Source organism: Crinia signifera, chromosome 6, assembly GCF_055691185.1.
Source record: "Crinia signifera chromosome 6, ASM5569118v1, whole genome shotgun sequence".
Classification (NCBI taxonomy): domain Eukaryota; kingdom Metazoa; phylum Chordata; class Amphibia; order Anura; family Myobatrachidae; genus Crinia; species Crinia signifera.
Window position 1 is genome coordinate 52,913,894 of NC_139222.1, and position 144,179 is coordinate 53,058,072.

A 144,179-nucleotide genomic window follows, 5' to 3' on the forward strand; every position below is an offset into this window, starting at 1 on the left:
CTGCAACCTCCGAAAATATCAGGATTTACTTCCCCAATAACCTGCTAACTCACCCCTGAAATACATACTTATTCACCCTATTTTGTTAATTGGACTCATTTCTCATTTGAAATGCCCATTTTTTGGGGGCCCAAAATGTGCGTCTTTAAAAGGTGATTTCTACGAGACCCCACTTTTGCGCGTCGGACCTCAACTTTTCCCGTAAACGCAGAAAAACCGCAATTTTCAGGAGAACCGAGACAGACATCCCCTCCCTCTGCCACCCACCCGCCCAACTGACAGCCAGCCATTAGACAAGCACAGATAGTTCTGAGGGTCTGTCTATGATGTCATAAAGGGCCTGCTGATCAATGGGCAGCTTTCTGATTGGCTGCTGTATTTGATTGACAGATGGAAGCTGGCAGCTGATTGGCTGTCTAGCCTAAAGTGCTTTACACACCTCCCTGATGGTACCACTGGCTAAGACTCCACCTCAGCTCATTGGGTAATGAAAAATTTAGAACAATTGATGGATGAAAGCAGGAAGGGCCGGCCATTTTGGGACGCTCATTGGACTTGTTTAATGCAATGCACCTTTGTATTTTCACATGCATTCGCTTCATGCTGTAACCACTGTGCATAAAAATTTGGAAACATGGCATACAGTGTATCATTTGGTGTCTAAGTCATGTTTCCCATATTTTCCCTTCCCAGATACAAGCCCGTTTGAGTGTTTGGGGCACTTTTTAGCTAAAATCATCCTACAGGGCCTAACTGCATATGCTAAAGCCTGCCTATTTTGAATGGTCTAGTGGCCCCTGCAACCTCCAAAAATATCAGGATTTACTTCCCCAATAACCTGCTAACTCACCCCTGAAATACATACTTATTCACCCTATTTTGTTAATTGGACTCATTTCTCATTTGAAATGCCCATTTTTTGGGGGCCAAAAATGTGCGTCTTTAAAAGGTGATTTCTACGAGACCCCACTTTTGCGCGTCGGACCTCAACTTTTCCCGTAAACGCAGAAAAACCGCAATTTTCAGGAGAACCGAGACAGACATCCCCTCCCTCTGCCACCCACCCGCCCAACTGACAGCCAGCCATTAGACATGCACAGATAGTTCTGAGGGTCTGTCTATGATGTCATAAAGGGCCTGCTGATCAATGGGCAGCTTTCTGATTGGCTGCTGTATTTGATTGACAGATGGAAGCTGGCAGCTGATTGGCTGTCTAGCCTAAAGTGCTTTACACACCTCCCTGATGGTACCACTGGCTAAGACTCCACCTCAGCTCATTGGGTAATGAAAAATTTAGAACAATTGATGGATGAAAGCAGGAAGGGCCGGCCATTTTGGGACGCTCATGGAACTTGTTTAATGCAATGCACCTTTGTATTTTCACATGCATTCGCTTCATGCTGTAACCACTGTGCATAAAAATTTGGAAACATGGCATACAGTGTATCATTTGGTGTCTAAGTCATGTTTCCCATATTTTCCCTTCCCAGATACAAGCCCGTTTGAGTGTTTGGGGCACTTTTTAGCTAAAATCATCCTACAGGGCCTAACTGCATATGCTAAAGCCTGCCTATTTTGAATGGTCTAGTGGCCCCTGCAACCTCCAAAAATATCAGGATTTACTTCCCCAATAACCTGCTAACTCACCCCTGAAATACATACTTATTCACCCTATTTTGTTAATTGGACTCATTTCTCATTTGAAATGCCCATTTTTTGGGGGCCAGAAATGTGCGTCTTTAAAAGGTGATTTCTACGAGACCCCACTTTTGCGCGTCGGACCTCAACTTTTCCCGTAAACGCAGAAAAAACGCAATTTTCAGGAGAAACGAGACAGACATCCCCTCCCTCTGCCACCCACCCGCCCAACTGACAGCCAGCCATTAGACATGCACAGATAGTTCTGAGTGTCTGTCTGTGATGTCATAAAGGGCCTGCTGATCAATGGGCAGCTTTCTGATTGGCTGCTGTATTTGATTGACAGATGGAAGCTGGCAGCTGATTGGCTGTCTAGCCTAAAGTGCTTGACACACCTCCCTGATGGTACCACTGGCTAAGACTCCACCTCAGCTCATTGGGTAATGAAAAATTTAGAACAATTGATGGATGAAAGCAGGAAGGGCCGGCCATTTTGGGACGCTCATTGGACTTGTTTAATGCAATGCACCTTTGTATTTTCACATGCATTCGCTTCATGCTGTAACCACTGTGCATAAAAATTTGGAAACATGGCATACAGTGTATCATTTGGTGTCTAAGTCATGTTTCCCATATTTTCCCTTCCCAGATACAAGCCCGTTTCAGTGTTTGGGGCAATTTTTAGCTAAAATCATCCTACAGGGCCTAACTGCATATGCCAAAGCCTGCCTATTTTGAATGGTCTAGTGGCCCCTGCAACCTCCAAAAATATCAGGATTTACTTCCCCAATAACCTGCTAACTCACCCCTGAAATACATACTTATTCACCCTATTTTGTTCATTGGACTCATTTCTCATTTGAAATGCCCATTTTTGGGGGGCCAGAAATGTGCGTCTTTAAAAGGTGATTTCTACGATACCCCACTTTTGCGCGTCGGACCTCAACTTTTCCCGTAAACGCAGAAAAATCACAATTTTCAGGAGAAACGAGACAGACATCCCCTCCCTCTGCCACCCACCCGCCCAACTGAAAGCCAGCCATTAGACATGCACAGATAGTTCTGAGGGTCTGTCTGTGATGTCATAAAGGGCCTGCTGATCAATGGGCAGCTTTCTGATTGGCTGCTGTATTTGATTGACAGATGGAAGCTGGCAGCTGATTGGCTGTCTAGCCTAAAGTGCTTTACACACCTCCCTGATGGTACCACTGGCTAAGACTCCACCTCAGCTCATTGGGTAATGAAAAATTTAGAACAATTGATGGATGAAAGCAGGAAGGGCCGGCCATTTTGGGACGCTCATTGGACTTGTTTAATGCAATGCACCTTTGTATTTTCACATGCATTCGCTTCATGCTGTAACCACTGTGCATAAAAATTTGGAAACATGGCATACAGTGTATCATTTGGTGTCTAAGTCATGTTTCCCATATTTTCCCTTCCCAGATACAAGCCCGTTTGAGTGTTTGGGGCACTTTTTAGCTAAAATCATCCTACAGGGCCTAACTGCATATGCTAAAGCCTGCCTATTTTGAATGGTCTAGTGGCCCCTGCAACCTCCAAAAATATCAGGATTTACTTCCCCAATAGCCTGCTAACTCACCCCTGAAATACATACTTATTCACCCTATTTTGTTAATTGGACTCATTTCTCATTTGAAATGCCCATTTTTTGGGGGCCAGAAATGTGCTGCTATAAAAGGTGATTTCTACGAGACCCCACTTTTGCGCGTCGGACCTCAACTTTTCCCGTAAACGCAGAAAAACCACAATTTTCAGGAGAAACGAGACAGACATCCCCTCCCTCTGCCACCCACCCGCCCAACTGAAAGCCAGCCATTAGACATACACAGATAGTTCTGAGGGTCTGTCTGTGATGTCATAAAGGGCCTGCTGATTAATGGGCGGCTTTCTGATTGGCTGCTGTATTTGATTGACAGATGGAAGCTGGCAGCTGATTGGCTGTCTAGTCTAAAGTGCTTTACACACCTCCCTGATGGTACCACTGGCTAAGACTCCACCTCAGCTCATTGGGTAATGAAAAATTTAGAACAATTGATGGAGGAAAGCAGGCAGGCCGGCCATTTTGGGACGCTCATTGGACTTGTTTAATGCAATGCACCTTTGTATTTTCACATGCATTCGCTTCATGCTGTAACCACTGTGCATAAAAATTTGGAAACATGGCATACAGTGTATCATTTGGTGTCTAAGTCATTTTTCCCATATTTTCCCTTCCCAGATACAAGCCCGTTTGAGTGTTTGGGGCACTTTTTAGCTAAAATCATCCTACAGGGCCTAACTGCATATGCTAAAGCCTGCCTATTTTGAATGGTCTAGTGGCCCCTGCAACCTCCGAAAATATCAGGATTTACTTCCCCAATAACCTGCTAACTCACCCCTGAAATACATACTTATTCACCCTATTTTGTTAATTGGACTAATTTCTCATTTGAAATGCCCATTTTTTGGGGGCCAGAAATGTGCGTCTTTAAAAGGTGATTTCTACGAGACCCCACTTTGGCGCGTCGGACCTCAACTTTTCCCGTAAACGCAGAAAAACCGCAATTTTCAGGAGAACCGAGACAGACATCCCCTCCCTCTGCCACCCACCCGCCCAACTGACAGCCAGCCATTAGACATGCACAGATAGTTCTGAGGGTCTGTCTGTGATGTCATAAAGGGCCTGCTGATCAATGGGCAGCTTTCTGATTGGCTGCTGTATTTGATTGACAGATGGAAGCTGGCAGCTGATTGGCTGTCTAGCCTAAAGTGCTTTACACACCTCCCTGATGGTACCACTGGCTAAGACTCCACCTCAGCTCATTGGGTAATGAAAAATTTAGAACAATTGATGGATGAAAGCAGGAAGGGCCGGCCATTTTGGGACGCTCATTGGACTTGTTTAATGCAATGCACCTTTGTATTTTCACATGCATTCGCTTCATGCTGTAACCACTGTGCATAAAAATTTGGAAACATGGTATACAGTGTATCATTTGGTGTCTAAGTCATGTTTCCCATATTTTCCCTTCCCAGATACAAGCCCGTTTGAGTGTTTGGGGCACTTTTTAGCTAAAATCATCCTACAGGGCCTAACTGCATATGCTAAAGCCTGCCTATTTTGAATGGTCTAGTGGCCACTGCAACCTCCAAGAATATCAGGATTTACTTCCCCAATAACCTGCTAACTCACCCCTGAAATACATACTTATTCACCCTATTTTGTTAATTGGACTCATTTCTCATTTGAAATGCCCATTTTTTGAGGGCCAGAAATGTGCGTCTTTAAAAGATAATTTCTACGAGACCCCACTTTTGCGCGTCGGACCTCAACTTTTCCCGTAAACGCAGAAAAACCGCAATTTTCAGGAGAAACGAGACAGACATCCCCTCCCTCTGCCACCCACCCGCCCAACTGACAGCCAGCCATTAGACATGCACAGATAGTTCTGAGGGTCTGTCTGTGATGTCATAAAGGGCCTGCTGATCAATGGGCAGCTTTCTGATTGGCTGCTGTATTTGATTGACAGATGGAAGCTGGCAGCTGATTGGCTGTCTAGCCTAAAGTGCTTGACACACCTCCCTGATGGTACCACTGGCTAAGACTCCACCTCAGCTCATTGGGTAATGAAAAATTTAGAACAATTGATGGATGAAAGCAGGAAGGGCCGGCCATTTTGGGACGCTCATTGGACTTGTTTAATGCAATGCACCTTTGTATTTTCACATGCATTCGCTTCATGCTGTAACCACTGTGCATAAAAATTTGGAAACATGGCATACAGTGTATCATTTGGTGTCTAAGTCATGTTTCCCATATTTTCCCTTCCCAGATACAAGCCCGTTTCAGTGTTTGGGGCAATTTTTAGCTAAAATCATCCTACAGGGCCTAACTGCATATGCCAAAGCCTGCCTATTTTGAATGGTCTAGTGGCCCCTGCAACCTCCAAAAATATCAGGATTTACTTCCCCAATAACCTGCTAACTCACCCCTGAAATACATACTTATTCACCCTATTTTGTTCATTGGACTCATTTCTCATTTGAAATGCCCATTTTTGGGGGGCCAGAAATGTGCGTCTTTAAAAGGTGATTTCTAGGATACCCCACTTTTGCGCGTCGGACCTCAACTTTTCCCGTAAACGCAGAAAAACCACAATTTTCAGGAGAAACGAGACAGAAATCCCCTCCCTCTGCCACCCACCCGCCCAACTGAAAGCCAGCCATTAGACATGCACAGATAGTTCTGAGGGTCTGTCTGTGATGTCATAAAGGGCCTGCTGATCAATGGGCAGCTTTCTGATTGGCTGCTGTATTTGATTGACAGATGGAAGCTGGCAGCTGATTGGCTGTATAGCCTAAAGTGCTTTACACACCTCCCTAATGGTACCACTGGCTAAGACTCCACCTCAGCTCATTGGGTAATGAAAAATTTAGAACAATTGATGTATGAAAGCAGGCAGGCCGGCCATTTTGGGACGCTCATTGGACTTGTTTAATGCAATGCACCTTTGTATTTTCACATGCATTCGCTTCATGCTGTAACCACTGTGCATAAAAATTTGGAAACATGGCATACAGTGTATCATTTGGTGTCTAAGTCATGTTTCCCATATTTTCCCTTCCCAGATACAAGCCCGTTTGAGTGTTTGGGGCACATTTTAGCTAAAATCATCCTACAGGGCCTAACTGCATATGCTAAAGCCTGCCTATTTTGAATGGTCTAGTGGCCCCTGCAACCTCCAAAAATATCAGGATTTACTTCCCCAATAGCCTGCTAACTCACCCCTGAAATACATACTTATTCACCCTATTTTGTTAATTGGACTCATTTCTCATTTGAAATGCCCATTTTTTGGGGGCCAGAAATGTGCGTCTTTAAAAGGTGATTTCTACGAGACCCCACTTTTGCGCGTCGGACCTCAACTTTTCCCGTAAACGCAGAAAAACCGCAATTTTCAGGAGAAACGAGACAGACATTCCCTCCCTCTGCCACCCACCCGCCCAACTGAAAGCCAGCCATTAGACATGCACAGATAGTTCTGAGGGTCTGTCTGTGATGTCATAAAGGGCCTGCTGATTAATGGGCAGCTTTCTGATTGGCTGCTGTATTTGATTGACAGATGGAAGCTGGCAGCTGATTGGCTGTCTAGCCTAAAGTGCTTTACACACCTCCCTGATGGTACCACTGGCTAAGACTCCACCTCAGCTCATTGGGTAATGAAAAATTTAGAACAATTGATGGATGAAAGCAGGCAGGCCGGCCATTTTGGGACGCTCATTGGACTTGTTTAATGCAATGCACCTTTGTATTTTCACATGCATTCGCTTCATGCTGTAACCACTGTGCATAAAAATTTGGAAACATGGCATACAGTGTATCATTTGGTGTCTAAGTCATGTTTCCCATATTTTCCCTTCCCAGATACAAGCCCGTTTGAGTGTTTGGGGCACTTTTTAGCTAAAATCATCCTACAGGGCCTAACTGTATATGCTAAAGCCTGCCTATTTTGAATGGTCTAGTGGCCCCTGCAACCTCCAAAAATATCAGGATTTACTTCCCCAATAGCCTGCTAACTCACCCCTGAAATACATACTTATTCACCCTATTTTGTTAATTGGACTCATTTCTCATTTGAAATGCCCATTTTTTGGGGGCCAGAAATGTGCTGCTATAAAAGGTGATTTCTACGAGACCCCACTTTTGCGCGTCGGACCTCAACTTTTCCCGTAAACGCAGAAAAACCACAATTTTCAGGAGAAACGAGACAGACATCCCCTCCCTCTGCCACCCACCCGCCCAACTGAAAGCCAGCCATTAGACATGCACAGATAGTTCTGAGGGTCTGTCTGTGATGTCATAAAGGGCCTGCTGATCAATGGGCAGCTTTCTGATTGGCTGCTGTATTTGATTGACAGATGGAAGCTGGCAGCTGATTGGCTGTCTAGTCTAAAGTGCTTTACACACCTCCCTGATGGTACCACTGGCTAAGACTCCACCTCAGCTCATTGGGTAATGAAAAATTTAGAACAATTGATGGAGGAAAGCAGGCAGGCCGGCCATTTTGGGACGTTCATTGGACTTGTTTAATGCAATGCACCTTTGTATTTTCACATGCATTCGCTTCATGCTGTAACCACTGTGCATAAAAATTTGGAAACATGGCATACAGTGTATCATTTGGTGTCTAAGTCATGTTTCCCATATTTTCCCTTCCCAGATACAAGCCCGTTTGAGTGTTTGGGGCACTTTTTAGCTAAAATCATCCTACAGGGCCTAACTGCATATGCTAAAGCCTGCCTATTTTGAATGGTCTAGTGGCCCCTGCAACCTCCGAAAATATCAGGATTTACTTCCCCAATAACCTGCTAACTCACCCCTGAAATACATACTTATTCACCCTATTTTGTTAATTGGACTCATTTTTCATTTGAAATGCCCATTTTTTGGGGGCCAGAAATGTGCGTCTTTAAAAGGTGATTTCTACGAGACCCCACTTTTGCGCGTCGGACCTCAACTTTTCCCGTAAACGCAGAAAAAACGCAATTTTCAGGAGAAACGAGACAGACATCCCCTCCCTCTGCCACCCACCCGCCCAACTGACAGCCAGCCATTAGACATGCACAGATAGTTCTGAGGGTCTGTCTGTGATGTCATAAAGGGCCTGCTGATCAATGGGCAGCTTTCTGATTGGCTGCTGTATTTGATTGACAGATGGAAGCTGGCAGCTGATTGGCTGTCTAGCCTAAAGTGCTTGACACACCTCCCTGATGGTACCACTGGCTAAGACTCCACCTCAGCTCATTGGGTAATGAAAAATTTAGAACAATTGATGGATGAAAGCAGGAAGGGCCGGCCATTTTGGGACGCTCATTGGACTTGTTTAATGCAATGCACCTTTGTATTTTCACATGCATTCGCTTCATGCTGTAACCACTGTGCATAAAAATTTGGAAACATGGCATACAGTGTATCATTTGGTGTCTAAGTCATGTTTCCCATATTTTCCCTTCCCAGATACAAGCCCGTTTCAGTGTTTGGGGCAATTTTTAGCTAAAATCATCCTACAGGGCCTAACTGCATATGCCAAAGCCTGCCTATTTTGAATGGTCTAGTGGCCCCTGCAACCTCCAAAAATATCAGGATTTACTTCCCCAATAACCTGCTAACTCACCCCTGAAATACATACTTATTCACCCTATTTTGTTCATTGGACTCATTTCTCATTTGAAATGCCCATTTTTTGGGGGCCAGAAATGTGCGTCTTTAAAAGGTGATTTCTACGAGACCCCACTTTTGCGCGTCGGACCTCAACTTTTCCCGTAAACGCAGAAAAAACGCAATTTTCAGGAGAAACGAGACAGACATCCCCTCCCTCTGCCACCCACCCGCCCAACTGACAGCCAGCCATTAGACATGCACAGATAGTTCTGAGGGTCTGTCTGTGATGTCATAAAGGGCCTGCTGATCAATGGGCAGCTTTCTGATTGGCTGCTGTATTTGATTGACAGATGGAAGCTGGCAGCTGATTGGCTGTCTAGCCTAAAGTGCTTGACACACCTCCCTGATGGTACCACTGGCTAAGACTCCACCTCAGCTCATTGGGTAATGAAAAATTTAGAACAATTGATGGATGAAAGCAGGAAGGGCCGGCCATTTTGGGACGCTCATTGGACTTGTTTAATGCAATGCACCTTTGTATTTTCACATGCATTCGCTTCATGCTGTAACCACTGTGCATAAAAATTTGGAAACATGGCATACAGTGTATCATTTGGTGTCTAAGTCATGTTTCCCATATTTTCCCTTCCCAGATACAAGCCCGTTTCAGTGTTTGGGGCAATTTTTAGCTAAAATCATCCTACAGGGCCTAACTGCATATGCCAAAGCCTGCCTATTTTGAATGGTCTAGTGGCCCCTGCAACCTCCAAAAATATCAGGATTTACTTCCCCAATAACCTGCTAACTCACCCCTGAAATACATACTTATTCACCCTATTTTGTTCATTGGACTCATTTCTCATTTGAAATGCCCATTTTTGGGGGGCCAGAAATGTGCGTCTTTAAAAGGTGATTTCTACGATACCCCACTTTTGCGCGTCGGACCTCAACTTTTCCCGTAAACGCAGAAAAATCACAATTTTCAGGAGAAACGAGACAGACATCCCCTCCCTCTGCCACCCACCCGCCCAACTGAAAGCCAGCCATTAGACATGCACAGATAGTTCTGAGGGTCTGTCTGTGATGTCATAAAGGGCCTGCTGATCAATGGGCAGCTTTCTGATTGGCTGCTGTATTTGATTGACAGATGGAAGCTGTCAGCTGATTGGCTGTCTAGCCTAAAGTGCTTTACACACCTCCCTGATGGTACCACTGGCTAAGACTCCACCTCAGCTCATTGGGTAATGAAAAATTTAGAACAATTGATGGATGAAAGCAGGAAGGGCCGGCCATTTTGGGACGCTCATTGGACTTGTTTAATGCAATGCACCTTTGTATTTTCACATGCATTCGCTTCATGCTGTAACCACTGTGCATAAAAATTTGGAAACATGGCATACAGTGTATCATTTGGTGTCTAAGTCATGTTTCCCATATTTTCCCTTCCCAGATACAAGCCCGTTTGAGTGTTTGGGGCACTTTTTAGCTAAAATCATCCTACAGGGCCTAACTGCATATGCTAAAGCCTGCCTATTTTGAATGGTCTAGTGGCCCCTGCAACCTCCAAAAATATCAGGATTTACTTCCCCAATAGCCTGCTAACTCACCCCTGAAATACATACTTATTCACCCTATTTTGTTAATTGGACTCATTTCTCATTTGAAATGCCCATTTTTTGGGGGCCAGAAATGTGCTGCTATAAAAGGTGATTTCTACGAGACCCCACTTTTGCGCGTCGGACCTCAACTTTTCCCGTAAACGCAGAAAAACCACAATTTTCAGGAGAAACGAGACAGACATCCCCTCCCTCTGCCACCCACCCGCCCAACTGAAAGCCAGCCATTAGACATACACAGATAGTTCTGAGGGTCTGTCTGTGATGTCATAAAGGGCCTGCTGATTAATGGGCGGCTTTCTGATTGGCTGCTGTATTTGATTGACAGATGGAAGCTGGCAGCTGATTGGCTGTCTAGTCTAAAGTGCTTTACACACCTCCCTGATGGTACCACTGGCTAAGACTCCACCTCAGCTCATTGGGTAATGAAAAATTTAGAACAATTGATGGAGGAAAGCAGGCAGGCCGGCCATTTTGGGACGCTCATTGGACTTGTTTAATGCAATGCACCTTTGTATTTTCACATGCATTCGCTTCATGCTGTAACCACTGTGCATAACAATTTGGAAACATGGCATACAGTGTATCATTTGGTGTCTAAGTCATTTTTCCCATATTTTCCCTTCCCAGATACAAGCCCGTTTGAGTGTTTGGGGCACTTTTTAGCTAAAATCATCCTACAGGGCCTAACTGCATATGCTAAAGCCTGCCTATTTTGAATGGTCTAGTGGCCCCTGCAACCTCCGAAAATATCAGGATTTACTTCCCCAATAACCTGCTAACTCACCCCTGAAATACATACTTATTCACCCTATTTTGTTAATTGGACTAATTTCTCATTTGAAATGCCCATTTTTTGGGGGCCAGAAATGTGCGTCTTTAAAAGGTGATTTCTACGAGACCCCACTTTTGCGCGTCGGACCTCAACTTTTCCCGTAAACGCAGAAAAACCGCAATTTTCAGGAGAACCGAGACAGACATCCCCTCCCTCTGCCACCCACCCGCCCAACTGACAGCCAGCCATTAGACATGCACAGATAGTTCTGAGGGTCTGTCTGTGATGTCATAAAGGGCCTGCTGATCAATGGGCAGCTTTCTGATTGGCTGCTGTATTTGATTGACAGATGGAAGCTGGCAGCTGATTGGCTGTCTAGCCTAAAGTGCTTTACACACCTCCCTGATGGTACCACTGGCTAAGACTCCACCTCAGCTCATTGGGTAATGAAAAATTTAGAACAATTGATGGATGAAAGCAGGAAGGGCCGGCCATTTTGGGACGCTCATTGGACTTGTTTAATGCAATGCACCTTTGTATTTTCACATGCATTCGCTTCATGCTGTAACCACTGTGCATAAAAATTTGGAAACATGGTATACAGTGTATCATTTGGTGTCTAAGTCATGTTTCCCATATTTTCCCTTCCCAGATACAAGCCCGTTTGAGTGTTTGGGGCACTTTTTAGCTAAAATCATCCTACAGGGCCTAACTGCATATGCTAAAGCCTGCCTATTTTGAATGGTCTAGTGGCCACTGCAACCTCCAAGAATATCAGGATTTACTTCCCCAATAACCTGCTAACTCACCCCTGAAATACATACTTATTCACCCTATTTTGTTAATTGGACTCATTTCTCATTTGAAATGCCCATTTTTTGAGGGCCAGAAATGTGCGTCTTTAAAAGATAATTTCTACGAGACCCCACTTTTGCGCGTCGGACCTCAACTTTTCCCGTAAACGCAGAAAAACCGCAATTTTCAGGAGAAACGAGACAGACATCCCCTCCCTCTGCCACCCACCCGCCCAACTGACAGCCAGCCATTAGACATGCACAGATAGTTCTGAGGGTCTGTCTGTGATGTCATAAAGGGCCTGCTGATCAATGGGCAGCTTTCTGATTGGCTGCTGTATTTGATTGACAGATGGAAGCTGGCAGCTGATTGGCTGTCTAGCCTAAAGTGCTTGACACACCTCCCTGATGGTACCACTGGCTAAGACTCCACCTCAGCTCATTGGGTAATGAAAAATTTAGAACAATTGATGGATGAAAGCAGGAAGGGCCGGCCATTTTGGGACGCTCATTGGACTTGTTTAATGCAATGCACCTTTGTATTTTCACATGCATTCGCTTCATGCTGTAACCACTGTGCATAAAAATTTGGAAACATGGCATACAGTGTATCATTTGGTGTCTAAGTCATGTTTCCCATATTTTCCCTTCCCAGATACAAGCCCGTTTCAGTGTTTGGGGCAATTTTTAGCTAAAATCATCCTACAGGGCCTAACTGCATATGCCAAAGCCTGCCTATTTTGAATGGTCTAGTGGCCCCTGCAACCTCCAAAAATATCAGGATTTACTTCCCCAATAACCTGCTAACTCACCCCTGAAATACATACTTATTCACCCTATTTTGTTCATTGGACTCATTTCTCATTTGAAATGCCCATTTTTGGGGGGCCAGAAATGTGCGTCTTTAAAAGGTGATTTCTAGGATACCCCACTTTTGCGCGTCGGACCTCAACTTTTCCCGTAAACGCAGAAAAACCACAATTTTCAGGAGAAACGAGACAGAAATCCCCTCCCTCTGCCACCCACCCGCCCAACTGAAAGCCAGCCATTAGACATGCACAGATAGTTCTGAGGGTCTGTCTGTGATGTCATAAAGGGCCTGCTGATCAATGGGCAGCTTTCTGATTGGCTGCTGTATTTGATTGACAGATGGAAGCTGGCAGCTGATTGGCTGTATAGCCTAAAGTGCTTTACACACCTCCCTGATGGTACCACTGGCTAAGACTCCACCTCAGATCATTGGGTAATGAAAAATTTAGAACAATTGATGTATGAAAGCAGGCAGGCCGGCCATTTTGGGACGCTCATTGGACTTGTTTAATGCAATGCACCTTTGTATTTTCACATGCATTCGCTGATCAATGGGCAGCTTTCTGATTGGCTGCTGTATTTGATTGACAGATGGAAGCTGGCAGCTGATTGGCTGTCTAGCCTAAAGTGCTTGACACACCTCCCTGATGGTACCACTGGCTAAGACTCCACCTCAGCTCATTGGGTAATGAAAAATTTAGAACAATTGATGGATGAAAGCAGGCAGGCCGGCCATTTTGGGACGCTCAGTGGACTTGTTTAATGCAATGCACCTTTGTATATTCACATGCATTCGCTTCATGCTGTAACCACTGTGCATAAAAATTTGGAAACATGGCATACAGTGTATCATTTGGTGTCTAAGTCATGTTTCCCATATTTTCCCTTCCCAGATACAAGCCCATTTGAGTGTTTGGGGCACTTTTTAGCTAAAATCATCCTACAGGGCCTAACTGCATATGCTAAAGCCTGCCTATTTTGAATGGTGTAGTGGCCCCTGCAACCTCCAAAAATATCAGGACTTACTTCCCCAATAACCTGCTAACTCACCCCTGAAATACATACTTATTCACCCTATTTTGTTCATTGGACTCATTTCTCATTTGAAATGCCCATTTTTGGGGAGCCAGAAATGTGCCTCTTTAAAAAGTGATTTCTAGGATACCCCACTTTTGCGCGTCGGAACTCAACTTTTCCCGTAAACGCAGAAAAACCGCAATTTTCAGGAGAAACGAGACAGACATCCCCTCCCTCTGCCACCCACCCGCCCAACTGACTGCCAGCCATTAGACATGCACAGATAGTTCTGAGGGTCTGTCTGTGATGTCATAAAGGGCCTGCTGATCAATGGGCAGCTTTCTGATTGGCTGCTGTATTTGATTGACAGATGGAAGCTGGCAGCTGATTGGCTGTCTAGCCTAAAGTGCTTTACACACCTCCCTGATGGTACCACTGGCTAAGACTCCACATCAGCTCATTGGGTAATGAAAAATTTAGAACAATTGATGGATGAAAGCAGGCAGGCCGGCCATTTTGGGACGCTCAGTGGACTTGTTTAATGCAATGCACCTTTGTATATTCACATGCATTTGCTTCATGCTGTAACCACTGTGCATAAAAATTTGGAAACATGGCATACAGTGTATCATTTGGTGTCTAAGTCATGTTTCCCATATTTTCCCTTCCCAGATACAAGCCCATTTGAGTGTTTGGGGCACTTTTTAGCTAAAATCATCCTACAGGGCCTAACTGCATATGCTAAAGCCTGCCTATTTTGAATGGTTTAGTGGCCCCTGCAACCTCCAAAAATATCAGGACTTACTTCCCCAATAACCTGCTAACTCACCCCTGAAATACATACTTATTCACCCTATTTTGTTCATTGGACTCATTTCTCATTTGAAATGCCCATTTTTGGGGAGCCAGAAATGTGCGTCTTTAAAAGGTGATTTCTACGATTCCCCACTTTTGCGCGTCGGACCTCAACTTTTCCCGTAAACGCAGAAAAAACACAATTTTCAGGAGAAACGAGACAGACATCCCCTCCCTCTGCCACCCACCCGCCCAACTGAAAGCCAGCCATTAGACATGCACAGATAGTTCTGAGGGTCTGTCTGTGATGTCATAAAGGGCCTGCTGATCAATGGGCAGCTTTCTGATTGGCTGCTGTATTTGATTGACAGATGGAAGCTGGCAGCTGATTGGCTGTCTAGCCTAAAGTGCTTTACACACCTCCCTGATGGTACCACTGGCTAAGACTCCACCTCAGCTCATTGGGTAATGAAAAATTTAGAACAATTGATGGATGAAAGCAGGCAGGCCGGCCATTTTGGGACGCTCAGTGGACTTGTTTAATGCAATGCACCTTTGTATATTCACATGCATTCGCTTCATGCTGTAACCACTGTGCATAAAAATTTGGAAACATGGCATACAGTGTATCATTTGGTGTCTAAGTCATGTTTCCCATGTTTTCCCTTCCCAGATACAAGCCCATTTGAGTGTTTGGGGCACTTTTTAGCTAAAATCATCCTACAGGGCCTAACTGCATATGCTAAAGCCTGCCTATTTTGAATGGTGTAGTGGCCCCTGCAACCTCCAAAAATATCAGGATTTACTTCCCCAATAACCTGCTAACTCACCCCTGAAATACATACTTATTCACCCTATTTTGTTAATTGGACTCATTTCTCATTTGAAATGCCCATTTTTGGGGAGCCAGAAATGTGCCTCTTTAAAAAGTGATTTCTACGATTCCCCACTTTTGCGCGTCGGACCTCAACTTTTCCCGTAAACGCAGAAAAAACACAATTTTCAGGAGAAACGAGACAGACATCCCCTCCCTCTGCCACCCACCCGCCCAACTGAAAGCCAGCCATTAGACATGCACAGATAGTTCTGAGGGTCTGTCTGTGATGTCATAAAGGGCCTGCTGATCAATGGGCAGCTTTCTGATTGGCTGCTGTATTTGATTGACAGATGGAAGCTGGCAGCTGATTGGCTGTCTAGCCTAAAGTGCTTTACACACCTCCCTGATGGTACCACTGGCTAAGACTCCACCTCAGCTCATTGGGTAATGAAAAATTTAGAACAATTGATGGATGAAAGCAGGCAGGCCGGCCATTTTGGGACGCTCATTGGACTTGTTTAATGCAATGCACCTTTGTATATTCACATGCATTCGCTTCATGCTGTAACCACTGTGCATAAAAATTTGGAAACATGGCATACAGTGTATCATTTGGTGTCTAAGTCATGTTTCCCATATTTTCCCTTCCCAGATACAAGCCCGTTTGAGTGTTTGGGGCACTTTTTAGCTAAAATTATCCTACAGGGCATAACTGCATATGCTAAAGCCTGCCTATTTTGAATGGTCTAGTGGCCCCTGCAACCTCCAAAAATATCAGGATTTACTTCCCCAATAACCTGCTAACTCACCCCTGAAATACATACTTATTCACCCTATTTTGTTAATTGGACTCATTTCTCATTTGAAATGCCCATTTTTGGGGAGCCAGAAATGTGCCTCTTTAAAAAGTGATTTCTAGGATACCCCACTTTTGCGCGTCGGAACTCAACTTTTCCCGTAAACGCAGAAAAACCGCAATTTTCAGGAGAAACTAGACAGACATCCCCTCCCTCTGCCACCCACCCGCCCAACTGACAGCCAGCCATTAGACATGCACAGATAGTTCTGAGGGTCTGTCTGTGATGTCATAAAGGGCCTGCTGATCAATGGGCAGCTTTCTGATTGGCTGCTGTATTTGATTGACAGATGGAAGCTGGCAGCTGATTGGCTGTCTAGCCTAAAGTGCTTTACACACCTCCCTGATGGTACCACTGGCTAAGACTCCACCTCAGCTCATTGGGTAATGAAAAATTTAGAACAATTGATGGATGAAAGCAGGCAGGCCGGCCATTTTGGGACGCTCAGTGGACTTGTTTAATGCAATGCACCTTTGTATATTCACATGCATTCGCTTCATGCTGTAACCACTGTGCATAAAAATTTGGAAACATGGCATACAGTGTATCATTTGGTGTCTAAGTCATGTTTCCCATATTTTCCCTTCCCAGATACAAGCCCATTTGAGTGTTTGGGGCACTTTTTAGCTAAAATCATCCTACAGGGCCTAACTGCATATGCTAAAGCCTGCCTATTTTGAATGGTGTAGTGGCCCCTGCAACCTCCAAAAATATCAGGATTTACTTCCCCAATAACCTGCTAACTCACCCCTGAAATACATACTTATTCACCCTATTTTGTTCATTGGACTCATTTCTCATTTGAAATGCCCAATTTTGGGGAGCCAGAAATGTGCGTCTTTAAAAGGTGATTTCTAAGATTCCCCACTTTTGCGCGTCGGACCTCAACTTTTCCCGTAAACGCAGAAAAAACACAATTTTCAGGAGAAACGAGACAGACATCCCCTCCCTCTGCCACCCACCCGCCCAACTGAAAGCCAGCCATTAGACATGCACAGATAGTTCTGAGGGTCTGTCTGTGATGTCATAAAGGGCCTGCTGATCAATGGGCAGCTTTCTGATTGGCTGCTGTATTTGATTGACAGATGGAAGCTGGCAGCTGATTGGCTGTCTAGCCTAAAGTGCTTTACACACCTCCCTGATGGTACCACTGGCTAAGACTCCACCTCAGCTCATTGGGTAATGAAAAATTTAGAACAATTGATGGATGAAAGCAGGCAGGCCGGCCATTTTGGGACGCTCATTGGACTTGTTTAATGCAATGCACCTTTGTATATTCACATGCATTCGCTTCATGCTGTAACCACTGTGCATAAAAATTTGGAAACATGGCATACAGTGTATCATTTGGTGTCTAAGTCATGTTTCCCATATTTTCCCTTCCCAGATACAAGCCCGTTTGAGTGTTTGGGGCACTTTTTAGCTAAAATTATCCTACAGGGCATAACTGCATATGCTAAAGCCTGCCTATTTTGAATGGTCTAGTGGCCCCTGCAACCTCCAAAAATATCAGGATTTACTTCCCCAATAACCTGCTAACTCACCCCTGAAATACATACTTATTCACCCTATTTTGTTAATTGGACTCATTTCTCATTTGAAATGCCCATTTTTGGGGAGCCAGAAATGTGCCTCTTTAAAAAGTGATTTCTAGGATACCCCACTTTTGCGCGTCGGAACTCAACTTTTCCCGTAAACGCAGAAAAACCGCAATTTTCAGGAGAAACTAGACAGACATCCCCTCCCTCTGCCACCCACCCGCCCAACTGACAGCCAGCCATTAGACATGCACAGATAGTTCTGAGGGTCTGTCTGTGATGTCATAAAGGGCCTGCTGATCAATGGGCAGCTTTCTGATTGGCTGCTGTATTTGATTGACAGATGGAAGCTGGCAGCTGATTGGCTGTCTAGCCTAAAGTGCTTTACACACCTCCCTGATGGTACCACTGGCTAAGACTCCACCTCAGCTCATTGGGTAATGAAAAATTTAGAACAATTGATGGATGAAAGCAGGCAGGCCGGCCATTTTGGGACGCTCAGTGGACTTGTTTAATGCAATGCACCTTTGTATATTCACATGCATTCGCTTCATGCTGTAACCACTGTGCATAAAAATTTGGAAACATGGCATACAGTGTATCATTTGGTGTCTAAGTCATGTTTCCCATATTTTCCCTTCTCAGATACAAGCCCATTTGAGTGTTTGGGGCACTTTTTAGCTAAAATCATCCTACAGGGCCTAACTGCATATGCTAAAGCCTGCCTATTTTGAATGGTCTAGTGGCCCCTGCAACCTCCAAAAATATCAGGATTTACTTCCCCAATAACCTGCTAACTCACCCCTGAAATACATACTTATTCACCCTATTTTGTTAATTGGACTCATTTCTCATTTGAAATGCCCATTTTTGGGGAGCCAGAAATGTGCCTCTTTAAAAAGTGATTTCTAGGATACCCCACTTTTGCGCGTCGGAACTCAACTTTTCCCGTAAACGCAGAAAAACCGCAATTTTCAGGAGAAACTAGACAGACATCCCCTCCCTCTGCCACCCACCCGCCCAACTGACAGCCAGCCATTAGACATGCACAGATAGTTCTGAGGGTCTGTCTGTGATGTCATAAAGGGCCTGCTGATCAATGGGCAGCTTTCTGATTGGCTGCTGTATTTGATTGACAGATGGAAGCTGGCAGCTGATTGGCTGTCTAGCCTAAAGTGCTTTACACACCTCCCTGATGGTACCACTGGCTAAGACTCCACCTCAGCTCATTGGGTAATGAAAAATTTAGAACAATTGATGGATGAAAGCAGGCAGGCCGGCCATTTTGGGACGCTCAGTGGACTTGTTTAATGCAATGCACCTTTGTATATTCACATGCATTCGCTTCATGCTGTAACCACTGTGCATAAAAATTTGGAAACATGGCATACAGTGTATCATTTGGTGTCTAAGTCATGTTTCCCATATTTTCCCTTCCCAGATACAAGCCCATTTGAGTGTTTGGGGCACTTTTTAGCTAAAATCATCCTACAGGGCCTAACTGCATATGCTAAAGCCTGCCTATTTTGATTGGTGTAGTGGCCCCTGCAACCTCCAAAAATATCAGGACTTACTTCCCCAATAACCTGCAAACTCACCCCTGAAATACATACTTATTCACCCTATTTTGTTCATTGGACTCATTTCTCATTTGAAATGCCCATTTTTGAGGAGCCAGAAATGTGCGTCTTTAAAAGGTGATTTCTACAATAGCCCACTTTTGCGCGTCAGACCTCAACTTTTCCCGTAAACGCAGAAAAAACGCAATTTTCAGGAGAAATGAGACAGACATCCCCTCCCTCTGCCACCCACCCGCCCAACTGAAAGCCAGCCATTAGACATGCACAGATAGTTCTGAGGGTCTGTCTGTGAAGTCATAAAGGGCCTGCTGATCAATGGGCAGCTTTCTGATTGGCTGCTGTATTTGTTTGACAGATGGAAGCTGGCAGCTGATTGGCTGTCTAGCCTAAAGTGCTTTACACACCTCCCTGATGGTACCACTGGCTAAGACTCCACCTCAGCTCATTGGGTAATGAAAAATTTAGAACAATTGATGGATGAAAGCAGGCAGGCTGGCCATTTTGGGACGCTCAGTGGACTTGTTTAATGCAATGCACCTTTGTATATTCACATGCATTCGCTTCATGCTGTAACCACTGTGCATAAAAATTTGGAAACATGTCATACAGTGTATCATTTGGTGTCTAAGTCATGTTTTCCATATTTTCCCTTCCCAGATACAAGCACTTTTGAGTGTTTGGGGCACTTTTTAGCTAAAATCATCCTACAGGGCCTAACTGCATATGCTAAAGCCTGCCTATTTTTAATGGTGTAGTGGCCCCTGCAACCTCCAAAAATATCAGGACTTACTTCCCCAATAACCTGCTAACTCACCCCTGAAATACATACTTATTCACCCTATTTTGTTCATTGGACTCATTTCTCATTTGAAATGCCCATTTTTGGGGAGCCAGAAATGTGCGTCTTTAAAAGGTGATTTCTACAATACCCCACTTTTGCGCGTCGGACCTCAACTTTTCCCGTAAACGCAGAAAAACCACAATTTTCAGGAGAAACGAGACAGACATCCCCTCCCTCTGCCACCCACCCGCCCAACTGACAGCCAGCCATTAGACATGCACAGATAGTTCTGAGGGCCGGTCTGTGATGTCATAAAGGGCCTGCTGATCAATGGGCAGCTTTCTGATTGGCTGCTGTATTTGATTGACAGATGGAAGCTGGCAGCTGATTGGCTGTCAAGTCTAAAGTGCTTTACACACCTCCCTGATGGTACCACTGGCTAAGACTCCACCTCAGCTCATTGGGTAATGAAAAATTTAGAACAATTGGCCGGCCGTTTTGGGACGCTCAGTGGACTTGTTTAATGCAATGCACCTTTGTATATTCACATGCATTCGCTTCATGCTGTAACCACTGTGCATAAAAATTTGGAAACATAGCATACAGTGTATTATTTGGTGTCTAAGTCATGTTTCCCATATTTTCCCTTCCCAGATACAAGCCCGTTTGAATGTTTGGATCACTTTTTAGCTAAAATCATCCTACAGGGCCTAACTGCATATGCTAAATCCTGCCTATTTTGAATGGTGTAGTGGCCCCTGCAACCTCCAAAAATATCAGGACTTACTTCCCGAATAACCTGCTAACTCACCCCTGAAATACATACTTATTCACTCTATTTTGTTAATTGGACTCATTTCTCATTTGAAATGCCCATTTTTGGGGGGACAGAAATGTGCGTCTTTAAAAGGTGATTTCTACGAGACCCCACTTTTGTACGTCGGACCTTAACTTTTCCCGTAAACGCAGAAAAACCGCAAGTTTCAGGAGAAACGAGACAGACATCCCCTCCCTCTGCCACCCACCCGCCCAACTGAAAGCCAGCCATTAGACATGCACAGATAGTTCTGAGGGTCTATCTGTGATGTCATAAAGGGCCTGCTGATCAATGGGCAGCTTTCTGATTGGCTGCTGTATTTGATTGACAGATGGAAGCTGGCAGCTGATTGGCTGTCTAGCCTAAAGTGCTTTACACACCTCCCTGATGGTACCACTGGCTAAGACTCCACCTCAGCTCATTGGGTAATGAAAAATTTAGAACAATTGATGGATGAAAGCAGGCAGGCCGGCCATTTTGGGATGCTCAGTGGACTTGTTTAATGCAATGCACCTTTGTATATTCACATGCATTCGCTTCATGCTGTAACCACTGTGAATAAAAATTTGGAAACATGGCATACAGTGTATCATTTGGTGTCTAAGTCATGTTTCCCATAATTTCCCTTCCCAGATTCAAGCCCGTTTGAGTGTTTGGGGCACTTTTTAGCTAAAATCATCCTACGGGGCCTAACTGCATATTCTAAAGCCTGCCTATTTTGAATGGTGTAGTGGCCCCTGCAACCTCCAAAAATATCAGGACTTACTTCCCCAATAACCTGCTAACTCACCCCTGAAATACATACTTATTCACCCTATTTTGTTCATTGGACTCATTTCTCATTTGAAATGCCCATTTTTGAGGAGCCAGAAATGTGCGTCTTTAAAAGGTGATTTCTACAATACCCCACTTTTGCGCGTCAGACCTCAACTTTTCCCGTAAACGCAGAAAAACCGCAATTTTCAGGATAAACGAGACAGACATCCCCTCCCTCTGCCACCCACCCGCCCAACTGAAAGCCAGCCATTAGACATGCACAGATAGTTCTGAGGGTCTGTCTGTGAAGTCATAAAGGGCCTGCTGATCAATGGGCAGCTTTCTGATTGGCTGCTGTATTTGATTGACAGATGGAAGCTGGCAGCTGATTGGCTGTCTAGCCTAAAGTGCTTTACACACCTCCCTGATGGTACCACTGGCTAAGACTCCACCTCAGCTCATTGGTAATGAAAAATTTAGAACAATTGATGGATGAAAGCAGGCAGGCCGGCCATTTTGGGACGCTCATTGGACTTGTTTAATGCAATGCACCTTTGTATATTCACATGCATTCGCTTCATGCTGTAACCACTGTGCATAAAAATTTGGAAACATGGCATACAGTGTATCATTTGGTGTCTAAGTCATGTTTCCCATATTTTCCCTTCCCAGATACAAGCCCGTTTGAGTGTTTGGGGCACTTTTTAGCTAAAATTATCCTACAGGGCATAACTGCATATGCTAAAGCCTGCCTATTTTGAATGGTCTAGTGGCCCCTGCAACCTCCAAAAATATCAGGATTTACTTCCCCAATAACCTGCTAACTCACCCCTGAAATACATACTTATTCACCCTATTTTGTTAATTGGACTCATTTCTCATTTGAAATGCCCATTTTTGGGGAGCCAGAAATGTGCCTCTTTAAAAAGTGATTTCTAGGATACCCCACTTTTGCGCGTCGGAACTCAACTTTTCCCGTAAACGCAGAAAAACCGCAATTTTCAGGAGAAACTAGACAGACATCCCCCTCCCTCTGCCACCCACCCGCCCAACTGACAGCCAGCCATTAGACATGCACAGATAGTTCTGAGGGTCTGTCTGTGATGTCATAAAGGGCCTGCTGATCAATGGGCAGCTTTCTGATTGGCTGCTGTATTTGATTGACAGATGGAAGCTGGCAGCTGATTGGCTGTCTAGCCTAAAGTGCTTTACACACCTCCCTGATGGTACCACTGGCTAAGACTCCACCTCAGCTCATTGGGTAATGAAAAATTTAGAACAATTGATGGATGAAAGCAGGCAGGCCGGCCATTTTGGGACGCTCAGTGGACTTGTTTAATGCAATGCACCTTTGTATATTCACATGCATTCGCTTCATGCTGTAACCACTGTGCATAAAAATTTGGAAACATGGCATACAGTGTATCATTTGGTGTCTAAGTCATGTTTCCCATATTTTCCCTTCCCAGATACAAGCCCATTTGAGTGTTTGGGGCACTTTTTAGCTAAAATCATCCTACAGGGCCTAACTGCATATGCTAAAGCCTGCCTATTTTGAATGGTGTAGTGGCCCCTGCAACCTCCAAAAATATCAGGACTTACTTCCCCAATAACCTGCAAACTCACCCCTGAAATACATACTTATTCACCCTATTTTGTTCATTGGACTCATTTCTCATTTGAAATGCCCATTTTTGAGGAGCCAGAAATGTGCGTCTTTAAAAGGTGATTTCTACAATACCCCACTTTTGCGCGTCAGACCTCAACTTTTCCCGTAAACGCAGAAAAACCGCAATTTTCAGGAGAAACGAGACAGACATCCCCTCCCTCTGCCACCCACCCGCCCAACTGAAAGCCAGCCATTAGACATGCACAGATAGTTCTGAGGGTCTGTCTGTGAAGTCATAAAGGGCCTGCTGATCAATGGGCAGCTTTCTGATTGGCTGCTGTATTTGATTGACAGATGGAAGCTGGCAGCTGATTGGCTGTCTAGCCTAAAGTGCTTTACACACCTCCCTGATGGTACCACTGGCTAAGACTCCACCTCAGCTCATTGGGTAATGAAAAATTTAGAACAATTGATGGATGAAAGCAGGCAGGCCGGCCATTTTGGGACGCTCATTGGACTTGTTTAATGCAATGCACCTTTGTATATTCACATGCATTCGCTTCATGCTGTAACCACTGTGCATAAAAATTTGGAAACATGGCATACAGTGTATCATTTGGTGTCTAAGTCATGTTTCCCATATTTTCCCTTCCCAGATACAAGCCCGTTTGAGTGTTTGGGGCACTTTTTAGCTAAAATTATCCTACAGGGCATAACTGCATATGCTAAAGCCTGCCTATTTTGAATGGTCTAGTGGCCCCTGCAACCTCCAAAAATATCAGGATTTACTTCCCCAATAACCTGCTAACTCACCCCTGAAATACATACTTATTCACCCTATTTTGTTAATTGGACTCATTTCTCATTTGAAATGCCCATTTTTGGGGAGCCAGAAATGTGCCTCTTTAAAAAGTGATTTCTAGGATACCCCACTTTTGCGCGTCGGAACTCAACTTTTCCCGTAAACGCAGAAAAACCGCAATTTTCAGTAGAAACTAGACAGACATCCCCTCCCTCTGCCACCCACCCGCCCAACTGACAGCCAGCCATTAGACATGCACAGATAGTTCTGAGGGTCTGTCTGTGATGTCATAAAGGGCCTGCTGATCAATGGGCAGCTTTCTGATTGGCTGCTGTATTTGATTGACAGATGGAAGCTGGCAGCTGATTGGCTGTCTAGCCTAAAGTGCTTTACACACCTCCCTGATGGTACCACTGGCTAAGACTCCACCTCAGCTCATTGGGTAATGAAAAATTTAGAACAATTGATGGATGAAAGCAGGCAGGCCGGCCATTTTGGGACGCTCAGTGGACTTGTTTAATGCAATGCACCTTTGTATATTCACATGCATTCGCTTCATGCTGTAACCACTGTGCATAAAAATTTGGAAACATGGCATACAGTGTATCATTTGGTGTCTAAGTCATGTTTCCCATATTTTCCCTTCCCAGATACAAGCCCATTTGAGTGTTTGGGACACTTTTTAACTAAAATCATCCTACAGGGCCTAACTGCATATGCTAAAGCCTGCCTATTTTGAATGGTGTAGTGGCCCCTGCAACCTCCAAAAATATCAGGACTTACTTCCCCAATAACCTGCAAACTCACCCCTGAAATACATACTTATTCACCCTATTTTGTTCATTGGACTCATTTCTCATTTGAAATGCCCATTTTTGAGGAGCCAGAAATGTGCGTCTTTAAAAGGTGATTTCTACAATACCCCACTTTTGCGCGTCAGACCTCAACTTTTCCCGTAAACGCAGAAAAAACGCAATTTTCAGGAGAAATGAGACAGACATCCCCTCCCTCTGCCACCCACCCGCCCAACTGAAAGCCAGCCATTAGACATGCACAGATAGTTCTGAGGGTCTGTCTGTGAAGTCATAAAGGGCCTGCTGATCAATGGGCAGCTTTCTGATTGGCTGCTGTATTTGTTTGACAGATGGAAGCTGGCAGCTGATTGGCTGTCTAGCCTAAAGTGCTTTACACACCTCCCTGATGGTACCACTGGCTAAGACTCCACCTCAGCTCATTGGGTAATGAAAAATTTAGAACAATTGATGGATGAAAGCAGGCAGGCCGGCCATTTTGGGATGCTCATTGGACTTGTTTAATGCAATGCACCTTTGTATTTTCACATGCATTCGCTTCATGCTGTAACCACTGTGCATAAAAATTTGGAAACATGACATACAGTGTATCATTTGGTGTCTAAGTCATGTTTCCCATATTTTCCCTTCCCAGATACAAGCCTGTTTGAGTGTTTGGGGCACTTTTTAGCTAAAATCATCCTACAGGGCCTAACTGCATATGCTAAAGCCTGCATATTTTGAATGGTCTAGTGGCCCCTGCAACCTCCAAAAATATCAGGATTTACTTCCCCAATAACCTGCTAACTCACCCCTGAAATACATACTTATTCACCCTATTTTGTTAATTGGACTCATTTCTCATTTGAAATGCCCATTTTTTGGGGGCCAGAAATGTGCGTCTTTAAAAGGTGATTTCTACGAGACCCCACTTTTGCGCGTCGGACCTCATTTTTTCCCGTAAACGCAGAAAAACCGCAATTTTCAGGAGAAACGAGACAGACATCCCCTCCCTCTGCCACCCACCCGCCCAACTGAAAGCCAGCCATTAGACATGCACAGATAGTTCTGAGGGTCTGTCTGTGATGTCATAAAGGGCCTGCTGATCAATGGGCAGCTTTCTGATTGGCTGCTGTATTTGATTGACAGATGGAAGCTGGCAGCTGATTGGCTGTCTAGCCTAAAGTGCTTTACACACCTCCCTGATGGTACCACTGGCTAAGACTCCACCTCAGCTCATTGGGTAATGAAAAATTTAGAACAATTGATGGAAGAAAGCAGGCAGGCTGGCCATTTTGGGACGCTCAGTGGACTTGTTTAATGCAATGCACTTTTGTATATTCACATGCATTCGCTTCATGCTGTAACCACTGTGCATAAAAATTTGAAAACATGGCATACAGTGTATCATTTGGTGTCTAAGTCATGTTTCCCATATTTTCCCTTCCCAGATACAAGCCCGTTTGAGTGTTTGGGGCACTTTTTAGCTAAAATCATCCTACAGGGCCTAACTGCATATGCTAAAGCCTGCCTATTTTGAAAGGTGTCGTGGCCCCTGCAACCTCCAAAAATATCAGGACTTACTTCCCCAATAACCTGCTAACTCACCCCTGAAATACATACTTATTCACCCTATTTTGTTAATTGGACTCATTTCTCATTTGAAATGCCCATTTTTGGGGGGCCAGAAATGTGCCTCTTTAAAAAGTGATTTCTACGATACCCCACTTTTGCGCGTCAGACCTCAACTTTTCCCGTAAACGCAGAAAAAACGCAATTTTCAGGAGAAACGAGACAGACATCCCCTCCCTCTGCCACCCACCCGCCCAACTGAAAGCCAGCCATTAGACATGCACAGATAGTTCTGAGGGTCTGTCTGTGATGTCATAAAGGGCCTGCTGATCAATGGGCAGCTTTCTGATTGGCTGCTGTATTTGATTGACAGATGGAAGCTGGCAGCTGATTGGCTGTCTAGCCTAAAGTGCTTTACACACCTCCCTGATGGTACCACTGGCTAAGACTCCACCTCAGCTCATTGGGTAATGAAAAATTTAGAACAATTGATGGATGAAAGCAGGCAGGCCGGCCATTTTGGGACGCTCAGTGGACTTGTTTAATGCAATGCACCTTTGTATATTCACATGCATTCGCTTCATGCTGTAACCACTGTGCATAAATATTTGGAAACATGTCATACAGTGTATCATTTGATGTCTAAGTCATGTTTTCCATATTTTCCTTTCCCAGATACAAGCCCGTTTGAATGTTTGGATCACTTTTTAGCTAAAATCATCCTACAGGGCCTAACTGCATATGCTAAAGCCTGCCTATTTTTAATGGTGTAGTGGCCCCTGCAACCTCCAAAAATATCAGGACTTACTTCCCCAATAACCTGCTAACTCACCCCTGAAATACATACTTATTCACCCTATTTTGTTCATTGGACTCATTTCTCATTTGAAATGCCCATTTTTGGGGAGCCAGAAATGTGCGTCTTTAAACGGTGATTTCTACGATTCCCCACTTTTGCGCGTCGGACCTCAACTTTTCCCGTAAACTCAGAAAAACCACAATTTTCAGGAGAAACGAGACAGACATCCCCTCCCTCTGCCACCCACCCGCCCAACTGACAGCCAGCCATTAGACATGCACAGATAGTTGTGAGGGCCGGTCTGTGATGTCATAAAGGGCCTGCTGATCAATGGGCAGCTTTCTGATTGGCTGCTGTATTTGATTGACAGATGGAAGCTGGCAGCTGATTGGCTGTCAAGCCTAAAGTGCTTTACACACCTCCCTGATGGTACCACTGGCTAAGACTCCACCTCAGCTCATTGGGTAATGAAAAATTTAGAACAATTGATGGATGAAAGCAGGCAGGCCGGCCATTTTGGGACGCTCAGTGGACTTGTTTAATGCAATGCACCTTTGTATATTCACATGCATTCGCTTCATGCTGTAACCACTGTGCATAAAAATTTGGAAACATAGCATACAGTGTATCATTTGGTGTCTAAGTCATGTTTCCCATATTTTCCCTTCCCAGATACAAGCCCGTTTGAATGTTTGGATCACTTTTTAGCTAAAATCATCCTACAGGGCCTAACTGCATATGCTAAAGCCTGCCTATTTTGAATGGTGTAGTGGCCCCTGCAACCTCCAAAAATATCAGGACTTACTTCCCGAATAACCTGCTAACTCACCCATGAAATACATACTTATTCACTCTATTTTGTTAATTGGACTCATTTCTCATTTGAAATGCCCATTTTTTGGGGGCCAGAAATGTGCGTCTTTAAAAGGTGATTTCTACGAGACCCCACTTTTGTACGTCGGACCTTAACTTTTCCCGTAAACGCAGAAAAACCGCAAGTTTCAGGAGAAACGAGACAGACATCCCCTCCCTCTGCCACCCACCCGCCCAACTGAAAGCCAGCCATTAGACATGCACGGATAGTTCTGAGGGTCTGTCTGTGATGTCATAAAGGGCCTGCTGATCAATGGGCAGCTTTCTGATTAGCTGCTGTATTTGATTGACAGATGGAAGCTGGCAGCTGATTGGCTGTCTAGCCTAAAGTGCTTTACACACCTCCCTGATGGTACCACTGGCTAAGACTCCACCTCAGCTCATTGGGTAATGAAAAATTTAGAACAATTGATGGATGAAAGCAGGAAGGGCCGGCCATTTTGGGATGCTCATTGGACTTGTTTAATGCAATGCACCTTTGTATTTTCACATGCATTCGCTTCATGCTGTAACCACTGTGCATAAAAATTTGGAAACATGACATACAGTGTATCATTTGGTGTCTAAGTCATGTTTCCCATATTTTCCCTTCCCAGATACAAGCCCGTTTGAGTGTTTGGGGCATTTTTTAGCTAAAATCATCCTACAGGGCCTAACTGCATATGCTAAAGCCTGCCTATTTTGAATGGTCTAGTGGCCCCTGCAACCTCCAAAAATATCAGGATTTACTTCCCCAATAACCTGCTAACTCACCCCTGAAATACATACTTATTCACCCTATTTTGTTAATTGGACTCATTTCTCATTTGAAATGCCCATTTTTTGGGGGCCAGAAATGTGCGTCTTTAAAAGGTGATTTCTACGAGACCCCACTTTTGCGCGTCGGACCTCAACTTTTCCCGTAAACGCAGAAAAACCGCAATTTTCAGGAGAAACGAGACAGACATCCCCTCCCTCTGCCACCCACCCGCCCAACTGAAAGCCAGCCATTAGACATGCACAGATAGTTCTGAGGGTCTGTCTGTGATGTCATAAAGGGCCTGCTGATCAATGGGCAGCTTTCTGATTGGCTGCTGTATTTGATTGACAGATGGAAGCTGGCAGCTGATTGGCTGTATAGCCTAAAGTGCTTTACACACCTCCCTGATGGTACCACTGGCTAAGACTCCACCTCAGCTCATTGGGTAATGAAAAATTTAGAACAATTGATGGATGAAAGCAGGCAGGCCGGCCATTTTGGGACGCTCATTGTTCTTGTTTAATGCAATGCACCTTTGTATTTTCACATGCATTCGCTTCATGATGTAACCACTGTGCATAAAAATTTGGAAACATGGCATACAGTGTATCATTTGGTGTCTAAGTCATGTTTCCCATATTTTCCCTTCCCAGATACAAGCCCGTTTGAGTGTTTGGGGCACTTTTTAGCTAAAATCATCCTACAGGGCCTAACTGCATATGCTAAAGCCTGCCTATTTTGAATGGTCTAGTGGCCCCTGCAACCTATAAAAATATCAGGATTTACTTCCCCAATAGCCTGCTAACTCACCCCTGAAATACATACTTATTCACCCTATTTTGTTAATTGGACTCATTTCTCATTTGAAATGCCCATGTTTTGGGGGCCATAATTGTGCGTCTTTAAAAGGTGATTTCTACGAGACCCCACTTTTGCGCGTCGGACCTCAACTTTTCCCGTAAACGCAGAAAAACCACAATTTTCAGGAGAAACGAGACAGACATCCCCTCCCTCTGCCACCCACCCGCCCAACTGAAAAATTAGACATGCACAGATAGTTCTGAGGGTCTGTCTGTGATGTCATAAAGGGCCTGCTGATTAATGGGCAGCTTTCTGATTGGCTGCTGTATTTGATTGACAGATGGAAGCTGGCAGCTGATTGGCTGTCTAGCCTAAAGTGCTTTACACACCTCCCTGATGGTACCACTGGCTAAGACTCCACCTCAGCTCATTGGGTAATGAAATATTTAGAACAATTGATGGATGAAAGCAGGCAGGCCGGCCATTTTGGGACGCTCATTGGACTTGTTTAATGCAATGCACCTTTGTATTTTCACATGCATTCGCTTCATGCTGTAACCACTGTGCATAAAAATTTGGAAACATGGCATACAGTGTATCATTTGGTGTCTAAGTCATGTTTCCCATATTTTCCCTTCCCAGATACAAGCCCGTTTGAGTGTTTGGGGCACTTTTTAGCTAAAATCATCCTACAGGGCCTAACTGCATATGCTAAAGCCTGCCTATTTTGAATGGTCTAGTGGCCCCTGCAACCTCCAAAAATATCAGGATTTACTTCCCCAATAACCTGCTAACTCACCCCTGAAATACATACTTATTCACCCTATTTTGTTCATTGGACTCATTTCTCATTTGAAATGCCCATTTTTTGGGGGGGCAGAAATGTGCGTCTTTAAAGGGTGATTTCTACGATACCCCACTTTTGCGCGTCGGACCTCAACTTTTCCCGTAAACGCAGAAAAACCACAATTTTCAGGAGAAACGAGACAGACATCCCCTCCCTCTGCCACCCACCCGCCCAACTGACAGCCAGCCATTAGACATGCACAGATAGTTCTGAGGGTCTGTCTGTGATGTCATAAAGGGCCTTCTGATCAATGGGCAGCTTTCTGATTGGCTGCTGTATTTGATTGACAGATGGAAGCTGGCAGCTGATTGGCTGTATAGCCTAAAGTGCTTTACACACCTCCCTGATGGTACCACTGGCTAAGACTCCACCTCAGCTCATTGGGTAATGAAAAATTTAGAACAATTGATGGATGAAAGCAGGCAGGCCGGCCATTTTGGGACGCTCATTGGACTTGTTTAATGCAATGCACCTTTGTATTTTCACATGCATTCGCTTCATGCTGTAACCACTGTGCATAAAAATTTGGAAACATGGCATACAGTGTATCATTTGGTGTCTAAGTCATGTTTCCCATATTTTCCCTTCCCAGATACATGCCCGTTTGAGTGTTTGGGGCACATTTTAGCTAAAATCATCCTACAGGGCCTAACTGCATATGCTAAAGCCTGCCTATTTTGAATGGTCTAGTGGCCCCTGCAACCTCCAAAAATATCAGGATTTACTTCCCCAATAGCCTGCTAACTCACCCCTGAAATACATACTTATTCACCCTATTTTGTTAATTGGACTCATTTCTCATTTGAAATGCCCATTTTTTGGGGGCCATAATTGTGCGTCTTTAAAAGGTGATTTCTACGAGACCCCACTTTTGCGCGTCGGACCTCAACTTTTCCCGTAAACGCAGAAAAACCGCAATTTTCAGGAGAAACGAGACAGACATCCCCTCCCTCTGCCACCCACCCGCCCAACTGAAAAATTAGACATGCACAGATAGTTCTGAGGGTCTGTCTGTGATGTCATAAAGGGCCTGCTGATCAATGGGCAGCTTTCTGATTGGCTGCTGTATTTGATTGACAGATGGAAGCTGGCAGCTGATTGGCTGTCTAGCCTAAAGTGCTTTACACACCTCCCTGATGGTACCACTGGCTAAGACTCCACCTCAGCTCATTGGGTAATGAAAAATTTAGAACAATTGATGGATGAAAGCAGGCAGGCCGGCCATTTTGGGACGTTCAGTGGACTTGTTTAATGCAATGCACCTTTGTATATTCACATGCATTCGCTTCATGCTGTAACCACTGTGCATAAAAATTTGGAAACATGGCATACAATGTATCATTTGGTGTCTAAGTCATGTTTCCCATAATTTCCCTTCCCAGATACAAGCACTTTTGAGTATTTGGGGCACTTTTTAGCTAAAATCATCCTACAGGGCCTAACTGCATATGCTAAAGCCTGCCTATTTTGAATGGTGTAGTGGCCCCTGCAACCTCCAAAAATATCAGGACTTACTTCCCCAATAACCTGCTAACTCACCCCTGAAATACATACTTATTCACCCTATTTTGTTCATTGGACTCATTTCTCATTTGAAATGCCCATTTTTTGGGGGGGCAAAAATGTGCGTCTTTAAAGGGTGATTTCTACGATACCCTACTTTTGCGCGTCGGACCTCAACTTTTCCCGTAAACGCAGAAAAACCACAATTTTCAGGAGAAACGAGACAGATATCCCCTCCCTCTGCCACCCACCCGCCCAACTGAAAGCCAGCCATTAGACATGCACAGATAGTTCTGAGGGTCTGTCTGTGATGTCATAAAGGGCCTGCTGATCAATGGGCAGCTTTCTGATTGGCTGCTGTATTTGATTGACAGATGGAAGCTGGCAGCTGATTGGCTGTCTAGCCTAAAGTGCTTTACACACCTCCCTGATGGTACCACTGGCTAAGACTCCACCTCAGCTCATTGGGTAATGAAAAATTTAGAACAATTGATGGATGAAAGCAGGCAGGCCGGCCGGCCATTTTGGGACGCTCAGTGGACTTGTTTAATGCAATGCACCTTTGTATTTTCACATGCATTCACTTCATGCTGTAACCACTGTGCATAAAAATTTGGAAACAAGGCATACAGTGTATCATTTGGTGTCTAAGTCATGTTTCCCATATTCTCCCTTCCCAGATACAAGCCCGTTTGAGTGTTTGGGGCACTTTTTAGCTAAAATCATCCTACAGGGCCTAACTGCATATGCTAAAGCCTGCCTATTTTGAATGGTCTAGTGGCCCCTGCAACCTCCAAAAATATCAGGATTTACTTCCCCAATAACCTGCTAACTCACCCCTGAAATACATACATATTCACCCTATTTTGTTAATTGGACTCATTTCTCATTTGAAATGCCCATTTTTGGGGGGCCAGAAATGTGCGTCTTTAAAAGGTGATTTCTACGATACCCCACTTTTGCGCGTCGGACCTCAACTTTTCCCGTAAACGCAGAAAAACCACAATTTTCAGGAGAAACGAGACAGACATCCCCTCCCTCTGCCACCCACCTGCCCAACTGAAAGCCAGCCATTAGACATGCACAGATAGTTCTGAGGGTCTGTCTGTGATGTCATAAAGGGCCTGCTGATCAATGGGCAGCTTTCTGATTGGCTGCTGTATTTGATTGACAGATGGAAGCTGGCAGCTGATTGGCTGTCTAGCCTAAAGTGCTTTACACACCTCCCTGATGGTACCACTGGCTAAGATTCCACCTCAGCTCATTGGGTAATGAAAAATTTAGAACAATTGATGGATGAAAGCAGGCAGGCCGGCCGGCCATTTTGGGACGCTCAGTGGACTTGTTTAATGCAATGCACCTTTGTATTTTCACATGCATTCACTTCATGCTGTAACCACTGTGCATAAAAATTTGGAAACAAGGCATACAGTGTATCATTTGGTGTCTAAGTCATGTTTCCCATATTTTCCCTTCCCAGATACAAGCCCGTTTGAGTGTTTGGGGCACTTTTTAGCTAAAATCATCCTACAGGGCCTAACTGCATATGCTAAAGCCTGCCTATTTTGAATGGTCTAGTGGCCCCTGCAACCTCCAAAAATATCAGGATTTACTTCCCCAATAACCTGCTAACTCACCCCTGAAATACATACTTATTCACTCTATTTTGTTAATTGGACTCATTTCTCATTTGAAATGCCCATTTTTTGGGGGCCAGAAATGTGCGTCTTTAAAAGGTGATTTCTACGAGACCCCACTTTTGTACGTCGGACCTTAACTTTTCCCGTAAACGCAGAAAAACCGCAAGTTTCAGGAGAAACGAGACAGACATCCCCTCCCTCTGCCACCCACCCGCCCAACTGAAAGCCAGCCATTAGACATGCACAGATAGTTCTGAGGGTCTGTCTGTGATGTCATAAAGGGCCTGCTGATCAATGGGCAGCTTTCTGATTGGCTGCTGTATTTGATTGACAGATGGAAGCTGGCAGCTGATTGGCTGTATAGCCTAAAGTGCTTTACACACCTCCCTGATGGTACCACTGGCTAAGACTCCACCTCAGCTCATTGGGTAATGAAAAATTTAGAACAATTGATGGATGAAAGCAGGAAGGGCCGGCCATTTTGGGATGCTCATTGGACTTGTTTAATGCAATGCACCTTTGTATTTTCACATGCATTCGCTTCATGCTGTAACCACTGTGCATAAATATTTGGAAACATGTCATACAGTGTATCATTTGATGTCTAAGTCATGTTTTCCATATTTTCCTTTCCCAGATACAAGCCCGTTTGAATGTTTGGATCACTTTTTAGCTAAAATCATCCTACAGGGCCTAACTGCATATGCTAAAGCCTGCCTATTTTTAATGGTGTAGTGGCCCCTGCAACCTCCAAAAATATCAGGACTTACTTCCCCAATAACCTGCTAACTCACCCCTGAAATACATACTTATTCACCCTATTTTGTTCATTGGACTCATTTCTCATTTGAAATGCCCATTTTTGGGGAGCCAGAAATGTGCGTCTTTAAACGGTGATTTCTACGATTCCCCACTTTTGCGCGTCGGACCTCAACTTTTCCCGTAAACTCAGAAAAACCACAATTTTCAGGAGAAACGAGACAGACATCCCCTCCCTCTGCCACCCACCCGCCCAACTGACAGCCAGCCATTAGACATGCACAGATAGTTGTGAGGGCCGGTCTGTGATGTCATAAAGGGCCTGCTGATCAATGGGCAGCTTTCTGATTGGCTGCTGTATTTGATTGACAGATGGAAGCTGGCAGCTGATTGGCTGTCAAGCCTAAAGTGCTTTACACACCTCCCTGATGGTACCACTGGCTAAGACTCCACCTCAGCTCATTGGGTAATGAAAAATTTAGAACAATTGATGGATGAAAGCAGGCAGGCCGGCCATTTTGGGACGCTCAGTGGACTTGTTTAATGCAATGCACCTTTGTATATTCACATGCATTCGCTTCATGCTGTAACCACTGTGCATAAAAATTTGGAAACATAGCATACAGTGTATCATTTGGTGTCTAAGTCATGTTTCCCATATTTTCCCTTCCCAGATACAAGCCCGTTTGAATGTTTGGATCACTTTTTAGCTAAAATCATCCTACAGGGCCTAACTGCATATGCTAAAGCCTGCCTATTTTGAATGGTGTAGTGGCCCCTGCAACCTCCAAAAATATCAGGACTTACTTCCCGAATAACCTGCTAACTCACCCATGAAATACATACTTATTCACTCTATTTTGTTAATTGGACTCATTTCTCATTTGAAATGCCCATTTTTTGGGGGCCAGAAATGTGCGTCTTTAAAAGGTGATTTCTACGAGACCCCACTTTTGTACGTCGGACCTTAACTTTTCCCGTAAACGCAGAAAAACCGCAAGTTTCAGGAGAAACGAGACAGACATCCCCTCCCTCTGCCACCCACCCGCCCAACTGAAAGCCAGCCATTAGACATGCACGGATAGTTCTGAGGGTCTGTCTGTGATGTCATAAAGGGCCTGCTGATCAATGGGCAGCTTTCTGATTGGCTGCTGTATTTGATTGACAGATGGAAGCTGGCAGCTGATTGGCTGTCTAGCCTAAAGTGCTTTACACACCTCCCTGATGGTACCACTGGCTAAGACTCCACCTCAGCTCATTGGGTAATGAAAAATTTAGAACAATTGATGGATGAAAGCAGGAAGGGCCGGCCATTTTGGGATGCTCATTGGACTTGTTTAATGCAATGCACCTTTGTATTTTCACATGCATTCGCTTCATGCTGTAACCACTGTGCATAAAAATTTGGAAACATGACATACAGTGTATCATTTGGTGTCTAAGTCATGTTTCCCATATTTTCCCTTCCCAGATACAAGCCCGTTTGAGTGTTTGGGGCATTTTTTAGCTAAAATCATCCTACAGGGCCTAACTGCATATGCTAAAGCCTGCCTATTTTGAATGGTCTAGTGGCCCCTGCAACCTCCAAAAATATCAGGATTTACTTCCCCAATAACCTGCTAACTCACCCCTGAAATACATACTTATTCACCCTATTTTGTTAATTGGACTCATTTCTCATTTGAAATGCCCATTTTTTGGGGGCCAGAAATGTGCGTCTTTAAAAGGTGATTTCTACGAGACCCCACTTTTGCGCGTCGGACCTCAACTTTTCCCGTAAACGCAGAAAAACCGCAATTTTCAGGAGAAACGAGACAGACATCCCCTCCCTCTGCCACCCACCCGCCCAACTGAAAGCCAGCCATTAGACATGCACAGATAGTTCTGAGGGTCTGTCTGTGATGTCATAAAGGGCCTGCTGATCAATGGGCAGCTTTCTGATTGGCTGCTGTATTTGATTGACAGATGGAAGCTGGCAGCTGATTGGCTGTATAGCCTAAAGTGCTTTACACACCTCCCTGATGGTACCACTGGCTAAGACTCCACCTCAGCTCATTGGGTAATGAAAAATTTAGAACAATTGATGGATGAAAGCAGGCAGGCCGGCCATTTTGGGACGCTCATTGGACTTGTTTAATGCAATGCACCTTTGTATTTTCACATGCATTCGCTTCATGATGTAACCACTGTGCATAAAAATTTGGAAACATGGCATACAGTGTATCATTTGGTGTCTAAGTCATGTTTCCCATATTTTCCCTTCCCAGATACAAGCCCGTTTGAGTGTTTGGGGCACTTTTTAGCTAAAATCATCCTACAGGGCCTAACTGCATATGCTAAAGCCTGCCTATTTTGAATGGTCTAGTGGCCCCTGCAACCTATAAAAATATCAGGATTTACTTCCCCAATAGCCTGCTAACTCACCCCTGAAATACATACTTATTCACCCTATTTTGTTAATTGGACTCATTTCTCATTTGAAATGCTCATTTTTTGGGGGCCATAATTGTGCGTCTTTAAAAGGTGATTTCTACGAGACCCCACTTTTGCGCGTCGGACCTCAACTTTTCCCGTAAACGCAGAAAAACCACAATTTTCAGGAGAAACGAGACAGACATCCCCTCCCTCTGCCACCCACCCGCCCAACTGAAAAATTAGACATGCACAGATAGTTCTGAGGGTCTGTCTGTGATGTCATAAAGGGCCTGCTGATTAATGGGCAGCTTTCTGATTGGCTGCTGTATTTGATTGACAGATGGAAGCTGGCAGCTGATTGGCTGTCTAGCCTAAAGTGCTTTACACACCTCCCTGATGGTACCACTGGCTAAGACTCCACCTCAGCTCATTGGGTAATGAAATATTTAGAACAATTGATGGATGAAAGCAGGCAGGCCGGCCATTTTGGGACGCTCATTGGACTTGTTTAATGCAATGCACCTTTGTATTTTCACATGCATTCGCTTCATGCTGTAACCACTGTGCATAAAAATTTGGAAACATGGCATACAGTGTATCATTTGGTGTCTAAGTCATGTTTCCCATATTTTCCCTTCCCAGATACAAGCCCGTTTGAGTGTTTGGGGCACTTTTTAGCTAAAATCATCCTACAGGGCCTAACTGCATATGCTAAAGCCTGCCTATTTTGAATGGTCTAGTGGCCCCTGCAACCTCCAAAAATATCAGGATTTACTTCCCCAATAACCTGCTAACTCACCCCTGAAATACATACTTATTCACCCTATTTTGTTCATTGGACTCATTTCTCATTTGAAATGCCCATTTTTTGGGGGGGCAGAAATGTGCGTCTTTAAAGGGTGATTTCTACGATACCCCACTTTTGCGCGTCGGACCTCAACTTTTCCCGTAAACGCAGAAAAACCACAATTTTCAGGAGAAACGAGACAGACATCCCCTCCCTCTGCCACCCACCCGCCCAACTGACAGCCAGCCATTAGACATGCACAGATAGTTCTGAGGGTCTGTCTGTGATGTCATAAAGGGCCTGCTGATCAATGGGCAGCTTTCTGATTGGCTGCTGTATTTGATTGACAGATGGAAGCTGGCAGCTGATTGGCTGTATTGCCTAAAGTGCTTTACACACCTCCCTGATGGTACCACTGGCTAAGACTCCACCTCAGCTCATTGGGTAATGAAAAATTTAGAACAATTGATGGATGAAAGCAGGCAGGCCGGCCATTTTGGGACGCTCATTGGACTTGTTTAATGCAATGCACCTTTGTATTTTCACATGCATTCGCTTCATGCTGTAACCACTGTGCATAAAAATTTGGAAACATGGCATACAGTGTATCATTTGGTGTCTAAGTCATGTTTCCCATATTTTCCCTTCCCAGATACATGCCCGTTTGAGTGTTTGGGGCACATTTTAGCTAAAATCATCCTACAGGGCCTAACTGCATATGCTAAAGCCTGCCTATTTTGAATGGTCTAGTGGCCCCTGCAACCTCCAAAAATATCAGGATTTACTTCCCCAATAGCCTGCTAACTCACCCCTGAAATACATACTTATTCACCCTATTTTGTTAATTGGACTCATTTCTCATTTGAAATGCCCATTTTTGGGGGGCCATAATTGTGCGTCTTTAAAAGGTGATTTCTACGAGACCCCACTTTTGCGCGTCGGACCTCAACTTTTCCCGTAAACGCAGAAAAACCGCAATTTTCAGGAGAAACGAGACAGACATCCCCTCCCTCTGCCACCCACCCGCCCAACTGAAAAACTAGACATGCACAGATAGTTCTGAGGGTCTGTCTGTGATGTCATAAAGGGCCTGCTGATCAATGGGCAGCTTTCTGATTGGCTGCTGTATTTGATTGACAGATGGAAGCTGGCAGCTGATTGGCTGTCTAGCCTAAAGTGCTTTACACACCTCCCTGATGGTACCACTGGCTAAGACTCCACCTCAGCTCATTGGGTAATGAAAAATTTAGAACAATTGATGGATGAAAGCAGGCAGGCCGGCCATTTTGGGACGTTCAGTGGACTTGTTTAATGCAATGCACCTTTGTATATTCACATGCATTCGCTTCATGCTGTAACCACTGTGCATAAAAATTTGGAAACATGGCATACAATGTATCATTTGGTGTCTAAGTCATGTTTCCCATAATTTCCCTTCCCAGATACAAGCACTTTTGAGTGTTTGGGGCACTTTTTAGCTAAAATCATCCTACAGGGCCTAACTGCATATGCTAAAGCCTGCCTATTTTGAATGGTGTAGTGGCCCCTGCAACCTCCAAAAATATCAGGACTTACTTCCCCAATAACCTGCTAACTCACCCCTGAAATACATACTTATTCACCCTATTTTGTTCATTGGACTCATTTCTCATTTGAAATGCCCATTTTTTTGGGGGGCAGAAATGTGCGTCTTTAAAGGGTGATTTCTACGATACCCCACTTTTGCGCGTCGGACCTCAACTTTTCCCGTAAACGCAGAAAAACCACAATTTTCAGGAGAAACGAGACAGACATCCCCTCCCTCTGCCACCCACCCGCCCAACTGACAGCCAGCCATTAGACATGCACAGATAGTTCTGAGGGTCTGTCTGTGATGTCATAAAGGGCCTGCTGATCAATGGGCAGCTTTCTGATTGGCTGCTGTATTTGATTGACAGATGGAAGCTGGCAGCTGATTGGCTGTATAGCCTAAAGTGCTTTACACACCTCCCTGATGGTACCACTGGCTAAGACTCCACCTCAGCTCATTGGGTAATGAAAAATTTAGAACAATTGATGGATGAAAGCAGGCAGGCCGGCCATTTTGGGACGCTCATTGGACTTGTTTAATGCAATGCACCTTTGTATTTTCACATGCATTCGCTTCATGCTGTAACCACTGTGCATAAAAATTTGGAAACATGGCATACAGTGTATCATTTGGTGTCTAAGTCATGTTTCCCATATTTTCCCTTCCCAGATACATGCCCGTTTGAGTGTTTGGGGCACATTTTAGCTAAAATCATCCTACAGGGCCTAACTGCATATGCTAAAGCCTGCCTATTTTGAATGGTCTAGTGGCCCCTGCAACCTCCAAAAATATCAGGATTTACTTCCCCAATAGCCTGCTAACTCACCCCTGAAATACATACTTATTCACCCTATTTTGTTAATTGGACTCATTTCTCATTTGAAATGCCCATTTTTTGGGGGCCATAATTGTGCGTCTTTAAAAGGTGATTTCTACGAGACCCCACTTTTGCGCGTCGGACCTCAACTTTTCCCGTAAACGCAGAAAAACCGCAATTTTCAGGAGAAACGAGACAGACATCCCCTCCCTCTGCCACCCACCCGCCCAACTGAAAAATTAGACATGCACAGATAGTTCTGAGGGTCTGTCTGTGATGTCATAAAGGGCCTGCTGATCAATGGGCAGCTTTCTGATTGGCTGCTGTATTTGATTGACAGATGGAAGCTGGCAGCTGATTGGCTGTCTAGCCTAAAGTGCTTTACACACCTCCCTGATGGTACCACTGGCTAAGACTCCACCTCAGCTCATTGGGTAATGAAAAATTTAGAACAATTGATGGATGAAAGCAGGCAAGCCGGCCATTTTGGGACGTTCAGTGGACTTGTTTAATGCAATGCACCTTTGTATATTCACATGCATTCGCTTCATGCTGTAACCACTGTGCATAAAAATTTGGAAACATGGCATACAATGTATCATTTGGTGTCTAAGTCATGTTTCCCATAATTTCCCTTCCCAGATACAAGCACTTTTGAGTATTTGGGGCACTTTTTAGCTAAAATCATCCTACAGGGCCTAACTGCATATGCTAAAGCCTGCCTATTTTGAATGGTGTAGTGGCCCCTGCAACCTCCAAAAATATCAGGACTTACTTCCCCAATAACCTGCTAACTCACCCCTGAAATACATACTTATTCACCCTATTTTGTTCATTGGACTCATTTCTCATTTGAAATGCCCATTTTTTGGGGGGGCAAAAATGTGCGTCTTTAAAGGGTGATTTCTACGATACCCTACTTTTGCGCGTCGGACCTCAACTTTTCCCGTAAACGCAGAAAAACCACAATTTTCAGGAGAAACGAGACAGATATCCCCTCCCTCTGCCACCCACCCGCCCAACTGAAAGCCAGCCATTAGACATGCACAGATAGTTCTGAGGGTCTGTCTGTGATGTCATAAAGGGCCTGCTGATCAATGGGCAGCTTTCTGATTGGCTGCTGTATTTGATTGACAGATGGAAGCTGGCAGCTGATTGGCTGTCTAGCCTAAAGTGCTTTACACACCTCCCTGATGGTACCACTGGCTAAGACTCCACCTCAGCTCATTGGGTAATGAAAAATTTAGAACAATTGATGGATGAAAGCAGGCAGGCCGGCCGGCCATTTTGGGACGCTCAGTGGACTTGTTTAATGCAATGCACCTTTGTATTTTCACATGCATTCACTTCATGCTGTAACCACTGTGCATAAAAATTTGGAAACAAGGCATACAGTGTATCATTTGGTGTCTAAGTCATGTTTCCCATATTCTCCCTTCCCAGATACAAGCCCGTTTGAGTGTTTGGGGCACTTTTTAGCTAAAATCATCCTACAGGGCCTAACTGCATATGCTAAAGCCTGCCTATTTTGAATGGTCTAGTGGCCCCTGCAACCTCCAAAAATATCAGGATTTACTTCCCCAATAACCTGCTAACTCACCCCTGAAATACATACTTATTCACCCTATTTTGTTAATTGGACTCATTTCTCATTTGAAATGCCCATTTTTGGGGGGCCAGAAATGTGCGTCTTTAAAAGGTGATTTCTACGATACCCCACTTTTGCGCGTCGGACCTCAACTTTTCCCGTAAACGCAGAAAAACCACAATTTTCAGGAGAAACGAGACAGACATCCCCTCCCTCTGCCACCCACCTGCCCAACTGAAAGCCAGCCATTAGACATGCACAGATAGTTCTGAGGGTCTGTCTGTGATGTCATAAAGGGCCTGCTGATCAATGGGCAGCTTTCTGATTGGCTGCTGTATTTGATTGACAGATGGAAGCTGGCAGCTGATTGGCTGTCTAGCCTAAAGTGCTTTACACACCTCCCTGATGGTACCACTGGCTAAGATTCCACCTCAGCTCATTGGGTAATGAAAAATTTAGAACAATTGATGGATGAAAGCAGGCAGGCCGGCCGGCCATTTTGGGACGCTCAGTGGACTTGTTTAATGCAATGCACCTTTGTATTTTCACATGCATTCACTTCATGCTGTAACCACTGTGCATAAAAATTTGGAAACAAGGCATACAGTGTATCATTTGGTGTCTAAGTCATGTTTCCCATATTTTCCCTTCCCAGATACAAGCCCGTTTGAGTGTTTGGGGCACTTTTTAGCTAAAATCATCCTACAGGGCCTAACTGCATATGCTAAAGCCTGCCTATTTTGAATGGTCTAGTGGCCCCTGCAACCTCCAAAAATATCAGGATTTACTTCCCCAATAACCTGCTAACTCACCCCTGAAATACATACTTATTCACTCTATTTTGTTAATTGGACTCATTTCTCATTTGAAATGCCCATTTTTTGGGGGCCAGAAATGTGCGTCTTTAAAAGGTGATTTCTACGAGACCCCACTTTTGTACGTCGGACCTTAACTTTTCCCGTAAACGCAGAAAAACCGCAAGTTTCAGGAGAAACGAGACAGACATCCCCTCCCTCTGCCACCCACCCGCCCAACTGAAAGCCAGCCATTAGACATGCACAGATAGTTCTGAGGGTCTGTCTGTGATGTCATAAAGGGCCTGCTGATCAATGGGCAGCTTTCTGATTGGCTGCTGTATTTGATTGACAGATGGAAGCTGGCAGCTGATTGGCTGTCTAGCCTAAAGTGCTTTACACACCTCCCTGATGGTACCACTGGCTAAGACTCCACCTCAGCTCATTGGGTAATGAAAAATTTAGAACAATTGATGGATGAAAGCAGGCAGGCCGGCCATTTTGGGACGCTCAGTGGACTTGTTTAATGCAATGCACCTTTGTATATTCACATGCATTCGCTTCATGCTGTAACCACTGTGCATAAAAATTTGGAAACATAGCATACAGTTTATTATTTGGTGTCTAAGTCATGTTTCCCATATGTTCCCTTCCCAGATACAAGCCCGTTTGAATGTTTGGATCACTTTTTAGCTAAAATCATCCTACAGGGCCTAACTGCATATGCTAAAGCCTGCCTATTTTAAATGGTGTAGTGGCCCTTGCAACCTCCAAAAATATCAGGACTTACTTCCCGAATAACCTGCTAACTCACCCCTGAAATACATACTTATTCACTCTATTTTGTTAATTGGACTCATTTCTCATTTGAAATGCCCATTTTTTGGGGGCCAGAAATGTGCGTCTTTAAAAGGTGATTTCTACGAGACCCCACTTTTGTACGTCGGACCTTAACTTTTCCCGTAAATGCAGAAAAACCGCAAGTTTCAGGAGAAACGAGACAGACATCCCCTCCCTCTGCCACCCACCCGCCCAACTGAAAACCAGCCATTAGACATGCACAGATAGTTCTGAGGGTCTGTCTGTGATGTCATAAAGGGCCTGCTGATCAATGGGCAGCTTTCTGATTGGCTGCTGTATTTGATTGACAGATGGAAGCTGGCAGCTGATTGGCTGTCTAGCCTAAAGTGCTTTACACACCTCCCTGATGGTACCACTGGCTAAGACTCCACCTCAGCTCATTGGGTAATGAAAAATTTAGAACAATTGATGGATGAAAGCAGGAAGGGCCGGCCATTTTGGGATGCTCATTGGACTTGTTTAATGCAATGCACCTTTGTATTTTCACATGCATTCGCTTCATGCTGTAACCACTGTGCATAAAAATTTGGAAACATGACATACAGTGTATCATTTGGTGTCTAAGTCATGTTTCCCATATTTTCCCTTCCCAGATACAAGCCCGTTTGAGTGTTTGGGGCACTTTTTAGCTAAAATCATCCTACAGGGCCTAACTGCATATGCTAAAGCCTGCCTATTTTGAATGGTGTAGTGGCCCCTGCAACCTCCAAAAATATCAGGATTTACTTCCCCAATAACCTGCTAACTCACCCCTGAAATACATACTTATTCACCCTATTTTGTTCATTGGACTCATTTCTCATTTGAAATGCCCATTTTTTGGGGGCCAGAAATGTGCGTCTTTAAAAGGTGATTTCTACGAGACCCCACTTTTGTACGTCGGACCTTAACTTTTCCCGTAAACGCAGAAAAACCGCAAGTTTCAGGAGAAACGAGACAGACATCCCCTCCCTCTGCCACCCACCCGCCCAACTGAAAGCCAGCCATTAGACATGCACAGATAGTTCTGAGGGTCTGTCTGTGATGTCATAAAGGGCCTGCTGATCAATGGGCAGCTTTCTGATTGGCTGCTGTATTTGATTGACAGATGGAAGCTGGCAGCTGATTGGCTGTCTAGCCTAAAGTGCTTTACACACTTCCCTGATGGTACCACTGGCTAAGACTCCACCTCAGCTCATTGGGTAATGAAAAATTTAGAACAATTGATGGATGAAAGCAGGCAGGCCGGCCATTTTGGGACGCTCAGTGGACTTGTTTAATGCAATGCACCTTTGTATATTCACATGCATTCGCTTCATGCTGTAACCACTGTGCATAAAAATTTGGAAACATAGCATACAGTGTATTATTTGGTGTCTAAGTCATGTTTCCCATATTTTCCCTTCCCAGATACAAGCCCGTTTGAATGTTTGGATCACTTTTTAGCTAAAATCATCCTACAGGGCCTAACTGCATATGCTAAAGCCTGCCTATTTTAAATGGTGTAGTGGCCCCTGCAACCTCCAAAAATATCAGGACTTACTTCCCGAATAACCTGCTAACTCACCCCTGAAATACATACTTATTCACTCTATTTTGTTAATTGGACTCATTTCTCATTTGAAATGCCCATTTTTTGGGGGCCAGAAATGTGCGTCTTTAAAAGGTGATTTCTACGAGACCCCACTTTTGTACGTCGGACCTTAACTTTTCCCGTAAACGCAGAAAAACCGCAAGTTTCAGGAGAAACGAGACAGACATCCCCTCCCTCTGCCACCCACCCGCCCAACTGAAAGCCAGCCATTAGACATGCACAGATAGTTCTGAGGGTCTGTCTGTGATGTCATAAAGGGCCTGCTGATCAATGGGCAGCTTTCTGATTGGCTGCTGTATTTGATTGACAGATGGAAGCTGGCAGCTGATTGGCTGTCTAGCCTAAAGTGCTTTACACACCTCCCTGATGGTACCACTGGCTAAGACTCCACCTCAGCTCATTGGGTAATGAAAAATTTAGAACAATTGATGGATGAAAGCAGGAAGGGCCGGCCATTTTGGGATGCTCATTGGACTTGTTTAATGCAATGCACCTTTGTATTTTCACATGCATTCGCTTCATGCTGTAACCACTGTGCATAAAAATTTGGAAACATGACATACAGTGTATCATTTGGTGTCTAAGTCATGTTTCCCATATTTTCCCTTCCCAGATACAAGCCCGTTTGAGTGTTTGGGGCACTTTTTAGCTAAAATCATCCTACAGGGCCTAACTGCATATGCTAAAGCCTGCCTATTTTGAATGGTGTAGTGGCCCCTGCAACCTCCAAAAATATCAGGACTTACTTCCCCAATAACCTGCTAACTCACCCCTGAAATACATACTTATTCACCCTATTTTGTTCATTGGACTCATTTCTCATTTGAAATGCCCATTTTTTGGGGGGGCAAAAATGTGCGTCTTTAAAGGGTGATTTCTACGATACCCTACTTTTGCGCGTCGGACCTCAACTTTTCCCGTAAACGCAGAAAAACCACAATTTTCAGGAGAAACGAGACAGATATCCCCTCCCTCTGCCACCCACCCGCCCAACTGAAAGCCAGCCATTAGACATGCACAGATAGTTCTGAGGGTCTGTCTGTGATGTCATAAAGGGCCTGCTGATCAATGGGCAGCTTTCTAAATGGCTGCTGTATTTGATTGACAGATGGAAGCTGGCAGCTGATTGGCTGTCTAGCCTAAAGTGCTTTACACACCTCCCTGATGGTACCACTGGCTAAGACTCCACCTCAGCTCATTGGGTAATGAAAAATTTAGAACAATTGATGGATGAAAGCAGGCAGGCCGGCCGGCCATTTTGGGACGCTCAGTGGACTTGTTTAATGCAATGCACCTTTGTATTTTCACATGCATTCACTTCATGCTGTAACCACTGTGCATAAAAATTTGGAAACAAGGCATACAGTGTATCATTTGGTGTCTAAGTCATGTTTCCCATATTCTCCCTTCCCAGATACAAGCCCGTTTGAGTGTTTGGGGCACTTTTTAGCTAAAATCATCCTACAGGGCCTAACTGCATATGCTAAAGCCTGCCTATTTTGAATGGTCTAGTGGCCCCTGCAACCTCCAAAAATATCAGGATTTACTTCCCCAATAACCTGCTAACTCACCCCTGAAATACATACTTATTCACCCTATTTTGTTAATTGGACTCATTTCTCATTTGAAATGCCCATTTTTGGGGGGCCAGAAATGTGCGTCTTTAAAAGGTGATTTCTACGATACCCCACTTTTGCGCGTCGGACCTCAACTTTTCCCGTAAACGCAGAAAAACCACAATTTTCAGGAGAAACGAGACAGACATCCCCTCCCTCTGCCACCCACCTGCCCAACTGAAAGCCAGCCATTAGACATGCACAGATAGTTCTGAGGGTCTGTCTGTGATGTCATAAAGGGCCTGCTGATCAATGGGCAGCTTTCTGATTGGCTGCTGTATTTGATTGACAGATGGAAGCTGGCAGCTGATTGGCTGTCTAGCCTAAAGTGCTTTACACACCTCCCTGATGGTACCACTGGCTAAGATTCCACCTCAGCTCATTGGGTAATGAAAAATTTAGAACAATTGATGGATGAAAGCAGGCAGGCCGGCCGGCCATTTTGGGACGCTCAGTGGACTTGTTTAATGCAATGCACCTTTGTATTTTCACATGCATTCACTTCATGCTGTAACCACTGTGCATAAAAATTTGGAAACAAGGCATACAGTGTATCATTTGGTGTCTAAGTCATGTTTCCCATATTTTCCCTTCCCAGATACAAGCCCGTTTGAGTGTTTGGGGCACTTTTTAGCTAAAATCATCCTACAGGGCCTAACTGCATATGCTAAAGCCTGCCTATTTTGAATGGTCTAGTGGCCCCTGCAACCTCCAAAAATATCAGGATTTACTTCCCCAATAACCTGCTAACTCACCCCTGAAATACATACTTATTCACTCTATTTTGTTAATTGGACTCATTTCTCATTTGAAATGCCCATTTTTTGGGGGCCAGAAATGTGCGTCTTTAAAAGGTGATTTCTACGAGACCCCACTTTTGTACGTCGGACCTTAACTTTTCCCGTAAACGCAGAAAAACCGCAAGTTTCAGGAGAAACGAGACAGACATCCCCTCCCTCTGCCACCCACCCGCCCAACTGAAAGCCAGCCATTAGACATGCACAGATAGTTCTGAGGGTCTGTCTGTGATGTCATAAAGGGCCTGCTGATCAATGGGCAGCTTTCTGATTGGCTGCTGTATTTGATTGACAGATGGAAGCTGGCAGCTGATTGGCTGTCTAGCCTAAAGTGCTTTACACACCTCCCTGATGGTACCACTGGCTAAGACTCCACCTCAGCTCATTGGGTAATGAAAAATTTAGAACAATTGATGGATGAAAGCAGGCAGGCCGGCCATTTTGGGACGCTCAGTGGACTTGTTTAATGCAATGCACCTTTGTATATTCACATGCATTCGCTTCATGCTGTAACCACTGTGCATAAAAATTTGGAAACATAGCATACAGTTTATTATTTGGTGTCTAAGTCATGTTTCCCATATGTTCCCTTCCCAGATACAAGCCCGTTTGAATGTTTGGATCACTTTTTAGCTAAAATCATCCTACAGGGCCTAACTGCATATGCTAAAGCCTGCCTATTTTAAATGGTGTAGTGGCCCCTGCAACCTCCAAAAATATCAGGACTTACTTCCCGAATAACCTGCTAACTCACCCCTGAAATACATACTTATTCACTCTATTTTGTTAATTGGACTCATTTCTCATTTGAAATGCCCATTTTTTGGGGGCCAGAAATGTGCGTCTTTAAAAGGTGATTTCTACGAGACCCCACTTTTGTACGTCGGACCTTAACTTTTCCCGTAAATGCAGAAAAACCGCAAGTTTCAGGAGAAACGAGACAGACATCCCCTCCCTCTGCCACCCACCCGCCCAACTGAAAACCAGCCATTAGACATGCACAGATAGTTCTGAGGGTCTGTCTGTGATGTCATAAAGGGCCTGCTGATCAATGGGCAGCTTTCTGATTGGCTGCTGTATTTGATTGACAGATGGAAGCTGGCAGCTGATTGGCTGTCTAGCCTAAAGTGCTTTACACACCTCCCTGATGGTACCACTGGCTAAGACTCCACCTCAGCTCATTGGGTAATGAAAAATTTAGAACAATTGATGGATGAAAGCAGGAAGGGCCGGCCATTTTGGGATGCTCATTGGACTTGTTTAATGCAATGCACCTTTGTATTTTCACATGCATTCGCTTCATGCTGTAACCACTGTGCATAAAAATTTGGAAACATGACATACAGTGTATCATTTGGTGTCTAAGTCATGTTTCCCATATTTTCCCTTCCCAGATACAAGCCCGTTTGAGTGTTTGGGGCACTTTTTAGCTAAAATCATCCTACAGGGCCTAACTGCATATGCTAAAGCCTGCCTATTTTGAATGGTGTAGTGGCCCCTGCAACCTCCAAAAATATCAGGATTTACTTCCCCAATAACCTGCTAACTCACCCCTGAAATACATACTTATTCACCCTATTTTGTTCATTGGACTCATTTCTCATTTGAAATGCCCATTTTTTGGGGGCCAGAAATGTGCGTCTTTAAAAGGTGATTTCTACGAGACCCCACTTTTGTACGTCGGACCTTAACTTTTCCCGTAAACGCAGAAAAACCGCAAGTTTCAGGAGAAACGAGACAGACATCCCCTCCCTCTGCCACCCACCCGCCCAACTGAAAACCAGCCATTAGACATGCACAGATAGTTCTGAGGGTCTGTCTGTGATGTCATAAAGGGCCTGCTGATCAATGGGCAGCTTTCTGATTGGCTGCTGTATTTGATTGACAGATGGAAGCTGGCAGCTGATTGGCTGTCTAGCCTAAAGTGCTTTACACACCTCCCTGATGGTACCACTGGCTAAGACTCCACCTCAGCTCATTGGGTAATGAAAAATTTAGAACAATTGATGGATGAAAGCAGGAAGGGCCGGCCATTTTGGGATGCTCATTGGACTTGTTTAATGCAATGCACCTTTGTATTTTCACATGCATTCGCTTCATGCTGTAACCACTGTGCATAAAAATTTGGAAACATGACATACAGTGTATCATTTGGTGTCTAAGTCATGTTTCCCATATTTTCCCTTCCCAGATACAAGCCCGTTTGAGTGTTTGGGGCACTTTTTAGCTAAAATCATCCTACAGGGCCTAACTGCATATGCTAAAGCCTGCCTATTTTGAATGGTGTAGTGGCCCCTGCAACCTCCAAAAATATCAGGATTTACTTCCCCAATAACCTGCTAACTCACCCCTGAAATACATACTTATTCACCCTATTTTGTTCATTGGACTCATTTCTCATTTGAAATGCCCATTTTTTGGGGGCCAGAAATGTGCGTCTTTAAAAGGTGATTTCTACGAGACCCCACTTTTGTACGTCGGACCTTAACTTTTCCCGTAAACGCAGAAAAAACGCAAGTTTCAGGAGAAACGAGACAGACATCCCCTCCCTCTGCCACCCACCCGCCCAACTGAAAGCCAGCCATTAGACATGCACAGATAGTTCTGAGGGTCTGTCTGTGATGTCATAAAGGGCCTGCTGATCAATGGGCAGCTTTCTGATTGGCTGCTGTATTTGATTGACAGATGGAAGCTGGCAGCTGATTGGCTGTCTAGCCTAAAGTGCTTTACACACTTCCCTGATGGTACCACTGGCTAAGACTCCACCTCAGCTCATTGGGTAATGAAAAATTTAGAACAATTGATGGATGAAAGCAGGCAGGCCGGCCATTTTGGGACGCTCAGTGGACTTGTTTAATGCAATGCACCTTTGTATATTCACATGCATTCGCTTCATGCTGTAACCACTGTGCATAAAAATTTGGAAACATAGCATACAGTGTATTATTTGGTGTCTAAGTCATGTTTCCCATATTTTCCCTTCCCAGATACAAGCCCGTTTGAATGTTTGGATCACTTTTTAGCTAAAATCATCCTACAGGGCCTAACTGCATATGCTAAAGCCTGCCTATTTTAAATGGTGTAGTGGCCCCTGCAACCTCCAAAAATATCAGGACTTACTTCCCGAATAACCTGCTAACTCACCCCTGAAATACATACTTATTCACTCTATTTTGTTAATTGGACTCATTTCTCATTTGAAATGCCCATTTTTTGGGGGCCAGAAATGTGCGTCTTTAAAAGGTGATTTCTACGAGACCCCACTTTTGTACGTCGGACCTTAACTTTTCCCGTAAACGCAGAAAAACCGCAAGTTTCAGGAGAAACGAGACAGACATCCCCTCCCTCTGCCACCCACCCGCCCAACTGAAAGCCAGCCATTAGACATGCACAGATAGTTCTGAGGGTCTGTCTGTGATGTCATAAAGGGCCTGCTGATCAATGGGCAGCTTTCTGATTGGCTGCTGTATTTGATTGACAGATGGAAGCTGGCAGCTGATTGGCTGTCTAGCCTAAAGTGCTTTACACACCTCCCTGATGGTACCACTGGCTAAGACTCCACCTCAGCTCATTGGGTAATGAAAAATTTAGAACAATTGATGGATGAAAGCAGGAAGGGCCGGACATTTTGGGATGCTCATTGGACTTGTTTAATGCAATGCACCTTTGTATTTTCACATGCATTCGCTTCATGCTGTAACCACTGTGCATAAAAATTTGGAAACATGACATACAGTGTATCATTTGGTGTCTAAGTCATGTTTCCCATATTTTCCCTTCCCAGATACAAGCCCGTTTGAGTGTTTGGGGCAGGGGCGGATTGGCCCACCGGGAAACCGGGCTATTTCCCGGTGGGCCGGCCCATTTCACCAATGTAGGGGCTGCTCGCCCCCCTGGCTGGGCCGCGGACCGCCCGACCGCCTTCTCCGCGGTTAGCGGCCGCGGCCACAGCACTTTCAGCCAAAACAAAGATGGCCGCGGCAGCCTCATCCCTTGATAATGGCCGCGGGAGAGCTGGTGCGCATGTGCGGTCGCACGCAGCAGCTCCCGCGGCCCCTCTGAGGTGATCCCCAGCAGGCAGCGCGTTGGTCCTGCGACGGCTCTCTTCTCTCCCTCGCTGGTGATATTCTCGCCTGCCTGAGCGGGGAGGATACTGCGCGGTGCTTTGTTGCGGCCGGAGCCGCCGGGGGGTAATGTTGGCTGCAGTTACCAAGCACAGACACGTCGACCAGGTGTCTCACCGGGGCTGGAGCCTGTGGGATTTGGCAGCCTGTCATTCACCCGCAGAGGACATCAGGAGCAACCCTCAGGTAGGCACCCAGACATGAAGCACCCACCCTGCTTCTCCTCTCCTATTTGTTCTGCACACAGGGGCCCCTGCCTCATGTCCCCTGCACTTCCATTGCTTACACCCCAGTGTCACTGGGGTGCAGGCAGGGCCAGATTTCACACTAGGGGCAGGCCGGCAGAAGTGACAGCCGGGCAGAGAGCGGTGGCCTGCCCGGCTGTCCCCAGAGCAGGTTTGTCAAGCTCTGATTGGCTTGCGAGTCGGCAGGAAATTTCAAATAGCTGAGAACCTGTTCTGGGGACAGTCGGACATGCCACCGCTCTCTGGGGCAGATGTATCATAGCAGCGCTTATCGCGCCGTTATGATACTTCCTGCTTCGCCTCAATAGCGAGGCGAAGCAGGAAGGGACATCGACAAGATGTATTAACATCTTGTCTGCCGAAGCGGGGGAGCGTTAACTCCCCCCTCCGGCGATGTCCCTTTCTGGAGATAGCGCATCAGTTAATACTGATGCGCTATCTCCTGTCCCCCAGCCGGCCGCACTGGGCATGCGCGGGATCTCGCTGTTCACGCGAGATCCCCAGCGCAGCCCACAGCTGACAGCAGGGACAGCGCTGTCCCTGCTGTTTAGATAGGGCTTCGCCAGCCTGATGCTGGCAAAGCCAAACCCGGCTTCATACATTCGGCCTGCTATCATTTTGATAGCAGCGCCGATATGGACAGGGGCGCATAGCGCCCCTGTCCATTACCGCACGCTAGCTCCATCATACATGGGGGAGAAGCGGTATCAGTGCACATAACGTGCGCTGATACCCTTCTCCCCCATAACGACGGATAATACATCTGCCCCTCTGCCCGGCTGTCAATTCTGCCCAGCCGATGCCTATCTGCTGCAGTCCCTGGAGGAGGGGAGATTACACACCCTGCAGGGATGTGCAATCAGGGATGCAGTGCCTCCCCTGTCATTAATGATAAACGTAATAAAATAATATAAAGAAAATACTTATGACACATATTATGTGTCATAAGTATATGCTTTATATCATTCTATTCATTTTTACACCATCCTTTTTTTAAATTGATTTCAGAGGCACAGGGAGCAGTGCCGCCGGCTATCAATGTTCAGGTTCCAGTAGGATGAGGCGGGCAGGGGGCGAGGCCAAGCAGCAGGCTGAAAAATCCCATTAAAAAACCTGTATAGGCGGCACCTATAGTGGTGCCTCAGTGACAGGGGGTGCTTTCTGCCTATGTTATAGCACGCCCCTGTCACTGAGGCAGCTATGATTGGTGTCACTCTGCTGCCTGTCAGCGCAGCAGAAGCAATCCAGCTGCACCCTCCGCACCGCACCCAAAGCAACCCCCCCCCCCGCCATCCCCACACTGCGTGCGGGTGCACTGACCTCTGCACTGCCCCTCCTCCCCTCTTTCCTTACCCGGCGGCTAAACGTACCGACACAACGGCTGCCCCCGTCCGGTGCGTGATGGAAGTTTTTATCCCGGCTGCTGATGAGTGCAAGCCGGGGCGCAGACAGTGTGAATATATGTAAGGTACATTATGTGTATATGGGCATTTAATCATGTGGGGAAAATGTGTACAAGGCCTTATGTGTATATGGGCATTAATCATGTGGGGCATCAGTGTATGGTGCATTATGTGTATATGGGCATTAATCATGTGAGGCATATGTGTACGGTTCCTTATGTGTATATGGGCATTAATCATGTGGGGCATAAGCGTATGGTGCATTGTGTATATGGGCATTAATCATGTGAGGCATAAGTGTATGGTGCATTATGTGTATATGGGCATTAATCATGTGGGGCATAAGTGTATGGTGCCTTATGTGTATATGGGCATTAATCACTCTAGAGAACCCTGGCGCTTGTAATAGTATATAAAGACTCAAATAGGAGAATATATGGAAATGGTCCCTTTGGCTGCTGCAAGTGCTAAGAGCCTACCACGCTCTAAAAAGGGTTACAAAGGAAACAAAAAGTGTGCACTGCGCTGGAAAGTGGGCATCAGAAGTATATATAACGTTAATATTTTAATTATTATGCTCATGCTGAAAACAATGCATAAAGTGTTTTTTTTTAAAATACGTGTCCTGTATTCATTGTTTTCAGCGTGAGCATAATAATTAAAATATTAACGTTATATATATACTTCTGATGCCCACTTTCCAGCGCAGTGCACAATTTTTGTTTCTGCTGCCAGTGCCTCACCAACCACTGTCCTCACCGCACATCACTGACACCCTGGCACAAGTCACTATCACTTGTGCAATGGACCAGTCACCAGCTGGGAGTAGGGTGTATAAGCCTGCCAGGTTCTGCGCTGGATAGTGATGCTTGTTGTGTACAACAGCCCCCCAGAAGATGTGCAGCGCTGAGGTGGGGAGATCCGGGGGATGTAGATGTATCGTCATGCTAGCCTTATCTTCCTGTGGCTGCAGCTAGGGCTCTGCACTATGGCCGTGCTTCTCACAAGGTACTTCATGTACAGTGTGTCATGCTATTATGTTATCCAGAGTTATCGTACACCTGGGCTGCGTCAATATGAAGATCGCAAGTTGATGCACTACAGGTCCCAGTATGCACTGTCCCCAAGGGCTGACTGAGTCAGACTTTTAGTGGCACAAACCCTGCATACTGTAGGGGAGCGGGGTGCCAGAATTTTTTGGGCAGGGGGAGCTGCATTTCTAGATACGCCACTGCAGGTCAGTGTGCTGTAAACGCCTGGGTGCTTGTCAGGACGAATCCCCCATTTTACATATATGAAGAAGAAGAGCGTCACTCCAGGACTTGTGCAAAAAAGACAAAGGGCCAGATTCTCTAATCTTTAAAAGTGATAAAATGGAGAGTGATAAACAGCCAGCCAATCAGCTCCTACCTGCCATGTCATAGACTGTGTTTGAAAAATGTCAGACAGGAGCTGATTGGCTGGCTGTTTATCACTCTCCATTTTATCACTTTAGAATCTTAGAGAATCTGTCCCAAAATGCCTGAAATGGCGTAGACCGACCACAGTAAAGTTTTCATTTTTTTCACAAGTCCTGAAGTGACGCTTTTCTTCTTCATATATATATATATATATATAGACAGTACTATTTTTCTGGAAAAATAGGTCCAGGAACTCCAGGTCTGGGGGCGGATCAATTAAATTAAAAAAAATATATATAATAGAGAGAGGGAGAGAGAGATAGATCTATATATTGTATTTAGAAACAAAGGCACTCACAGGTGACTTTAAAATACAATTTATGTTATGAAAAGTAGATTTTCAGTTCCTGATGATGTCATATTTCATTAGAGGTTCAGGAACTGAGTTCCTGCTGGTTCCTGCTGAAAAATAGCACTGTATATAGATATATATATATCTATATATATATCTATATCTAAATATATCCACGAACTGCAGCACACATCAGCAGACCCCGCCTCTCAGCAGACCCCGCCCCCTTTTAGGGCTGCTTCCAAAAATTTCCCGGGCTGGTTTTCTAACCCAATCCGCCCCTGGTTTGGGGCACTTTTTAGCTAAAATCATCCTACAGGGCCTAACTGCATATGCTAAAGCCTGCCTATTTTGAATGGTGTAGTGGCCCCTGCAACCTCCAAAAATATCAGGACTTACTTCCCCAATAACCTGCTAACTCACCCCTGAAATACATACTTATTCACCCTATTTTGTTCATTGGACTCATTTCTCATTTGAAATGCCCATTTTTTGGGGGGGCAAAAATGTGCGTCTTTAAAGGGTGATTTCTACGATACCCTACTTTTGCGCGTCGGACCTCAACTTTTCCCGTAAACGCAGAAAAACCACAATTTTCAGGAGAAACGAGACAGATATCCCCTCCCTCTGCCACCCACCCGCCCAACTGAAAGCCAGCCATTAGACATGCACAGATAGTTCTGAGGGTCTGTCTGTGATGTCATAAAGGGCCTGCTGATCAATGGGCAGCTTTCTGATTGGCTGCTGTATTTGATTGACAGATGGAAGCTGGCAGCTGATTGGCTGTCTAGCCTAAAGTGCTTTACACACCTCCCTGATGGTACCACTGGCTAAGACTCCACCTCAGCTCATTGGGTAATGAAAAATTTAGAACAATTGATGGATGAAAGCAGGCAGGCCGGCCGGCCATTTTGGGACGCTCAGTGGACTTGTTTAATGCAATGCACCTTTGTATTTTCACATGCATTCACTTCATGCTGTAACCACTGTGCATAAAAATTTGGAAACAAGGCATACAGTGTATCATTTGGTGTCTAAGTCATGTTTCCCATATTCTCCCTTCCCAGATACAAGCCCGTTTGAGTGTTTGGGGCACTTTTTAGCTAAAATCATCCTACAGGGCCTAACTGCATATGCTAAAGCCTGCCTATTTTGAATGGTCTAGTGGCCCCTGCAACCTCCAAAAATATCAGGATTTACTTCCCCAATAACCTGCTAACTCACCCCTGAAATACATACTTATTCACCCTATTTTGTTAATTGGACTCATTTCTCATTTGAAATGCCCATTTTTGGGGGGCCAGAAATGTGCGTCTTTAAAAGGTGATTTCTACGATACCCCACTTTTGCGCGTCGGACCTCAACTTTTCCCGTAAACGCAGAAAAACCACAATTTTCAGGAGAAACGAGACAGACATCCCCTCCCTCTGCCACCCACCTGCCCAACTGAAAGCCAGCCATTAGACATGCACAGATAGTTCTGAGGGTCTGTCTGTGATGTCATAAAGGGCCTGCTGATCAATGGGCAGCTTTCTGATTGGCTGCTGTATTTGATTGACAGATGGAAGCTGGCAGCTGATTGGCTGTCTAGCCTAAAGTGCTTTACACACCTCCCTGATGGTACCACTGGCTAAGACTCCACCTCAGCTCATTGGGTAATGAAAAATTTAGAACAATTGATGGATGAAAGCAGGAAGGGCCGGCCATTTTGGGACGCTCATTGGACTTGTTTAATGCAATGCACCTTTGTATTTTCACATGCATTCGCTTCATGCTGTAACCACTGTGCATAAAAATTTGGAAACATGGCATACAGTGTATCATTTGGTGTCTAAGTCATGTTTCCCATATTTTCCCTTCCCAGATGCAAGCCCGTTTGAGTGTTTGGGGCACTTTTTAGCTAAAATCATCCTACAGGGCCTAACTGCATATGCTAAAGCCTGCCTATTTTGAATGGTCTAGTGGCCCCTGCAACCTCCAAAAATATCAGGATTTACTTCCCCAATAACCTGCTAACTCACCCCTAATATACATACTTATTCACCTAATTTTGTTAATTGGACTCATTTCTCATTTGAAATGCCCATTTTTTGGGGGCCAGAAATGTGCGTCTTTAAAAGGTGATTTCTACGAGACCCCACTTTTGCGCGTCGGACATCAACTTTTCCCGTAAACGCAGAAAAACCGCAATTTTCAGGAGAAACGAGACAGACATCCCCTCCCTCTGCCACCCACCCGCCCAACTGACAGCCAGCCATTAGACATGCACAGATAGTTCTGAGGGTCTGTCTGTGATGTCATAAAGGGCCTGCTGATCAATGGGCAGCTTTCTGATTGGCTGCTGTATTTGATTGACAGATGGAAGCTGGCAGCTGATTAGCTGTCTAGCCTAAAGTGCTTTACACACCTCCCTGATGGTACCACTGGCTAAGACTCCACCTCAGCTCATTGGGTAATGAAAAATTTAGAACAATTGATGGATGAAAGCAGGCAGGCCGGCCATTTTGGGACGCTCAGTGGACTTGTTTAATGCAATGCACCTTTGTATATTCACATGCATTCGCTTCATGCTGTAACCACTGTGCATAACAATTTGGAAACATGGCATACAGTGTATTATTTGGTGTCTAAGTCATGTTTCCCACAATTTCCCTTCCCAGATACAAGCACTTTTGAGTGTTTGGGGCACTTTTTAGCTAAAATCATCCTACAGGGCCTAACTGCATATGCTAAAGCCTGCCTATTTTGAATGGTGTAGTGGCCCCTGCAACCTCCAAAAATATCAGGACTTACTTCCCCAATAACCTGCTAACTCACCCCTGAAATACATATTTATTCACCCTATTTTGTTCATTGGACTCATTTCTCATTTGAAATGCCCATTTTGGGGGGGGAGGGGGCAGAAATGTGCGTCTTTAAAGGGTGATTTCTACGATACCCCACTTTTGCGCGTCGGACCTCAACTTTTCCCGTAAACGCAGAAAAACCACAATTTTCAGGAGAAACGAGACAGACATCCCCTCCCTCTGCCACCCACCCGCCCAACTGTAAGCCAGCCATTAGACATGCACAGATAGTTCTGAGGGTCTGTCTGTGATGTCATAAAGGGCCTGCTGATCAATGGGCAGCTTTCTGATTGGCTGCTGTATTTGATTGACAGATGGAAGCTGGCAGCTGATTGGCTGTATAGCCTAAAGTGCTTTACACACCTCCCTGATGGTACCACTGGCTAAGACTCCACCTCAGCTCATTGGGTAATGAAAAATTTAGAACAATTGATGGATGAAAGCAGGCAGGCCGGCCATTTTGGGACGCTCATTGGACTTGTTTAATGCAATGCACCTTTGTATTTTCACATGCATTCGCTTCATGCTGTAACCACTGTGCATAAAAATTTGGAAACATGGCATACAGTGTATCATTTGGTGTCTAAGTCATGTTTCCCATATTTTCCCTTCCCAGATGCAAGCCCGTTTGAGTGTTTGGGGCACTTTTTAGCTAAAATCATCCTACAGGGCCTAACTGCATATGCTAAAGCCTGCCTATTTTGAATGGTCTAGTGGCCCCTGCAACCTCCAAAAATATCAGGATTTACTTCCCCAATAACCTGCTAACTCACCCCTAATATACATACTTATTCACCTAATTTTGTTAATTGGACTCATTTCTCATTTGAAATGCCCATTTTTTGGGGGCCAGAAATGTGCGTCTTTAAAAGGTGATTTCTACGAGACCCCACTTTTGCGCGTCGGACATCAACTTTTCCCGTAAACGCAGAAAAACCGCAATTTTCAGGAGAAACGAGACAGACATCCCCTCCCTCTGCCACCCACCCGCCCAACTGACAGCCAGCCATTAGACATGCACAGATAGTTCTGAGGGTCTGTCTGTGATGTCATAAAGGGCCTGCTGATCAATGGGCAGCTTTCTGATTGGCTGCTGTATTTGATTGACAGATGGAAGCTGGCAGCTGATTAGCTGTCTAGCCTAAAGTGCTTTACACACCTCCCTGATGGTACCACTGGCTAAGACTCCACCTCAGCTCATTGGGTAATGAAAAATTTAGAACAATTGATGGATGAAAGCAGGCAGGCCGGCCATTTTGGGACGCTCAGTGGACTTGTTTAATGCAATGCACCTTTGTATATTCACATGCATTCGCTTCATGCTGTAACCACTGTGCATAACAATTTGGAAACATGGCATACAGTGTATTATTTGGTGTCTAAGTAATGTTTCCCACAATTTCCCTTCCCAGATACAAGCACTTTTGAGTGTTTGGGGCACTTTTTAGCTAAAATCATCCTACAGGGCCTAACTGCATATGCTAAAGCCTGCCTATTTTGAATGGTGTAGTGGCCCCTGCAACCTCCAAAAATATCAGGACTTACTTCCCCAATAACCTGCTAACTCACCCCTGAAATACATATTTATTCACCCTATTTTGTTCATTGGACTCATTTCTCATTTGAAATGCCCATTTTTTTTGGGGGGGGGGGCAGAAATGTGCGTCTTTAAAGGGTGATTTCTACGAGACCCCACTTTTGCGCGTCGGACCTCAACTTTTCCCGTAAACGCAGAAAAACCGCAATTTTCAGGAGAAACGAGACAGACATCCCCTCCCTCTGCCACCCACCCGCCCAACTGACAGCCAGCCATTAGACATGCACAGATAGTTCTGAGGGTCTGTCTGTGATGTCATAAAGGGCCTGCTGATCAATGGGCAGCTTTCTGATTGGCTGCTGTATTTGATTGACAGATGGAAGCTGGCAGCTGATTGGCTGTCTAGCCTAAAGTGCTTTACACACCTCCCTGATGGTACCACTGGCTAAGACTCCACCTCAGCTCATTGGGTAATGAAAAATTTAGAACAATTGATGGATGAAAGCAGGCAGGCCGGCCATTTTGGGACGCTCAGTGGACTTGTTTAATGCAATGCACCTTTGTATATTCACATGCATTCGCTTCATGCTGTAACCACTGTGCATAAAAATTTGGAAACATGGCATACAGTGTATCATTTGGTGTCTAAGTCATGTTTCCCATAATTTCCCTTCCCAGATACAAGCACTTTTGAGTGTTTGGGGCACTTTTTAGCTAAAATCATCCTACAGGGCCTAACTGCATATGCTAAAGCCTGCCTATTTTGAATGGTGTAGTGGCCCCTGCAACCTCCAAAAATATCAGGACTTACTTCCCCAATAACCTGCTAACTCACCCCTGAAATACATACTTATTCACCCTATTTTGTTCATTGGACTCATTTCTCATTTGAAATGCCCATTTTTGGGGGGCCAGAAATGTGCGTCTTTAAAAGGTGATTTCTACGATACCCCACTTTTGTGCGTCGGACCTCAACTTTTCCCGTAAACGCAGAAAAACCACAATTTTCAGGAGAAACGAAACAGACATCCCCTCCCTCTGCCACCCACCCGCCCAACTGAAAGCCAGCCATTAGACATGCACAGATAGTTCTGAGGTTCTGTCTGTGATGTCATAAAGGGCCTGCTGATCAATGGGCAGCTTTCTGATTGGCTGCTGTATTTGATTGACAGATGGAAGCTGGCAGCTGATTGGCTGTATAGCCTAAAGTGCTTTACACACCTCTCTGATGGTACCACTGGCTAAGACTCCACCTCAGCACATTGGGTAATGAAAAATTTAGAACAATTGATGGATGAAAGCAGGCAGGCCGGCCATTTTGGGACGCTCAGTGGACTTGTTTAATGCAATGCACCTTTGTATATTCACATGCATTCGCTTCATGATGTAACCACTGTGCATAAAAATTTGGAAACATGGCATACAGTGTATCATTTGGTGTCTAAGTCATGTTTCCCATATTTTCCCTTCCCAGATACAAGCCCATTTGAGTGTTTGGGGCACTTTTTAGCTAAAATCATCCTACAGGGCCTAACTGCATATGCTAAAGCCTGCCTATTTTGAATGGTGTAGTGGCCCCTGCAACCTCCAAAAATATCAGGACTTACTTCCCCAATAACCTGCTAACTCACCCCTGAAATACATACTTATTCACCCTATTTTGTTCATTGGACTCATTTCTCATTTGAAATGCCCATTTTTGGGGGGCCAGAAATGTGCGTCTATAAAAGGTGATTTCTACGATACCCCACTTTTGCGCGTCGGACCTCAACTTTTCCCGTAAACGCAGAAAAACCACAATTTTCAGGAGAAACGAGACAGACATCCCCTCCCTCTGCCACCCACCTGCCCAACTGAAAGCCAGCCATTAGACATGCACAGATAGTTCTGAGGGTCTGTCTGTGATGTCATAAAGGGCCTGCTGATCAATGGGCAGCTTTCTGATTGGCTGCTGTATTTGATTGACAGATGGAAGCTGGCAGCTGATTGGCTGTCTAGCCTAAAGTGCTTTACACACCTCCCTGATGGTACCACTGGCTAAGACTCCACCTCAGCTCATTGGGTAATGAAAAATTTAGAACAATTGATGGATGAAAGCAGGCAGGCCGGCCATTTTGGGACGCTCAGTGGACTTGTTTAATGCAATGCACCTTTGTATATTCACATGCATTCGCTTCATGCTGTAACCACTGTGCATACAAATTTGGAAACATGGCATACAGTGTATCATTTGGTGTCTAAGTCATGTTTCCCATAATTTCCCTTCCCAGATACAAGCACTTTTGAGTGTTTGGGGCACTTTTTAGCTAAAATCATCCTACAGGGCCTAACTGCATATGCTAAAGCCTGCCTATTTTGAATGGTGTAGTGGCCCCTGCAACCTCCAAAAATATCAGGACTTACTTCCCCAATAACCTGCTAACTCACCCCTGAAATACATACTTATTCACCCTATTTTGTTCATTGGACTCATTTCTCATTTGAAATGCCCATTTTTCGGGGGCCAGAAATGTGCGTCTTTAAAAGGTGATTTCTACGATACCCCACTTTTGCGCGTCGGACCTCAACTTTTCCTGTAAACGCAGAAAAACCACAATTTTCAGGAGAAACGAAACAGACATCCCCTCCCTCTGCCACCCACCCGCCCAACTGAAAGCCAGCCATTAGACATGCACAGATAGTTCTGAGGGTCTGTCTGTGATGTCATAAATGGCCTGCTGATCAATGGGCAGCTTTCTGATTGGCTGCTGTATTTGATTGACAGATGGAAGCTGGCAGCTGATTGGCTGTATAGCCTAAAGTGCTTTACACACCTCCCTGATGGTACCACTGGCTAAGACTCCACCTCAGCACATTGGGTAATGAAAAATTTAGAACAATTGATGGATGAAAGCAGGCAGGCCGGCCATTTTGGGACGCTCAGTGGACTTGTTTAATGCAATGCACCTTTGTATATTCACATGCATTCGCTTCATGCTGTAACCACTGTGCATAAAAATTTGGAAACATGGCATACAGTGTATCATTTGGTGTCTAAGTCATGTTTCCCATATTTTCCCTTCCCAGATACAAGCCCATTTGAGTGTTTGGGGCACTTTTTAGCTAAAATCATCCTACAGGGCCTAACTGCATATGCTAAAGCCTGCCTATTTTGAATGGTGTAGTGGCCCCTGCAACCTCCAAAAATATCAGGACTTACTTCCCCAATAACCTGCTAACTCACCCCTGAAATACATACTTATTCACCCTATTTTGTTCATTGGACTCATTTCTCATTTGAAATGCCCATTTTTGGGGGGCCAGAAATGTGCGTCTTTAAAAGGTGATTTCTACGATACCCCACTTTTGCGCGTCGGACCTCAACTTTTCCCGTAAACGCAGAAAAACCACAATTTTCAGGAGAAACGAGACAGACATCCCCTCCCTCTGCCACCCACCTGCCCAACTGAAAGCCAGCCATTAGACATGCACAGATAGTTCTGAGGGTCTGTCTGTGATGTCATAAAGGGCCTGCTGATCAATGGGCAGCTTTCTGATTGGCTGCTGTATTTGATTGACAGATGGAAGCTGGCAGCTGATTGGCTGTCTAGCCTAAAGTGCTTTACACACCTCCCTGATGGTACCACTGGCTAAGACTCCACCTCAGCTCATTGGGTAATGAAAAATTTAGAACAATTGATGGATGAAAGCAGGCAGGCCGGCCATTTTGGGACGCTCAGTGGACTTGTTTAATGCAATGCACCTTTGTATATTCACATGCATTTGCTTCATGCTGTAACCACTGTGCATAAAAATTTGGAAACATGGCATACAGTGTATCATTTGGTGTCTAAGTCATGTTTCCCATATTTTCCCTTCCCAGATACAAGCCCGTTTGAATGTTTGGATCACTTTTTAGCTAAAATCATCCTACAGGGCCTAACTGCATATGCTAAAGCCTGCCTATTTTAAATGGTGTAGTGGCCCCTGCAACCTCCAAAAATATCAGGACTTACTTCCCGAATAACCTGCTAACTCACCCCTGAAATACATACTTATTCACTCTATTTTGTTAATTGGACTCATTTCTCATTTGAAATGCCCATTTTTTGGGGGCCAGAAATGTGCGTCTTTAAAAGGTGATTTCTACGAGACCCCACTTTTGTACGTCGGACCTTAACTTTTCCCGTAAACGCAGAAATACCGCAAGTTTCAGGAGAAACGAGACAGACATCCCCTCCCTCTGCCACCCACCCGCCCAACTGAAAGCCAGCCATTAGACATGCACAGATAGTTCTGAGGGTCTGTCTGTGATGTCATAAAGGGCCTGCTGATCAATGGGCAGCTTTCTGATTGGCTGCTGTATTTGATTGACAGATGGAAGCTGGCAGCTGATTGGCTGTATAGCCTAAAGTGCTTTACACACCTCCCTGATGGTACCACTGGCTAAGACTCCACCTCAGCTCATTGGGTAATGAAAAATTTAGAACAATTGATGGATGAAAGCAGGCAGGCCGGCCATTTTGGGACGCTCATTGGACTTGTTTAATGCAATGCACCTTTGTATTTTCACATGCATTCGCTTCATGATGTAACCACTGTGCATAAAAATTTGGAAACATGGCATACAGTGTATCATTTGGTGTCTAAGTCATGTTTCCCATATTTTCCCTTCCCAGATACAAGCCCGTTTGAGTGTTTGGGGCACTTTTTAGCTAAAATCATCCTACAGGGCCTAACTGCATATGCTAAAGCCTGCCTATTTTGAATGGTCTAGTAGCCCCTGCAACCTCCAAAAATATCAGGATTTACTTCCCCAATAGCCTGCTAACTCACCCCTGAAATACATACTTATTCACCCTATTTTGTTAATTGGACTCATTTCTCATTTGAAATGCCCATTTTTGGGGGGGCAGAAAGGTGCGTCTTTAAAAGGTGATTTCTACGAGACCCCACTTTTGCGCGTCTGACCTCAACTTTTCCCGTGAACGCAGAAAAACCGCAATTTTCAGGAGAAACGAGACAGACATCCCCTCCCTCTGCCACCCACCCGCCCAACTGAAAAATTAGACATGCACAGATAGTTCTGAGGGTCTGTCTGTGATGTCATAAAGGGCCTGCTGATTAATGGGCAGCTTTCTGATTGGCTGCTGTATTTGATTGACAGATGGAAGCTGGCAGCTGATTGGCTGTCTAGCCTAAAGTGCTTTACACACCTCCCTGATGGTACCACTGGCTAAGTCTCCACCTCAGCTCATTGGGTAATGAAAAATTTAGAACAATTGATGGATGAAAGCAGGCAGGCCGGCCATTTTGGGACGCTCATTGGACTTGTTTAATGCAATGCACCTTTGTATTTTCACATGCATTCGCTTCATGCTGTAACCACTGTGCATAAAAATTTGGAAAAATGGCATACAGTGTATTATTTGGTGTCTAAGTCATGTTTACCATATTTTCCCTTCCCAGATACAAGCCCGTTTGAATGTTTGGGGCACTTTTTAGCTAAAATCATCCTACAGGGCCTAACTGCATATGCTAAAGCCTGCCTATTTTGAATGGTGTAGTGGCCCCTGCAACCTCCAAAAATATCAGGACTTACTTCCCCAATAACCTGCTAACTCACCCCTGAAATACATACTTATTCACGCTATTTTGTTCATTGGACTCATTTCTCATTTGAAATGCCCATTTTTGGGGGGCCAGAAATGTGCGTCTTTAAAAGGTAATTTCTACGATACCCCACTTTTGCGCGTCGGACCTCAACTTTTCCCGTAAACGCAGAAAAACCACAATTTTCAGGAGAAACGAGACAGACATCCCCTCCCTCTGCCACCCAGCCGCCCAACTGAAAGCCAGCCATTAGACATGCACAGATAGTTCTGAGGGTCTGTCTGTGATGTCATAAAGGGCCTGCTGATCAATGGGCAGCTTTCTGATTGGCTGCTGTATTTGATTGACAGATGGAAGCTGGCAGCTGATTGGCTGTATAGCCTAAAGTGCTTTACACACCTCCCTGATGGTACCACTGGCTAAGACTCCACCTCAGCTCATTGGGTAATGAAAAATTTAGAACAATTGATGGATGAAAGCAGGCAGGCCAGCCATTTTGGGACGCTCAGTGGACTTGTTTAATGCAATGCACCTTTGTATATTCACATGCATTTGCTTCATGCTGTAACCACTGTGCATAAAAATTTGGAAACATGGCATACAGTGTATCATTTGGTGTCTAAGTCATGTTTCCCATATTTTCCCTTCCCAGATACAAGCCCGTTTGAATGTTTGGATCACTTTTTAGCTAAAATCATCCTACAGGGCCTAACTGCATATGCTAAAGCCTGCCTATTTTAAATGGTGTAGTGGCCCCTGCAACCTCCAAAAATATCAGGACTTACTTCCCGAATAACCTGCTAACTCACCCCTGAAATACATACTTATTCACTCTATTTTGTTAATTGGACTCATTTCTCATTTGAAATGCCCATTTTTTGGGGGCCAGAAATGTGCGTCTTTAAAAGGTGATTTCTACGAGACCCCACTTTTGTACGTCGGACCTTAACTTTTCCCGTAAACGCAGAAAAACCGCAAGTTTCAGGAGAAACGAGACAGACATCCCCTCCCTCTGCCACCCACCCGCCCAACTGAAAGCCAGCCATTAGACATGCACAGATAGTTCTGAGGGTCTGTCTGTGATGTCATAAAGGGCCTGCTGATCAATGGGCAGCTTTCTGATTGGCTGCTGTATTTGATTGACAGATGGAAGCTGGCAGCTGATTGGCTGTCTAGCCTAAAGTGCTTTACACACCTCCCTGATGGTACCACTGGCTAAGACTCCACCTCAGCTCATTGGGTAATGAAAAATTTAGAACAATTGATGGATGAAAGCAGGCAGGCCGGCCATTTTGGGACGTTCAGTGGACTTGTTTAATGCAATGCACCTTTGTATATTCACATGCATTCGCTTCATGATGTAACCACTGTGCATAAAAATTTGGAAACATGGCATACAGTGTATCATTTGGTGTCTAAGTCATGTTTCCCATATTTTCCCTTCCCAGATACAAGCCCGTTTGAGTGTTTGGGGCACTTTTTAGCTAAAATCATCCTACAGGGCCTAACTGCATATGCTAAAGCCTGCCTATTTTGAATGGTCTAGTGGCCCCTGCAACCTCCAAAAATATCAGGATTTACTTCCCCAATAACCTGCTAACTCACACCTGAAATACATACTTATTCACCCTATTTTGTTCATTGGACTCTTTTCTCATTTGAAATGCCCATTTTTGGGGAGCCAGAAATGTGCGTCTTTAAAGGGTGATTTCTACGATACCCCACTTTTGCGCGTCAGACCTCAACTTTTCCCGTAAGCGCAGAAAAACCACAATTTTCAGGAGAAACGAGACAGACATCCCCTCCCTCTGCCACCCACCCGCCCAACTGAAAGCCAGCCATTAGACATGCACAGATAGTTCTGAGGGTCTGTCTGTGATGTCATAAAGGGCCTGCTGATCAATGGGCAGCTTTCTGATTGGCTGCTGTATTTGATTGACAGATGGAAGCTGGCAGCTGATTGGCTGTATAGCCTAAAGTGCTTTACACACCTCCCTGATGGTACCACTGGCTAAGACTCCACCTCAGCTCATTGGGTAATGAAAAATTTAGAACAATTGATGGATGAAAGCAGGCAGGCCGGCCATTTTGGGACGCTCATTGGACTTGTTTAATGCAATGCACCTTTGTATTTTCACATGCATTCGCTTCATGATGTAACCACTGTGCATAAAAATTTGGAAACATGGCATACAGTGTATCATTTGGTGTCTAAGTCATGTTTCCCATATTTTCCCTTCCCAGATACAAGCCCGTTTGAGTGTTTGGGGCACTTTTTAGCTAAAATCATCCTACAGGGCCTAACTGCATATGCTAAAGCCTGCCTATTTTGAATGGTCTAGTGGCCCCTGCAACCTCCAAAAATATCAGGATTTACTTCCCCAATAGCCTGCTAACTCACCCCTGAAATACATACTTATTCACCCTATTTTGTTAATTGGACTCATTTCTCATTTGAAATGCCCATTTTTGGGGGGGCAGAAATGTGCGTCTTTAAAAGGTGATTTCTACGAGACCCCACTTTTGCGCGTCGGACCTCAACTTTTCCCGTGTACGCAGAAAAAACGCAATTTTCAGGAGAAACGAGACAGACATCCCCTCCCTCTGCCACCCACCCGCCCAACTGAAAAATTAGACATGCACAGATAGTTCTGAGGGTCTGTCTGTGATGTCATAAAGGGCCTGCTGATTAATGGGCAGCTTTCTGATTGGCTGCTGTATTTGATTGACAGATGGAAGCTGGCAGCTGATTGGCTGTCTAGCCTAAAGTGCTTTACACACCTCCCTGATGGTACCACTGGCTAAGACTCCACCTCAGCTCATTGGGTTATGAAAAATTTAGAACAATTGATGGATGAAAGCAGGCAGGCCGGCCATTTTGGGACGCTCATTGGACTTGTTTAATGCAATGCACCTTTGTATTTTCACATGCATTCGCTTCATGCTGTAACCACTGTGCATAAAAATTTGGAAACATGGCATACAGTGTATCATTTGGTGTCTAAGTCATGTTTCCCATAATTTCCCTTCCCAGATACAAGCACTTTTGAGTGTTTGGGGCACTTTTTAGCTAAAATCATCCTACAGGGCCTAACTGCATATGCTAAAGCCTGCCTATTTTGAATGGTGTAGTGGCCCCTGCAACCTCCAAAAATATCAGGACTTACTTCCCCAATAACCTGCTAACTCACCCCTGAAATACATACTTATTCACGCTATTTTGTTCATTGGACTCATTTCTCATTTGAAATGCCCATTTTTGGGGGGCCAGAAATGTGCATCTTTAAAAGGTAATTTCTACGATACCCCACTTTTGCGCGTCGGACCTCAACTTTTCCTGTAAACGCAGAAAAACCACAATTTTCAGGAGAAACGAGACAGACATCCCCTCCCTCTGCCACCCACCCGCCCAACTGAAAGCCAGCCATTAGACATGCACAGATAGTTCTGAGGGTCTGTCTGTGATGTCATAAAGGGCCTGCTGATCAATGGGCAGCTTTCTGATTGGCTGCTGTATTTGATTGACAGATGGAAGCTGGCAGCTGATTGGCTGTATAGCCTAAAGTGCTTTACACACCTCCCTGATGGTACCACTGGCTAAGACTCCACCTCAGCTCATTGGGTAATGAAAAATTTAGAACAATTGATGGATGAAAGCAGGCAGGCCGGCCATTTTGGGACGCTCATTGGACTTGTTTAATGCAATGCACCTTTGTATTTTCACATGCATTCGCTTCATGATGTAACCACTGTGCATAAAAATTTGGAAACATGGCATACAGTGTATCATTTGGTGTCTAAGTCATGTTTCCCATATTTTCCCTTCCCAGATACAAGCCCGTTTGAGTGTTTGGGGCACTTTTTAGCTAAAATCATCCTACAGGGCCTAACTGCATATGCTAAAGCCTGCCTATTTTGAATGGTCTAGTGGCCACTGCAACCTCCAAAAATATCAGGATTTACTTCCCCAATAGCCTGCTTACTCACCCCTGAAATACATACTTATTCACCCTATTTTGTTCATTGGACTCATTTCTCATTTGAAATGCCCATTTTTTGGGGGCCAGAAATGTGCGTCTTTAAAAGGTGATTTCTACGAGACCCCACTTTTGCGCGTCGGACCTCAACTTTTCCCGTAAACGCAGAAAAACCACAATTTTCAGGAGAAACGAGACAGACATCCCCTCCCTCTGCCACCCACCCGCCCAACTGACAGCCAGCCATTAGACATGCACAGATAGTTCTGAGGGTCTGTCTGTGATGTCATAAAGGGCCTGCTGATCAATGGGCAGCTTTCTGATTGGCTGCTGTATTTGATTGACAGATGGAAGCTGGCAGCTGATTGGCTGTCTAGCCTAAAGTGCTTTACACACCTCCCTGATGGTACCACTGGCTAAGACTCCACCTCAGCTCATTGGGTAATGAAAAATTTAGAACAATTGATGGATGAAAGCAGGAAGGGCCGGCCATTTTGGGACGCTCATTGGACTTGTTTAATGCAATGCACCTTTGTATTTTCACATGCATTCGCTTCATGCTGTAACCACTGTGCATAAAAATTTGGAAACATGGCATACAGTGTATCATTTGGTGTCTAAGTCATGTTTCCCATATTTTCCCTTCCCAGATACAAGCCCGTTTGAGTGTTTGGGGCACTTTTTAGCTAAAATCATCCAACAGGGCCTAACTGCATATGCTAAAGCCTGCCTATTTTGAATGGTCTAGTGGCCCCTGCAACCTCCAAAAATATCAGGATTTACTTCCCCAATAACCTGCTAACTCACCCCTAATATACATACTTATTCATCCAATTTTGTTAATTGGACTCATTTCTCATTTGAAATGCACATTTTTTGGGGGCCAGAAATGTGCGTCTTTAAAAGGTGATTTCTACGAGACCCCACTTTTGCGCGTCGGACATCAACTTTTCCCGTAAACGCAGAAAAACCGCAATTTTCAGGAGAAACGAGACAGACATCCCCTCCCTCTGCCACCCACCCGCCCAACTGACAGCCAGCCATTAGACATGCACAGATAGTTCTGAGGGTCTGTCTGTGATGTCATAAAGGGCCTGCTGATCAATGGGCAGCTTTCTGATTGGCTGCTGTATTTGATTGACAGATGGAAGCTGGCAGCTGATTGGCTGTCTAGCCTAAAGTGCTTTACACACCTCCCTGATGGTACCACTGGCTAAGACTCCACCTCAGCTCATTGGGTAATGAAAAATTTAGAACAATTGATGGATGAAAGCAGGCAGGCCGGCCATTTTGGGACGCTCAGTGGACTTGTTTAATGCAATGCACCTTTGTATATTCACATGCATTCGCTTCATGCTGTAACCACTGTGCATAACAATTTGGAAACATGGCATACAGTGTATCATTTGGTGTCTAAGTCATGTTTCCCACAATTTCCCTTCCCAGATACAAGCACTTTTGAGTGTTTGGGGCACTTTTTAGCTAAAATCATCCTACAGGGCCTAACTGCATATGCTAAAGCCTGCCTATTTTGAATGGTGTAGTGGCCCCTGCAACCTCCAAAAATATCAGGACTTACTTCCCCAATAACCTGCTAACTCACCCCTTAAATACATATTTATTCACCCTATTTTGTTCATTGGACTCATTTCTCATTTGAAATGCCCATTTTTGGGGGGGGGGGGCAGAAATGTGCGTCTTTAAAGGGTGATTTCTACGATACCCCACTTTTGCGCGTCGGACCTCAACTTTTCCCGTAAACGCAGAAAAACCACAATTTTCAGGAGAAACGAGACAGACATCCCCTCCCTCTGCCACCCACCCGCCCAACTGTAAGCCAGCCATTAGACATGCACAGATAGTTCTGAGGGTCTGTCTGTGATGTCATAAAGGGCCTGCTGATCAATGGGCAGCTTTCTGATTGGCTGCTGTATTTGATTGACAGATGGAAGCTGGCAGCTGATTGGCTGTATAGCCTAAAGTGCTTTACACACCTCCCTGATGGTACCACTGGCTAAGACTCCACCTCAGCTCATTGGGTAATGAAAAATTTAGAACAATTGATGGATGAAAGCAGGCAGGCCGGCCATTTTGGGACGCTCATTGGACTTGTTTAATGCAATGCACCTTTGTATTTTCACATGCATTCGCTTCATGCTGTAACCACTGTGCATAAAAATTTGGAAACATGGCATACAGTGTATCATTTGGTGTCTAAGTCATGTTTCCCATATTTTCCCTTCCCAGATACAAGCCCGTTTGAGTGTTTGGGGCACTTTTTAGCTAAAATCATCCTACAGGGCCTAACTGCATATGCTAAAGCCTGCCTATTTTGAATGGTCTAGTGGCCCCTGCAACCTCCAAAAATATCAGGACTTACTTCCCCAATAGCCTGCTAACTCACCCCTGAAATACATACTTATTCACCCTATTTTGCTAATTGGTCTCATTTCTCATTTGAAATGCCCATTTTTTGGGGGCCAGAAATGTGCGTCTTTAAAAGGTGATTTCTACGAGACCCCACTTTTGCGCGTCGGACCTCAACTTTTCCCTTAAACGCAGAAAAACCGCAATTTTCAGGAGAAACGAGACAGACATCCCCTCCCTCTGCCACCCACCCGCCCAACTGACAGCCAGCCATTAGACATGCACAGATAGTTCTGAGGGTCTGTCTGTGATGTCATAAAGGGCCTGCTGATCAATGGGCAGCTTTCTGATTGGCTGCTGTATTTGATTGACAGATGGAAGCTGGCAGCTGATTGGCTGTCTAGCCTAAAGTGCTTTACACACCTCCCTGATGGTACCACTGGCTAAGACTCCACCTCAGCTCATTGGGTAATGAAAAATTTAGAACAATTGATGGATGAAAGCAGGCAGGCCGGCCATTTTGGGACGCTCAGTGGACTTGTTTAATGCAATGCACCTTTGTATATTCACATGCATTCGCTTCATGCTGTAACCACTGTGCATAAAAATTTGGAAACATGGCATACAGTGTATCATTTGGTGTCTAAGTCATGTTTCCCATAATTTCCCTTCCCAGATACAAGCACTTTTGAGTGTTTGGGGCAATTTTTAGCTAAAATCATCCTACAGGGCCTAACTGCATATGCTAAAGCCTGCCTATTTTGAATGGTGTAGTGGCCCCTGCAACCTCCAAAAATATCAGGACTTACATCCCCAATAACCTGCTAACTCACCCCTGAAATACATACTTATTCACCCTATTTTGTTCATTGGACTCATTTCTCATTTGAAATGCCCATTTTTTGGGGGGGGGGGCAGAAATGTGCGTCTTTAAAGGGTGATTTCTACGATACCCCACTTTTGCGCGTCGGACCTCAACTTTTCCCGTAAACGCAGAAAAACCACAATTTTCAGGAGAAACGAGACAGACATCCCCTCCCTCTGCCACCCACCCGCCCAACTGAAAGCCAGCCATTAGACATGCACAGATAGTTCTGAGGGTCTGTCTGTGATGTCATAAAGGGCCTGCTGATCAATGGGCAGCTTTCTGATTGGCTGCTGTATTTGATTGACAGATGGAAGCTGGCAGCTGATTGGCTGTATAGCCTAAAGTGCTTTACACACCTCCCTGATGGTACCACTGGCTAAGACTCCACCTCAGCTCATTGGGTAATGAAAAATTTAGAACAATTGATGGATGAAAGCAGGCAGGCCGGCCATTTTGGGACGCTCATTGGACTTGTTTAATGCAATGCACCTGTGTATTTTCACATGCATTCGCTTCATTCTGTAACCACTGTGCATAAAAATTTGGAAACATGGCATACAGTGTATCATTTGGTGTCTAAGTCATGTTTCCCATATTTTCCCTTCCCAGATACAAGCCCGTTTGAGTGTTTGGGGCACTTTTTAGCTAAAATCATCCTACAGGGCCTAACTGCATATGCTAAAGCCTGCCTATTTTGAATGGTGTAGTGGCCCCTGCAACCTCCAAAAATATCAGGACTTACTTCCCCAATAACCTGCTAACTCACCCCTGAAATACATACTTATTCACCCTATTTTGTTCATTGGACTCATTTCTCATTTGAAATGCCCATTTTTGGGGGGCCAGAAATGTGCGTCTTTAAAAGGTGATTTCTACGATACCCCACTTTTGCGCGTCGGACCTCAACTTTTCCCGTAAACGCAGAAAAACCACAATTTTCAGGAGAAACGAAACAGAAATCCCCTGCCTCTGCCACCCACCCGCCCAACTGAAAGCCAGCCATTAGACATGCACAGATAGTTCTGAGGGTCTGTCTGTGATGTCATAAAGGGCCTGCTGATCAATGGGCAGCTTTCTGATTGGCTGCTGTATTTGATTGACAGATGGAAGCTGGCAGCTGATTGGCTGTATAGCCTAAAGTGCTTTACACACCTCCCTGATGGTACCACTGGCTAAGACTCCACCTCAGCACATTGGGTAATGAATAATTTAGAACAATTGATGGATGAAAGCAGGCAGGCCGGCCATTTTGGGACGCTCAGTGGACTTGTTTAATGCAATGCACCTTTGTATATTCACATGCATTCGCTTCATGCTGTAACCACTGTGCATAAAAATTTGGAAACATGGCATACAGTGTATCATTTGGTGTCTAAGTCATGTTTCCCATATTTTCCCTTCCCAGATACAAGCCCATTTGAGTGTTTGGGGCACTTTTTAGCTAAAATCATCCTACAGGGCCTAACTGCATATGCTAAAGCCTGCCTATTTTGAATGGTATAGTGGCCCCTGCAACCTCCAAAAATATCAGGACTTACTTCCCCAATAACCTGCTAACTCACCCCTGAAATACATACTTATTCACACTATTTTGTTCATTGGACTCATTTCTCATTTGAAATGCCCATTTTTGGGGGGCCAGAAATGTGCGTCTTTAAAAGGTGATTTCTACGATACCCCACTTTTGCGCGTCGGACCTCAACTTTTCCCGTAAACGCAGAAAAACCACAATTTTCAGGAGAAACGAGACAGACATCCCCTCCGTCTGCCACCCACCCGCCCAACTGAAAGCCAGCCATTAGACATGCACAGATAGTTCTGAGGGTCTGTCTGTGATGTCATAAAGGGCCTGCTGATCAATGGGCAGCTTTCTGATTGGCTGCTGTATTTGATTGACAGATGGAAGCTGGCAGCTGATTGGCTGTCTAGCCTAAAGTGCTTTACACACCTCCCTGATGGTACCACTGGCTAAGACTCCACCTCAGCTCATTGGGTAATGAAAAATTTAGAACAATTGATGGATGAAAGCAGGCAGGCCGGCCATTTTGGGACGCTCAGTGGACTTGTTTAATGCAATGCACCTTTGTATATTCACATGCATTCGCTTCATGCTGTAACCACTGTGCATAAAAATTTGGAAACATGGCATACAGTGTATCATTTGGTGTCTAAGTCATGTTTCCCATAATTTCCCTTCCCAGATACAAGCACTTTTGAGTGTTTGGGGCAATTTCTAGCTAAAATCATCCTACAGGGCCTAACTGCATATGCTAAAGCCTGCCTATTTTGAATGTGTAGTGGCCCCTGCAACCTCCAAAAATATCAGGACTTACTTCCCCAATAACCTGCTAACTCACCCCTGAAATACATACTTATTCACCCTATTTTGTTCATTGGACTCATTTCTCATTTGAAATGCCCATTTTTGGGGGGGGGGGCAGAAATGTGCGTCTTTAAAGGGTGATTTCTACGATACCCCACTTTTGCGCGTCGGACCTCAACTTTTCCCGTAAACGCAGAAAAACCACAATTTTCAGGAGAAACGAGACAGACATCCCCTCCCTCTGCCACCCACCCGCCCAACTGAAAGCCAGCCATTAGACATGCACAGATAGTTCTGAGGGTCTGTCTGTGATGTCATAAAGGGCCTGCTGATCAATGGGCAGCTTTCTGATTGGCTGCTGTATTTGATTGACAGATGGAAGCTGGCAGCTGATTGGCTGTATAGCCTAAAGTGCTTTACACACCTCCCTGATGGTACCACTGGCTAAGACTCCACCTCAGCTCATTGGGTAATGAAAAATTTAGAACAATTGATGGATGAAAGCAGGCAGGCCGGCCATTTTGGGACGCTCATTGGACTTGTTTAATGCAATGCACCTGTGTATTTTCACATGCATTCGCTTCATTCTGTAACCACTGTGCATAAAAATTTGGAAACATGGCATACAGTGTATCATTTGGTGTCTAAGTCATATTTCCCATATTTTCCCTTCCCAGATACAAGCCCGTTTGAGTGTTTGGGGCACTTTTTAGCTAAAATCATCCTACAGGGCCTAACTGCATATGCTAAAGCCTGCCTATTTTGAATGGTCTAGTGGCCCCTGCAACCTCCAAAAATATCAGGATTTACTTCCCCAATAGCCTGCTAACTCACCCCTGAAATGCATACTTATTCACCCTATTTTGTTAATTGGACTCATTTCTCATTTGAAATGCCCATTTTTTGGGGGCCAGAAATGTGCGTCTTTAAAAGGTGATTTCTACGAGACCCCACTTTTGCGCGTCGGACCTCAACTTTTCCCGTAAACGCAGAAAAACCGCAATTTTCAGGAGAAACGAGACAGACATCCCCTCACTCTGCCAACCACCCGCCCAACTGACAGCCAGCCATTAGACATGCACAGATAGTTCTGAGGGTCTGTCTGTGATGTCATAAAGGGCCTGCTGATCAATGGGCAGCTTTCTGATTGGCTGCTGTATTTGATTGACAGATGGAAGCTGGCAGCTGATTGGCTGTCTAGCCTAAAGTGCTTTACACACCTCCCTGATGGTACCACTGGCTAAGACTCCACCTCAGCTCATTGGGTAATGAAAAATTTAGAACAATTGATGGATGAAAGCAGGCAGGCCGGCCATTTTGGGACGCTCAGTGGACTTGTTTAATGCAATGCACCTTTGTATATTCACATGCATTCGCTTCATGCTGTAACCACTGTGCATAAAAATTTGGAAACATGGCATACAGTGTATCATTTGGTGTCTAAGTCATGTTTCCCATAATTTCCCTTCCCAGATACAAGCACTTTTGAGTGTTTGGGACACTTTTTAGCTAAAATCATCCTACAGGGCCTAACTGCATATGCTAAAGCCTGCCTATTTTGAATGGTGTAGTGGCCCCTGCAACCTCCAAAAATATCAGGACTTACTTCCCCAATAACCTGCTAACTCACCCCTGAAATACATACTTATTCACCCTATTTTGTTCATTGGACTCATTTCTCATTTGAAATGCCCATTTTTGGGGGGCCAGAAATGTGCGTCTTTAAAAGGTGATTTCTACGATACCCCACTTTTGCGCGTCGGACCTCAACTTTTCCCGTAAACGCAGAAAAACCACAATTTTCAGGAGAAACGAAACAGACATCCCCTCCCTCTGCCACCCACCCGCCCAACTGAAAGCCAGCCATTAGACATGCACAGATAGTTCTAAGGGTCTGTCTGTGATGTCATAAAGGGCCTGCTGATCAATGGGCAGCTTTCTGATTGGCTGCTGTATTTGATTGACAGATGGAAGCTGGCAGCTGATTGGCTGTATAGCCTAAAGTGCTTTACACACCTCCCTGATGGTACCACTGGCTAAGACTCCACCTCAGCACATTGGGTAATGAATAATTTAGAACAATTGATGGATGAAAGCAGGCAGGCCGGCCATTTTGGGACGCTCAGTGGACTTGTTTAATGCAATGCACCTTTGTATATTCACATGCATTCGCTTCATGCTGTAACCACTGTGCATAAAAATTTGGAAACATGGCATACAGTGTATCATTTGGTGTCTAAGTCATGTTTCCCATATTTTCCCTTCCCAGATACAAGCCCATTTGAGTGTTTGGGGCACTTTTTAGCTAAAATCATCCTACAGGGCCTAACTGCATATGCTAAAGCCTGCCTATTTTGAATGGTGTAGTGGCCCCTGCAACCTCCAAAAATATCAGGACTTACTTCCCCAATAACCTGCTAACTCACCCCTGAAATACATACTTATTCACCCTATTTTGTTCATTGGACTCATTTCTCATTTGAAATGCCCATTTTTTGGGGGCCAGAAATGTGCGTCTTTAAAAGGTGATTTCTACGAGACCCCACTTTTGTACGTCGGACCTTAACTTTTCCCGTAAACGCAGAAAAACCGCAAGTTTCAGGAGAAACGAGACAGACATCCCCTCCCTCTGCCACCCACCCACCCAACTGAAAGCCAGCCATTAGACATGCACAGATAGTTCTGAGGGTCTGTCTGTGATGTCATAAAGGGCCTGCTGATCAATGGGCAGCTTTCTGATTGGCTGCTGTATTTGATTGACAGATGGAAGCTGGCAGCTGATTGGCTGTCTAGCCTAAAGTGCTTTACACACCTCCCTGATGGTACCACTGGCTAAGACTCCACCTCAGCTCATTGGGTAATGAAAAATTTAGAACAATTGATGGATGAAAGCAGGAAGGGCCGGCCATTTTGGGATGCTCATTGGACTTGTTTAATGCAATGCACCTTTGTATTTTCAGATGCATTCGCTTCATGCTGTAACCACTGTGCATAAAAAATTTGGAAACATGACATACAGTGTATCATTTGGTGTCTAAGTCATGTTTCCCATATTTTCCCTTCCCAGATACAAGCCCGTTTGAGTGTTTGGGGCACTTTTTAGCTAAAATCATCCTACAGGGCCTAACTGCATATGCTAAAGCCTGCCTATTTTGAATGGTCTAGTGGCCCCTGCAACCTCCAAAAATATCAGGATTTACTTCCCCAATAACCTGCTAACTCACCCCTGAAATACATACTTATTCACCCTATTTTGTTCATTGGACTCATTTCTCATTTGAAATGCCCATTTTTGGGGGGCCAGAAATGTGCGTCTTTAAAAGGTGATTTCTACGAGACCCCACTTTTGCGCGTCGGACCTCAACTTTTCCCGTAAACGCAGAAAAACCGCAATTTTCAGGAGAAACGAGACAGACATCCCCTCCCTCTGCCACCCACCCGCCCAACTGACAGCCAGCCATTAGACATGCACAAATAGTTCTGAGGGTCTGTCTGTGATGTCATAAAGGGCCTGCTGATCAATGGGCAGCTTTCTGATTGGCTGCTGTATTTGATTGACAGATGGAAGCTGGCAGCTGATTGGCTGTCTAGCCTAAAGTGCTTTACACACCTCCCTGATGGTACCACTGGCTAAGACTCCACCTCAGCTCATTGGGTAATGAAAAATTTAGAACAATTGATGGATGAAAGCAGGCAGGCCGGCCATTTTGGGACGCTCAGTGGACTTGTTTAATGCAATGCACCTTTGTATATTCACATGCATTCGCTTCATGCTGTAACCACTGTGCATACAAATTTGGAAACATGGCATACAGTGTATCATTTGGTGTCTAAGTCATGTTTCCCATTTTTTCCCTTCCCAGATACAAGCCCGTTTGAGTGTTTGAGGCACTTTTTAGCTAAAATCATCCTACAGGGCCTAACTGCATATGCTAAAGCCTGCCTATTTTGAATGGTGTAGTGGCCCCTGCAACCTCCAAAAATATCAGGACTTACTTCCCCAATAACCTGCTAACTCTCCTGAAATACATACTTATTCACCCTATTTTGTTCATTGGACTCATTTCTCATTTGAAATGCCCATTTTTTTTTTTGGGGGGGGGGGCAGAAATGTGCGTCTTTAAAGGGTGATTACTACGATACCCCACTTTTGCGCGTCGGACCTCAACTTTTCCCGTAAACGCAGAAAAACCACAATTTTCAGGAGAAACGAGACAGACATCCCCTCCCTCTGCCACCCACCCGCCCAACTGAAAGCCAGCCATTAGACATGCACAGATAGTTCTGAGGGTCTGTCTGTGATGTCATAAAGGGCCTGCTGATCAATGGGCAGCTTTCTGATTGGCTGCTGTATTTGATTGACAGATGGAAGCTGGCAGCTGATTGGCTGTATAGCCTAAAGTGCTTTACACACCTCCCTGATGGTACCACTGGCTAAGACTCCACCTCAGCTCATTGGGTAATGAAAAATTTAGAACAATTGATGGATGAAAGCAGGCAGGCCGGCCATTTTGGGACGCTCATTGGACTTGTTTAATGCAATGCACCTTTGTATTTTCACATGCATTCGCTTCATGCTGTAACCACTGTGCATAAAAATTTGGAAACATGGCATACAGTGTATCATTTGGTGTCTAAGTCATGTTTCCCATATTTTCCCTTCCCAGATACAAGCCCGTTTGAGTGTTTGGGGCACTTTTTAGCTAAAATCATCCTACAGGGCCTAACTGCATATGCTAAAGCCTGCCTATTTTGAATGGTCTAGTGGCCCCTGCAACCTCCAAAAATATCAGGATTTACTTCCCCAATAGCCTGCTAACTCACCCCTGAAATACATACTTATTCACCCTATTTTGTTAATTGGACTCATTTCTCATTTGAAATGCCCATTTTTTGGGGGCCAAAAATGTGCGTCTTTAAAAGGTGATTTCTACGAGACCCCACTTTTGCGCTTCGGACCTCAACTTTTCCCGTAAACGCAGAAAAACCGCAATTTTCAGGAGAAACGAGACAGACATCCCCTCCCTCTGCCACCCACCCGCCCAACTGACAGCCAGCCATTAGACATGCACAGATAGTTCTGAGGGTCTGTCTGTGATGTCATAAAGGGCCTGCTGATCAATGGGCAGCTTTCTGATTGGCTGCTGTATTTGATTGACAGATGGAAGCTGGCAGCTGATTGGCTGTCTAGCCTAAAGTGCTTTACACACCTCCCTGATGGTACCACTGGCTAAGACTCCACCTCAGCTCATTGGGTAATGAAAAATTTAGAACAATGGATGGATGAAAGCAGGCAGGCCGGCCATTTTGGGACGCTCATTGGACTTGTTTAATGCAATGCACCTTTGTATTTTCACATGCATTTGCTTCATGCTGTAACCACTGTGCATAAAAATTTGGAAACATGGCATACAGTGTATCATTTGGTGTCTAAGTCATGTTTCCCATATTTTCCCTTCCCAGATACAAGCCCGTTTGAGTGTTTGGGGCACTTTTAAGCTAAAATCATCCTACAGGGCCTAACTGCATATGCTAAAGCCTGCCTATTTTGAATGGTCTAGTGGCCCCTGCAACCTCCAAAAATATCAGGACTTACTTCCCCAATAAAATGCTAACTCACCCCTGAAATACATACTTATTCACGCTATTTTGTTCATTGGACTCATTTCTCATTTGAAATGCCCATTTTTGGGGCGCCAGAAATGTGCGTCTTTAAAAGGTGATTTCTACGATACCCCACTTTTGCGCGTCGAACCTCAACTTTTCCCGTAAACGCAGAAAAACCACAATTTTCAGGAGAAACGAGACAGACATCCCCTCCCTCTGCCACCCACCCGCCCAACTGAAAGCCAGCCATTAGACATGCACAGATAGTTCTGAGGGTCTGTCTGTGATGTCATAAAGGGCCTGCTGATCAATGGGCAGCTTTCTGATTGGCTGCTGTATTTGATTGACAGATGGAAGCTGGCAGCTGATTGGCTGTATAGCCTAAAGTGCTTTACACACCTCCCTGATGGTACCACTGGCTAAGACTCCACCTCAGCTCATTGGGTAATGAAAAATTTAGAACAATTGATGGATGAAAGCAGTCAGGCCGGCCATTTTGGGACGCTCATTGGACTTGTTTAATGCAATGCACCTTTGTATTTTCACATGCATTCGCTTCATGATGTAACCACTGTGCATACAAATTTGGAAACATGGCATACAGTGTATCATTTGGTGTCTAAGTCATGTTTCCCATATTTTCCCTTCCCAGATACAAGCCCGTTTGAGTGTTTGGGGCACTTTTTAGCTAAAATCATCCTACAGGGCCTAACTGCATATGCTAAAGCCTGCCTATTTTGAATGGTCTAGTGGCCCCTGCAACCTCAAAAAATATCAGGATTTACTTCCCCAATAGCCTGCTAACTCACCCCTGAAATACATACTTATTCACCCTATTTTGTTAATTGGACTCATTTCTCATTTGAAATGCCCATTTTTTGGGGGCCAGAAATGTGCGTCTTTAAAAGGTGATTTCTACGAGACCCCACTTTTGCGCGTCGGACCTCATCTTTTCCCGTAAACGCAGAAAAACCGCAATTTTCAGGAGAAACGAGACAGACATCCCCTCCCTCTGCCACCCACCTGCCCAACTGAAAAATTAGACATGCACAGATAGTTCTGAGGGTCTGTCTGTGATGTCATAAAGGGCCTGCTGATTAATGGGCAGCTTTCTGATTGGCTGCTGTATTTGATTGACAGATGGAAGCTGGCAGCTGATTGGCTGTGTAGCCTAAAGTGCTTTACACACCTCCCTGATGGTACCACTGGCTAAGACTCCACCTCAGCTCATTGGGTAATGAAAAATTTAGAACAATTGATGGATGAAAGCAGGCAGGCCGGCCATTTTGGGACGCTCAGTGGACTTGTTTAATGCAATGCACCTTTGTATATTCACATGCATAAGCTTCATGCTGTAACCACTGTGCATAAAAATTTGGAAACATGGCATACAGTGTATCATTTGGTGTCTAAGTCATGTTTCCCATAATTTCCCTTCCCAGATACAAGCCCGTTTGAGTGTTTGGGGCACTTTTTAGCTAAAATCATCCTACAGGGCCTAACTGCATATGCTAAAGCCTGCCTATTTTGAATGGTGTAGTGGCCCCTGCAACCTCCAAAAATATCAGGACTTACTTCCCCAATAACCTGCTAACTCACCCCTGAAATACATACTTATTCACCCTATTTTGTTCATTGGACTCATTTCTCATTTGAAATGCCCATTTTTGGGGGGGGGGGGGGCAGAAATGTGCGTCTTTAAAGGGTGATTACTACGATACCCCACTTTTGCGCGTCGGACCTCAACTTTTCCCGTAAACACAGAAAAACCACAATTTTCAGGAGAAACAAGACAGACATCCCCTCCCTCTGCCACCCACCCGCCCAACTGAAAGCCAGCCATTAGACATGCACAGATAGTTCTGAGGGTCTGTCTGTGATGTCATAAAGGGCCTGCTGATCAATGGGCAGCTTTCTGATTGGCTGCTGTATTTGATTGACAGATGGAAGCTAGCAGCTGATTGGCTGTATAGCCTAAAGTGCTTTACACACCTCCCTTATGGTACCACTGGCTAAGACTCCACCTCAGCTCATTGGGTAATAAAAAATTTAGAACAATTGATGGATGAAAGCAGGCAGGCCGGCCATTTTGGGACGCTCATTGGACTTGTTTAATGCAATGCACCTTTGTATTTTCACATGCATTCGCTTCATGCTGTAACCACTCTGCATAAAAATTTGGAAACATGGCATACAGTGTATCATTTGGTGTCTAAGTCATGTTTCCCATATTTTCCCTTCCCAGATACAAGCCCGTTTGAGTGTTTGGGGCACTTTTTAGCTAAAATCATCCTACAGGGCCTAACTGCATATGCTAAAGCCTGCCTATTTTGAATGGTCTAGTGGCCCCTGCAACCTCCAAAAATATCAGGATTTACTTCCCCAATAGCCTGCTAACTCACCCCTGAAATACATACTTATTCACCCAATTTTGTTAATTGGACTCATTTTTCATTTGAAATGCCCATTTTTTGGGGGCCAAAAATGTGCGTCTTTAAAAGGTGATTTCTACGAGACCCCACTTTTGCGCGTCGGACCTCAACTTTTCCCGTAAACGCAGAAAAACCGCAATTTTCAGGAGAAACGAGACAGACATCCCCTCCCTCTGCCACCCACCCGCCCAACTGACAGCCAGCCATTAGACATGCACAGATAGTTCTGAGGGTCTGTCTGTGATGTCATAAAGGGCCTGCTGATCAATGGGCAGCTTTCTGATTGGCTGCTGTATTTGATTGACAGATGGAAGCTGGCAGCTGATTGGCTGTCTAGCCTAAAGTGCTTTACACACCTCCCTGATGGTACCACTGGCTAAGACTCCACCTCAGCTCATTGGGTAATGAAAAATTTAGAACAATTGATGGATGAAAGCAGGCAGGCCGGCCATTTTGGGACGCTCATTGGACTTGTTTAATGCAATGCACCTTTGTATTTTCACATGCATTCGCTTCATGCTGTAACCACTGTGCATAAAAATTTGGAAACATGGCATACAGTGTATCATTTGGTGTCTAAGTCATGTTTCCCATATTTTCCCTTCCCAGATACAAGCCCGTTTGAGTGTTTGGTAACTTTTTAGCTAAAATCATCCTACAGGGCCTAACTGCATATGCTAAAGCCTGCCTATTTTGAATGGTCTAGTGGCCCCTGCAACCTCCAAAAATATCAGGATTTACTTCCCCAATAGCCTGCTAACTCACCCCTGAAATACATACTTATTCACCCAATTTTGTTAATTGGACTCATTTTTCATTTGAAATGCCCATTTTTTGGGGGCCAAAAATGTGCGTCTTTAAAAGGTGATTTCTACGAGACCCCACTTTTGCGCGTCGGACCTCAACTTTTCCCGTAAACGCAGAAAAACCGCAATTTTCAGGAGAAACGAGACAGACATCCCCTCCCTCTGCCACCCACCCGCCCAACTGACAGCCAGCCATTAGACATGCACAGATAGTTCTGAGGGTCTGTCTGTGATGTCATAAAGGGCCTGCTGATCAATGGGCAGCTTTCTGATTGGCTGCTGTATTTGATTGACAGATGGAAGCTGGCAGCTGATTGGCTGTCTAGCCTAAAGTGCTTTACACACCTCCCTGATGGTACCACTGGCTAAGACTCCACCTCAGCTCATTGGGTAATGAAAAATTTAGAACAATTGATGGATGAAAGCAGGCAGGCCGGCCATTTTGGGACGCTCAGTGGACTTGTTTAATGCAATGCACCTTTGTATATTCACATGCATTCGCTTCATGCTGTAACCACTGTGCATACAAATTTGGAAACATGGCATACAGTGTATCATTTGGTGTCTAAGTCATGTTTCCCATAATTTCCCTTCCCAGATACAAGCACTTTTGAGTGTTTGGGGCACTTTTTAGCTAAAATCATCCTACAGGGCCTAACTGCATATGCTAAAGCCTGCCTATTTTGAATGATGTAGTGGCCCCTGCAACCTCCAAAAATATCAGGACTTAATTCCCCAATAACCTGCTAACTCACCCCTGAAATACATACTTATTCACCCTATTTTGTTAATTGGACTCATTTTTCATTTGAAATGCCTATTTTTAGGGGGCCAGAAATGTGCGTCTTTAAAAGGTGATTTCTACGATATCCCACTTTTGCGCGTCGGACCTCAAATTTTCCCGTAAACGCAGAAAAACAGCAATTTTCAGGAGAAACGAGACAGACATCCCCTCCCTCTGCCACCCACCCGCCCAACTGAAAGCCAGCAATTAGACATGCACAGATAGTTCTGAGGGTCTGTCTGTGATGTCATAAAGGGCCTGCTGATCAATGGGCAGCTTTCTGATTGGCTGCTGTATTTGATTGACAGATGGAAGCTGGCAGCTGATTGGCTGTCTAGCCTAAAGTGCTTTACACACCTCCCTGATGGTACCACTGGCTAAGACTCCACCTCAGCTCATTGGGTAATGAAAAATTTAGAACAATTGATGGATGAAAGCAGGCAGGCCGGCCATTTTGGGACGCTCATTGGACTTGTTTAATGCAATGCACCTTTGTATTTTCACATGCATTCGCTTCATGCTGTAACCACTGTGCATAAAAATTTGGAAACATGGCATACAGTGTATCATTTGGTGTCTAAGTCATGTTTCCCATGTTTTTCCTTCCCAGATACTAGCCCGTTTGAGTGTTTGGGGCACTTTTTAGCTAAAATCATCCTACGGGGCTTAACTGCATATGCTAAAGCCTGCCTATTTTGAATGGTCTAGTGGCCCCTGCAACCTCCAAAAATATCAGGATTTACTTCCCCAATAACCTGCTAACTCACCCCTGAAATACATACTTATTCACCCTATTTTGTTAATTGGACTCATTTCTCATTTGAAATGCCCATTTTTGGGGGGCAAGAATTGTGCGTCTTTAAAAGGTGATTTCTACGATACCCCACTTTTGCGCGTCGGACCTCAACTTTTCCCGTAAACGCAGAAAAACCGCAATTTTCAGGAGAAACGAGACAGACATCCCATCCCTCTGCCACCCACCCGCCCAACTGAAAGCCAGCCATTACACATGCACAGATAGTTCTGAGGGTCTGTCTGTGATGTCATAAAGGGCCTGCTGATCAATGGGCAGCTTTCTGATTGGCTGCTGTATTTGATTGACAGATGGAAGCTGGCAGCTGATTGGCTGTCTAGCCTAAAGTGCTTTACACACCTCCCTGATGGTACCACTGGCTAAGACTCCACCTCAGCTCATTGGGTAATGAAAAATTTAGAACAATTAATGGATGAAAGCAGGCCTGCCATTTTGGGACGCTCATTGGACTTGTTTAATGCAATGCACCTTTGTATTTTCACATGCATTTGCTTCATGCTGTAACCACTGTGCATAAAAATTTGGAAACATGGCATACAGTGTATCATTTGGTGTCTAAGTCATGTTTCCCATGTTTTTCCTTCCCAGATACTAGCCCGTTTGAATGTTTGGGGCACTTTTTAGCTAAAATCATCCTACGGGGCCTAACTGCATATGCTAAAGCCTGCCTATTTTGAATGGTCTAGTGGCCCCTGCAACCTCCAAAAATATCAGGAATTACTTCCCCAATAACCTGCTAACTCACCCCTGAAATACATACTTATTCACCCTATTTTGTTAATTGGACTCATTTTTCATTTGAAATACCTATTTTGGGGGGGCCAGAAATGTGCGTCTTTAAAAGGTGATTTCTACGAGACCCCACTTTTGCGCGTCGGACCTCAACTTTTCCCGTAAACGCAGAAAAACCGCAATTTTCAGGAGAAACGAGACAGACATCCCCTCCCTCTGCCACCCACCCGCCCAACTGACAGCCAGCCATTAGACATGCACAGATAGTTCTGAGGGTCTGTCTGTGATGTCATAAAGGGCCTGCTGATCAATGGGCAGCTTTCTGATTGGCTGCTGTATTTGATTGACAGATGGAAGCTGGCAGCTGATTGGCTGTCTAGCCTAAAGTGCTGTACACACCTCCCTGATGGTACCACTGGCTAAGACTCCACCTCAGCTCATTGGGTAATGAAAAATTTAGAACAATGGATGGATGAAAGCAGGCAGGCCGGCCATTTTGGGTCGCTCATTGGACTTGTTTAATGCAATGCACCTTTGTATTTTCACATGCATTTGCTTCATGCTGTAACCACTGTGCATAAAAATTTGGAAACATGGCATACAGTGTATCATTTGGTGTCTAAGTCATGTTTCCCATGTTTTTCCTTCCCAGATACTAGCCCGTTTGAATGTTTGGGGCACTTTTTAGCTAAAATCATCCTAAGGGGCCTAACTGCATATGCTAAAGCCTGCCTATTTTGAATGGTCTAGTGGCCCCTGCAACCTCCAAAAATATCAGGATTTACTTCCCCAATAACCTGCTAACTCACCCCTGAAATACATACTTATTCACGCTATTTTGTTCATTGGACTCATTTCTCATTTGAAATGCCCATTTTTTGGGGGCCAGAAATGTGCGTCTTTAAAAGGTGATTTCTACGAGACCCCACTTTTGCGCGTCGGACCTCAACTTTTCCCGTAAATGCAGAAAAACCGCAATTTTCAGGAGAAACGAGACAGACATCCCCTCCCTCTGCCACCCACCCGCCCAACTGACAGCCAGTTATTAGACATGCACAGATAGTTCTGAGGGTCTGTCTGTGATGTCATAAAGGGCCTGCTGATCAATGGGCAGCTTTCTGATTGGCTGCTGTATTTGATTGACAGATGGAAGCTGGCAGCTGATTGGCTGTCTAGCCTAAAGTGCTTTACACACCTCCCTGATGGTACCACTGGCTAAGACTCCACCTCAGCTCATTGGGTAATGAAAAATTTAATACAATTGATGGATGAAAGAAGGCAGGCTGGCCATTTTGGGACGCTCAGTGGACTTGTTTAATGCAATGCACCTTTGTATATTCACATGCATTCGCTTCATGCTGTAACCACTGTGCATAAAAATTTGGAAACATGGCATACAGTGTATCATTTGGTGTCTAAGTCATGTTTCCCATATTTTCCCTTCCCAGATACAAGCCCGTTTGAGTGTTTGGGGCACTTTTTAGCTAAAATCATCCTACAGGGCCTAACTGCATATGCTAAAGCCTGCCTATTTTGAATGGTGTAGTGGCCCCTGCAACCTCCAAAAATATCAGGACTTACTTCCCCAATAACCTGCTAACTCACCCCTGAAATACATACTTATTCACCCTATTTTGTTCATTGGACTCATTTCTCATTTGAAATGCCCATTTTTGGGGAGCCAGAAATGTGCGTCTTTAAAAGGTGATTTCTACGATACCCCACTTTTGCGCGTCAGACCTCAACTTTTCCCGTAAACGCAGAAAAACCACAATTTTCAGGAGAAACGAGACAGACATCCCCTCCCTCTGCCACCCACCCGCCCAACTGAAAGCCAGCCATTAGACATGCACAGATAGTTCTGAGGGTCTGTCTGTGATGTCATAAAGGGCCTGCTGATCAATGGGCAGCTTTCTGATTGGCTGCTGTATTTGATTGACAGATGGAAGCTGGCAGCTGATTGGCTGTCTAGCCTAAAGTGCTTTACACACCTCCCTGATGGTACCACTGGCTAAGACTCCACCTCAGCTCATTGGGTAATGAAAAATTTAGAACAATGGATGGATGAAAGCAGGCAGGCCGGCCATTTTGGGACGCTCAGTGGACTTGTTCAATGCAATGCACCTTTGTATATTCACATGCATTCGCTTCATGCTGTAACCACTGTACATAAAAATTTGGAAACATGGCATACAGTGTATCATTTGGTGTCTAAGTCATGTTTCCCATAATTTCCCTTCCCAGATACAAGCACTTTTGAGTGTTTGGGGCACTTTTTAGCTAAAATCATCCTACAGGGCCTAACTGCATATGCTAAAGCCTGCCTATTTTGAATGGTGTAGTGGCCCCTGCAACCTCCAAAAATATCAGGATTTACTTCCCCAATAGCCTGCTAACTCACCCCTGAAATACATACTTATTCACTCTATTTTGTTAATTGGACTCATTTCTCATTTGAAATGCCCATTTTTGGGCGGCCAGAAATGTGCGTCTTTAAAAGGTGATTTCTACGAGACCCCACTTTTGCGCGTCGGACCTCAACTTTTCCCGTAAACGCAGAAAAACCGCAATTTTCAGGAGAAACGAGACAGACATCCCCTCCCTCTGCCACCCACCCGCCCAACTGACAGCCAGCCATTAGACATGCACAGATAGTTCTGAGGGTCTGTCTGTGATGTCATAAAGGGCCTGCTGATCAATGGGCAGCTTTCTGATTGGCTGCTGTATTTGATTGACAGATGGAAGCTGGCAGCTGATTGGCTGTCTAGCCTAAAGTGCTTTACACACCTCCCTGATGGTACCACTGGCTAAGACTCCACCTCAGCTCATTGGGTAATGAAAAATTTAGAACAATGGATGGATGAAAGCAGGCAGGCCGGCCATTTTGGGACGCTCATTGGACTTGTTTAATGCAATGCACCTTTGTATTTTCACATGCATTTGCTTCATGCTGTAACCACTGTGCATAAAAATTTGGAAACATGGCATACAGTGTATCATTTGGTGTCTAAGTCATGTTTCCCATGTTTTTCCTTCCCAGATACTAGCCCGTTTGAATGTTTGGGGCACTTTTTAGCTAAAATCATCCTAAGGGGCCTAACTGCATATGCTAAAGCCTGCCTATTTTGAATGGTCTAGTGGCCCCTGCAACCTCCAAAAATATCAGGATTTACTTCCCCAATAACCTGCTAACTCACCCCTGAAATACATACTTATTCACGCTATTTTGTTCATTGGACTCATTTCTCATTTGAAATGCCCATTTTTTGGGGGCCAGAAATGTGCGTCTTTAAAAGGTGATTTCTACGAGACCCCACTTTTGCGCGTCGGACCTCAACTTTTCCCGTAAATGCAGAAAAACCGCAATTTTCAGGAGAAACGAGACAGACATCCCCTCCCTCTGCCACCCACCCGCCCAACTGACAGCCAGCCATTAGACATGCACAGATAGTTCTGAGGGTCTGTCTGTGATGTCATAAAGGGCCTGCTGATCAATGGGCAGCTTTCTGATTGGCTGCTGTATTTGATTGACAGATGGAAGCTGGCAGCTGATTGGCTGTCTAGCCTAAAGTGCTTTACACACCTCCCTGATGGTACCACTGGCTAAGACTCCACCTCAGCTCATTGGGTAATGAAAAATTTAGAACAATTGATGGATGAAAGAAGGCAGGCTGGCCATTTTGGGACGCTCAGTGGACTTGTTTAATGCAATGCACCTTTGTATATTCACATGCATTCGCTTCATGCTGTAACCACTGTGCATAAAAATTTGGAAACATGGCATACAGTGTATCATTTGGTGTCTAAGTCATGTTTCCCATATTTTCCCTTCCCAGATACAAGCCCGTTTGAGTGTTTGGGGCACTTTTTAGCTAAAATCATCCTACAGGGCCTAACTGCATATGCTAAAGCCTGCCTATTTTGAATGGTGTAGTGGCCCCTGCAACCTCCAAAAATATCAGGACTTACTTCCCCAATAACCTGCTAACTCACCCCTGAAATACATACTTATTCACCCTATTTTGTTCATTGGACTCATTTCTCATTTGAAATGCCCATTTTTGGGGAGCCAGAAATGTGCGTCTTTAAAAGGTGATTTCTACGATACCCCACTTTTGCGCGTCAGACCTCAACTTTTCCCGTAAACGCAGAAAAACCACAATTTTCAGGAGAAACGAGACAGACATCCCCTCCCTCTGCCACCCACCCGCCCAACTGAAAGCCAGCCATTAGACATGCACAGATAGTTCTGAGGGTCTGTCTGTGATGTCATAAAGGGCCTGCTGATCAATGGGCAGCTTTCTGATTGGCTGCTGTATTTGATTGACAGATGGAAGCTGGCAGCTGATTGGCTGTCTAGCCTAAAGTGCTTTACACACCTCCCTGATGGTACCACTGGCTAAGACTCCACCTCAGCTCATTGGGTAATGAAAAATTTAGAACAATGGATGGATGAAAGCAGGCAGGCCGGCCATTTTGGGACGCTCAGTGGACTTGTTCAATGCAATGCACCTTTGTATTTTCACATGCATTCGCTTCATGCTGTAACCACTGTACATAAAAATTTGGAAACATGGCATACAGTGTATCATTTTGTGTCTAAGTCATGTTTCCCATAATTTCCCTTCCCAGATACAAGCACTTTTGAGTGTTTGGGGCACTTTTTAGCTAAAATCATCCTACAGGGCCTAACTGCATATGCTAAAGCCTGCCTATTTTGAATGGTGTAGTGGCCCCTGCAACCTCCAAAAATATCAGGATTTACTTCCCCAATAGCCTGCTAACTCACCCCTGAAATACATACTTATTCACTCTATTTTGTTAATTGGACTCATTTCTCATTTGAAATGCCCATTTTTGGGCGGCCAGAAATGTGCGTCTTTAAAAGGTGATTTCTACGATACCCCACTTTTGCGCGTCGTACCTCAACTTTTCCCGTAAACGCAGAAAAACCGCAAGTTTCAGGAGAATTGAGACAGACATCCCCTCCCTCTGCCACCCACCCGCCCAACTGAAAGCCAGCCATTAGACATGCACAGATAGTTCTGAGGGTCTGTCTGTGATGTCATAAAGGGCCTGCTGATCAAGGGGCAGCTTTCTGATTGGCTGCTGTATTTGATTGACAGATGGAAGCAGGCAGCTGATTGGCTGTCTAGCCTAAAGTGCTTTACACACCTCCCTGATGGTACCACTGGCTAAGACTCAACCTCAGCTCATTGGGTAATGAAAAATTTAGAACAATTGATGAATTAAAGCAGGCAGGCCGGCCATTTTGGGACGCTCATTGGACTTGTTTAATGCAATGCACCTTTGTATTTTCACATGCATTTGCTTCATGCTGTAACCACTGTGCATAAAAATTTGGAAACATGGCATACAGTGTATCATTTGGTGTCTAAGTCATGTTTCCCATGTTTTTCCTTCCCAGATACTAGCCCGTTTGAATGTTTGGGGCACTTTTTAGCTAAAATCATCCTATGGGGCCTAACTGCATATGCTAAAGCCTGCCTATTTTGAATGGTCTAGTGGCCCCTGCAACCTCCAAAAATATCAGGACTTACTTCCCCAATAACCTGCTAACTCACCCCTGAAATACATACTTATTCACCCTATTTTGTTAATTGGACTCATTTTTCATTTGAAATGCCTATTTTTGGGGGGCCAGAAATGTGCGTCTTTAAAAGGTGATTTCTACGATATCCCACTTTTGCGCGTCGGACCTCAAATTTTCCCGTAAACGCAGAAAAACCGCAATTTTCAGGAGAAACGAGACAGACATCCCCTCCCTCTGCCACCCACCCGCCCAACTGAAAGCCAGCAATTAGACATGCACAGATAGTTCTGAGGGTCTGTCTGTGATGTCATAAAGGGCCTGCTGATCAATGGGCAGCTTTCTGATTGGCTGCTGTATTTGATTGACAGATGGAAGCTGGCAGCTGATTGGCTGTCTAGCCTAAAGTGCTTTACACACCTCCCTGATGGTACCACTGGCTAAGACTCCACCTCAGCTCATTGGGTAATGAAAAATTTAGAACAATTGATGGATGAAAGCAGGCAGGCCGGCCATTTTGGGACGCTCATTGGACTTGTTTAATGCAATGCACCTTTGTATTTTCACATGCATTCGCTTCATGCTGTAACCACTGTGCATAAAAATTTGGAAACATGGCATACAGTGTATCATTTGGTGTCTAAGTCATGTTTCCCATGTTTTTCCTTCCCAGATACTAGCCCGTTTGAATGTTTGGGGCACTTTTTAGCTAAAATCATCCTAAGGGGCCTAACTGCATATGCTAAAGCCTGCCTATTTTGAATGGTCTAGTGGCCCCTGCAACCTCCAAAAATATCAGGATTTACTTCCCCAATAACCTGCTAACTCACCCCTGAAATACATACTTATTCACGCTATTTTGTTCATTGGACTCATTTCTCATTTGAAATGCCCATTTTTTGGGGGCCAGAAATGTGCGTCTTTAAAAGGTGATTTCTACGAGACCCCACTTTTGCGCGTCGGACCTCAACTTTTCCCGTAAATGCAGAAAAACCGCAATTTTCAGGAGAAACGAGACAGACATCCCCTCCCTCTGCCACCCACCCGCCCAACTGACAGCCAGCCATTAGACATGCACAGATAGTTCTGAGGGTCTGTCTGTGATGTCATAAAGGGCCTGCTGATCAATGGGCAGCTTTCTGATTGGCTGCTGTATTTGATTGACAGATTGAAGCTGGCAGCTGATTGGCTGTCTAGCCTAAAGTGCTTTACAAACCTCCCTGATGGTACCACTGGCTAAGACTCCACCTCAGCTCATTGGGTAATGAAAAATTTAGAACAATTGATGGATGAAAGCAGGCAGGCCGGCCATTTTGGGACGCTCATTGGACTTGTTTAATGCAATGCACCTTTGTATATTCACATGCATTCGCTTCATGCTGTAACCACTGTGCATAAAAATTTGGAAACATGGCATACAGTGTATCATTTGGTGTCTAAGTCATGTTTACCATGTTCTTCCTTCCCAGATACTAGCCCGTTTGAGTGTTTGGGGCACTTTTTAGCTAAAATCATCCTACGGGGCTTAACTGCATATGCTAAAGCCTGCCTATTTTGAATAGTCTAGTGGCCCCTGCAACCTCCAAAAATATCAGGATTTACTTCCCCAATAACCTGCTAACTCACCCCTGAAATACATACTTATTCACCCTATTTTGTTAATTGGACTCATTTCTCATTTGAAATGCCCATTTTTGGGGGGCAAGAATTGTGCGTCTTTAAAAGGTGATTTTTACGATACCCCACTTTTGCGCGTCGGACCTCAACTTTTCCCGTAAACGCAGAAAAAACGCAATTTTCAGGAGAAAGGAGACAGACATCCCCTCCCTCTGCCACCCACCCGCCCAACTGAAAGCCAGCCATTAGACATGCACAGATAGTTCTGAGGGTCTGTCTGTGATGTCATAAAGGGCCTGCTGATCAATGGGCAGCTTTCTGATTGGCTGCTGTATTTGATTGACAGATGGAAGCTGGCAGCTGATTGGCTGTCTAGCCTAAAGTGCTTTACACACCTCCCTGATGGTACCACTGGCTAAGACTCCACCTCAGCTCATTGGGTAATAAAAAGTTTAGAACAATTAATATATGAAAGCAGGCCGGCCATTTTGGGACGCGCATTGGACTTGTTTAATGCAATGCACCTTTGTATTTTCACATGCATTTGCTTCATGCTGTAACCACTGTGAATAAAAATTTGGAAACATGGCATACAGTGTATCATTTGGTGTCTAAGTCATGTTTCCCATGTTTTTCCTTCCCAGATACTAGCCCGTTTGAATGTTTGGGGCACTTTTTAGCTAAAATCATCCTACGGGGCATAACTGCATATGCTAAAGCCTGCCTATTTTGAATGGTCTAGTGGCCCCTGCAACCTCCAAAAATATCAGGACTTACTTCCCCAATAACCTGCTAACTCACCCCTGAAATACATACTTATTCACCCTATTTTGTTAATTGGACTCATTTTTCATTTGAAATGCCTATTTTGGGGGGGCCAGAAATGTGCGTCTTTAAAAGGTGATTTCTACGAGACCCCACTTTTGCGCGTCGGACCTCAACTTTTCCCGTAAACGCAGAAAAACCGCAATTTTCAGGAGAAACGAGACAGACATCCCCTCCCTCTGCCACCCACCCGCCCAACTGACAGCCAGCCATTAGACATGCACAGATAGTTCTGAGGGTCTGTCTGTGATGTCATAAAGGGCCTGCTGATCAATGGGCAGCTTTCTGATTGGCTGCTGTATTTGATTGACAGATGGAAGCTGGCAGCTGATTGGCTGTCTAGCCTAAAGTGCTTTACACACCTCCCTGATGGTACCACTGGCTAAGACTCCACCTCAGCTCATTGGGTAATGAAAAATTTAGAACAATGGATGGATGAAAGCAGGCAGGCCGGCCATTTTGGGATGCTCATTGGACTTGTTTAATGCAATGCACCTTTGTATTTTCACATGCATTTGCTTCATGCTGTAACCACTGTGCATAAAAATTTGGAAACATGGCATACAGTGTATCATTTGGTGTCTAAGTCATGTTTCCCATATTTTCCCTTCCCAGATACAAGCCCGTTTGAGTGTTTGGGGCACTTTTTAGCTAAAATCATCCTACAGGGCCTAACTGCATATGCTAAAGCCTGCCTATTTTGAATGGTGTAGTGGCCCCTGCAACCTCCAAAAATATCAGGACTTACTTCCCCAATAACCTGCTAACTCACCCCTGAAATACATACTTATTCACCCTATTTTGTTCATTGGACTCATTTCTCATTTGAAATGCCCATTTTTGGGGAGCCAGAAATGTGCGTCTTTAAAAGGTGATTTCTACGATACCCCACTTTTGCGCGTCAGACCTCAACTTTTCCCGTAAACGCAGAAAAACCACAATTTTCAGGAGAAACGAGACAGACATCCCCTCCCTCTGCCACCCACCCGCCCAACTGAAAGCCAGCCATTAGACATGCACAGATAGTTCTGAGGGTCTGTCTGTGATGTCATAAAGGGCCTGCTGATCAATGGGCAGCTTTCTGATTGGCTGCTGTATTTGATTGACAGATGGAAGCTGGCAGCTGATTGGCTGTCTAGCCTAAAGTGCTTTACACACCTCCCTGATGGTACAACTGGCTAAGACTCCACCTCAGCTCATTGGATAATGAAAAATTTAGAACAATGGATGGATGAAAGCAGGCAGGCCGGCCATTTTGGGACGCTCAGTGGACTTGTTCAATGCAATGCACCTTTGTATATTCACATGCATTCGCTTCATGCTGTAACCACTGTACATAAAAATTTGGAAACATGGCATACAGTGTATTATTTGGTGTCTAAGTCATGTTTCCCATAATTTCCCTTCCCAGATACAAACACTTTTGAGTGTTTGGGGCACTTTTTAGCTAAAATCATCCTACAGGGCCTAACTGCATATGCTAAAGCCTGCCTATTTTGAATGGTGTAGTGGCCCCTGCAACCTCCAAAAATATCAGGACTTACTTCCCCAATAACCTGCTAACTCACCCCTGAAATACATACTTATTCACGCTATTTTGTTCATTGGACTCATTTCTCATTTGAAATGCCCATTTTTGGGGGGCCAGAAATGTGCGTCTTTAAAAGGTGATTTCTACGATACCCCATTTTGCGCGTCGGACCTCAACTTTTCCCGTAAACGCAGAAAAACCACAATTTTCAGGAGAAACGAGACAGACATCCCCTCCCTCTGCCACCCACCCGCCCAACTGAAAGCCAGCCATTAGACATGCACAGATAGTTCTGAGGGTCTGTCTGTGATGTCATAAAGGGCCTGCTGATCAATGGGCAGCTTTCTGATTGGCTGCTGTATTTGATTGACAGATGGAAGCTGGCAGCTGATTGGCTGTATAGCCTAAAGTGCTTTACACACCTCCCTGATGGTACCACTGGCTAAGACTCCACCTCAGCTCATTGGGTAATGAAAAATTTAGAACAATTGATGGATGAAAGCAGGCAGGCCGGCCATTTTGGGACGCTCATTGGACTTGTTTAATGCAATGCACCTTTGTATTTTCACATGCATTCGCTTCATGCTGTAACCACTGTGCATAAAAATTTGGAAACATGGCATACAGTGTATCATTTGGTGTCTAAGTCATGTTTCCCATATTTTCCCTTCCCAGATACAAGCCCGTTTGAGTGTTTGGGGCACTTTTTAGCTAAAATCATCCTACAGGGCCTAACTGCATATGCTAAAGCCTGCCTATTTTGAATGGTCTAGTGGCCCCTGCAACCTCCAAAAATGTCAGGATTTACTTCCCCAATAGCCTGCTAAATCACCCCTGAAATACATACTTATTCACCCTATTTTGTTAATTGGACTCATTTCTCATTTGAAATGCCTATTTTTTGGGGGCCAGAAATGTGCGTCTTTAAAAGGTGATTTCTACGAGACCCCACTTTTGCGCGTCGGACCTCAACTTTTCCCGTAAACGCAGAAAAACCGCAATTTTCAGGAGAAACGAGACAGACATCCCCTCCCTCTGCCACCCACCCGCCCAACTGACAGCCATCCATTAGACATGCACAGATAGTTCTGAGGGTCTGTCTGTGATGTCATAAAGGGCCTGCTGATCAATGGGCAGCTTTCTGATTGGCTGCTGTATTTGATTGACAGATGGAAGCTGGCAGCTGATTGGCTGTCTAGCCTAAAGTGCTTTACACACCTCCCTGATGGTACCACTGGCTAAGACTCTACCTCAGCTCATTGGGTAATGAACAATTTAGAACAATTGATGGATGAAAGCAGGAAGGGCCGGCCATTTTGGGACGCTCATTGGACTTGTTTAATGCAATGCACCTTTGTATTTTCACATGCATTCGCTTCATGCTGTAACCACTGTGCATAAAAATTTGGAAACATGGCATACAGTGTATCATTTGGTGTCTAAGTCATGTTTCCCATATTTTCCCTTCCCAGATACAAGCCCGTTTGAGTGTTTGGGGCACTTTTTAGCTAAAATCATCCTACAGGGCCTAACTGCATATGCTAAAGCCTGCCTATTTTGAATGGTCTAGTGGCCCCTGCAACCTCCAAAAATATCAGGATTTACTTCCCCAATAACCTGCTAACTCACCCCGGAAATACATACTTATTCACCCTATTTTGTTAATTGGACTCATTTCTCATTTGAAATGCCCATTTTTTGGGGGCCAGAAATGTGCGTCTTTAAAAGGTGATTTCTACGAGACCCCACTTTTGCGCGTCGGACCTCAACTTTTCCCGTAAACGCAGAAAAACCGCAATTTTCAGGAGAAACGAGACAGACATCCCCTCCCTCTGCCACCCACCCGCCCAACTGACAGCCAGCCATTAGACATGCGCAGATAGTTCTGAGGGTCTGTCTGTGATGTCATAAAGGGCCTGCTGATCAATGGGCAGCTTTCTGATTGGCTGCTGTATTTGATTGACAGATGGAAGCTGGCAGCTGATTGGCTGTCTAGCCTAAAGTGCTTTACACACCTCCCTGATGGTACCACTGGCTAAGACTCCACCTCAGCTCATTGGGTAATGAAAAATTTAGAACAATTGATGGATGAAAGCAGGCAGGCCGGCCATTTTGGGACGCTCAGTGGACTTGTTTAATGCAATGCACCTTTGTATATTCACATTCATTCGCTTCATGCTGTAACCACTGTGCATAAAAATTTGAAAACATGTCATACAGTGTATCATTTGGTGTCTAAGTCATGTTTCCCATAATTTCCCTTCCCAGATACAAGCACTTTTGAGTGTTTGGGGCACTTTTTAGCTAAAATCATCCTACAGGGCCTAACTGCATATGCTAAAGCCTGCCTATTTTGAATTTGTGTAGTGGCCCCTGCAACCTCCAAAAATATCAGGACTTACTTCCCCAATAACCTGCTAACTCACCCCTGAAATACATACTTATTCACCCTATTTTGTTCATTGGACTCATTTCTCATTTGAAATGCCCATTTTTGGGGAGCCAGAAATGTGCGTCTTTAAAAGGTGATTTCTACGATACCCCACTTTTGCGCGTCGGACCTCAACTTTTCCCGTAAACGCAGAAAAAACACAATTTTCAGGAGAAATGAGACAGACATCCCCTCCCTCTGCCACCCACCCGCCCAACTGAAAGCAAGCCATTAGACATGCACAGATAGTTCTGAGGGTCTGTCTGTGATGTCATAAAGGGCCTGCTGATCAATGGGCAGCTTTCTGATTGGCTGCTGTATTTGATTGACAGATGGAAGCTGGCAGCTGATTGGCTGTCTAGCCTAAAGTGCTTTACACACCTCCCTGATGGTACCACTGGCTAAGACTCCACCTCAGCTCATTGGGTAATGAAAAATTTATAACAATTGATGGATGAAAGCAGGAAGGGCCGGCCATTTTGGGACGCTCATTGGACTTGTTTAATGCAATGCACCTTTGTATTTTCACATGCATTCGCTTCATGCTGTAACCACTGTGCATAAAAATTTGGAAACATGGCATACAGTGTATCATTTGGTGTCTAAGTCATGTTTCCCATATTTTCCCTTCCCAGATACAAGCCCGTTTGAGTGTTTGGGGCACTTTTTAGCTAAAATCATCCTACAGGGCCTAACTGCATATGCTAAAGCCTGCCTATTTTGAATGGTGTAGTGGCCCCTGCAACCTCCAAAAATATCAGGACTTACTTCCCCAATAACCTGCTAACTCACCCCTGAAATACATACTTATTCACCCTATTTTGTTCATTGGACTCATTTCTCATTTGAAATGCCCATTTTTGGGGAGCCAGAAATGTGCGTCTTTAAAAGGTGATTTCTACGATACCCCACTTTTGCGCGTCAGACCTCAACTTTTCCCGTAAACGCAGAAAAACCACAATTTTCAGGAGAAACGAGACAGACATCCCCTCCCTCTGCCACCCACCCGCCCAACTTAAAGCCAGCCATTAGACATGCACAGATAGTTCTGAGGGTCTGTCTGTGATGTCATAAAGGGCCTGCTGATCAATGGGCAGCTTTCTGATTGGCTGCTGTATTTGATTGACAGATGGAAGCTGGCAGCTGATTGGCTGTCTAGCCTAAAGTGCTTTACACACCTCCCTGATGGTACCACTGGCTAAGACTCCACCTCAGCTCATTGGGTAATGAAAAATTTAGAACAATGGATGGATGAAAGCAGGCAGGCCGGCCATTTTGGGACGCTCAGTGGACTTGTTCAATGCAATGCACCTTTGTATATTCACATGCATTCGCTTCATGCTGTAACCACTGTACATAAAAATTTGGAAACATGGCATACAGTGTATCATTTGGTGTCTAAGTCATGTTTCCCATAATTTCCCTTCCCAGATACAAGCACTTTTGAGTGTTTGGGGCACTTTTTAGCTAAAATCATCCTACAGGGCCTAACTGCATATGCTAAAGCCTGCCTATTTTGAATGGTGTAGTGGCCCCTGCAACCTCCAAAAATATCAGGTCTTACTTCCCCAATAACCTGCTAACTCACCCCTGAAATACATACTTATTCACGCTATTTTGTTCATTGGACTCATTTCTCATTTGAAATGCCCATTTTTTGGGGGCCAGAAATGTGCGTCTTTAAAAGGAGATTTCTACGATACCCCACTTTTGCGCGTCGGACCTCAACTTTTCCCGTAAACGCAGAAAAACCACAATTTTCAGGAGAAACGAGACAGACATCCCCTCCCTCTGCCACCCACCCGCCCAACTTAAAGCCAGCCATTAGACATGCACAGATAGTTCTGAGGGTCTGTCTGTGATGTCATAAAGGGCCTGCTGATCAATGGGCAGCTTTCTGATGGGCTGCTGTATTTGATTGACAGATGGAAGCTGGCAGCTGATTGGCTGTATAGCCAAAAGTGCTTTACACACCTCCCTGATGGTACCACTGGCTAAGACTCCACCTCAGCTCATTGGGTTATGAAAAATTTAGAACAATTGATGGATGAAAGCAGGAAGGGCCGGCCATTTTGGGACGCTCATTGGACTTGTTTAATGCAATGCACCTTTGTATTTTCACATGCATTCGCTTCATGCTGTAACCACTGTGCATAAAAATTTGGAAACATGGCATACAGTGTATCATTTGGTGTCTAAGTCATGTTTCCCATATTTTCCCATCCCAGATACAAGCCCGTTTGAGTGTTTGGGGCACTTTTTTAGCTAAAATCATCCTACAGGGCCTAACTGCATATGCTAAAGCCTGCCTATTTTGAATGGTCTAGTGGCCCCTGCAACCTCCAAAAATGTCAGGATTTACTTCCCCAATAGCCTGCTAAATCACCCCTGAAATACATACTTATTCACCCTATTTTGTTAATTTGACTCATTTCTCATTTGAAATGCCCATTTTTTGGGGGCCAGAAATGTGCGTCTTTAAAAGGTGATTTCTACGAGACCCCACTTTTGCGCGTCGGACCTCAACTTTTCCCGTAAACGCAGAAAAACCGCAATTTTCAGGAGAAACGAGACAGACATCCCCTCCCTCTGCCACCCACCCGCCCAACTTAAAGCCAGCCATTAGACATGCACAGATAGTTCTGAGGGTCTGTCTGTGATGTCATAAAGGGCCTGCTGATCAATGGGCAGCTTTCTGATTGGCTGCTGTATTTGATTGACAGATGGAAGCTGGCAGCTGATTGGCTGTCTAGCCTAAAGTGCTTTACACACCTCCCTGATGGTACCACTGGCTAAGACTCTACCTCAGCTCATTGGGTAATGAAAAATTTAGAACAATTGATGGATGAAAGCAGGAAGGGCCGGCCATTTTGGGATGCTCATTGGACTTGTTTAATGCAATGCACCTTTGTATTTTCACATGCATTCGCTTCATGCTGTAACCACTGTGCATAAAAATTTGGAAACATGGCATACAGTGTATCATTTGGTGTCTAAGTCATGTTTCCCATATTTTCCCTTCCCAGATACAAGCCCGTTTGAGTGTTTGTGGCACTTTTTAGCTAAAATCATCCTACAGGGCCTAACTGCATATGCTAAAGCCTGCCTATTTTGAATGGTCTAGTGGCCCCTGCAACCTCCAAAAATATCAGGATTTACTTCCCCAATAACCTGCTAACTCACCGCGGAAATATATACTTATTCACCCTATTTTGTTAATTGGACTCATTTCTCATTTGAAATGCCCATTTTTTGGGGGCCAGAAATGTGCGTCTTTAAAAGGTGATTTCTACGAGACCCCACTTTTGCGCGTCGGACCTCAACTTTTCCCGTAAACGCAGAAAAACCGCAATTTTCAGGAGAAACGAGACAGACATCCCCTCCCTCTGCCACCCACCCGCCCAACTGACAGCCAGCCATTAGACATGCACAGATAGTTCTGAGGGTCTGTCTGTGATGTCATAAAGGGCCTGCTGATCAATGGGCAGCTTTCTGATTGGCTGCTGTATTTGATTGACAGATGGAAGCTGGCAGCTGATTGGCTGTCTAGCCTAAAGTGCTTTACACACCTCCCTGATGGTACCACTGGCTAAGACTCCACCTCAGCTCATTGGGTAATGAAAAATTTAGAACAATTGATGGATGAAAGCAGGCAGGCCGGCCATTTTGGGACGCTCAGTGGACTTGTTTAATGCAATGCACCTTTATATATTCACATTCATTCGCTTCATGCTGTAACCACTGTGCATAAAAATTTGAAAACATGGCATACAGTGTATCATTTGGTGTCTAAGTCATGTTTCCCATAATTTCCCTTCCCAGATACAAGCACTTTTGAGTGTTTGGGGCACTTTTTAGCTAAAATCATCCTACAGGGCCTAACTGCATATGCTAAAGCCTGCCTATTTTGAATTTGTGTAGTGGCCCCTGCAACCTCCAAAAATATCAGGACTTACTTCCCCAATAACCTGCTAACTCACCCCTGAAATACATACTTATTCACCCTATTTTGTTCATTGGACTCATTTCTCATTTGAAATGCCCATTTTTGGGGAGCCAGAAATGTGCGTCTTTAAAAGGTGATTTCTACGATACCCCACTTTTGCGCGTCGGACCTCAACTTTTCCCGTAAACGCAGAAAAAACACAATTTTCAGGAGAAATGAGACAGACATCCCCTCCCTCTGCCACCCACCCGCCCAACTGAAAGCAAGCCATTAGACATGCACAGATAGTTCTGAGGGTCTGTCTGTGATGTCATAAAGGGCCTGCTGATCAATGGGCAGCTTTCTGATTGGCTGCTGTATTTGATTGACAGATGGAAGCTGGCAGCTGATTGGCTGTCTAGCCTAAAGTGCTTTACACACCTCCCTGATGGTACCACTGGCTAAGACTCCACCTCAGCTCATTGGGTAATGAAAAATTTATAACAATTGATGGATGAAAGCAGGAAGGGCCGGCCATTTTGGGACGCTCATTGGACTTGTTTAATGCAATGCACCTTTGTATTTTCACATGCATTCGCTTCATGCTGTAACCACTGTGCATAAAAATTTGGAAACATGGCATACAGTGTATCATTTGGTGTCTAAGTCATGTTTCCCATATTTTCCCTTCCCAGATACAAGCCCGTTTGAGTGTTTGGGGCACTTTTTAGCTAAAATCATCCTACAGGGCCTAACTGCATATGCTAAAGCCTGCCTATTTTGAATGGTGTAGTGGCCCCTGCAACCTCCAAAAATATCAGGACTTACTTCCCCAATAACCTGCTAACTCACCCCTGAAATACATACTTATTCACCCTATTTTGTTCATTGGACTCATTTCTCATTTGAAATGCCCATTTTTGGGGAGCCAGAAATGTGCGTCTTTAAAAGGTGATTTCTACGATACCCCACTTTTGCGCGTCAGACCTCAACTTTTCCCGTAAACGCAGAAAAACCACAATTTTCAGGAGAAACGAGACAGACATCCCCTCCCTCTGCCACCCACCCGCCCAACTTAAAGCCAGCCATTAGACATGCACAGATAGTTCTGAGGGTCTGTCTGTGATGTCATAAAGGGCCTGCTGATCAATGGGCAGCTTTCTGATTGGCTGCTGTATTTGATTGACAGATGGAAGCTGGCAGCTGATTGGCTGTCTAGCCTAAAGTGCTTTACACACCTCCCTGATGGTACCACTGGCTAAGACTCCACCTCAGCTCATTGGGTAATGAAAAATTTAGAACAATGGATGGATGAAAGCAGGCAGGCCGGCCATTTTGGGACGCTCAGTGGACTTGTTCAATGCAATGCACCTTTGTATATTCACATGCATTCGCTTCATGCTGTAACCACTGTACATAAAAATTTGGAAACATGGCATACAGTGTATCATTTGGTGTCTAAGTCATGTTTCCCATAATTTCCCTTCCCAGATACAAGCACTTTTGAGTGTTTGGGGCACTTTTTAGCTAAAATCATCCTACAGGGCCTAACTGCATATGCTAAAGCCTGCCTATTTTGAATGGTGTAGTGGCCCCTGCAACCTCCAAAAATATCAGGTCTTACTTCCCCAATAACCTGCTAACTCACCCCTGAAATACATACTTATTCACGCTATTTTGTTCATTGGACTCATTTCTCATTTGAAATGCCCATTTTTTGGGGGCCAGAAATGTGCGTCTTTAAAAGGTGATTTCTACGATACCCCACTTTTGCGCGTCGGACCTCAACTTTTCCCGTAAACGCAGAAAAACCACAATTTTCAGGAGAAACGAGACAGACATCCCCTCCCTCTGCCACCCACCCGCCCAACTTAAAGCCAGCCATTAGACATGCACAGATAGTTCTGAGGGTCTGTCTGTGATGTCATAAAGGGCCTGCTGATCAATGGGCAGCTTTCTGATTGGCTGCTGTATTTGATTGACAGATGGAAGCTGGCAGCTGATTGGCTGTATAGCCTAAAGTGCTTTACACACCTCCCTGATGGTACCACTGGCTAAGACTCCACCTCAGCTCATTGGGTTATGAAAAATTTAGAACAATTGATGGATGAAAGCAGGAAGGGCCGGCCATTTTGGGACGCTCATTGGACTTGTTTAATGCAATGCACCTTTGTATTTTCACATGCATTCGCTTCATGCTGTAACCACTGTGCATAAAAATTTGGAAACATGGCATACAGTGTATCATTTGGTGTCTAAGTCATGTTTCCCATATTTTCCCATCCCAGATACAAGCCCGTTTGAGTGTTTGGGGCACTTTTTTAGCTAAAATCATCCTACAGGGCCTAACTGCATATGCTAAAGCCTGCCTATTTTGAATGGTCTAGTGGCCCCTGCAACCTCCAAAAATGTCAGGATTTACTTCCCCAATAGCCTGCTAAATCACCCCTGAAATACATACTTATTCACCCTATTTTGTTAATTTGACTCATTTCTCATTTGAAATGCCCATTTTTTGGGGGCCAGAAATGTGCGTCTTTAAAAGGTGATTTCTACGAGACCCCACTTTTGCGCGTCAGACCTCAACTTTTCCCGTAAACGCAGAAAAACCGCAATTTTCAGGAGAAACGAGACAGACATCCCCTCCCTCTGCCACCCACCCGCCCAACTTAAAGCCAGCCATTAGACATGCACAGATAGTTCTGAGGGTCTGTCTGTGATGTCATAAAGGGCCTGCTGATCAATGGGCAGCTTTCTGATTGGCTGCTGTATTTGATTGACAGATGGAAGCTGGCAGCTGATTGGCTGTCTAGCCTAAAGTGCTTTACACACCTCCCTGATGGTACCACTGGCTAAGACTCCACCTCAGCTCATTGGGTAATGAAAAATTTAGAACAATGGATGGATGAAAGCAGGCAGGCCGGCCATTTTGGGACGCTCAGTGGACTTGTTCAATGCAATGCACCTTTGTATATTCACATGCATTCGCTTCATGCTGTAACCACTGTACATAAAAATTTGGAAACATGGCATACAGTGTATCATTTGGTGTCTAAGTCATGTTTCCCATAATTTCCCTTCCCAGATACAAGCACTTTTGAGTGTTTGGGGCACTTTTTAGCTAAAATCATCCTACAGGGCCTAACTGCATATGCTAAAGCCTGCCTATTTTGAATGGTGTAGTGGCCCCTGCAACCTCCAAAAATATCAGGTCTTACTTCCCCAATAACCTGCTAACTCACCCCTGAAATACATACTTATTCACGCTATTTTGTTTATTGGACTCATTTCTCATTTGAAATGCCCATTTTTTGGGGGCCAGAAATGTGCGTCTTTAAAAGGTGATTTCTACGATACCCCACTTTTGCGCGTCAGACCTCAACTTTTCCCGTAAACGCAGAAAAACCACAATTTTCAGGAGAAACGAGACAGACATCCCCTCCCTCTGCCACCCACCCGCCCAACTTAAAGCCAGCCATTAGACATGCACAGATAGTTCTGAGGGTCTGTCTGTGATGTCATAAAGGGCCTGCTGATCAATGGGCAGCTTTCTGATTGGCTGCTGTATTTGATTGACAGATGGAAGCTGGCAGCTGATTGGCTGTCTAGCCTAAAGTGCTTTACACACCTCCCTGATGGTACCACTGGCTAAGACTCTACCTCAGCTCATTGGGTAATGAAAAATTTAGAACAATTGATGGATGAAAGCAGGAAGGGCCGGCCATTTTGGGATGCTCATTGGACTTGTTTAATGCAATGCACCTTTGTATTTTCACATGCATTCGCTTCATGCTGTAACCACTGTGCATAAAAATTTGGAAACATGGCATACAGTGTATCATTTGGTGTCTAAGTCATGTTTCCCATATTTTCCCTTCCCAGATACAAGCCCGTTTGAGTGTTTGTGGCACTTTTTAGCTAAAATCATCCTACAGGGCCTAACTGCATATGCTAAAGCCTGCCTATTTTGAATGGTCTAGTGGCCCCTGCAACCTCCAAAAATATCAGGATTTACTTCCCCAATAACCTGCTAACTCACCCCGGAAATATATACTTATTCACCCTATTTTGTTAATTGGACTCATTTCTCATTTGAAATGCCCATTTTTTGGGGGCCAGAAATGTGCGTCTTTAAAAGGTGATTTCTACGAGACCCCACTTTTGCGCGTCGGACCTCAACTTTTCCCGTAAACGCAGAAAAACCGCAATTTTCAGGAGAAACGAGACAGACATCCCCTCCCTCTGCCACCCACCCGCCCAACTGACAGCCAGCCATTAGACATGCACAGATAGTTCTGAGGGTCTGTCTGTGATGTCATAAAGGGCCTGCTGATCAATGGGCAGCTTTCTGATTGGCTGCTGTATTTGATTGACAGATGGAAGCTGGCAGCTGATTGGCTGTCTAGCCTAAAGTGCTTTACACACCTCCCTGATGGTACCACTGGATAAGACTCCACCTCAGCTCATTGGGTAATGAAAAATTTAGAACAATTGATGGATGAAAGCAGGCAGGCCGGCCATTTTGGGACGCTCAGTGGACTTGTTTAATGCAATGCACCTTTGTATATTCACATTCATTCGCTTCATGCTGTAACCACTGTGCATAAAAATTTGAAAACATGGCATACAGTGTATCATTTGGTGTCTAAGTCATGTTTCCCATAATTTCCCTTCCCAGATACAAGCACTTTTGAGTGTTTGGGGCACTTTTTAGCTAAAATCATCCTACAGGGCCTAACTGCATATGCTAAAGCCTGCCTATTTTGAATGGTGTAGTGGCCCCTGCAACCTCCAAAAATATCAGGACTTACTTCCCCAATAACCTGCTAACTCACCCCTGAAATACATACTTATTCACCCTATTTTGTTCATTGGACTCATTTCTCATTTGAAATGCCCATTTTTGGGGAGCCAGAAATGTGCGTCTTTAAAAGGTGATTTCTACGATACCCCACTTTTGCGCGTCGGACCTCAACTTTTCCCGTAAACGCAGAAAAAACACAATTTTCAGGAGAAACGAGACAGACATCCCCTCCCTCTGCCACCCACCCGCCCAACTGAAAGCAAGCCATTAGACATGCACAGATAGTTCTGAGGGTCTGTCTGTGATGTCATAAAGGGCCTGCTGATCAATGGGCAGCTTTCTGATTGGCTGCTGTATTTGATTGACAGATGGAAGCTGGCAGCTGATTGGCTGTCTAGCCTAAAGTGCTTTACACACCTCCCTGATGGTACCACTGGCTAAGACTCCACCTCATCTCATTGGGTAATGAAAAATTTAGAACAATTGATGGATGAAAGCAGGAAGGGCCGGCCATTTTGGGACGCTCATTGGACTTGTTTAATGCAATGCACCTTTGTATTTTCACATGCATTCGCTTCATGCTGTAACCACTGTGCATAAAAATTTGGAAACATGGCATACAGTGTATCATTTGGTGTCTAAGTCATGTTTCCCATATTTTCCCTTCCCAGATACAAGCCCGTTTGAGTGTTTGGGGCACTTTTTAGCTAAAATCATCCTACAGGGCCTAACTGCATATGCTAAAGCCTGCCTATTTTGAATGGTGTAGTGGCCCCTGCAACCTCCAAAAATATCAGGACTTACTTCCCCAATAACCTGCTAACTCACCCCTGAAATACATACTTATTCACCCTATTTTGTTCATTGGACTCATTTCTCATTTGAAATGCCCATTTTTGGGGAGCCAGAAATGTGCGTCTTTAAAAGGTGATTTCTACGAGACCCCACTTTTGCGCGTCAGACCTCAACTTTTCCCGTAAACGCAGAAAAACCACAATTTTCAGGAGAAACGAGACAGACATCCCCTCCCTCTGCCACCCACCCGCCCAACTGAAAGCCAGCCATTAGACATGCACAGATAGTTCTGAGGGTCTGTCTGTGATGTCATAAAGGGCCTGCTGATCAATGGGCAGCTTTCTGATTGGCTGCTGTATTTGATTGACAGATGGAAGCTGGCAGCTGATTGGCTGTCTAGCCTAAAGTGCTTTACACACCTCCCTGATGGTACCACTGGCTAAGACTCCACCTCAGCTCATTGGGTAATGAAAAATTTAGAACAATGGATGGATGAAAGCAGGCAGGCCGGCCATTTTGGGACGCTCAGTGGACTTGTTCAATGCAATGCACCTTTGTATATTCACATGCATTCGCTTCATGCTGTAACCACTGTACATAAAAATTTGGAAACATGGCATACAGTGTATTATTTGGTGTCTAAGTCATGTTTCCCATAATTTCCCTTCCCAGATACAAGCACTTTTGAGTGTTTGGGGCATTTTTTAGCTAAAATCATCCTACAGGGCCTAACTGCATATGCTAAAGCCTGCCTATTTTGAATGGTGTAGTGGCCCCTGCAACATCCAAAAATATCAGGACTTACTTCCCCAATAACCTGCTAACTCACCCCTGAAATACATACTTATTCACGCTATTTTGTTCATTGGACTCATTTCTCATTTGAAATGCCCATTTTTGGGGGGCCAGAAATGTGCGTCTTTAAAAGGTGATTTCTACGATACCCCACTTTTGCGCGTCGGACCTCAACTTTTCCCGTAAACGCAGAAAAACCACAATTTTCAGGAGAAACGAGACAGACATCCCCTCCCTCTGCCACCCACCCGCCCAATTGAAAGCCAGCCTTTAGACATGCACAGATAGTTCTGAGGGTCTGTCTGTGATGTCATAAAGGGCCTGCTGATCAATGGGCAGCTTTCTGATTGGCTGCTGTATTTGATTGACAGATGGAAGCTGGCAGCTGATTGGCTGTATAGCCTAAAGTGCTTTACACACCTCCCTGATGGTACCACTGGCTAAGACTCCACCTCAGCTCATTGGGTAATGAAAAAATTAGAACAATTGATGGATGAAAGCAGGCAGGCCGGCCATTTTGGGACGCTCATTGGACTTGTTTAATGCAATGCACCTTTGTATTTTCACATGCATTCGCTTCATGCTGTAACCACTGTGCATAAAAATTTGGAAACATGGCATACAGTGTATCATTTGGTGTCTAAGTCATGTTTCCCATATTTTCCCTTCCCAGATACAAGCCCGTTTGAGTGTTTGGGGCACTTTTTAGCTAAAATCATCCTACAGGGCCTAACTGCATATGCTAAAGCCTGCCTATTTTGAATGGTCTAGTGGCCCCTGCAACCTCCAAAAATATCAGGATTTACTTCCCCAATAGCCTGCTAACTCACCCCTGAAATACATACTTATTCACCCTATTTTGTTAATTGGACTCATTTCTCATTTGAAATGCCCATTTTTTGGGGGCCAGAAATGTGCGTCTTTAAAAGGTGATTTCTACGAGACCCCACTTTTGCGCGTCGGACCTCAACTTTTCCCGTAAAAGCAGAAAAACCGTAATTTTCAGGAGAAACGAGACAGACATCCCCTCCCTCTGCCACCCACCCGCCCAACTGAAAAATTAGACATGCACAGATAGTTCTGAGGGTCTGTCTGTGATGTCATAAAGGGCCTGCTGATTAATGGGCAGCTTTCTGATTGGCTGCTGTATTTGATTGACAGATTGAAGCTGGCAGCTGATTGGCTGTCTAGCCTAAAGTGCTTTACACACCTCCCTGATGGTACCAATGGCTAAGACTCCACCTCAGCTCATTGGGTAATGAAAAATTTAGAACAATTGATGGATGAAAGCAGGCAGGCCGGCCATTTTGGGACGCTCATTGGACTTGTTTAATGCAATGCACCTTTGTATTTTCACATGCATTCGCTTCATGCTGTAACCACTGTGCATAACAATTTGGAAACATGGCATACAGTGTATCATTTAGTGTCTAAGTCATGTTTCCCATATTTTCCCTTCCCAGATACAAGCCCGTTTGAGTGTTTGGGGCACTTTTTAGCTAAAATCATCCTACAGGGCCTAACTGCATATGCTAAAGCCTGCCTATTTTGAATGGTCTAGTGGCCCCTGCAACCTCCAAAAATATCAGGATTTACTTCCCCAATAACCTGCTAACTCACCCCTGAAATACATACTTATTCACCCAATTTTGTTAATTGGACTCATTTCTCATTTGAAATGCCCATTTTTTGGGGGCCAGAAATGTGCGTCTTTAAAAGGTGATTTCTACGAGACCCCACTTTTGCGCGTCGGACCTCAACTTTTCCCGTAAACGCAGAAAAAACGCAATTTTCAGGAGAAACGAGACAGACATCCCCTCCCTCTGCCACCCACCCGCCCAACTGACAGCCAGCCATTAGACATGCACAGATAGTTCTGAGGGTCTGTCTGTGATGTCATAAAGGGCCTGCTGATCAATGGGCAGCTTTCTGATTGGCTGCTGTATTTGATTGACAGATGGAAGCTGGCAGCTGATTGGCTGTCTAGCCTAAAGTGCTTTACACACCTCCCTGATGGTACCACTGGCTAAGACTCCACCTCAGCTCATTGGGTAATGAAAAATTTAGAACAATTGATGGATGAAAGCAGGAAGGGCCGGCCATTTTGGGACGCTCATTGGACTTGTTTAATGCAATGCACCTTTGTATTTTCACATGCATTCGCTTCATGCTGTAACCACTGTGCATAAAAATTTGGAAACATGGCATACAGTGTATCATTTGGTGTCTAAGTCATGTTTCCCATATTTTCCCTTCCCAGATACAAGCCCGTTTGAGTGTTTGGGGCACTTTTTAGCTAAAATCATCCTACAGGGCCTAACTGCATATGCTAAAGCCTGCCTATTTTGAATGGTCTAGTGGCCCCTGCAACCTCCAAAAATATCAGGATTTACTTCCCCAATAACCTGCTAACTCACCCCTGAAATACATACTTATTCACCCAATTTTGTTAATTGGACTCATTTCTCATTTGAAATGCCCATTTTTTGGGGGCCAGAAATGTGCGTCTTTAAAAGGTGATTTCTACGAGACCCCACTTTTGCGCGTCGGACCTCAACTTTTCCCGTAAACGCAGAAAAAACGCAATTTTCAGGAGAAACGAGACAGACATCCCCTCCCTCTGCCACCCACCCGCCCAACTGACAGCCAGCCATTAGACATGCACAGATAGTTCTGAGGGTCTGTCTGTGATGTCATAAAGGGCCTGCTGATCAATGGGCAGCTTTCTGATTGGCTGCTGTATTTGATTGACAGATGGAAGCTGGCAGCTGATTGGCTGTCTAGCCTAAAGTGCTTTACACACCTCCCTGATGGTACCACTGGCTAAGACTCCACCTCAGCTCATTGGGTAATGAAAAATTTAGAACAATTGAAGGATGAAAGCAGGCAGGCCGGCCATTTTGGGACGCTCAGTGGACTTGTTTAATGCAATGCACCTTTGTATATTCACATTCATTCGCTTCATGCTGTAACCACTGTGCATAAAAATTTGAAAACATGGCATACAGTGTATCATTTGGTGTCTAAGTCATGTTTCCCATAATTTCCCTTCCCAGATACAAGCACTTTTGAGTGTTTGGGGCACTTTTTAGCTAAAATCATCCTACAGGGCCTAACTGCATATGCTAAAGCCTGCCTATTTTGAATTTGTGTAGTGGCCCCTGCAACCTCCAAAAATATCAGGACTTACTTCCCCAATAACCTGCTAACTCACCCCTGAAATACATACTTATTCACCCTATTTTGTTCATTGGACTCATTTCTCATTTGAAATGCCCATTTTTGGGGAGCCAGAAATGTGCGTCTTTAAAAGGTGATTTCTACGATACCCCACTTTTGCGCGTCGGACCTCAACTTTTCCCGTAAACGCAGAAAAAACACAATTTTCAGGAGAAATGAGACAGACATCCCCTCCCTCTGCCACCCACCCGCCCAACTGAAAGCAAGCCATTAGACATGCACAGATAGTTCTGAGGGTCTGTCTGTGATGTCATAAAGGGCCTGCTGATCAATGGGCAGCTTTCTGATTGGCTGCTGTATTTGATTGACAGATGGAAGCTGGCAGCTGATTGGCTGTCTAGCCTAAAGTGCTTTACACACCTCCCTGATGGTACCACTGGCTAAGACTCCACCTCAGCTCATTGGGTAATGAAAAATTTATAACAATTGATGGATGAAAGCAGGAAGGGCCGGCCATTTTGGGACGCTCATTGGACTTGTTTAATGCAATGCACCTTTGTATTTTCACATGCATTCGCTTCATGCTGTAACCACTGTGCATAAAAATTTGGAAACATGGCATACAGTGTATCATTTGGTGTCTAAGTCATGTTTCCCATATTTTCCCTTCCCAGATACAAGCCCGTTTGAGTGTTTGGGGCACTTTTTAGCTAAAATCATCCTACAGGGCCTAACTGCATATGCTAAAGCCTGCCTATTTTGAATGGTGTAGTGGCCCCTGCAACCTCCAAAAATATCAGGACTTACTTCCCCAATAACCTGCTAACTCACCCCTGAAATACATACTTATTCACCCTATTTTGTTCATTGGACTCATTTCTCATTTGAAATGCCCATTTTTGGGGAGCCAGAAATGTGCGTCTTTAAAAGGTGATTTCTACGATACCCCACTTTTGCGCGTCAGACCTCAACTTTTCCCGTAAACGCAGAAAAACCACAATTTTCAGGAGAAACGAGACAGACATCCCCTCCCTCTGCCACCCACCCGCCCAACTTAAAGCCAGCCATTAGACATGCACAGATAGTTCTGAGGGTCTGTCTGTGATGTCATAAAGGGCCTGCTGATCAATGGGCAGCTTTCTGATTGGCTGCTGTATTTGATTGACAGATGGAAGCTGGCAGCTGATTGGCTGTCTAGCCTAAAGTGCTTTACACACCTCCCTGATGGTACCACTGGCTAAGACTCCACCTCAGCTCATTGGGTAATGAAAAATTTAGAACAATGGATGGATGAAAGCAGGCAGGCCGGCCATTTTGGGACGCTCAGTGGACTTGTTCAATGCAATGCACCTTTGTATATTCACATGCATTCGCTTCATGCTGTAACCACTGTACATAAAAATTTGGAAACATGGCATACAGTGTATCATTTGGTGTCTAAGTCATGTTTCCCATAATTTCCCTTCCCAGATACAAGCACTTTTGAGTGTTTGGGGCACTTTTTAGCTAAAATCATCCTACAGGGCCTAACTGCATATGCTAAAGCCTGCCTATTTTGAATGGTGTAGTGGCCCCTGCAACCTCCAAAAATATCAGGTCTTACTTCCCCAATAACCTGCTAACTCACCCCTGAAATACATACTTATTCACGCTATTTTGTTCATTGGACTCATTTCTCATTTGAAATGCCCATTTTTTGGGGGGCAGAAATGTGCGTCTTTAAAAGGTGATTTCTACGATACCCCACTTTTGCGCGTCGGACCTCAACTTTTCCCGTAAACGCAGAAAAACCACAATTTTCAGGAGAAACGAGACAGACATCCCCTCCCTCTGCCACCCACCCGCCCAACTTAAAGCCAGCCATTAGACATGCACAGATAGTTCTGAGGGTCTGTCTGTGATGTCATAAAGGGCCTGCTGATCAATGGGCAGCTTTCTGATTGGCTGCTGTATTTGATTGACAGATGGAAGCTGGCAGCTGATTGGCTGTCTAGCCTAAAGTGCTTTACACACCTCCCTGATGGTACCACTGGCTAAGACTCCACCTCAGCTCATTGGGTAATGAAAAATTTAGAACAATGGATGGATGAAAGCAGGCAGGCCGGCCATTTTGGGACGCTCAGTGGACTTGTTCAATGCAATGCACCTTTGTATATTCACATGCATTCGCTTCATGCTGTAACCACTGTACATAAAAATTTGGAAACATGGCATACAGTGTATCATTTGGTGTCTAAGTCATGTTTCCCATAATTTCCCTTCCCAGATACAAGCACTTTTGAGTGTTTGGGGCACTTTTTAGCTAAAATCATCCTACAGGGCCTAACTGCATATGCTAAAGCCTGCCTATTTTGAATGGTGTAGTGGCCCCTGCAACCTCCAAAAATATCAGGTCTTACTTCCCCAATAACCTGCTAACTCACCCCTGAAATACATACTTATTCACGCTATTTTGTTCATTGGACTCATTTCTCATTTGAAATGCCCATTTTTTGGGGGCCAGAAATGTGCGTCTTTAAAAGGTGATTTCTACGATACCCCACTTTTGCGCGTCAGACCTCAACTTTTCCCGTAAACGCAGAAAAACCACAATTTTCAGGAGAAACGAGACAGACATCCCCTCCCTCTGCCACCCACCCGCCCAACTTAAAGCCAGCCATTAGACATGCACAGATAGTTCTGAGGGTCTGTCTGTGATGTCATAAAGGGCCTGCTGATCAATGGGCAGCTTTCTGATTGGCTGCTGTATTTGATTGACAGATGGAAGCTGGCAGCTGATTGGCTGTCTAGCCTAAAGTGCTTTACACACCTCCCTGATGGTACCACTGGCTAAGACTCTACCTCAGCTCATTGGGTAATGAAAAATTTAGAACAATTGATGGATGAAAGCAGGAAGGGCCGGCCATTTTGGGATGCTCATTGGACTTGTTTAATGCAATGCACCTTTGTATTTTCACATGCATTCGCTTCATGCTGTAACCACTGTGCATAAAAATTTGGAAACATGGCATACAGTGTATCATTTGGTGTCTAAGTCATGTTTCCCATATTTTCCCTTCCCAGATACAAGCCCGTTTGAGTGTTTGTGGCACTTTTTAGCTAAAATCATCCTACAGGGCCTAACTGCATATGCTAAAGCCTGCCTATTTTGAATGGTCTAGTGGCCCCTGCAACCTCCAAAAATATCAGGATTTACTTCCCCAATAACCTGCTAACTCACCCCGGAAATATATACTTATTCACCCTATTTTGTTAATTGGACTCATTTCTCATTTGAAATGCCCATTTTTTGGGGGCCAGAAATGTGCGTCTTTAAAAGGTGATTTCTACGAGACCCCACTTTTGCGCGTCGGACCTCAACTTTTCCCGTAAACGCAGAAAAACCGCAATTTTCAGGAGAAACGAGACAGACATCCCCTCCCTCTGCCACCCACCCGCCCAACTGACAGCCAGCCATTAGACATGCACAGATAGTTCTGAGGGTCTGTCTGTGATGTCATAAAGGGCCTGCTGATCAATGGGCAGCTTTCTGATTGGCTGCTGTATTTGATTGACAGATGGAAGCTGGCAGCTGATTGGCTGTCTAGCCTAAAGTGCTTTACACACCTCCCTGATGGTACCACTGGATAAGACTCCACCTCAGCTCATTGGGTAATGAAAAATTTAGAACAATTGATGGATGAAAGCAGGCAGGCCGGCCATTTTGGGACGCTCAGTGGACTTGTTTAATGCAATGCACCTTTGTATATTCACATTCATTCGCTTCATGCTGTAACCACTGTGCATAAAAATTTGAAAACATGGCATACAGTGTATCATTGGTGTCTAAGTCATGTTTCCCATAATTTCCCTTCCCAGATACAAGCACTTTTGAGTGTTTGGGGCACTTTTTAGCTAAAATCATCCTACAGGGCCTAACTGCATATGCTAAAGCCTGCCTATTTTGAATGGTGTAGTGGCCCCTGCAACCTCCAAAAATATCAGGTCTTACTTCCCCAATAACCTGCTAACTCACCCCTGAAATACATACTTATTCACGCTATTTTGTTCATTGGACTCATTTCTCATTTGAAATGCCCATTTTTTGGGGGCCAGAAATGTGCGTCTTTAAAAGGTGATTTCTACGATACCCCACTTTTGCGCGTCAGACCTCAACTTTTCCCGTAAACGCAGAAAAACCACAATTTTCAGGAGAAACGAGACAGACATCCCCTCCCTCTGCCACCCACCCGCCCAACTTAAAGCCAGCCATTAGACATGCACAGATAGTTCTGAGGGTCTGTCTGTGATGTCATAAAGGGCCTGCTGATCAATGGGCAGCTTTCTGATTGGCTGCTGTATTTGATTGACAGATGGAAGCTGGCAGCTGATTGGCTGTCTAGCCTAAAGTGCTTTACACACCTCCCTGATGGTACCACTGGCTAAGACTCTACCTCAGCTCATTGGGTAATGAAAAATTTAGAACAATTGATGGATGAAAGCAGGAAGGGCCGGCCATTTTGGGATGCTCATTGGACTTGTTTAATGCAATGCACCTTTGTATTTTCACATGCATTCGCTTCATGCTGTAACCACTGTGCATAAAAATTTGGAAACATGGCATACAGTGTATCATTTGGTGTCTAAGTCATGTTTCCCATATTTTCCCTTCCCAGATACAAGCCCGTTTGAGTGTTTGTGGCACTTTTTAGCTAAAATCATCCTACAGGGCCTAACTGCATATGCTAAAGCCTGCCTATTTTGAATGGTCTAGTGGCCCCTGCAACCTCCAAAAATATCAGGATTTACTTCCCCAATAACCTGCTAACTCACCCCGGAAATATATACTTATTCACCCTATTTTGTTAATTGGACTCATTTCTCATTTGAAATGCCCATTTTTTGGGGGCCAGAAATGTGCGTCTTTAAAAGGTGATTTCTACGAGACCCCACTTTTGCGCGTCGGACCTCAACTTTTCCCGTAAACGCAGAAAAACCGCAATTTTCAGGAGAAACGAGACAGACATCCCCTCCCTCTGCCACCCACCCGCCCAACTGACAGCCAGCCATTAGACATGCACAGATAGTTCTGAGGGTCTGTCTGTGATGTCATAAAGGGCCTGCTGATCAATGGGCAGCTTTCTGATTGGCTGCTGTATTTGATTGACAGATGGAAGCTGGCAGCTGATTGGCTGTCTAGCCTAAAGTGCTTTACACACCTCCCTGATGGTACCACTGGATAAGACTCCACCTCAGCTCATTGGGTAATGAAAAATTTAGAACAATTGATGGATGAAAGCAGGCAGGCCGGCCATTTTGGGACGCTCAGTGGACTTGTTTAATGCAATGCACCTTTGTATATTCACATTCATTCGCTTCATGCTGTAACCACTGTGCATAAAAATTTGAAAACATGGCATACAGTGTATCATTTGGTGTCTAAGTCATGTTTCCCATAATTTCCCTTCCCAGATACAAGCACTTTTGAGTGTTTGGGGCACTTTTTAGCTAAAATCATCCTACAGGGCCTAACTGCATATGCTAAAGCCTGCCTATTTTGAATGGTGTAGTGGCCCCTGCAACCTCCAAAAATATCAGGACTTACTTCCCCAATAACCTGCTAACTCACCCCTGAAATACATACTTATTCACCCTATTTTGTTCATTGGACTCATTTCTCATTTGAAATGCCCATTTTTGGGGAGCCAGAAATGTGCGTCTTTAAAAGGTGATTTCTACGATACCCCACTTTTGCGCGTCGGACCTCAACTTTTCCCGTAAACGCAGAAAAAACACAATTTTCAGGAGAAACGAGACAGACATCCCCTCCCTCTGCCACCCACCCGCCCAACTGAAAGCAAGCCATTAGACATGCACAGATAGTTCTGAGGGTCTGTCTGTGATGTCATAAAGGGCCTGCTGATCAATGGGCAGATTTCTGATTGGCTGCTGTATTTGATTGACAGATGGAAGCTGGCAGCTGATTGGCTGTCTAGCCTAAAGTGCTTTACACACCTCCCTGATGGTACCACTGGCTAAGACTCCACCTCATCTCATTGGGTAATGAAAAATTTAGAACAATTGATGGATGAAAGCAGGAAGGGCCGGCCATTTTGGGACGCTCATTGGACTTGTTTAATGCAATGCACCTTTGTATTTTCACATGCATTCGCTTCATGCTGTAACCACTGTGCATAAAAATTTGGAAACATGGCATACAGTGTATCATTTGGTGTCTAAGTCATGTTTCCCATATTTTCCCTTCCCAGATACAAGCCCGTTTGAGTGTTTGGGGCACTTTTTAGCTAAAATCATCCTACAGGGCCTAACTGCATATGCTAAAGCCTGCCTATTTTGAATGGTGTAGTGGCCCCTGCAACCTCCAAAAATATCAGGACTTACTTCCCCAATAACCTGCTAACTCACCCCTGAAATACATACTTATTCACCCTATTTTGTTCATTGGACTCATTTCTCATTTGAAATGCCCATTTTTGGGGAGCCAGAAATGTGCGTCTTTAAAAGGTGATTTCTACGAGACCCCACTTTTGCGCGTCAGACCTCAACTTTTCCCGTAAACGCAGAAAAACCACAATTTTCAGGAGAAACGAGACAGACATCCCCTCCCTCTGCCACCCACCCGCCCAACTGAAAGCCAGCCATTAGACATGCACAGATAGTTCTGAGGGTCTGTCTGTGATGTCATAAAGGGCCTGCTGATCAATGGGCAGCTTTCTGATTGGCTGCTGTATTTGATTGACAGATGGAAGCTGGCAGCTGATTGGCTGTCTAGCCTAAAGTGCTTTACACACCTCCCTGATGGTACCACTGGCTAAGACTCCACCTCAGCTCATTGGGTAATGAAAAATTTAGAACAATGGATGGATGAAAGCAGGCAGGCCGGCCATTTTGGGACGCTCAGTGGACTTGTTCAATGCAATGCACCTTTGTATATTCACATGCATTCGCTTCATGCTGTAACCACTGTACATAAAAATTTGGAAACATGGCATACAGTGTATGATTTGGTGTCTAAGTCATGTTTCCCATAATTTCCCTTCCCAGATACAAGCACTTTTGAGTGTTTGGGGCATTTTTTAGCTAAAATCATCCTACAGGGCCTAACTGCATATGCTAAAGCCTGCCTATTTTGAATGGTGTAGTGGCCCCTGCAACATCCAAAAATATCAGGACTTACTTCCCCAATAACCTGCTAACTCACCCCTGAAATACATACTTATTCACGCTATTTTGTTCATTGGACTCATTTCTCATTTGAAATGCCCATTTTTGGGGGGCCAGAAATGTGCGTCTTTAAAAGGTGATTTCTACGATACCCCACTTTTGCGCGTCGGACCTCAACTTTTCCCGTAAACGCAGAAAAACCACAATTTTCAGGAGAAACGAGACAGACATCCCCTCCCTCTGCCACCCACCCGCCCAATTGAAAGCCAGCCTTTAGACATGCACAGATAGTTCTGAGGGTCTGTCTGTGATGTCATAAAGGGCCTGCTGATCAATGGGCAGCTTTCTGATTGGCTGCTGTATTTGATTGACAGATGGAAGCTGGCAGCTGATTGGCTGTATAGCCTAAAGTGCTTTACACACCTCCCTGATGGTACCACTGGCTAAGACTCCCCCTCAGCTCATTGGGTAATGAAAAAATTAGAACAATTGATGGATGAAAGCAGGCAGGCCGGCCATTTTGGGACGCTCATTGGACTTGTTTAATGCAATGCACCTTTGTATTTTCACATGCATTCGCTTCATGCTGTAACCACTGTGCATAAAAATTTGGAAACATGGCATACAGTGTATCATTTGGTGTCTAAGTCATGTTTCCCATATTTTCCCTTCCCAGATACAAGCCCGTTTGAGTGTTTGGGGCACTTTTTAGCTAAAATCATCCTACAGGGCCTAACTGCATATGCTAAAGCCTGCCTATTTTGAATGGTCTAGTGGCCCCTGCAACCTCCAAAAATATCAGGATTTACTTCCCCAATAGCCTGCTAACTGACCCCTGAAATACATACTTATTCACCCTATTTTGTTAATTGGACTCATTTCTCATTTGAAATGCCCATTTTTTGGGGGCCAGAAATGTGCGTCTTTAAAAGGTGATTTCTACGAGACCCCACTTTTGCGCGTCGGACCTCAACTTTTCCCGTAAAAGCAGAAAAACCGTAATTTTCAGGAGAAACGAGACAGACATCCCCTCCCTCTGCCACCCACCCGCCCAACTGAAAAATTAGACATGCACAGATAGTTCTGAGGGTCTGTCTGTGATGTCATAAAGGGCCTGCTGATTAATGGGCAGCTTTCTGATTGGCTGCTGTATTTGATTGACAGATTGAAGCTGGCAGCTGATTGGCTGTCTAGCCTAAAGTGCTTTACACACCTCCCTGATGGTACCACTGGCTAAGACTCCACCTCAGCTCATTGGGTAATGAAAAATTTAGAACAATTGATGGATGAAAGCAGGCAGGCCGGCCATTTTGGGACGCTCATTGGACTTGTTTAATGCAATGCACCTTTGTATTTTCACATGCATTCGCTTCATGCTGTAACCACTGTGCATAACAATTTGGAAACATGGCATACAGTGTATCATTTAGTGTCTAAGTCATGTTTCCCATATTTTCCCTTCCCAGATACAAGCCCGTTTGAGTGTTTGGGGCACTTTTTAGCTAAAATCATCCTACAGGGCCTAACTGCATATGCTAAAGCCTGCCTATTTTGAATGGTCTAGTGGCCCCTGCAACCTCCAAAAATATCAGGATTTACTTCCCCAATAACCTGCTAACTCACCCCTGAAATACATACTTATTCACCCAATTTTGTTAATTGGACTCATTTCTCATTTGAAATGCCCATTTTTTGGGGGCCAGAAATGTGCGTCTTTAAAAGGTGATTTCTACGAGACCCCACTTTTGCGCGTCGGACCTCAACTTTTCCCGTAAACGCAGAAAAAACGCAATTTTCAGGAGAAACGAGACAGACATCCCCTCCCTCTGCCACCCACCCGCCCAACTGACAGCCAGCCATTAGACATGCACAGATAGTTCTGAGGGTCTGTCTGTGATGTCATAAAGGGCCTGCTGATCAATGGGCAGCTTTCTGATTGGCTGCTGTATTTGATTGACAGATGGAAGCTGGCAGCTGATTGGCTGTCTAGCCTAAAGTGCTTTACACACCTCCCTGATGGTACCACTGGCTAAGACTCCACCTCAGCTCATTGGGTAATGAAAAATTTATAACAATTGATGGATGAAAGCAGGAAGGGCCGGCCATTTTGGGACGCTCATTGGACTTGTTTAATGCAATGCACCTTTGTATTTTCACATGCATTCGCTTCATGCTGTAACCACTGTGCATAAAAATTTGGAAACATGGCATACAGTGTATCATTTGGTGTCTAAGTCATGTTTCCCATATTTTCCCTTCCCAGATACAAGCCCGTTTGAGTGTTTGGGGCACTTTTTAGCTAAAATCATCCTACAGGGCCTAACTGCATATGCTAAAGCCTGCCTATTTTGAATGGTCTAGTGGCCCCTGCAACCTCCAAAAATATCAGGATTTACTTCCCCAATAACCTGCTAACTCACCCCTGAAATACATACTTATTCACCCAATTTTGTTAATTGGACTCATTTCTCATTTGAAATGCCCATTTTTTGGGGGCCAGAAATGTGCGTCTTTAAAAGGTGATTTCTACGAGACCCCACTTTTGCGCGTCGGACCTCAACTTTTCCCGTAAACGCAGAAAAAACGCAATTTTCAGGAGAAACGAGACAGACATCCCCTCCCTCTGCCACCCACCCGCCCAACTGACAGCCAGCCATTAGACATGCACAGATAGTTCTGAGGGTCTGTCTGTGATGTCATAAAGGGCCTGCTGATCAATGGGCAGCTTTCTGATTGGCTGCTGTATTTGATTGACAGATGGAAGCTGGCAGCTGATTGGCTGTCTAGCCTAAAGTGCTTTACACACCTCCCTGATGGTACCACTGGCTAAGACTCTACCTCAGCTCATTGGGTAATGAAAAATTTAGAACAATTGATGGATGAAAGCAGGAAGGGCCGGCCATTTTGGGACGCTCATTGGACTTGTTTAATGCAATGCACCTTTGTATTTTCACATGCATTCGCTTCATGCTGTAACCACTGTGCATAAAAATTTGGAAACATGGCATACAGTGTATCATTTGGTGTCTAAGTCATGTTTCCCATATTTTCCCTTCCCAGATACAAGCCCGTTTGAGTGTTTGTGGCACTTTTTAGCTAAAATCATCCTACAGGGCCTAACTGCATATGCTAACGCCTGCCTATTTTGAATGGTCTAGTGGCCCCTGCAACCTCCAAAAATATCAGGATTTACTTCCCCAATAACCTGCTAACTCACCCCGGAAATATATACTTATTCACCCTATTTTGTTAATTGGACTCATTTCTCATTTGAAATGCCCATTTTTTGGGGGCCAGAAATGTGCGTCTTTAAAAGGTGATTTCTACGAGACCCCACTTTTGCGCGTCGGACCTCAACTTTTCCCGTAAACGCAGAAAAACCGCAATTTTCAGGAGAAACGAGACAGACATCCCCTCCCTCTGCCACCCACCCGCCCAACTGACAGCCAGCCATTAGACATGCACAGATAGTTCTGAGGGTCTGTCTGTGATGTCATAAAGGGCCTGCTGATCAATGGGCAGCTTTCTGATTGGCTGCTGTATTTGATTGACAGATGGAAGCTGGCAGCTGATTGGCTGTCTAGCCTAAAGTGCTTTACACACCTCCCTGATGGTACCACTGGCTAAGACTCCACCTCAGCTCATTGGGTAATGAAAAATTTAGAACAATTGATGGATGAAAGCAGGCAGGCCGGCCATTTTGGGACGCTCAGTGGACTTGTTTAATGCAATGCACCTTTGTATATTCACATGCATTCGCTTCATGCTGTAACCACTGTGCATAAAAATTTGAAAACATGGCATACAGTGTATCATTTGGTGTCTAAGTCATGTTTCCCATATTTTCCCTTCCCAGATACAAGCCCGTTTGAGTGTTTGGGGCACTTTTTAGCTAAAATCATCCTACAGGGCCTAACTGCATATGCTAAAGCCTGCCTATTTTGAATGGTGTAGTGGCCCCTGCAACCTCCAAAAATATCAGGATTTACTTCCCCAATAACCTGCTAACTCACCCCTGAAATACATACTTATTCACCCTATTTTGTTCATTGGACTCATTTCTCATTTGAAATGCCCATTTTTTGGGGGCCTGAAATGTGCGTCTTTAAAAGCTGATTTCTACGAGACCCCACTTTTGCGCGTCGGACCTCAACTTTTCCCGTAAGCACAGAAAAACCGCAATTTTCAGGAGAAACGAGACAGACATCCCCTCCCTCTGCCACCCACCCGCCCAACTGACAGCCAGCCATTAGACATGCACAGATAGTTCTGAGGGTCTGTCTGTGATGTCATAAAGGGCCTGCTGATCAATGGGCAGCTTTCTGATTGGCTGCTGTATTTGATTGACAGATGGAAGCTGGCAGCTGATTGGCTGTCTAGCCTAAAGTGCTTTACACACCTCCCTGATGGTACCACTGGCTAAGACTCCACCTCAGCTCATTGGGTAATGAAAAATTTAGAACAATTGATGGATGAAAGCAGGAATGGCCAGCCATTTTGGGATGCTCATTGGACTTGTTTAATGCAATGCACCTTTGTATTTTCACATGCATTCGCTTCATGCTGTAACCACTGTGCATAAAAATTTGGAAACATGACATACAGTGTATCATTTGGTGTCTAAGTCATGTTTCCCATATTTTCCCTTCCCAGATACAAGCCCGTTTGAGTGTTTGGGGCACTTTTTAGCTAAAATCATCCTACAGGGCCTAACTGCATATGCTAAAGCCTGCCTATTTTGAATGGTGTAGTGGCCCCTGCAACCTCCAAAAATATCAGGACTTAATTCCCCAATAACCTGCTAACTCACCCCTGAAATACATACTTATTCACCCTATTTTGTTCATTGGACTCATTTCTCATTTGAAATGCCCATTTTTTGGGGGCCTGAAATGTGCGTCTTTAAAAGCTGATTTCTACGAGACCCCACTTTTGCGCGTCGGACCTCAACTTTTCCCGTAAGCACAGAAAAACCGCAATTTTCAGGAGAAACGAGACAGACATCCCCTCCCTCTGCCACCCACCCGCCCAACTGACAGCCAGCCATTAGACATGCACAGATAGTTCTGAGGGTCTGTCTGTGATGTCATAAAGGGCCTGCTGATCAATGGGCAGCTTTCTGATTGGCTGCTGTATTTGATTGACAGATGGAAGCTGGCAGCTGATTGGCTGTCTAGCCTAAAGTGCTTTACACACCTCCCTGATGGTACCACTGGCTAAGACTCCACCTCAGCTCATTGGGTAATGAAAAATTTAGAACAATTGATGGATGAAAGCAGGAATGGCCAGCCATTTTGGGATGCTCATTGGACTTGTTTAATGCAATGCACCTTTGTATTTTCACATGCATTCGCTTCATGCTGTAACCACTGTGCATAAAAATTTGGAAACATGACATACAGTGTATCATTTGGTGTCTAAGTCATGTTTCCCATATTTTCCCTTCCCAGATACAAGCCCGTTTGAGTGTTTGGGGCACTTTTTAGCTAAAATCATCCTACAGGGCCTAACTGCATATGCTAAAGCCTGCCTATTTTGAATGGTGTAGTGGCCCCTGCAACCTCCAAAAATATCAGGACTTAATTCCCCAATAACCTGCTAACTCACCCCTGAAATACATACTTATTCACCCTATTTTGTTAATTGGACTCATTTCTCATTTGAAATGCCCATTTTTTGGGGGCCAGAAATGTGCGTCTTTAAAAGGTGATTTCTACGAGACCCCACTTTTGCGCGTCGGACCTCAACTTTTCCCATAAACGCAGAAAAACCGCAATTTTCAGGAGAACCGAGACAGACATCCCCTCCCTCTGCCACCCACCCGCCCAACTGACAGCCAGCCATTAGACATGCACAGATAGTTCTGAGGGTCTGTCTGTGATGTCATAAAGGGCCTGCTGATCAATGGGCAGCTTTCTGATTGGCTGCTGTATTTGATTGACAGATGGAAGCTGGCAGCTGATTGGCTGTCTAGCCTAAAGTGCTTTACACACCTCCCTGATGGTACCACTGGCTAAGACTCCACCTCAGCTCATTGGGTAATGAAAAATTTAGAACAATTGATGGATGAAAGCAGGCAGGCCGGCCATTTTGGGACGCTCAGTGGACTTGTTTAATGCAATGCACCTTTGTATATTCACATGCATTCGCTTCATGCTGTAACCACTGTGCATAAAAATTTGGAAACATGGCATACAGTGTATCATTTGGTGTCTAAGTCATGTTTCCCATAATTTCCCTTCCCAGATACAAGCACTTTTGAGTGTTTGGGGCACTTTTTAGCTAAAATCATCCTACAGGGCCTAACTGCATATGCTAAAGCCTGCCTATTTTGAATGGTGTAGTGGCCCCTGCAACCTCCAAAAATATCAGGACTTACTTCCCCAATAACCTGCTAACTCACCCCTGAAATACATACTTATTCACCCTATTTTGTTCATTGGACTCATTTCTCATTTGAAATGCCCATTTTTGGGGAGCCAGAAATGTGCGTCTTTAAAAGGTGATTTCTACGATACCCCACTTTTGCGTGTCAGACCTCAACTTTTCCCGTAAACGCAGAAAAACCGCAATTTTCAGGAGAAACAAGACAGACATCCCCTCCCTCTGCCACCCACCCGCCCAACTGAAAGCCAGCCATTAGACATGCACAGATAGTTCTGAGGGTCTGTCTGTGATGTCATAAAGAGCCTGTTGATCAATGGGCAGCTTTCTGATTGGCTGCTGTATTTGATTGACAGATGGAAGCTGGCAGCTGATTGGCTGTCTAGCCTAAAGTGCTTTACACACCTCCCTGATGGTACCACTGGCTAAGACTCCACCTCAGCTCATTGGGTAATGAAAAATTTAGAACAATTGATGGATGAAAGCAGGCAGGCCGGCCATTTTGGGACGCTCAGTGGACTTGTTTAATGCAATGCACCTTTGTATATTCACATGCATTCGATTCATGCTGTAACCACTGTGCATAAAAATTTGGAAACATGGCATACAGTGTATCATTTGGTGTCTAAGTCATGTTTCCCATAATTTCCCTTCCCAGATACAAGCACTTTTGAGTGTTTGGGGCACTTTTTAGCTAAAATCATCCTACAGGGCCTAACTGCATATGCTAAAGCCTGCCTATTTTGAATGGTGTAGTGGCCCCTGCAACCTCCAAAAATATCAGGACTTACTTCCCCAATAACCTGCTAACTCACCCCTGAAATACATACTTATTCACCCTATTTTGTTAATTGGACTCATTTCTCATTTGAAATGCACATTTTTTGGGGGCCAGAAATGTGCGTCTTTAAAAGCTGATTTCTACGAGACCCCACTTTTGCGCGTCGGACCTCAACTTTTCCCGTAAACGCAGAAAAACCGCAATTTTCAGGAGAAACGAGACAGACATCCCCTCCCTCTGCCACCTACCCGCCCAACTGACAGCCAGCCATTAGACATGCACAGATAGTTCTGAGGTTCTGTCTGTGATGTCATAAAGAGCCTGTTGATCAATGGGCAGCTTTCTGATTGGCTGCTGTATTTGATTGACAGATGGAAGCTGGCAGCTGATTGGCTGTCTAGCCTAAAGTGCTTTACACACCTCCCTGATGGTACCACTGGCTAAGACTCCACCTCAGGTCATTGGGTAATGAAAAATTTAGAACAATTGATGGATGAAAGCAGGCAGGCCGGCCATTTTGGGACGCTCAGTGGACTTGTTTAATGCAATGCACCTTTGTATATTCACATGCATTCGATTCATGCTGTAACCACTGTGCATACAAATTTGGAAACATGGCATACAGTGTATCATTTGGTGTCTAAGTCATGTTTCCCATAATTTCCCTTCCCAGATACAAGCACTTTTGAGTGTTTGGGGCACTTTTTAGTTAAAATCATCCTACAGGGCCTAACTGCATATGCTAAAGCCTGCCTATTTTGAATGGTGTAGTGGCCCCTGCAACCTCCAAAAATATCAGGACTTACTTCCCCAATAACCTGCTAACTCACCCCTGAAATACATACTTATTTTGTTCATTGGACTCATTTCTCATTTGAAATGCCCATTTTTGGGGGACCAGAAATGTGCGTCTTTAAAAGTTGATTTCTACGATACCCCACTTTTGCGCGTCGGACCTCAACTTTTCCCGTAAACGCAGAAAAACCACAATTTTCAGGAGAAACGAGACAGACATCCCCTCCCTCTGCCACCCACCCGCCCAACTGAAAGCCAGCCATTAGACATGCACAGATAGTTCTGATGGTCTGTCTGTGATGTCATAAAGGGCCTGCTGATCAATGGGCAGCTTTCTGATTGGCTGCTGTATTTGATTGACAGATGGAAGCAGGCAGCTGATTGGCTGTCTAGCCTAAAGTGCTTTACACACCTCCCTGATGGTACCACTGGCTAAGACTCCACCTCAGCTCATTGGGTAATGAAAAATTTAGAACAATGGATGGATGAAAGCAGGCAGGCCGGCCATTTTGGGACGCTCATTGGACTTGTTTAATGCAATGCACCTTTGTATTTTCACATGCATTTGCTTCATGCTGTAACCACTGTGCATAAAAATTTGGAAACATGGCATACAGTGTATCATTTGGTGACTAAGTCATGTTTCCCATGTTTTTCCTTCCCAGATACTAGCCCGTTTGAATGTTTGGGGCACTTTTTAGCTAAAATCATCCTACGGGGCCTAACTGCATATGCTAAAGCCTGCCTATTTTGAATGGTCTAGTGGCCCCTGCAACCTCCAAAAATATCAGGACTTACTTCCCCAATAACCTGCTAACTCACCCCTGAAATACATACTTATTCACCCTATTTTGTTAATTGGACTCATTTTTCATTTGAAATGCCTATTTTGGGGGGTCAGAAATGTGCGTCTTTAAAAGGTGATTTCTACGATACCCAACTTTTGCGCGTCGGACCTCAACTTTTCCCGTAAACGCAGAAAAACCGCAAGTTTCAGGAGAAACGAGACAGACATCCCCTCCCTCTGCCACCCACCCGCCCAACTGAAAGCCAGCCATTAGACATGCACAGATAGTTCTGAGGGTCTGTCTGTGATGTCATAAAGGGCCTGCTGATCAATGGGCAGCTTTCTGATTGGCTGCTGTATTTGATTGACAGATGGAAGCAGGCAGCTGATTGGCTGTCTAGCCTAAAGAGCTTTACACACCTCCCTGATGGTACCACTGGCTAAGACTCCACCTCAGCTCATTGGGTAATGAAAAATTTAGAACAATGGATGGATGAAAGCAGGCAGGCCGGCCATTTTGGGACGCTCATTGGACTTGTTTAATGCAATGCACCTTTGTATTTTCACATGCATTTGCTTCATGCTGTAACCACTGTGCATAAAAATTTGGAAACATGGCATACAGTGTATCATTTGGTGTCTAAGTCATGTTTCCCATGTTTTTCCTTCCCAGATACTAGCCCGTTTGAATGTTTGGGGCACTTTTTAGCTAAAATCATCCTACGGGGCCTAACTGCATATGCTAAAGCCTGCCTATTTTGATTGGTCTAGTGGCCCCTGCAACCTCCAAAAATATCAGGACTTACTTCCCCAATAACCTGCTAACTCACCCCTGAAATACATACTTATTCACCCTATTTTGTTCATTGGACTCATTTCTCATTTGAAATGCCCATTTTTTGGGGGGGGGGGGGGGCAGAAATGTGCGTCTTTAAAGGATGATTTCTATGATACCCCACTTTTGCGCGTCGGACCTCAACTTTTCCCGTAAACGCAGAAAAACCACAATTTTCAGGAGAAACGAGACAGACATCCCCTCCCTCTGCCACCCACCCGCCCAACTGAAAGCCAGCCATTAGACATGCACAGATAGTTCTGAGGGTCTGTCTGTGATGTCATAAAGGGCCTGCTGATCAATGGGCAGCTTTCTGATTGGCTGCTGTATTTGATTGACAGATGGAAGCTGGCAGCTGATTGGCTGTCTAGCCTAAAGTGCTTTACACACCTCCCTGATGGTACCACTGGCTAAGACTCCACCTCAGCTCATTGGGTAATGAAAAATTTAGAACAATTGATGGATGAAAGCAGGCAGGCCGGCCATTTTGGGACGCTCAGTGGACTTGTTTAATGCAATGCACCTTTGTATATTCACATGCATTCGCTTCATGCTGTAACCACTGTGCATAAAAATTTGGAAACATGGCATACAGTGTATCATTTGGTGTCTAAGTCATGTTTCCCATAATTTCCCTTCCCAGATACAAGCACTTTTGAGTGTTTGGGGCACTTTTTAGCTAAAATCATCCTACAGGGCCTAACTGCATATGCTAAAGCCTGCCTATTTTGAATGGTGTAGTGGCCCCTGCAACCTCCAAAAATATCAGGACTTACTTCCCCAATAACCTGCTAACTCACCCCTGAAATACATACTTATTCACCCTATTTTGTTCATTGGACTCATTTCTCATTTGAAATGCCCATTTTTTTTGGGGGGGGGGGCAGAAATGTGCGTCTTTAAAGGGTGATTTCTATGATACCCCACTTTTGCGCGTCGGACCTCAACTTTTCCCGTAAACGCAGAAAAACCACAATTTTCAGGAGAAACGAGACAGACATCCCCTCCCTCTGCCACCCACCCGCCCAACTGAAAGCCAGCCATTAGACATGCACAGATAGTTCTGAGGGTCTGTCTGTGATGTCATAAAGGGCCTGCTGATCAATGGGCAGCTTTCTGATTGGCTGCTGTATTTGATTGACAGATGGAAGCTGGCAGCTGATTGGCTGTATAGCCTAAAGTGCTTTACACACCTCCCTGATGGTACCACTGGCTAAGACTCCACCTCAGCTCATTGGGTAATGAAAAATGTAGAACAATTGATGGATGAAAGCAGGCAGGCCGGCCATTTTGGGACGCTCATTGGACTTGTTTAATGCAATGCACCTTTGTATTTTCACATGCATTCGCTTCATGCTGTAACCACTGTGCATAAAAATTTGGAAACATGGCATACAGTGTATCATTTGGTGTCTAAGTCATGTTTCCCATATTTTCCCTTCCCAGATACAAGCCCGTTTGAGTGTTTGGGGCACTTTTAAGCTAAAATCATCCTACAGGGCCTAACTGCATATGCTAAAGCCTGCCTATTTTGAATGGTCTAGTGGCCCCTGCAACCTCCAAAAATATCAGGATTTACTTCCCCAATAGCCTGCTAACTCACCCCTGAAATACATACTTATTCACCCTATTTTGTTAATTGGACTCATTTCTCATTTGAAATGCCCATTTTTTGGGGGCCAAAAATGTGCGTCTTTAAAAGGTGATTTCTACGAGACCCCATTTTTGCGCGTCGGACCTCAACTTTTCCCGTAAACGCAGAAAAACCGCAATTTTCAGGAGAAACGAGACAGACATCCCCTCCCTCTGCCACCCACCCGCCCAACTGACAGCCAGCCATTAGACATGCACAGATAGTTCTGAGGGTTTGTCTGTGATGTCATAAAGGGCCTGCTGATCAATGGGCAGCTTTCTGTTTGGCTGCTGTATTTGATTGACAGATGGAAGCTGGCAGCTGATTGGCTGTATAGCCTAAAGTGCTTTACACACCTCCCTGATGGTACCACTGGCTAAGACTCCACCTCAGCTCATTGGGTAATGAAAAATTTAGAACAATTGATGGATGAAAGCAGGCAGGCCGGCCATTTTGGGACGCTCAGTGGACTTGTTTAATGCAATGCACCTTTGTATATTCACATGCATTCGCTTCATGCTGTAACCACTGTGCATAAAAATTTGGAAACATGGCATACAGTGTATCATTTGGTGTCTAAGTCATGTTTCCCATAATTTCCCTTCCCAGATACAAGCACTTTTGAGTGTTTGGGGCACTTTTTAGCTAAAATCATCCTACAGGGCCTAACTGCATATGCTAAAGCCTGCCTATTTTGAATGGTCTAGTGGCCCCTGCAACCTCCAAAAATATCAGAACTTACTTCCCCAATAACCTGCTAACTCACCCCTGAAATACATACTTATTCACCCTATTTTGTTCATTGGACTCATTTCTCATTTGAAATGCCCATTTTTGGGGAGCCAGAAATGTGCGTCTTTAAAAGGTGATTTCTACGATACCCCACTTTTGCGCGTCAGACCTCAACTTTTCCCGTAAACGCAGAAAAACCACAATTTTCAGGAGAAACGAGACAGACATCCCCTCCCTCTGCCACCCACCCGCCCAACTGAAAGCCAGCCATTAGACATGCACAGATAGTTCTGAGGGTCTGTCTGTGATGTCATAAAGGGCCTGCTGATCAATGGGCAGCTTTCTGATTGGCTGCTGTATTTGATTGACAGATGGAAGCTGGCAGCTGATTGGCTGTCTAGCCTAAAGTGCTTTACACACCTCCCTGATGGTACCACTGGCTAAGACTCCACCTCAGCTCATTGGGTAATGAAAAATTTAGAACAATTGATGGATGAAAGCAGGCAGGCCGGCCATTTTGGGACGCTCAGTGGACTTGTTTAATGCAATGCACCTTTGTATATTCACATGCATTCGCTTCATGCTGTAACCACTGTACATAAAAATTTGGAAACATGGCATACAGTGTATCATTTGGTGTCTAAGTCATGTTTCCTATAATTTCCCTTCCCAGATACAAGCACTTTTGAGTGTTTGGAGCACTTTTTAGCTAAAATCATCCTACAGGGCCTAACTGCATATGCTAAAGCCTGCCTATTTTGAATGGTCTAGTGGCCCCTGCAACCTCCAAAAATATCAGAACTTACTTCCCCAATAACCTGCTAACTCACCCCTGAAATACATACTTATTCACGCTATTTTGTTCATTGGACTCATTTCTCATTTGAAATGCCCATTTTTGGGGTGCCAGAATTGTGCGTCTTTAAAAGGTGATTTCTATGATACCCCACTTTTGCGCGTCAGACCTCAACTTTTCCCGTAAACGCAGAAAAACCACAATTTTCAGGAGAAACGAGACAGACATCCCCTCCCTCTGCCACCCACCCGCCCAACTGAAAGCCAGCCATTAGACATGCACAGATAGTTCTGAGGGTCTGTCTGTGATGTCATAAAGGGCCTGCTGATCAATGGGCAGCTTTCTGATTGGCTGCTGTAATTGATTGACAGATGGAAGCTGGCAGCTGATTGGCTGTCTAGCCTAAAGTGCTTTACACACCTCCCCGATGGTACCACTGGCTAAGACTCCACCTCAGCTCATTGGGTAATGAAAAATTTAGAACAATTGATGGATGAAAGCAGGCAGGCCGGCCATTTTGGGACGCTCAGTGGACTTGTTTAATGCAATGCACCTTTGTATATTCACATGCATTCGCTTCATGCTGTAACCACTGTACATAAAAATTTGGAAACATGGCATACAGTGTATCATTTGGTGTCTAAGTAATGTTTCCCATAATTTCCCTTCCCAGATACAAGCACTTTTGAGTGTTTGGGGCACTTTTTAGCTAAAATCATCCTACAGGGCCTAACTACATATGCTAAAGCCTGCCTATTTTGAATGGTGTAGTGGCCCCTGCAACCTCCAAAAATATCAGGACTTACTTCCCCAATAACCTGCTAACTCACCCCTGAAATACATACTTATTCACGCTATTTTGTTCATTGGACTCATTTCTCATTTGAAATGCCCATTTTTGGGGAGCCAGAAATGTGCGTCTTTAAAAGGTGATTTCTACGATACCCCACTTTTGCGCGTCAGACCTCAACTTTTCCCGTAAACGCAGAAAAACCACAATTTTCAGGAGAAACGAGACAGACATCCCCTCCCTCTGCCACCCACCCGCCCAACTGAAAGCCAGCCATTAGACATGCACAGATAGTTCTGAGGGTCTGTCTGTGATGTCATAAAGGGCCTGCTGATCAATGGGCAGCTTTCTGATTGGCTGCTGTATTTGATTGACAGATGGAAGCTGGCAGCTGATTGGCTGTCTAGCCTAAAGTGCTTTACACACCTCCCTGATGGTACCACTGGCTAAGACTCCACCTCAGCTCATTGGGTAATGAAAAATTTAGAACAATTGATGGATGAAAGCAGGCAGGCCGGCCATTTTGGGACGCTCAGTGGACTTGTTTAATGCAATGCACCTTTGTATATTCACATGCATTCGCTTCATGCTGTAACCACTGTACATAAAAATTTGGAAACATGGCATACAGTGTATCATTTGGTGTCTAAGTCATGTTTCCTATAATTTCCCTTCCCAGATACAAGCACTTTTGAGTGTTTGGGGCACTTTTTAGCTAAAATCATCCTACAGGGCCTAACTGCATATGCTAAAGCCTGCCTATTTTGAATGGTCTAGTGGCCCCTGCAACCTCCAAAAATATCAGAACTTACTTCCCCAATAACCTGCTAACTCACCCCTGAAATACATACTTATTCACGCTATTTTGTTCATTGGACTCATTTCTCATTTGAAATGCCCATTTTTGGGGTGCCAGAATTGTGCGTCTTTAAAAGGTGATTTCTATGATACCCCACTTTTGCGCGTCAGACCTCAACTTTTCCCGTAAACGCAGAAAAACCACAATTTTCAGGAGAAACGAGACAGACATCCCCTCCCTCTGCCACCCACCCGCCCAACTGAAAGCCAGCCATTAGACATGCACAGATAGTTCTGAGGGTCTGTCTGTGATGTCATAAAGGGCCTGCTGATCAATGGGCAGCTTTCTGATTGGCTGCTGTAATTGATTGACAGATGGAAGCTGGCAGCTGATTGGCTGTCTAGCCTAAAGTGCTTTACACACCTCCCCGATGGTACCACTGGCTAAGACTCCACCTCAGCTCATTGGGTAATGAAAAATTTAGAACAATTGATGGATGAAAGCAGGCAGGCCGGCCATTTTGGGACGCTCAGTGGACTTGTTTAATGCAATGCACCTTTGTATATTCACATGCATTCGCTTCATGCTGTAACCACTGTACATAAAAATTTGGAAACATGGCATACAGTGTATCATTTGGTGTCTAAGTCATGTTTCCCATAATTTCCCTTCCCAGATACAAGCCCTTTTGAGTGTTTGGGGCACTTTTTAGCTAAAATCATCCTACAGGGCCTAACTACATATGCTAAAGCCTGCCTATTTTGAATGGTGTAGTGGCCCCTGCAACCTCCAAAAATATCAGGACTTACTTCCCCAATAACCTGCTAACTCACCCCTGAAATACATACTTATTCACGCTATTTTGTTCATTGGACTCATTTCTCATTTGAAATGCCCATTTTTGGGGGGCCAGAAATGTGCGTCTTTAAAAGGTGATTTCTACGATACCCCACTTTTGCGCGTCGGACCTCAACTTTTCCCGTAAACGCAGAAAAACCACAATTTTCAGGAGAAACGAGACAGACATCCCCTCCCTCTGCCACCCACCCGCCCAACTGACAGCCAGCCATTAGACATGCACAGATAGTTCTGAGGGTCTGTCTGTGATGTCATAAAGGGCCTGCTGATCAATGGGCAGCTTTCTGATTGGCTGCTCTATTTGATTGACAGATGGAAGCTGGCAGCTGATTGGCTGTCTAGCCTAAAGTGCTTTACACACCTCCCTGATGGTACCACTGGCTAAGACTCCACCTCAGCTCATTGGGTAATGAAAAATTTAGAACAATTGATGGATGAAAGCAGGAAGGGCCGGCCATTTTGGGACGCTCATTGGACTTGTTTAATGCAATGCACCTTTGTATTTTCACATGCATTCGCTTCATGCTGTAACCACTGTGCATAAAAATTTGGAAACATGGCATACAGTGTATCATTTGGTGTCTAAGTCATGTTTCCCATATTTTCCCTTCCCAGATACAAGCCCGTTTGAGTGTTTGGGGCACTTTTTAGCTAAAATCATCCTACAGGGCCTAACTGCATATGCTAAAGCCTGCCTATTTTGAATGGTCTAGTGGCCCCTGCAACCTCCAAAAATATCAGGATTTACTTCCCCAATAACCTGCTAACTCACCCCTGAAATACATACTTATTCACCCTATTTTGTTAATTGGACTCATTTCTCATTTGAAATGCCCATTTTTTGGGGGCCAGAAATGTGCGTCTTTAAAAGGTGATTTCTACGAGACCCCACTTTTGCGCGTCGGACCTCAACTTTTCCCGTAAACGCAGAAAAACCGCAATTTTCAGGAGAAACGAGACAGACATCCCCTCCCTCTGCCACCCACCCGCCCAACTGACAGCTAGCCAATAGACATGCACAGATAGTTCTGAGGGTCTGTCTGTGATGTCATAAAGGGCCTGCTGATCAATGGGCAGCTTTCTGATTGGCTGCTGTATTTGATTGACAGATGGAAGCTGGCAGCTGATTGGCTGTCTAGCCTAAAGTGCTTTACACACCTCCCTGATGGTACCACTGGCTAAGACTCCACCTCAGCTCATTGGGTAATGAAAAATTTAGAACAATTGATGGATGAAAGCAGGAAGGGCCGGCCATTTTGGGACGCTCATTGGACTTGTTTAATGCAATGCACCTTTGTATTTTCACATGCATTCGCTTCATGCTGTAACCACTGTGCATAAAAATTTGGAAACATGGCATACAGTGTATCATTTGGTGTCTCAGTCATGTTTCCCATATTTTCCCTTCCCAGATACAAGCCCGTTTGAGTGTTTGGGGCACTTTTTAGCTAAAATCATCCTACAGGGCCTAACTGCATATGCTAAAGCCTGCCTATTTTGAATGGTCTAGTGGCCCCTGCAACCTCCAAAATAATCAGGATTTACTTCCCCAATAACCTGCTAACTCACCCCTGAAATACATACTTATTCACCCTATTTTGTTAATTGGACTCATTTCTCATTTGAAATGCCCATTTTTTGGGGGCCAGAAATGTGCGTCTTTAAAAGGTGATTTCTACGAGACCCCACTTTTGCGCGACGGACCTCAACTTTTCCCGTAAAAGCAGAAAAAACGCAATTTTCAGGAGAAACGAGACAGACATCCCCTCCCTCTGCCACCCACCCGCCCAACTGACAGCCAGCCATTAGACATGCACAGATAGTTCTGAGGGTCTGTCTGTGATGTCAAAAAGGGCCTGCTGATCAATGGGCAGCTTTCTGATTGGCTGCTGTATTTGATTGACAGATGGAAGCTGGCAGCTGATTGGCTGTCTAGCCTAAAGTGCTTTACACACCTCCCTGATGGTACCACTGGCTAATACTCCACCTCAGCTCATTGGGTAATGAAAAATTTAGAACAATTGATGGATGAAAGCAGGCAGGCCGGCCATTTTGGGACGCTCAGTGGACTTGTTTAATGCAATGCACCTTTGTATATTCACATGCATTCGCTTCATGCTGTAACCACTGTGCATAAAAATTTGGAAACATGGCATACAGTGTATCATTTGGTGTCTAAGTCATGTTTCCCATAATTTCCCTTCCCAGATACAAGCACTTTTGAGTGTTTGGGGCACTTTTTAGCTAAAATCATCCTAAAGGGCCTAACTGCATATGCTAAAGCCTGCCTATTTTGAATGGTGTAGTGGCCCCTGCAACCTCCAAAAATATCAGGACTTACTTCCCCAATAACCTGCTAACTCACCCCTGAAATACATACTTATTCACCCTATTTTGTTCATTGGACTCATTTCTCATTTGAAATGCCCATTTTTGGGGAGCCAGAAATGTGCGTCTTTAAAAGGTGATTTCTACGATACCCCACTTTTGCGTGTCAGACCTCAACTTTTCCCGTAAACGCAGAAAAACCGCAATTTTCAGGAGAAACGAGACAGACATCCCCTCCCTCTGCCACCCACCCGCCCAACTGAAAGCCAGCCATTAGACATGCACAGATAGTTCTGAGGGTCTGTCTGTGATGTCATAAAGAGCCTGTTGATCAATGGGCAGCTTTCTGATTGGCTGCTGTATTTGATTGACAGATGGAAGCTGGCAGCTGATTGGCTGTCTAGCCTAAAGTGCTTTACACACCTCCCTGATGGTACCACTGGCTAAGAATCCACCTCAGCTCATTGGGTAATGAAAAATTTAGAACAATTGATGGATGAAAGCAGGAAGGGCCGGCCATTTTGGGACGCTCATTGGACTTGTTTAATGCAATGCACCTTTGTATTTTCACATGCATTCGCTTCATGCTGTAACCACTGTGCATAAAAATTTGGAAACATGGCATACAGTGTATCATTTGGTGTCTAAGTCATGTTTCCCATATTTTCCCTTCCCAGATACAAGCCCGTTTGAGTGTTTGGGGCACTTTTTAGCTAAAATCATCCTACAGGGCCTAACTGCATATGCTAAAGCCTGCCTATTTTGAATGGTCTAGTGGCCCCTGCAACCTCCAAAAATATCAGGATTTACTTCCCCAATAACCTGCTAACTCACCCCTGAAATACATACTTATTCACCCTATTTTGTTAATTGGACTCATTTCTCATTTGAAATGCCCATTTTTTGGGGGCCAGAAATGTGCGTCTTTAAAAGGTGATTTCTACGAGACCCCACTTTTGCGCGTCGGACCTCAACTTTTCCCGTAAACGCAGAAAAACCGCAATTTTCAGGAGAAACGAGACAGACATCCCCTCCCTCTGCCACCCACCCGCCCAACTGACAGCCAGCCATTAGACATGCACAGATAGTTCTGAGGGTCTGTCTGTGATGTCATAAAGAGCCTGTTGATCAATGGGCAGCTTACTGATTGGCTGCTGTATTTGATTGACAGATGGAAGCTGGCAGCTGATTGGCTGTCTAGCCTAAAGTGCTTTACACACCTCCCTGATGGTACCACTGGCTAAGACTCCACCTCAGCTCATTGGGTAATGAAAAATTTAGAACAATTGATGGATGAAAGCAGGCAGGCCGGCCATTTTGGGACGCTCAGTGGACTTGTTTAATGCAATGCACCTTTGTATATTCACATGAATTCGATTCATGCTGTAACCACTGTGCATAAAAATTTGGAAACATGGCATACAGTGTATCATTTGGTGTCTAAGTCATGTTTCCCATATTTTCCCTTCCCAGATACAAGCACTTTTGAGTGTTTGGGGCACTTTTTAGCTAAAATCATCCTAAAGGGCCTAACTGCATATGCTAAAGCCTGCCTATTTTGAATGGTGTAGTGGCCCCTGCAGCCTCCAAAAATATCAGGACTTACTTCCCCAATAACCTGCTAACTCACCCCTTAAATACATACTTATTCACCCTATTTTGTTTATTGGACTCATTTCTCATTTGAAATGCCCATTTTTGGGGAGCCAGAAATGTGCGTCTTTAAAAGGTGATTTCTACGATACCCCACTTTTGCACGTCGGACCTCAACTTTTCCCGTAAACGCAGAAAAACCACAATTTTCAGGAGAAACGAGACAGACATCCCCTCCCTCTGCCACCCACCCGCCCAACTGACAGCCAGCCATTAGACATGCACAGATAGTTCTGAGGGTCTGTCTGTGATGTCATAAAGGGCCTGCTGATCAATGGGCAGCTTTCTGATTGGCTGCTGTATTTGATTGACAGATGGAAGCTGGCAGCTGATTGGCTGTCTAGCCTAAAGTGCTTTACACACCTCCCTGATGGTACCACTGGCTAAGACTCCACCTCAGCTCATTGGGTAATGAAAAATTTAGAACAATTGATGGATGAAAGCAGGCAGGCCGGCCATTTTGGGACGCTCAGTGGACTTGTTTAATGCAATGCACCTTTGTATATTCACATGCATTCGCTTCATGCTGTAACCACTGTGCATAAAAATTTGGAAACATGGCATACAGTGTATCATTTGGTGTCTAAGTCATGTTTCCCATAATTTCCCTTCCCAGATACAAGCACTTTTGAGTGTTTGGGGCACTTTTTAGCTAAAATCATCCTACAGGGCCTAACTGCATATGCTAAAGCCTGCCTATTTTGAATGGTGTAGTGGCCCCTGCAACCTCCAAAAATATCAGGACTTACTTCCCCAATAACCTGCTAACTCACCCCTGAAATACATACTTATTCACCCTATTTTGTTCATTGGACTCATTTCTCATTTGAAATGCCCATTTTTGGGGAGCCAGAAATGTGCGTCTTTAAAAGGTGATTTCTACGATACCCCACTTTTGCGTGTCAGACCTCAACTTTTCCCGTAAACGCAGAAAAACCGCAATTTTCAGGAGAAACGAGACAGACATCCCCTCCCTCTGCCACCCACCCGCCCAACTGAAAGCCAGCCATTAGACATGCACAGATAGTTCTGAGGGTCTGTCTGTGATGTCATAAAGAGCCTGTTGATCAATGGGCAGCTTTCTGATTGGCTGCTGTATTTGATTGACAGATGGAAGCTGGCAGCTGATTGGCTGTCTAGCCTAAAGTGCTTTACACACCTCCCTGATGGTACCACTGGCTAAGACTCCACCTCAGCTCATTGGGTAATGAAAAATTTAGAACAATTGATGGATGAAAGCAGGCAGGCCGGCCATTTTGTGACGCTCAATGGACTTGTTTAATGCAATGCACCTTTGTATATTCACATGCATTCGATTCATGCTGTAACCACTGTGCATAAAAATTTGGAAACATGGCATACAGTGTATCATTTGGTGTCTAAGTCATGTTTCCCATATTTTCCCTTCCCAGATACAAGCCCGTTTGAGTGTTTGGGGCACTTTTTAGCTAAAATCATCCTACAGGGCCTAACTGCATATGCTAAAGCCTGCCTATTTTGAATGGTCTAGTGGCCCCTGCAACCTCCAAAAATATCAGGATTTACTTCCCCAACAACCTGCTAACACCCCTGAAATACATACTTATTTACCCTATTTTGTTAATTGGACTCATTTCTCATTTGAAATGCCCATTTTTTGGGGGCCAGAAATGTGCGTCTTTAAAAGGTGATTTCTACGAGACCCCACTTTTGCGCGTCGGACCTCAACTTTTCCCGTAAACGCAGAAAAACCGCAATTTTCAGGAGAAACGAGACAGACATCCCCTCCCTCTGCCACCCACCCGCCCAACTGACAGCCAGCCATTAGACATGCACAGATAGTTCTGAGGGTCTGTCTGTGATGTCATAAAGGGCCTGCTGATCAATGGGCAGCTTTCTGATTGGCTGCTGTATTTGATTGACAGATGGAAGCTGGCAGCTGATTGGCTGTCTAGCCTAAAGTGCTTTACACACCTCCCTGATGGTACCACTGGCTAAGAATCCACCTCAGCTCATTGGGTAATGAAAAATTTAGAACAATTGATGGATGAAAGCAGGAAGGGCCGGCCATTTTGGGACGCTCATTGGACTTGTTTAATGCAATGCACCTTTGTATTTTCACATGCATTCGCTTCATGCTGTAACCACTGTGCATAAAAATTTGGAAACATGGCATACAGTGTATCATTTGGTGTCTAAGTCATGTTTCCCATATTTTCCCTTCCCAGATACAAGCCCGTTTGAGTGTTTGGGGCACTTTTTAGCTAAAATCATCCTACAGGGCCTAACTGCATATGCTAAAGCCTGCCTATTTTGAATGGTCTAGTGGCCCCTGCAACCTCCAAAAATATCAGGATTTACTTCCCCAATAACCTGCTAACTCACCCCTGAAATACATACTTATTCACCCTATTTTGTTAATTGGACTCATTTCTCATTTGAAATGCCCATTTTTTGGGGGCCAGAAATGTGCGTCTTTAAAAGGGGATTTCTACGAGACCCCACTTTTGCGCGTCGGACCTCAACTTTTCCCGTAAACGCAGAAAAACCGCAATTTTCAGGAGAAACGAGACAGACATCCCCTCCCTCTGCCACCCACCCGCCCAACTGACAGCCAGCCATTAGACATGCACAGATAGTTCTGAGGGTCTGTCTGTGATGTCATAAAGAGCCTGTTGATCAATGGGCAGCTTACTGATTGGCTGCTGTATTTGATTGACAGATGGAAGCTGGCAGCTGATTGGCTGTCTAGCCTAAAGTGCTTTACACACCTCCCTGATGGTACCACTGGCTAAGACTCCACCTCAGCTCATTGGGTAATGAAAAATTTAGAACAATTGATGGATGAAAGCAGGCAGGCCGGCCATTTTGGGACGCTCAGTGGACTTGTTTAATGCAATGCACCTTTGTATATTCACATGAATTCGATTCATGCTGTAACCACTGTGCATAAAAATTTGGAAACATGGCATACAGTGTATCATTTGGTGTCTAAGTCATGTTTCCCATATTTTCCCTTCCCAGATACAAGCACTTTTGAGTGTTTGGGGCACTTTTTAGCTAAAATCATCCTAAAGGGCCTAACTGCATATGCTAAAGCCTGCCTATTTTGAATGGTGTAGTGGCCCCTGCAGCCTCCAAAAATATCAGGACTTACTTCCCCAATAACCTGCTAACTCACCCCTGAAATACATACTTATTCACCCTATTTTGTTCATTGGACTCATTTCTCATTTGAAATGCCCATTTTTGGGGAGCCAGAAATGTGCGTCTTTAAAAGGTGATTTCTACGATACCCCACTTTTGCGCGTCGGACCTCAACTTTTCCCGTAAACGCAGAAAAACCACAATTTTCAGGAGAAACGAGACAGACATCCCCTCCCTCTGCCACCCACCCGCCCAACTGACAGCCAGCCATTAGACATGCACAGATAGTTCTGAGGGTCTGTCTGTGATGTCATAAAGGGCCTGCTGATCAATGGGCAGCTTTCTGATTGGCTGCTGTATTTGATTGACAGATGGAAGCTGGCAGCTGATTGGCTGTCTAGCCTAAAGTGCTTTACACACCTCCCTGATGGTACCACTGGCTAAGAATCCACCTCAGCTCATTGGGTAATGAAAAATTTAGAACAATTGATGGATGAAAGCAGGAAGGGCCGGCCATTTTGGGACGCTCATTGGACTTGTTTAATGCAATGCACCTTTGTATTTTCACATGCATTCGCTTCATGCTGTAACCACTGTGCATAAAAATTTGGAAACATGGCATACAGTGTATCATTTGGTGTCTAAGTCATGTTTCCCATATTTTCCCTTCCCAGATACAAGCCCGTTTGAGTGTTTGGGGCACTTTTTAGCTAAAATCATCCTACAGGGCCTAACTGCATATGCTAAAGCCTGCCTATTTTGAATGGTCTAGTGGCCCCTGCAACCTCCAAAAATATCAGGATTTACTTCCCCAATAACCTGCTAACTCACCCCTGAAATACATACTTATTCACCCTATTTTGTTAATTGGACTCATTTCTCATTTGAAATGCCCATTTTTTGGGGGCCAGAAATGTGCGTCTTTAAAAGGTGATTTCTACGAGACCCCACTTTTGCGCGTCGGACCTCAACTTTTCCCGTAAACGCAGAAAAACCGCAATTTTCAGGAGAAACGAGACAGACATCCCCTCCCTCTGCCACCCACCCGCCCAACTGACAGCCAGCCATTAGACATGCACAGATAGTTCTGAGGTTCTGTCTGTGATGTCATAAAGAGCCTGTTGATCAATGGGCAGCTTACTGATTGGCTGCTGTATTTGATTGACAGATGGAAGCTGGCAGCTGATTGGCTGTCTAGCCTAAAGTGCTTTACACACCTCCCTGATGGTACCACTGGCTAAGACTCCACCTCAGCTCATTGGGTAATGAAAAATTTAGAACAATTGATGGATGAAAGCAGGCAGGCCGGCCATTTTGGGACGCTCAGTGGACTTGTTTAATGCAATGCACCTTTGTATATTCACATGAATTCGATTCATGCTGTAACCACTGTGCATAAAAATTTGGAAACATGGCATACAGTGTATCATTTGGTGTCTAAGTCATGTTTCCCATATTTTCCCTTCCCAGATACAAGCACTTTTGAGTGTTTGGGGCACTTTTTAGCTAAAATCATCCTAAAGGGCCTAACTGCATATGCTAAAGCCTGCCTATTTTGAATGGTGTAGTGGCCCCTGCAGCCTCCAAAAATATCAGGACTTACTTCCCCAATAACCTGCTAACTCACCCCTTAAATACATACTTATTCACCCTATTTTGTTTATTGGACTCATTTCTCATTTGAAATGCCCATTTTTGGGGAGCCAGAAATGTGCGTCTTTAAAAGGTGATTTCTACGATACCCCACTTTTGCACGTCGGACCTCAACTTTTCCCGTAAACGCAGAAAAACCACAATTTTCAGGAGAAACGAGACAGACATCCCCTCCCTCTGCCACCCACCCGCCCAACTGACAGCCAGCCATTAGACATGCACAGATAGTTCTGAGGGTCTGTCTGTGATGTCATAAAGGGCCTGCTGATCAATGGGCAGCTTTCTGATTGGCTGCTGTATTTGATTGACAGATGGAAGCTGGCAGCTGATTGGCTGTCTAGCCTAAAGTGCTTTACACACCTCCCTGATGGTACCACTGGCTAAGACTCCACCTCAGCTCATTGGGTAATGAAAAATTTAGAACAATTGATGGATGAAAGCAGGCAGGCCGGCCATTTTGGGACGCTCAGTGGACTTGTTTAATGCAATGCACCTTTGTATATTCACATGCATTCGCTTCATGCTGTAACCACTGTGCATAAAAATTTGGAAACATGGCATACAGTGTATCATTTGGTGTCTAAGTCATGTTTCCCATAATTTCCCTTCCCAGATACAAGCACTTTTGAGTGTTTGGGGCACTTTTTAGCTAAAATCATCCTACAGGGCCTAACTGCATATGCTAAAGCCTGCCTATTTTGAATGGTGTAGTGGCCCCTGCAACCTCCAAAAATATCAGGACTTACTTCCCCAATAACCTGCTAACTCACCCCTGAAATACATACTTATTCACCCTATTTTGTTCATTGGACTCATTTCTCATTTGAAATGCCCATTTTTGGGGAGCCAGAAATGTGCGTCTTTAAAAGGTGATTTCTACGATACCCCACTTTTGCGTGTCAGACCTCAACTTTTCCCGTAAACGCAGAAAAACCGCAATTTTCAGGAGAAACGAGACAGACATCCCCTCCCTCTGCCACCCACCCGCCCAACTGAAAGCCAGCCATTAGACATGCACAGATAGTTCTGAGGGTCTGTCTGTGATGTCATAAAGAGCCTGTTGATCAATGGGCAGCTTTCTGATTGGCTGCTGTATTTGATTGACAGATGGAAGCTGGCAGCTGATTGGCTGTCTAGCCTAAAGTGCTTTACACACCTCCCTGATGGTACCACTGGCTAAGACTCCACCTCAGCTCATTGGGTAATGAAAAATTTAGAACAATTGATGGATGAAAGCAGGCAGGCCGGCCATTTTGGGACGCTCAATGGACTTGTTTAATGCAATGCACCTTTGTATATTCACATGCATTCGATTCATGCTGTAACCACTGTGCATAAAAATTTGGAAACATGGCATACAGTGTATCATTTGGTGTCTAAGTCATGTTTCCCATATTTTCCCTTCCCAGATACAAGCCCGTTTGAGTGTTTGGGGCACTTTTTAGCTAAAATCATCCTACAGGGCCTAACTGCATATGCTAAAGCCTGCCTATTTTGAATGGTCTAGTGGCCCCTGCAACCTCCAAAAATATCAGGATTTACTTCCCCAACAACCTGCTAACACCCCTGAAATACATACTTATTTACCCTATTTTGTTAATTGGACTCATTTCTCATTTGAAATGCCCATTTTTTGGGGGCCAGAAATGTGCGTCTTTAAAAGGTGATTTCTACGAGACCCCACTTTTGCGCGTCGGACCTCAACTTTTCCCGTAAACGCAGAAAAACCGCAATTTTCAGGAGAAACGAGACAGACATCCCCTCCCTCTGCCACCCACCCGCCCAACTGACAGCCAGCCATTAGACATGCACAAATAGTTCTGAGGGTCTGTCTGTGATGTCATAAAGGGCCTGCTGATCAATGGGCAGCTTTCTGATTGGCTGCTGTATTTGATTGACAGATGGAAGCTGGCAGCTGATTGGCTGTCTAGCCTAAAGTGCTTTACACACCTCCCTGATGGTACCACTGGCTAAGAATCCACCTCAGCTCATTGGGTAATGAAAAATTTAGAACAATTGATGGATGAAAGCAGGAAGGGCCGGCCATTTTGGGACGCTCATTAGACTTGTTTAATGCAATGCACCTTTGTATT